Here is a 144,179-nt window from a genome sequence, read left to right as displayed (position 1 = left end):
ATGCTGCAGAATTGGTTGGAACAGGGGGCTAATTGGACTATGGCTTTTGGTCTATGCCTTATCTGTTTCACTTTCCAGCAATTTCTCTGCATAAAAACCCCTAATTAGATACGGCCCGCATGTCAATCATTTGGAGTAAAGGAATTTCCAGTGAAAAGTACTGTATGCTTACCGTACAAAGACTTAACAGTCTGTCCTGACTATGGGCAGAGAACTTCAGCTCATTTTCTAATGCCAACAAAACCAGATTCCTGCCAGCAATTATTTAGTCAAAAAACCCTGTAGACTTATTCCATAAAATACTGATTCATTCTCATTGCATTGCTTCAAATTTCTTTAAAAATGTTGTCAGGTTAACTTTTTTTCTGTCAGGTATCACAGAAGACTAGTCATTGACTATTTGTACCATGCAGCAGAGTCTGGATTGGCTGTCATCTGTCTTCACACTTCTACCATAATGATGAAATAAAAGCTTGAAACTAGAATAAGTGTCTGATCATAATGTCAGAAAATGGATATAAATGACCACGCTTTTTGAGAACCTAACCAGTCCTTATTGGCAAACAAATGTATTGCTGTAGAACTGCTTGTAGAAGCCTTCTACCATTTGGACCGATCCAAGATTTCTCATCAAGTGCTGTTCAAGGGGGTTGTTTGTTCAAGCCAACACCTTGGCATTTCTGACTTCAGATGTATCATAAGATTACACCGAGGAATGATCCAACCTCCAAACCACCCTCCAGGACTGTCTTCTGAACATTGCTCTCATACCATCTGAAAGGACCAACTGGGCATCTTCTGCTCCCAGTGCCCTGTAAAAATAAAATAAAAAGGGAATGTGCTTATCTAGGAGTAAAACTTATGGATTATAGGGATAAGAAGAAATGGGGTCATAATTTTGGCTCTTCACACCTGTTGGGCCCCTGGCAGACATCGATACACTGATGGCACATGTGTTTCTTTTGTGAAAGTAACAGTATGAGAAAGTTAGTGCTTGTTTGGGGCATAAAGTGGACTACTGTTTCTAAATTATATAGCTTTTGGAATATCTAATTCAGAGCCTAAATTTCCTGTGCTTTTTCCTACCTTAGCTCTACACATTTGAAAAATTGCCAGTGTTTTCTATCTGGCTTTTACAGGCTAGTTCACAGATCTGCATACTCAGCTCAAGTTATTTAGCTGTATGTACAAACAATTTGAGCCTGCATTTTGTTTCTTCATAAAATATCCATCAAGCTTAGACATGCACTCCTGATCATTTTTCTCCCTCGAGGTTTTTTCAGCCTTATTCCATGCTCTCTTTCCTGTCCCCAGTCACATATTTCCACTCCTCCTGCTGTTTCCAGCTGACATATTCTCTATTTCATAAACTGTGAGCTGTAGGTTATTCCCACAGAGCAAAGTAAGTTAGCCCTGGGTTTCCCTAGCTGTCACAGCCAGTGATTCCACCACAGTGCTTTGGCTCTTTTCCACCTGTTTTTCCCACTACCCTTCCCAAAAACTCTCCCTCTAACATCTGCCTTATTATGCTGAGGGATAAAACCTGCATTAATGGACTCTTTACAAAGGACAATACATACTGCCTCCAAGGAATACAACATGCCCACTAGAGTAAGTCAAAGGCAAGTGAAGACTGCTGGATACCAATTCCGTATTTTCTTTGTCCTAACTCTTACAGAGCAATCCCAGTTCTAAAGCTCTCAAGTTTCCAGTGTGCATTCCCTATACTTTATGTATAGGGAATATATAATATATAATATATAATAATACATTATATATAATATATAAATGTTTGAGTCATATGCCAAGGATAGCTTAAATCATGGAGAAGTGCCATGAAGCTACATGGGAAGATTGTCCTCTCCTACAGGTCTTGTATCTGAAGCTGGGCACACACCAAATGCAGATTTGACTCCTGTGAAGAGACGTGGCCTTGTTCCTGTGAGTGGTGAGTTTAGAAGGAAGATCTCACAGCAGAGAGATGATGATACTGTCATCAAAGAGGGAGCTGCGATCATTGAAGTAGAGATCTTGAAACAGTGGATCATTGTATATTGTATGAACATGGGAAATGGGGGAAAATGTGGAAATATGAAATGACATAATCACAGAATAATATATTTGGAAAGGATATAAGGAGGACATCTGTTCCAAAACCCTGCTCAGTTTCGTGATAGGTTCAAAGTCTGATCAGATTCCTCAGCAGAGTCCAGAGCATCTCCAAGGTCAGAGGCTCTTCTATGAGAGTCTTCTTCTAAGAGGGTCTTCTTTCCTTTTTTTGGCCACTCTCTTGGTGAAAACCTTTCCCTAATATCTAAAAGGGATTTCATTTGTGATAATAAAGTTCCTTCTGTCCTTTTGCTGTCGACCACCAAAAAATGGCTGGCTTTGTCTTCTCTACATCTTCCCATTAGCCAGCTGAAGGACATAATACCTCTCACCTTAGCATTGAATGTAATGTGCTGCATGTCATAGCTTGCTTATCTGTATGACCTGCTCATCTGTCAGCTATCATGCCACGGACCCTTCACTATTTGCAGTTACAACATTTTAGATCACAGAAGCATAGACAGTAAAGACTATAAAGAGGCTTGGACACGACAAAAGACACTCTCTTAGCGTCCACACAGATAACCAATACACCAGGCAGCTAGAATTACAGTCTAAGAGCTCAGATAAGTTTACTTATCTTAAAATACTAAGCTTAAAGCATTTCAATTATTAAGACTGATATTTCTTGCAGAGCGCCTTGCCACTTGTATGCAGAGTTTTGCACCCATAGCCACCTATGCTTGTGCATAACTGAAACTTAGGATCAAATTTGCTGCCAGCATAAGCAGATGGAGGCCATTACTGTGGCTGGAAATGTGCTTACTGTTGGTGACTGAATGCATTCAGTGAGATGGTGCTGTCTGCCTTCTGCACCCAGAGAAAAAAATGCTTAAGTTGAACTACTCACTTATCCACTTTGTTCACTTCTGTATTAACCATAACTGCTAAAGAAAAATATCATAGGGAGTAAGTGCTTGCTGAACCTATAAATCTGGAAAGGAGTTATACGGTTATACAAAGTAGGTTGGTTGTAAGATGCTTTTGCAGACCACTGACCCTTGGGTCACTGCAGTACTGTGCAGCAGAACAGAACCTCGATATAGGATGAGCTGCACTTCCAAACGTATCACTCTGAGTTTATAGTTCTGATCAGTAGATAATCTTTGTTCTGGCTAATCTTGAAATTATTAAATCAATGATAAAATTGTAATAGATGTAACCTGATGTAGAATTTTGCCCACCGTGTTTGAAGACTGTAGGATTGAGCCTGAGTAAATTTTCCTTCCTTAAAAGAAATAAAATAGTAGCAGGAACAGATAAAACCCTCAAAAATGTTCTCAGTTCTTTGGAAGACTTTATATGGTAGATAACAATTCAAAACAGACCTATTCTGGCATGTTAGTAGGGTATAGACAAGGGGCACTTGCTCTGGAAAGAAAAAAGAGCCATGCAACCTTGCACTTCTAGAGTCAACTACTTTCAAACCTCATTATGTTAAATAAATTCAATAAGAATTCATAAGAAATTTGAATCCGGATCTGGATTAAAAAAAACAGAAACAATCACACAAAAATTAGAACTGAGTACTTTTTGTTTTTCTAAACCAAAAATTTACCTGATGCTAGACTTGTTATTAAAAATGGCCTTGAGAAACAGATCAGAATCCTACTTCAGGTAAAGAACAGTGTAAGATTTCAAAATCACAAGACAGCCATTTTAGGGACATGTCTTGAATAGAAGAATATATGAGGAACAAAATAATTAGATATAAATTTAATCTATGGTGGTTTATGTTCATGACACAACAGATGAGGCAGTATGAAACTATATTGGTGGGGTAGAAAGCTCATTTAAATACATTTGAATAACTTATTTCCTGGAGTCTGGATAAAAATAGGACAGAGTGTGTGTGGGCTGTATTACTGAGAGATGTTCCCATTCAAAACAGACATATTTCATCAGTTTTTCCTTTCAATAATCCAATTGTCAGTTTTATAGTCCATAAAAAAAATGTGCAGAAGTGATAGGAAATGACTTTCATACATACCCTGACTGCTGAGTTTCTCTGTTTCATTACATTGCCCTGCAGATGATTGACAGCTCTGTAATCAACTTCAGACTGGATTTAGTGGTTCCACGTCCCATTCTCTCATTAATTATTGAAGGCATTTTTCTCTGTTGCACACCGGGTCGCTGTATCCACTGTGCTCATATTTGTGTCTCCTGAGCAGCAGAGGAGCTGTTGTTGAACTGGGAGTCAGGCATCACAAGCACACGCACAAGAAAAGATGAAGAGCGAGAAAAGTAACATAAAAGAACCGTGAGCTGCTTGCAAGAGGCCTGGTGCAGCTCCTCAGCTACCTGTGAGGTCTCAGCACACAATATTAGGAAGCCAACTGGTTGTTTACAAGAGAGGTTCTTGTTTTGCAAATGCTTTTGGGTTCATTCTAAAAAGAGAGTAGTTTTTCTTTTTTACTGTTAATGGTGCTATTTGCCCATTTCTTGCTGTCTGCTTAATTGGAGAATGCAGAAGGAATGGAAATATTCCTGAGCACCCTGGGTGTACAAACAGCATAAGAGTAAAAGTAATGCCCTCTAAATGCCATATATACTTAAGATTATATTTTTCTTGAAATATTCAATGAATGCTGAACAATGCCGAGGTCAGAGTTCCTTCTTGGAAAAGCTTGTGACTGAATAAAATCAATTAAATATGCCTATAGAAATAGGTCAGGTACAAGTCATCTCTTCCACTCCTCTGAGGCAGCTCTGGTTTGGTGTTAAGTAAAACCTGGTGCCTAGGTAGTATACAGCCTTCCTTGCTAGGCTATAGGTGCCTACTTAATACATAGCTAATAGAAAAGAACCAGAGAGTCACAGAATGGCTTGTGTGGCAAGGGACCTTGAAGATCATCTAGTTCAAACCCCCCTGCCACAAGCAGGGACACCTTCCACTAAACCAGGTTGCTCAAATCCCCATTCACTCTGATATTGAACACTTCCAGGAATGGAACATCCACAAATTTTTTGGGCAACGTCTTTCAGTGTCTCATCACCCTCATGGGAAAGAATTTCTTCCTTATAGCAAAAATAAACCTGCCCTCTTTCAGTTTAAAGTCATTCCCCTTGTCCTATCACTACATACCCTCATAAAAAGTCCCTCTCCAGCTCTCTTGTTGCCCCTTTAGGTACTGAAAAGTGCTCTAAGGTGTCCCCAGAGCCTTCTCTGCTCCAGGCTGAACAACCCCAGCCTCTCTCAGCCTGTATTCACAGGAGAGGTGCTCCAGCCCTCTGAGCATCTTCATGTCCTTCCTCTGGACTCACTCCAACAGGTCCCTCTTTTGCTAAAGGCCTCAGAGTTGGCTGCAGTAGCTGCCTTTGTCTAGTTTACGGTGTTATAGCATTGCATGTATACAGCAGTTTGGATTGGATGACACATGGAAGATAAAACGTAAACTGAAAATCTCATATCTACCTACAATTAGTTTTATAAATGTAGGCTAAGTGATCTACTCACCAGCCTCCCAGTTCCTAATTCTAAGAACTCCAACTGTATCCTTCACAAGTATCCACCTGCCTTCACTGACAGGTACATTATCACTGCACAATGATAATTTCACTGTGCACCAATATCCTGCCTATGAAATAGAAAAAATACTAATTCCTGACCTTATTAGCATGTTTCATGAGCAACTATCCATGCTTGGGAGAGAAAAGAAATTTCATTTTTAAGACAATTCTGAGGTTTCAAAATTGATCTCTTTCTAAAAGAGAATAAAGTTTAAAAAGTATTGATGAAACAAAGTCAGGGAAAAATATCTGTTTAAAGAATTTGAATTTAATAAACACCGAAAAGTTTGATTTTTTCCAAAATAAAACAGTTTAGAAAATTAATTGGAAGAAAAAATTAGATATGTGCATTTCACATTAAAATATTGATACTACCAGACACTTCAATTTGAGCAAAAACCAAAAAAGACAACAATATTGACAGAACCCTGTAAAATAAACTATTTTTATAAGTTTTTTTCTAATTACTTTTTTTTACAACATTAATGAATGAATAGGGACATAGTCCATAATTTACAAGACCTTAATTCCACCTTTTTGCATATTGCCAAGGGAACATAAATGTGGGAGGGACCTCTGATGTTACTGAAACCAATTCCTTCACATATTAGACAAAGCACTGTATATCTCAATAATGGGTAAAACAAATTACCAACCTGGACATTTATTTATCAACTATTAAGAGTGCATGTGAAAAATTAAGATTGTTAGTGCATACCTTCAGGGGCAGGAAAGATGTCTAAAAAACTGAACTGAACAAAACTGTACAACTGTAATGAACAATACTTGATAACACTTGGAAAGATAAATTATCTATCTGTAGGAGATGAACAAAATGAACATTTTAAAACATTGAATTTTTTTATTCATGAAGTATGTGAATGGCTGAATTTGTGTACAAGCAAACACTAAAGTGTTTTGAAGAAACTGCAGATTTTGACCTATGATTAATAAGTTAAATCAGATGAAAACCACTTTCAGCATCTTTTTGGACATAACAAAATAGTGTTATTAGAAAGATACTATGTTAGTGAGACTGAACGTGTGAACATGAAATTTATTCATGAGCTTAGTCAAAGTAAGTAATCATGCAATTTCTCTAGCACTGGAAAGAAGAACAGACTTTCTTAATGTACATTAACTGTGAAAAAACAGCTATCATATGTGAAATCATTTCAATGCATCTTGTGGCACAGTGCCAATATTGTTGCTAAAAGAAGGGATTGTTTTACACGTAAATATGTTTAAGCACTTCAAGTTGCAGACTGACAAACACAGATCTATAAAATTCTTATTCAAGGTGACACCTTTAGCCATTAAATTTTTTTCTCTTGCAGTATGCATGAAATATTTTCTCATCCTAGAAGCGCAACTATTGAAGTTAATATCAAGAACAAATCTTTTAACTTTCTTCCTATTCAGTAAGATGTCAGTTACTGCTCAAAAATGAGTTTAAGAGGGAATAAAAAATCCATTTTCTTTCCCTCTCAAAAAGAAACATTCTTACTAGGATGATATGCTAGTGCTTTTGAGTTTCTTCGTCACTTGACTTATAATTAACTAAAAGATTAACTCAGATATAATTACATGACAGCAGAGAATGAACATAATAAATGAGAAAGCTTTGCTAATCTTACTTTCTCTTCCTACTTCTCCAATGATCACATTAAAGAAAAAAGCACCTAAAAAGTTCTCAGTTATATTTGCTGGAACCTTAACTAATTAGCACATGGGATAACTTCATGTCAAAATCATATTCCCTTCTTGAAAATCTTTACTAATTACTTTCTTGATGGGTTTCATATGCATTAAAAAAATTAGCCTGTAGACAAAGGAATGAGGATTCTAATTCAACAGCTCCATGAGAAGAATCATGAGGACAGGGCTGATAAGGTTTGGTGATAAGGTTGTAAGATTTAGCTTTCAAAATGAGAGGAAAGAGAAAGAATTGCGGAAGAATGTCTAGTAGAAGCCATTACTTTGTGTAGATTCTCTGGTCGCTAATAGTCAGAAATTTTCATTGAAGATTTCTGTGACAGCACAGGGAATCCAGAAATTCACTCTGGCATCACCTATACTATGTTGCCTCCAGTATGAAAAAATCTTTTAACATAAAAGAAAAAAAATCATCATCATATCCACTTTCCTCACATCACTGACAGGCCATAATCTTCCCATCTTAGAGCTAATGACTCTGCCAGCCCCTTTACTAATATTGAGAAACTCATCAAAAATAGTAATAATATTTCTTCCAATTTCCTATTTAAAAGTAATTAGCTTCAGATTATACCTAACAGCTCCTGTGCTAATATAATATTTTTAGTTTAAATAATCCTTTTTTTTACCTCCAGAAGTGCGCACTACATTCTCATTGAATGCTCTCTAGGAAGGCTGGAATTATCTCATCTGAGTTGTCTCAGGATCTCATCTGTCATATTTAAGGATGCACCATGCTGGTGGCCCACAGTCTACCTGTTTCCAGCTGATCCACTGATTACTTTCACCCTCACTGTTTTTTCCATCTTATAAACACATAGCTTTTTCTCTAAGCCTAAATGCATAACCTTGCATTTCGCCTTGTTACTGCTCATCCCATCCCCACTGTTCAGCTTTCAATGTCATTGCAGTCTCCTTATACAATATTCTAACAGCTGAGTGGTGCCAAGACTGAGTATCAAAATGTCACTAATAATTTTTTATAAAGATTATTTTTTATGGACAAGTGTTGAAAATCGCATAATCAAACCTTAAAGACTGATTTTCACCTCTTTGAATTCGCAGAACAGTAGAGGGTCTGTAAGCAGAAGGAGCTTCACACAATTCTTGGTAGAAAATCAGCATTCACGTCTCTTTTTCTCTTTGAAATGGGATATTTATGGAGAAGAGACTGAACTTTTGAGAATGTTGTTTTCCATACAGATTTCCAAAATACAGTTATGTATGAAGCATACATGCAGGACCTTTCTCCTGTTTTTTCTGGTAAGCTCACTCCAGCCTGCATGTGCATATTTCGGGATGCCAGGGATTTTGAGACCCTGGGTCTTTTGGTCCCATGTCTTATTTGTTCATTTTTAAATATAAACCAGAGAAAATTGTAAGTGACTGAATGTCATTCAATATTTCTGCACTGGAAATAAAAGCTTGTTTTGTCTCTCTTCTAGTTCAAACCTCTTTTCCACAAATCTGGTACTGCTACAGTTGTAGTTAGAGAAAGACGGAGAAGCATCATCCCTTTTTCAATGGATATGAATCAGTAGAGGCTAATTCCTACATACTGACATAGGTAGAAGAATTGGACTCAACAATGTTCTACCTTTCTATCTGTATGTACAGATAATTTAAGAAAGTTGCCTATAGAAAGAGATTGTCAATCTGTTTCATGAGCTGGTAATGGCAATTTTTAAGGTTTAGACTGACATAAGTTCTGCATCTTCTTCAGGTAATATTAAGAATGCACAAAAGAAGAGTAGTGTTGTCTTCTTGTAACAACATAGAGTTGAATAATCTGGTTCTCCAGATCAATAGGATATGAGACTGGGAATTTATCAGCAATAATACTTAGAAAATGGCACCTTTTATTGAAGGCAATTTTCTAGTTATAAGGATGAACTGGGAAAGGAAATGGCAATGAAACAGTTGCTGTCTGGAAGCTGAAATGTGTGCAAGATAATTACACAGATGAAACAAGTGAAACAGAACAAGTTTACATGATAGGCACAAATATCAATTCATCTTCCTATGTAAGAAGCAGCATTTTCTTGATTCCTAGTGTGCAGAGTGATTTTTATCAGAAAAAAAAAATCAAACTTTTACCCAAATAATAATCAGTTAAACTATTTGACACACCTGGAAAGTATCATTATTGAAATTTTCTGTATATGGCATCCAGGGTAAGAGGCCTGTAATGACCGAGGAAGTCATGGGTTCTTTAAATTATGAATATTAGTCTGATATTTGGGTTACCTTTTCTCATATTGAAAGCAAAAATAAAGGATGGAGAATCTTCTCATTCAGAATAAATCTAGAATTGTGACAAATCAGTGTTAAAATCCGTTCTACAGTCAGCTTCCTGTTGGTTTCTGAAGGAGGATGGTAGTTGAGATGTTGAGTAGTGAGTAGAATGAAGCCTAGACTTCACAGCCTCTGGAGGAAACCAGACATTTGCACAGCACACCTAATCTCGTCCTAAAGCAGGTTTATAAACTGATCAGATGAATCATGCATTATTTTGTGTATTTCCTTTTATGGACTACAAAAGATAGCTGGGGTGATAAACTCAGGCATAAATATTGAAGTTGCTGCAGGCTAAAATTAATGAACTGACACACACCCAAGAAGATAAATGTGCTCTCAAAGTCCTAGAGATGTCCTATTTAAAACAAAACCAAAACAAATTCAGTGTTTCATTTCTACTCAGAATATGTAGTTGTGGTATAAAACAAGGGTATCCACATCCTTTCAATATCCTTGAAGCATTTTAAAAATACATGCTGTGGATCTAATTTAATATACTCATCTTCAATGGACTAGTGAGTTCAGATTTCTTTTTCAAGTTTCAATGCTTTTCTCACCCTTACCACCCCTATGACTTTTCTAGCTATTTTCAAATACCATTGCTTCTATCTCCGAATATCTAAAAACCATGGAAACATAAATCTTGACAGGATCTCAAGAGAATGTGTTTTAATCTGTCCCCTAGATATGAGACAAGATGGGTATATCTTAACCGTTTCTGTCAGATGCTTTTCTGAAAACATTTTCTTAAAAATATCCAGTGGGGTGGATTTTACAGCTTCCTTTGATACTCTATTCCAGTGCTTTACTCCCTTGTAGTCTGAATGTGATTCTTATTACACTTTTGCAAGTTAAACTAATCTGTTTTTCCCTTATCCCCTGTGGATGTAGAAAGCAATTAATCATCACCTTTTTTCATAATACCATTTTACATATTGAAGATAGCCAACCTGTCTCAGTATCTGTCTTCCCTTCTGTAGACAAAAGGAATCAATCTTTTTCAACCTTTTCTATAATTCATGTAGTATAATTTTTTTTTCCTCTTATTGTTTCTCCTTCAAACTTTCAGGGTTCTGTCTGTCTTCCACCACAGGGCTTACAATTTTCAAATGGAACAGTGGTAGGTGAACTTTAATCATTATTTCCCATATCTTACCTCTCACATGGTCTTAAAGAACCACATAACAAGACTCACCAGTTTTGAATTATCCTCTCTCTGTTAACTTTCATTCTCCTCAGAATTTGCTATCATTTCCAGGTCTCACTTGGTACATTTCTGCCTTGTGAACTATTCCTCATTTTGTAGTTACACATATGAATTCTTCTGGGTTGCAGTGCCTTTTACTTCTCATTATTGAATTTCATCTTGTTAGATTTCATCTAATTTCCTTAGTTTCTCAAGATCATTTTGAATTTTAATGCTGCCTTGTAGGTTGTCTGTGACCTCCCTCCTTGCCCTGCTTGAATTCATCAGTGCTTCACAGATTAGAAAGAAAACTGATAATATTACTGAGCTAATCAGTGTGTGAAATGGAAAGTTTAAAGCAATGGCAGAGAGTGAATAACATTGCTGGAATCAGTTGGGAATAAATACCTTGTGGGTAGGTGTCAGCTAGGAGATCAACACTTACATGATGCTTCTCCTGATACTGCATATTTTGAGAATATGCACTAGCTATTTAAGAAAATGGTGAGGTTGCAAGCAAAACATAACTTTAAACAGTCTCTATCTCCTTAATGTGTCAAGAACCTGTGTCAGCCATCTACGTGCCACTGTGATGGGTCTGTCTCAGCTGGTGATTATTGTGGGATGGGAGCCACTTGAGATGTCAAATGAAGTGACTGATGTGTGTTGGTCCTCACACCAAAGGAAAAAAGCCAGTAACACACTGTCTAAGGCAAAGCTGTGCGGGCCAGAAAGAGATGAAGGTTGACTATTTCAGCAGGGATATTGATAACGCTGGTAGCAAGCACATAGACAACATACCAGCGTCTGTAGCTCATCAGAGAATTAGAGAAGATCTGCACAAGATACCTCCTATATTTTATCAAGGATTACACATAGACTGCAAATTTTCCCAGCCACAGCACTTTAAGATGTGGAACTTGAACTGCAGTGCAGCTAGGAACAAAGATTCCATATAAGTTTAAGTAGTCAACTAAAAAGTGCATGTTGCCTGACTGAAGGAGATAGCCAAAAAGAAAAATGATGTTAAAAGGGATAAAAAAATATACTAAATATATGTAAATTTGTAGATTACATCTTTGCATTTGGAAATTGTCTTCTGCATTTGGAAATTGTCTTCTGCATTTGGAACAGTGGGTCAGGGATTCTGGAACTCCTGAGAGCCACTCGTTAGAAGACTGGTATGAGGTAACAATCCTCAACAGATAGGAGATGCAGACTCTGGAGGGTACGTCCAAAAACTATTAAAATAATTTAAAAATCAATAAATTTATTTCCTATTCCTTTACCTCAGTTATTACAGGAAATAATGAACTGATCAGGAACCACTTTAGAGCTATACAGGTATATAGGTATACCTGAAATATCTTCATAGCCTAGCAATGAATCATTAACTGTGGTGGGAGAATATCTCTTATTCAGCTCATAGTGACTTTATGTCATCCTTTCATACCAAATACTTATGCAGCTCTTCTCTATCTGTCAGAATTAAATCAAGAATGGCTCTTCGATAACTTCTTTCATCTTCTAAAGAAAAAGTTGGTCTTAATAAATGTTTAATGACATATTTCTGAGTTCTACCATATTATTTTCAAAAAATGTGTATCTAATTCAGGTTCTTCATTGCCATTGTTCATTGTAATTGTTCAAAACTCTTCAATATTTCCCTCTTACTAGGCAGTCTGCAGCACACCTCATATATCTGTTTTTCTCCTTTTACATTTATTCTGAAGTACTCTGTGTCTTTTACCTTTTACTATCACTTTTTCAGAAACGAGAGCAAATAGAACATATAGACAAATTTTACATATAGAAAAATTATTATTTAGAAAAAATACATCTTAAATTATTCTCAGATATTAGTTCCTTTTGTGTAAACATTCCATTTCTATGACTTACTCTAATGTGTCTCTTAAATGGTAATTCATAATTTTGATGATTTTCCAAGATTTTGAATTTTGCCCATTTAGCCCTGTTATCTGGTGATGCCTAAAAGAAAACTTAGGGAGAAAAAACTCTGAGGCAACTTAGTTTTGAAGGTGAGATAAGGAAAGGATTTAATTCCTAAGGCATAGGGTTACAAGACATCCCCACTGCTTCTGTTACAGATGTTATAATTTATGATATTCTCTGTCCAATCTCAGATTTTTCCACCCTCTGGCTTTTTCCCTGGTCCATCCCCAGTCCTGCCCCTGGGTAATTGGGGCGGGGGTCTTTGAGACCCTTTTCTTCATCATCTTCATCTCCTTCAGGGTGCAGGGGCCACATGGTTACCCAGTTCTTGACGGTAATCTTGTGATTCAGGCCAGGATTAGATGTCCTCAAACAAAAGAGGTCTATCTTAAAGAGAGACTAAACATTTCTAATGGAATTCAGGGGATATTGATATGGGGAATTGGGGTAAAAGGATTGTAGTTACTATGCTAAGGATAAGGGAATGAATGCTGTTGCTTCTAAAATCTACTTCTGCTATATAACTACTTATAAAACTTATAAAAATTGGAAAAATAAAAAAAACTAAAAGGACCTTAAGGCATCGCTGGACATTCCTATATAGGTACCATAACTGCTCATTGGGTGATTCTCATTTTCCTACAGCAGTTTTCAGCTGGCTTCCATGTTTTTAGCACCCTTGTCGAATGTTTTGTAACGATCTTCACCAGGTTGCTTAGTGGCAATGTTCTAAGGTACTCTTCTCTTTGTCAGCTGTTCCTCATTGACCTTCCTCAACAAGCACTGTCAAGGAAGCTCAGTGCCAGAAACTTTCTGCCATGCAATTAACTCCACAAGAAAATCTTCCATAAGTAACTCTAAAAGGTTATTATCTACCTGTCTATGTATATACCATTATATTAAATTGGGAGAACAGACAGAAGCACCTCTTGTCATTCTGATGTCTTCACCTTTGTTCTTAGAATTTTGTAGTTATTTCTAATTGGCTTAGGGTCACTGATACCAATATGGATAAGCAGCTTAGTGTAACACTGATGTTTTCAAGGTCTTTGCAAGACCTTGAAGGTCATCACATTCAGATGCCTGGGCATGTCACAGCAGATTCTATTTGCAATTAAAATGGTGAGAATAACAAGAAGATTAATTGCTTTCTGTGGAGGTATTACAGATTCATATCAATGTAATTGAGCTCATAATCTGGCTCATTGACAGGTGAGTTCATTTATATGAAATGATTTCATTGTTATTGTTCTTGCCACAGTACTTTCAAAAAAAAATTATAGTCCTCAATTTATTCTCTCATTTGAAATTAATCAAAATTATGCATAAAATAATATATTCTCTCTTAAAATATATGCTTAAATAATTTCCTTTCATCTCAAACAAAAACATTACTTATCTCTCCTGCATCTTTGGGTCAATATGGAACTAACAGATGGAAATAAGTGTTGTCATAGATGTTAGCACTGATATTGGTGGTAAGTATGGATGAGTGTCTGCTACCACAATACCAACTTGATTTCTGCAGCCAGACTGCTGCTGGTACTGGATGCAGTTCAGCTGTCGATAACTTGTACCACGAAGCCATGCTGTGGAGGAAAAACAGGTTATGCAGTGCAAGGATTTTCAGCTTTTGTGACCTTTCTGCCTGTGCTGTTCAATGTCACTGGACAGTGGGCATCATGAGCACTCGTTTTAATCCCAGTGTGAACCACCTCAGTCACATATTAACTTAATGTTAGATTGGAAAATCCCTTCACAGTTATTGGTTCATCTCTGGCAGCAGGAGAGGCAAACAAAATAGCTAAAAGCCTGTGTTAAATTTTACATGTATCAGCAATATCATAACTTCAGAGAAAACTGTAATCTTACAAAATGAGAGCACTTAAAATCAAAATTGCTGTCCCACAGTTAAGTCTTCTTGTATGAGGGGTTCTTACCTGTGCCCATTCCTGGTCATTAGGGTCTTCACTGCTGTGAACTCTGCATGGACTATGTGCAAGAATCCTGGTATGAATTTAGTCGGTAAAGTTATATCAACTTGAATTGAGCCATCACCGGAGAAATTATCTCCTTTTCTCACCTAGGCTGCAGCAAAACACGTGTGTGTTACTGTTGTCACAGGACAATAACACTTTATATCAAACACAAAAGAAGGTTATTCCCAGGTGTTGGAGAAACATTTGCCTTAATTACCCTCTTTGACTGAAATCCCTTAAAAACACTTCTGATTGCTTTAATTTAAATTTGTGGAAATAGCATACATTTGACAGGGAAAAAAAAGATTTTTTTTTTGTTTGTTTTATACCCCTATTGTGCCTAGAATAAGCACAATGGCACAATCTATTGGTAAATGAATGCTTCTTTTGGAGAGTACTAGGAAACAGAGGGTATGCTGCTAAAACAAAACCAAATGTAAAAACACTCATTATTACAGATATAGATTTTTAAAAACTCAAACATATTCCTCCATCCTCCCCACATTGCCAGCAATTTCACTTTATAAGCAAAGTACATCAGAGATAAGTTATTACATAGAGAAGCAAATCTCCAACAAACTACTAAGACTTTAGATGATAGTGATATCAAGACTAAACTATTTGCATAACCTTGAATGTTGGCCAGCAGATGACGAAATCTAACTCCAAGGTCACAAACCTTTCCAAGGGGAAATATGTAGCTTTAAGTCTTTCATTAATGAAATGGTAAATCTCTTTAAATCAATGATTCTGAGAAGGAGTTACATTCTTCTTCTTTTGTGCTTGGAAAGTTCATCCTCTGATTTCCCGTTCTCCCAGTTTAGCAAAACATTCTTCTATTGACTGTACTGGGTAACTTTCCAAATAAGGCTAAATAAATATTGCACCTTTTATTTTATCTCTGTAACAAAATGACTTTACCATGCATGTTCCAATTTTCAGTTTAAGTCTTTTAAAAACATCCAAGTTAGAATAATTTTATCAAGATGCAGATTTTAAGACAAGATGTGAGAAGATGAAACCTTAGTCCTACAAATGACTGCAGGAAACTCTAGATACGTGCAACCAATTGCATTGATACAATGTACAATGGTAAACTCCACAAGACAAAACTTCTCACTTATGTTTGTCATTGCTCTATATGACCTTCATGCTATTGAGGGCTACTAGGCTTTACTGCAATTACAATATTTATACCATATTTTTGGAAAATATTTGGAGAATATATTTTCTTCTTTCAAAAATCCTGTTTTGTACTTCTGCATATTCTCTCACTCCCAGATTCTTAAAATCCTAACTCCTAACTGAATGCTTCCCTAACAATTTAGGAGTCCAGAAAAAGATTAAAAGCACAGATATTAATTGCATTAGATGTTTTATGATATTGATATGCTGTCTCAAATGGCAAACATAGAAATTTTGTGACATCTGAAGTGTCCGAGGATATTTCCTACAGCTGCTGCTCCAAAAGCTCTGGTCCATTGTCCCCTATAACATTTTCAAAGCCTGTGAAGATACTTCAGATACCATGAAGAGTCTCAGTTTGCGGAGGACACCTTAGGTAGGTGGCTGATTTCAAAGTCTCACTTTAAAAAGCCAAGAAGGTTAAGAGAATGACTCCATTTTCTCTAAACTAGATATATTTGCCCAGTTACATTTCTTTACAGGCTCTACTTGTCATACTAAGAGATATTCTTTATCTATAACGAGATCCTAAGCGTTTAAATCACACTTGGAGAACTACAGAGAGACACTTAAATGTGTGTAACTTAATCTCAGTCTCACTCTAAATGTCAAATGCTGAGTTCAGTAAGGTTTTTGATACTTTTTCCCACTAATCTTAAAAGCCAGCTATATAAATTTGGTCTACTTAAAAACACTATATTTCAGTTTGGGACCAAAACAAATTACATGGCTCAGTTTTAATTGTGATGATCCCCTACGATTAAATGTGAGATTTACAATATTTAGGAACAGAATTGTTGAAAATGTAATAAAAGTAATGGCATTGTAGCTGTGACAGTCTTACAACTTTGCAGAAAAAGGTTTTCTAGGGACAGGTCTAGATCTTTAGATCTAAATGTCTTTCATGATTAGAAAGATGGAAGCCCTGGGAAGACTTGTTTTAATGTGTTTCTAGATGAAAAACATTGTGACAATAATGTGTAGGATGATGTGGTTTGGGTTTTTTTGTTCGTTTTGGTTTTTGTAACAAACTTGTGACTAGACAGCTACTTGTGGTGCCTCCAAGGATCATATTTTTCAAGATTTGCGGCATAAATCTAGAGACCTTGGTGGCTAAGAAAAATGTTTTGTTTGTTTTACCATCAAACTGTGGTTTTATAGATTGCTTGAGGTAATTTAACAACACTTATTTTAGGAACATAATTTCTGCTTAGGCTTCACTGAAAGCATGTAAATACTGATTTTGAACTTGCCTATAGCTCATTATACATTTTAATGCAAATTTGCAGTAGAGAAGGTTTTGTTTTTTTCTTAATTAGATTTATGCAACTTCAGTCTGATTTAAACCTTTCCTAAAATAAATGACATTGCACCCAAGTGATTTAAACCAATGGTTTAGTTCACTGTATAAACACTGAACTACTCACAGGAATTCTTCTATAAGGAGAAGCTGCTCACGGAGTTGAAGAAATGGAAAGGCTGAGCTAGAGAGGCTTTAGTGCATTCCTATTTATAAGTGATATCTACATTATTATGGACTCAGCTTTTGCACAGTTTGCACAGTGTGATCCACTGCAGTCTGAGAAACTGCAAGGGCAGGATCTGACTTCAAGCCAGTATGCCCAGCGCCTTATCCCCTCTCTGCAGCATGGCTAAAGAAACTTCAGCCCTCTCACCCTCTACCTCATCCCTCTCAGCAGATTTTCACTTCCTTTGTGTCCTTCTCTCTTTAGACAGAACTTCTCTTATCCTCACCTACGGCCATCCACACAGCTGTTAAATGAGGTGGCAGTTATTGATATGTCCCAGCATCTCTTCACTCCCCGACAGCAGCAGGCTCTCTTTCTTTTCTGCCCTTCCTCCAACCATCTTGCTCACAAATCTTCCTATTATTCTCTTGTTTCAAGAGCAATACTTCTCTTCCTGCCCTTAGATGCAAGAAAGGACATACAACCACATCAGTCCAATATGGTTCTGCAAAGGGAAGCCAAGTTTCTGCCAGGGGGAAGATGAGGAGGAAGGGAACAGAGAACACGACAGATGACAGCCAGGTAGGAGTGACCGCAGCAGTTACAAATGCTAACATGGGTCACTGCTCACCAGCAGAAGTTATCATGCCCCATTCTCACACCAGCAGCAGCAGTAGGCTGGCTGCTTCTGAATAGATGGAAAAGACAACAGGAGACAGAAATCGTCTGTTTGGGCAGAAATTGTTGCTGCAATAGTCAGTATCCTATGCCTATGAAGGAAAAAGCACTGGGCTCTACAGAAACATTTTGTAGGCCAAGTCAACCTGTAGAGTGCTATCTGGACTGCACTTGTTCTGTATTACTTGATCTAAAGAGCTGTATGGGTTATTTGTCTTCATTTTCTGTCTTGGTTAATATCAAAAGAAAAAATATCCATATAGACAGAGATGGCTTTGTTAGTGACAACCACTCCCCGGCTCCATGGTAAGGTACTTCAGAAGGGATGGCATTGCAGGAAGAAGAGCACAAGAATGAAATGGGCTTGGTAAAGAAGCAGTCAGTTAGTGAATACCTCAGGGAAAGAATACCTTTTTTTTTTCCCTCTTAAGGCACGTTTTGTTAGCAGAGATCCCAAACGCTCTTGTCACACTTACACAGGTGTACATTAAGTCTTAGGGTGTCAAAGAACGGGACACATTCATAGAAGGAGCATGTGATGCTCTTAGTCCTGCATTTTACCTAATTTCCACTGAAGTCATTCTGCCTCCATGGTTATTTGTGTTTTACTGACTTTTTACTGATTGGAAATATTGTGTTGCTGGCAGAACTGGGGATGAGATGTATGTGTCCTGGCTCTCAGCTGAAGCTGCAAGTCTCTTCCTTTTGTTAAGTGTTGAAGCGATCAGGACTGTTTGCTCGGATGCACACTGTCCACTTGACACCATGAATTATCATTCTCCATAGAAGCAAGAGATTGATATTGATTAAACATGGCTTCTGTGGCTTACGTTGTAAAATCTGTTGTTATCACCTCAGCCTTGACAATATCTCACTTAAAATCCTTTACAAGTTTGACATTTAATATCCTTTAAATGAAAGAGGATTTAACCTAAAGAAGATGCATTGAACCATGAATCTACAAAAGAGCTCAAACTAGAAGTTGCAAGATGTGGGCTTGCTGACTAATTTCTTACCAGTGCCTGGAGGAATTAGTCATAAATGGTCAGCACAGGTAAATATTTCTACCTCATTTTTTCTGTTTGGGAAGACAGCTCACAAGGGATTGAATAGCTTCCCATCCCTGTTACTTTTTGAAGGATTGATTTTGGGGCATCCTGGCTTCTGGGTACGTGTTTTCTTACTTCAATATTGTATTCTCTTAACTTGCTATTACTCCGATTATCCCATCAGTTCTGTGACCGCAAGAAGAAAAGACCTTCCCAAGAGGGTTTGGTTCAATTCGTAAGTGTTCGTGCCAAGACTGTCTAGGATTTTCCAATAACATTTATTTTAGTGTCTTATCTGGGCTACTATATCTTCAAAAGTGCTGTCCTATCTCCACATGGAACTCTTCTCCAGCCACATCTTGTTCTTTCCCATAGTGTGTTATTACCAACAATCGTTGGTTATCACCAACCTCCTTCTCTGTTACTGATATTAATCCTTGGTCAGCTCCAGAGCCATCTGGACATCAGTGTTTGAGACATACACATTAGCCCCCTATCTTCGGGGATTCTACATTCCTACAACTGAAACTCCTGAAAGAGTTCTGCTGGAAGGAAACAGAGTCCATGACAACCATCACTCCAAGGCAGGGCTTCCCTGAAGAGGAGAGAGCTTCTGAGTTGGATCTGGTCTGCTCTGGTCTGCTCCCACAGATATGCCGGACAGCCTGCAGAGAAGAGCCTGACTTGGGAAGAGTAGAGCAGATTTTTAGATTTTGAAGGCTATGTTAAAAATAATGAACTCCTCAAAGTGAAATGATTCAGTTATTCAGGTACAATGCTGTCCCGGGTAACTGGACACACTGGTGTGCAGTGCCAATTCTGCATGTGTATCACAGACACAGATGCAGACAGCACAGGCCACTTGACATCCTTTACAGTCATGTAAATTGTCTCTTTTCCTCAAAGGTAGATCAAGACTATAAAAAGCTTAAGTAGCTTTTTCACCAGCTTAAGTTATGTGTTTTAATTAAGTACAAATGAGTCCTGATTTCTAAACAGTTTCATTTTTAAAGCATCCAAAGTAGTACCTATAAACCCTTGACTGTGGAGTATTTCGCAGGCACTTCAGTCCTGCTATAATGCACTTATACATTACATATATTTTGTGTTGAGCGCTGTTTTGGGTACATTTTTGTCATCAAACAACAAGCACTCTCTCTATGACCATTGTTGCAATTAAAGTAAAGTGGTCTCTAAGTTAATCTGTAAGATAACTTTTCAGGTAAGAAACTGAATCAAAATAAGCAGGGAAGGGGAAGGACAAATAACACATCAAACCATGAGGCAGTGCAAAACGTTTATATTGCCAGGGCTGCAGGCACACCAGGGACAGTCTCCCAGCACAGTGCCATGGTCACCCAAGACAGGGCTTGTGCTGAGCTCCCCCTTAACTGTGGGGAGGCCAGAAATATGTGGCAGCACTGAGAGGGGACCCAGCTGGCTCTGCTGCTCAACTATGACTCGGACTGAGGCAACACAACTGACCACAGCTGCAGGGGCTTACCCTAAACACTCATGTCCACCCTTTTTTCCCTCCATGGGACACCATTCTCTGGTGCTTTCCCATGGGGGTACAGCTTCTGCAGCTCCTCCCAACAGCTCTAGAAGGCTCATGGCTGTCACCAGTTCTGCTCCTTTCAGATGCCTCAAAGCTGTGCCCTCTCCACCAGGATGTCTGTGGCTCCTGACTTATCTTCTAAGAGCATCCTTCCTCTTGCTATTCCTGACACCTGACATGATGGTATGTGCCTGCCCTAACAAGACATTTTAAGTGACTGTATTTTTCAGTTAGGGACCCTTTAGTTCCTAGAATAAGATAAATCTTCAGTCAGTATCTGAATAATTCCACCTCAAACATACTTCACTAGCCTGGCTCTGGCAGACATTTCTTTTGTTCAAACCCTTTCAGTTAGCAAAAAACTCATCAAACAAATAAATGACTTAACCAAAACCCTTTCATGTTATTTAGTACAAATCAAAGCAATATATTATTATTATTAAATATGCATTACTCTGATTCATAAAGAATAAAGCACAAACGAAAAACCATTTATTTAATGAGAGAATGAAAGCAGACAGAGCTCTTTAAGTGCCACAAACATCAACAACCTTGAATTGCTAAACCAAAGGAAAAACACACTTGATGGATGATTCTGGCTAAGAATTTACTTTCCCAGAATTTTGACAGCCCTAGCAAACAAGGCATAGTCCTGTAGGACAGAGATCATCCATGAAACACACACAATGCAAGCCACATAACTTCCACTAATGGAGACTGTTACAAGCAACTGTTCAGGCTATTTGAGGTGTACCTTCCCAGAATGTCTAGAAAAGAATAGTTACAATGAGAAAAGGTGAAAGGCAACTAAACTATCCTACCATGGAAGGAGGGATGGAATATGAGTGACCTCTGAAACCATGAATGGGATGAGCTGATTCATAGAGGTGTTGTCTGATTCTCCATAGCTCATAAAATGGGGACATCCATTGAAAGGACCAACTAGCAGATTTCCAAACCACATTTGCTCCAGAATAGCGGATGTGTCACTTTTAAGTCTTGTAGACTTTACCTGTGGGTTTCACTGAGGCAAGACATCACTACATTTGCACTAATTTTAGAATCATATAACCTGATTTTAGAATCTTGAGTTGGAAGGGACCCACAAGGATCATCAAGTCCATCTCATGTCCCTGACAGGACAGCCCCAAAACTCATTCCATATGTCTGAGAGCATTGTCAAAATGCTTCCTGAACTCTGTCAGGCTTGGTGCCATGACTACTTCCCTGGGGAGCCTGTTCCAGTGCTCAACCACCCTCTGGGTGAAGAACCTGTTTCTAATATCCAACCTAAACCTCCCCTGACACAGCTTCATGTTGTTTCCACAGGTCCTATCACTGCTCACCAGAGAATTCTTTTTTCCTTAAGTTTGTGACAGTGTTCACTCCAGAGACAAATGCCACACTAGGGAATCCCTAACTAGGAAAATTTTTCATCTACTCTGCAAAAGGCAGAGCATAACACAAAAATTATGTATGGAAGTTATATGACATGAATGGGGAGAATCCTTGAGTAATTATTGCATCCAAGTTAGGCAATTAGCATATAGCTAAAGATAACAAAATAAACATGTAGATGTTTAAATATTAAGTCTCAGAGGTATTTCAATACTTAGCAAAGGCTGTGAAGAGTATCCTCAGGAGTGCCAGGTGTATAAAATCCTAGTTTGCTACTTTATTTGCAAGTTTGTTCAATCTAGATTTCGGCCCATTATTATTCTCTACCACCATTCAAGAAGCAGGAGGCTTCCAATAACAAACAGTGGAATCTAAATTTTCAAAGCATGTTTATATTTTTCTCACAAGGAACAACACTCCCATGAAAATCATTGTCAAAAATAGCAGAGTTTAAACAAGAACTGGACAATCATGTGGATAATGAAAATTAAATGACCTGGGATAGCTATAAGACAACCATTAATGGAAAATGTTAGCTAGGAATTTTCCTCATGAGCCTTCTTTTAACTCTCTTTGAAACACATGAAACGTGCTACTGGCTGAGAAAAAATATTCACCTGGCCCAGAATGACAATTCCTAAGTTCCTACCAGTCATAAAGATAATGCTTTATGAGAGTTTTATCGACCCAACGAGGGGCTTGTTTTTCAAGCCTTCCCTTGCTTTTATTGTCCCTGACAATGTAGCTTTTTTTTTTTTAAAAGCCAAGTGAAAGATGAGAAATTCACACACCTGATGTGTTCTTCACACTGTCTCAGCTTGATAACTTTGTCTTTTCTAAACAATGTCAGTATGAGCACCTTTAGGTGGAAGATTTCAATGCATGTTTTGATTTCAATCACTCAGCAGAGGATACAAAAACTTCACATATCTGGAAATGAACATGACTATAATGAATAGAAAGACAACAGGATATTTAAACCTAAGTCTCCCTTCCTCATACAGTCTTTCTTTTCTATCAGCTCCAAAATATTATTCTTTTCCTTTTCTTCCCTTATTTTCCTCAGTGTAATATAGATTTATGACCATTTTGAGTGCTTAATCCTTATTCTCAATTTTTTAGGTTTGCCTCTACCTTTTGTAAATTTTGCTTAAATGATAGTAGCAGTGATCAAATACTCATTCTGGACATGGAGCTTGCAGAGCTGTAGTACAACTTCCTCCACTCTATCCTTTCCATGCACTTCTCCTTCTATATCCATTTCTAAGAACTGGCTTTACATCAGTCATCTGTTTGGCCACTCAGGTTCACTTTCAGGAGGTTAAAATGTGTTCTACAGGGAATCATTAATTGTGCATCGAGGACGTGCACATCTTCTTGCTTCCTTAAACATTTATTCCTTATTGGATGTAATGAAATTCCTTGAAAACTAGCAAAGTCAAAGAGAAATAGAAATAGTTCAAAACTGGCAAGTCTTCTCTGCTTTTACAGATGCAAACCACCCTGGTGCTTTGCTCAGACAGGAGAATGAAAGGAGGTACTGCAGTTCACACTGAGACAACTGACAAAATAAGCAAGAAATAAGAACATAGTCTGAGAACATCTATTAGTTGGTATATATTTGGCATCTGTTATTTTTTTAACTCAGTAAAGGGTTTTTAATTCTGGAAATGTTTATCATTTATCATTATCATCAAATGTTTTATATCATATATATATTAGAACAGCATATCCTCAGTTTAACTTCTGGTGTATCATTGGCTCCCAGCAGAGAGATAAGCAGGAAATATTTCTGCTCCATGATAAGTAGATTGGGAGTCAACACAAGGTGATGCCAGTATGAACTTAAAAGTCAGGCTGAGGGCAGACACTGCCATATGTTATAAACCAGCGTTATGCCTAGATAGCAGAGTTGTCAGAAATATAATTACTAAAAATTAATAATGAGTAACTGCTGAGTTATATTCATTTCTGATGCAGATGCTGTTTGCAGTGGAAAGTAGCCATGGACTGAAAAACAAAATTCAGAGGGGAGTATAAATATATCTTCTTTAATGTGCTGCATCTGCCCAGCCCTTATAATGACAAAGATTCATTTTAGTTTAAAGATTGATTTGTAGGAAAATGTAAATAAGCAGTAAAGGTCTTTAGCTTTACAATCTCAATGATTTATTGCTAAAACCTCTTCCATTTTACAGAGGGATTTAATTGTTTCTTTTTGATATGGACTTAGAAAGATATCTTTAAAAGAAACTTCAAACTTTCAAGAAACTTCTTTCAATAAAATAAAAAGCAGAAACTACAGTGAGTAAAGAAAAGGAAGGAAATAAATATTTAAAATAGTGTTACTCAACACAAGCGATGACTTTCTGGAGATGAGAAAATAGCTTTTCTCTTGCAGGCATGAATTTTGAGTTGTCTTCTGACAGTCAGTATTTCTATTGTGGGCTGGTTTGTGACTGAAGGAATTCATGTCTACATATGACATAAGGAAAATATAATTGCCTTAAATATGCACATATTCAGGTCCTGCAGAAGGTCCTTGAATCATCAGTCTGAAGGGTCAGCATGAAGGATGCATTTTGTGTCTGATGTTTTGTGCTTGTCTTGATCAAGCCTGAGATGTCACAGCTAAACCCGTGCATGTGCTTGCTGTCAGTTGCTTTTGGTATTGATCAGTAAAGAAAAGGAAACCACACCATGTTCCCAAGAGGGAAAAGGAATGATGAATCAGATTTAAAAACTACATTAGGTTCTGGGCTTTACTTAGCTGGTAGAAACTCCATTTAGCTCTTCACTCATAGACCTCATTTGGTACATATAAGCACAGATATAATCTCTGTAAGGTAAAATTGTGTGGCTAGACATTTTCTGCTTTGGTTTTGGGTTTGGTTTTGGGTTTTTTTTGTTTGGGTTCAGTGTGGGTTTTTTTTGTTTCATTACACTGGGCATAATTCTGCAGCAATAATCCTATATCATTGTCTTCTCTTGGTGATCAATTGTTTCCTATTAATTGTGATAATTTTGTTAGCAAGTGCTTCTTCTGTTAATATTCTATATGCAACTCTGTCCTAACTGCCTTTAATTTTATTAGTTTCCTTTCTTGTTTTGACAGGCAAGAATTGATCTTATAAACAATCCAAACTCTTTCTAAGAACTCAAAGTAATTACACTGTTGTGTCATTGGATAACAATCACATTTAACAAATACCTGGACTTTGGATGTTGACAATTGAACAGTGAGCTTCAAGGAGCATAGTACAAGTGGTATTGAAGATTATATTTTGTAAATCATTATTTTAAAATTTTAAAATTTCCTTTAAAAAAAAGGGTCTTTTTTGTGGTTACGATTATTATTTTGTATATTAACTCATAAATAATTGAAAAATAAACATATTTAATTAAATTCTATACCCTGATATCTGCTCATGTAAGAGTTGATTTTGTTGAATAAACACATCTGCAAAACTCATATATGCAAATTTCATGCTGCTTAATTCATGTGGGTAGAGCTTTAAAACATAAACACTGCACACCACCTACTTTAGAAACACAGAAATAAAACATAAAAGAAATCCAGATTTTAGCATCTACAGTGAAGGCAACTACCATTTGACCTGTGCTTTGCAGATGTTCGTGCTTATACCTGACATTTTCTCAAACTACGTAATATTTTATTGGTGGAGGCAGTGGTATTTCAAACACACAGAATCCTAAACTCAGTTGTGGTATAAATAGGTACAATTTAACTACTCAACCGCGTAAAGTATGTAAACTATGTCTGGACATAGGATTGACTTCTTTTCCAAACTGAAACACAAAAAGGAAGCATACCAAGGGTGGAAGCAAGGATGAAGTTAGAAAAATTTAAGCCCAAATCAAATTGAATCTGGCCAGGGATATAAAAAACTATAAGAAGGGGTTCTATAAGTGCATGTATAATAAAAGAAAAGCTGATTAAAGGATTAAAACATCTCACACATGAGGAAAGGCTGAGAGAGTTGGACTTTTTAGCCGGGAGAAGAGGATGTTCATGGGGTATCTTATAATGTATATACATAACTAATGATAGGGAGCAAAGAGGGTGCAGACAAGCTCTTTTGGTAGTGCCCAGTGACAGGACCAGTCATGGTGAGAGTGACTGAGCACAGGAACAGCCTGCTCATAGAAGCTGTGGAGTTTCCACCTTTAGATGTACAAAAAAACTGTCTGGACACTGTCCTGGGCAATGAGCTCTAAGTGGCCCTGGTTGATCAAGGGACTGGATAAGATGACCTTGAGAGCTGTCTTCCAACCTCAGCCATCCTATGATTCTCTGATTCACTCACCTGGACCAGTGGTGGCACTGGCCTAAGGTAAGCATACTATTTGTTTAGATGTGATACAGACTGTAAAACACCAGTATTTTTGTTTCCTTTCTGGTTGCTCTGAATGGCCACATTTTCATTGTCTGCTTAACACAAAGTTAATTGCCCGAGTCTAAGCCTGGGGTGACAGCAGGGCTCGGGAGCTGAAGCAATGCCCTTCTTTGGTCTAACAGAGTCTGTGCTGCAGCCCCAGCTCTGAGGATCAGACACGTCCCAGTGGGGCTTAAGAGAGTCTTGTTTGCACTGAGAAGGACAGGGTAGAAGTGGTGGGGAAGGTTTACCACGACAAAAATCAGGCCTCTGCCTTTCCTTCATACTGTTTTAGAACATTCAGGCTCCTTCTCTGAAACACTATTTGAAGATGCTGTGTTGCTTCCTCGTGGGAGCCCTTGGGAGACCAGAGCTGACCAGAGCTAGCCCTAGTGATTCAGCCCTCAAAGTTAGGTGCCCACAGGTGGATGCTGTAAATATTTCCTTGTCTCAGCCTAACTGATCATTAGGATCGTGTTTGTGACCAGCTCTAAAATTGTGACAATTGGTGGACACATCAAAAAGATATTTTGATTTTGTGATGATGAGCACAAAATGTTGTTGAATTTTATTATAGTGCTATTTTCACTAACTTCACTAGGTGACCTGAAAGAAAAAGTCTCCCCCAAGTAAAAGAAGTTTTCATACTCTCTTCAACAACTTGTACTTGAGAATTTTATGGGGACAAAAATCTCTGTCCCTGACATACTGCAGATGTGCATAGAGATGTGGATTAGAATAAAGTTACATTTGTGAGTTAAAACTCTACAGTTTTATAAAGAAGGCTCTGCGTGAGAAATGGTAACAATATAGTGATTTAAGTGCAATCCCTTTTTAATTATATAACCTTTAATTACATCTGCACTACACCTTGCAAATTGCACTAGGGACTGATAAGGAATCTTGTTTCTAAGGTCAGAGGAGGATAAGCAAAAAAAAAAATTGGTTTGTATCAAGTGAAGAACTCTGCAGATGCAATTAATTGGTAGATAAGAAATCCTTCTTAAGTTAAATAGTATCAGGTTTTTAAGGGTTTCTTTTTTGTGTGAATAATCTGTATCATTTATAAATCCCATGACCACCTCAATACCCACAAATATTTATTCTCGTCTTTGATTATTTATGCTTGATGTCAATTATATTGAATTTTTTCTCATTATTACATCAATAAAATGTTTCAGAGATGCTGATAAAGGCCATTTTTTGATGTGTTTGGAGGTCCTTACCTCTGTTTCCAGGTGCAGATTTAGCAGAATCTATTGTTACTTCTCACCTTTCAAGTTATCTTGGCTTGTAACTAATGTTTTTTTACAAACTGTATCAGACTCCTAGGTAGAGCTTTTCTCTTCTCTCACTGCATGCTGATCTGTTTATGCCGTGTTTTTTTTTTTTTTTTTCATGGGTTGTTGTTTTTTTTTTTCTTTCTCAGGACTTTGTATAGATTAACTTCAAACCATCCTTTCAGACTGATGCCAAGTTTCATCTGTATTCTGTTTCATTGCAAGAGATAAATGGAGGTCTCTGTTCCTGTTTGGTTGCCTCCGATCCATCTCTTCTGTACCTATGTATGGATGCATGTGGTGTTGGTTTTTATCTTTCAGTCAGTTTCTACTTCTTGTGGACACCTTTCAGAATCATTCGTTTCAAAAATTAATGCTGTGGAGGAACTGCTTTATTCTGTCTTCATATTTGCTTTTACAACCTGTGAATACTGGGATGAATGGTGTACTTCCAGTTCTCTATCAGATCAGGAGCAATGGATTGAACTCTAGCTTAGGACAAACGTAAGTGAAAATAGTTGCTTCTCTGAAATATGTCTGTATTTAATGTTAGATGTTGGAAGAGATATATTATACACTTGAAAAAAAAAACAAACACAAAAAGACAACAAATAAGTAAGACTGTGTAAGTAAATTAGCTGATGAAGATTTTGCAATGCCTGTTAGTTGAAGTTCATCTCACAAGCTAAAGCTGTTTCTCCTACTTTTAAACATCTTTGGAAATTGGGAACAACCACAAAAGCCAGAAGCGAGATTTACAGAACATTTACAAAGTCTCCCCAGTACTTGTTTCAATTTTCTTCCCTTTCAGAAGCTTTACTTTTGATAGCATCTTACAAAGTAATTTGGAAACCTGAGGTCAGCCAGGAATCATAAAGCTATTTTCAATAGACCACACTGTGATGTCCCTAGAGCAACACAAAATCTTCCTCTGGCTCTGCCAGTGTTTCAGTAGTTATTACAGTGGTTGGGAAAAGTCAAGTGGCCTTAATTTGTCCCATGAGTTTTCTGGCTTAAGTATTTTGTCACATTCTATTAACATTTCACCAATGACATTTCTGCGGAATAGATGAATGGAAGATCATGTGAATGTTTCAGCTTAATATTTACATACATTCTAAGTGAGCATCAAATGACATTTCAGAGGTTGTTATTAATATTGTCAGGAAATCCAGTTTAGCTCAGAATATCACTCCCAAGGGTCCATGCTTTTGTCCTCAGATCAACAAAAAGAAAGCATCTTTGAAAAGTCAACCTTGCACATTTGTGCCTGAACACACCAAATTGAAAGAGACTGGGTTTGAAGGAGAATAGCTTTAGTTCCTAATAGTTCCTAATTTGTTCTTATTAGTCCCTAATAGTTTCTAATTAGTTCCTAATATGGGAGTGTAATGGCTTACTGGCCCTGTTTGAGCCACCCTGCAGTATCCTTCCCAACCCTCAGCTATGCTTGAGGTGGGAGGAAGCCTTATGTCCAAGCTGCTTACACTAACAAACTTCCCACTAGGTAAGAGTGCAACATGCACGTACCCAAGTCATTCAGCATGTCTAACAGATAATGATTTTCCCTTGTTTGATATTTTGTTTCTTTATCTGCCTCTCTCATTCATTATTGGCCCATATGATGACAAATAGCTTCTTCCATGAGGAATATAAATTCTTTTCTTAAACATGAGTTTGAGAATCACAGAATCATAGAATATCCTGAGTTGGAAGGAATTCACAAGGATTATTTAGTCCAGCTCTTGACCCTGCACAGGATAACCTGAAGAGTCACATCATGTGTCTAAGAACATTGTCCAAATGCTCCTTGAACTCTGTAAGGCTTGAAGCTGTGACCTCTTCACTGGGGAGCCTGTTCCCTCTGGGTGAAGAACCTTTTCCTAACATCCAGCCTAAACGTCCCCTGACACAGCTTCAGACCATTCCCTCAAGTCCTGTCACTGGTCACCACAGAGAAGAGATGTCCCACCCCTCCACTTCCCCTCATGAGGAAGCTGCAGACCACCATAAGGTCTCCCCTCAGTCTCTGCTTCTCCAGGCTGAACCAGCCAGTGACCTCAGCCGCTCCTCATATGGCTTCCCTTCTAGAACATTCACCATCTTTGTGGCTCTCCTTTGAACGCTTTCTAATGGCTTTATATCCTTCCTATACTGAGGCACCCAAAACTGCACACAGGGCTTGAGGTGAGGCCACACCAGCACACAGCAGAGCAGGACAATTACGTCCCTGCATCATCTGGGGATGCTGTGCCTGATGCACCCCAGGACGCAGCTGGATTTTAATTTGAAAAACATCCAAATATAATATTTCCACAGTAGGACTTTCTGGTTTTGTTTTTAATGATTTTATTTATTTAGATTAATTCCCTTAGAAGCTTTGCAAGGAAGTTTTCAACAACCTGTCCCAGTGTGAAGGCAGAGCAGCCAACACAATCAGTGCAGCTGCTATTAGGCTTGGCCGAAGAGCCCCGACATCAGCAGGGGAGCAAAGGAGGTGTGACAGGGCAAAGGAGACGTTCAGTGTGTCACCAGATTCGCAGATCCCGTCGGGAGCCCCGTGTGCCCGGGAGCTGTGGACAGCTCCGGCCGGGAGCGCCCCGGGATATGGAGAGGCACCAGCGGCACCTGGCGGCGGCTGCGCTGCGGGAGCTGCGGCACACACAGCGTTGGGAAATACCGAGGGGAAAACGGTGTTTCACGCAGGTGCTGCCATCCTGTCTGTCCATGCGGCTTTTCTACTACAGCAGCGCCCACTCCTCTCTATGCAGGTAGATGGTGGCCCCATCCCTGGAAGTGTTCAAGGCCAGGCTGGATGGGGCTCTGAGCAATCCGGTCTAGTGGAAGTTGCCCCTGCCCACGGCAGAGGGGTTGGAATGAGATGATCTTTAAGATCCCTTCCAACCCAAACCATTCTATGATTCCATGATCTGAAGCTCTCAGCTGTATTTTTTTTATTTTCAGGATGCTAACTGCTGCTGTTGGTATTATTAAGGTCTCTGGAGGTAACTGAGCAGTTTTCCACTTCTGGGTGCTGTATATAAGGGCACAAAACCAGCCAGCCTGTGTTTCTCCCTGTATGAAATCACCGTCAGCCAGCCAGGTTGAAAATTGCCACACAAACATAAATGGGGTCATGGCTTTAGGCAAACCAGTTTTAGGATCCTAAGTGACACAGTGCTGTAGAACACAGTGCGGGCTGTCCACTCTGCATTTATTCAACACTTTTGAGATTGCTAGGATTTTTCTGCTCTGCGATTAAAGAAATAAAGAAAAAAAAAAAAAGAAAGAGTGAAGAAGCATTATTGTGTAGAGGAGAGGCTGTAGCAAAGACAAATTAAAGAGTTTGCCCAAAATCACAAGAGAGATCTGTGATACACAGCAGGAATGGAACAACTGTGTATCAGTCGAATTTAGTGCAGTAAACACAGCAGTGTTTGTCTTTTACTGACGTAAGCCCTTTGGACTTCAGTCTGCTCTGGGTTTAGAAAAGTGGAGTTAAGAACAGGACTTGCTCAATAGCCACTTATTAGAGCCATTCTTCACCTCCCTGAGAATTATCAGCAATCGACCCTTCAGGGGTATTGGCAGAGAGAGGACTGAAGGGCAAACATACCTGCGCTGTTGTGTGACTAACCCTGAGCACAACAGAGGTGAAAAAGTGTTTGATCTGCCACCCATGATAAAATACACCAGAGTCACTGACTGACAGCTTTTCTCTGGGAAGTGAAGAACTGTAGGAATAAATGTCTCAAGAGAGAAATTCTGTTCTTGCTGGATCTGTCTGGAAAGTCTTATGTATGTGATTAACCATTTCCAAATAGTATAATGCATGGATACCCTTAGTTTGCAACAAGACTCCTGCTTAGCTTTGGTAAAATTAACTTCTGAGTCCTTACTCTTTGAATTTAAACCTGTTGTTAACACTGAAGTCATGTCTGGATTGATTCAACTCTTGATACTGCTGAAAATTCAAAGTCAATGAAGAATGTTACTTTTCAGTTAATCAAGAGATCTGCACCCCATACTTTAAATCCAGAATAGGTTTGCGATTTTTTTTAGAATAACAAAGCAAAAGAAAATGAATTACTGTGTGGACTGTTTTACTAAAGAGCATGTGGGAAGCAATCTATTAATGTCAAGACAAAATTAGACAGGATTTTTTAAACTGAGTAAATTGGGATATATTAAGTACTTTGAATAAAGTTGACAGCAAAAGCCATAATAATTTCACTGTCAGTTAAAAGTGCAATTGCCAGAAAATTGAAAAATATAGGGAAATTCTCGGCAGTGCTTGAAGAATCAATGTTGGCCATCTGTGGCAGTACACAGCTTCTGTGGAGAAGATAGAACTGACTGATCTTTTCAGCGCAGGCTCTGATGCATGAAAGTCATTACAAAGTTTAATTGAAGTTGGGAGAATACATTTCTGACAGAAGACATTTGTTTTAACTATTTTGCAGGAAATAAATTAAATCTTTAAATTTCAACGTGTGAAACACTCAGGCTTTCATAGATAAAGGTGGTTTTATTAAAATTATAACCTGCCTCAATTGTGGGAAAAGAAACAACTCAACCAAGGTAATATTTTAAGCTGTAATTTTTATTTTTTTTCAATCAGGAAGCAAGTAAAGAGTTTCCTTATAATTAAAGAAGGAAATTCTAACATGACTCTTATCATGTCTATCAAAAAAGGTGCTTAAAATTGACTCAAATGTGGGTGCACTATGGCTAGTGTTCGAGTCAGTAATTGCAGTCTCACTGCTGCTTTGTTGCTGCCTCATTCTGTGCACTTAGAGTACAAGATCTTCTGGCCAGGGATCTCCTTTTCATGATACATGTGTATAATGCTCCCTGGATGGACGTATAAATACAGTATGTAGCACCAGTAGCAGAAGGTATCTGTTGTGACCGCCTAAAATCGCTTTGCAGTGCTACCCGTGCCATTCATTAATTTTGAAATATAACCTTGGTCCTACAAACTTCTGTGGAACTGAGCAGTGGGAAGCTGTATTTTCCAGAAACTGAAATCCTGACTGAGGTTCAGTGACTGAATTTTATCTGTCTGCCAGGATGTCATCATCTAGGACCCCAATTTCCTCCTCCATAAGCAGGGACAATGCTGTTGATTGATCTGAGATCTGTAGTTGCAAAGTGTTGAACAAATATTATCATTGTATCATTTTTGAGGAATCAGACCTTACCAGGACTGTTTTCATACTCTCATTCATCATTCTCATGACAACCAATTTGCACTCCCAGTCTATACACCAGCATAGATTTGTTTTTTTCGCTTTATAATTGACATGTGCTGCTGACTTGAAGGCGGGGTTATATACTTAAAGTTAATAATAAGCTTATGAAAGAAATATAATTCTAAGACACGCAGTTATATAGAGATCCTTTACATTTTTTTCAATGTAGATATCATTTTATGTTATAAAGACATATTGTTGTCTTTGCAAAAGTTTTTGTGCAGAAAAAATTTAAACTAACAATTTCAGAGTAAATAAGTGACTGGTTTACAAGGATAAATTACTATTTTATTATATATAACTTTTCCCTGATACAAAATTTAATTTTATGAGTTCTTTTATGATTTTTAAATACTTTATTTGACAACATTAAAGGGTAAAAACACCTAAATTTGAGATAGCTTTAAAGAGTATAGACATTTAAAAATCATAGTGCTATAATACACAGTATGTGCTCTACTTAAACATGTCTTTCACCAAGAAATATAGCTGTTAGCAAAATGTCACCTTATCTATTCAGTGATTGTAGAAATGGAAGCATTTTATGAGTTAATTTTAAAGGGTTATCTGAGGATTCAAATAAAATAATCAGTGAGCGAAATATAGTGACATAATAGTAATCACAGCCTTATCCTGTTTTGAACTGCTGCATTCAATGAAGAAGATTAGGACAACTTCAAAAAAGAGTATACACATGCTTGTTTAGCTAGATATTAATGGCTATAGAGACTGTTATTAAAATAAACATGTTTATACTTTTCAAAATATAAATGTATATATATGAATAAATACACAGAATATCATCAGAATTCTTGCCATAATGACAAATAAAGGGAAGGTAATGGTGTTTTCAGTCCTTGCACATTGGATTTCCCTGAAGAGTTTTGTTATTTACATTGTACAGGACAGTCTTGCCTATTGTTACTTTAGGATCTGGTGGTTCCTTGTGATTTGAGGACTTGCAGGGGCAGTTCATCTTGTATTTCTTCCTGCTCTCAGCAGTTGCTATTTCAGCTACAGCTCTGAATTTCTGCAGTAATTAACTCATGACAGCAACCTCATGAGAAGCCATTGAAACCGTGTTTTAGTGTTACAAACATCCTCTACTTTTTGGCTGTAAAGGCTTTCACAAATACAATTCCCTATCATGGTATGTTTTCTGTTTCATTAAACCTACCCAAGTATTTGCAATACCTTTGTTGTTAGCATTGGGTTGATACCAACTAGGCTGTTTCTAAACTTTGTAAGAATGTTTTAGAAGATTAACAGTTTAAAATTAGCAGTTTCAAAGTTGCTACTCTACTTTCAGTAGTTCCATCATGCCTTCATCATTGCCCTCAGAGTAACCAAGAACAGTTCATGAGCCAACATGGAAGTGTCTGCTCACATTTAAGATGCTTGCTTTTCTTAGCTGACTTCTGCTGTTAATCCATAAATTTTCCCTGTTGATCCTGTTTTTACCTGACAACACCACAGAAATGTCTGGGAAAACCTAAGCACACTTAAGCGATCTTCAGTGCTCATCATTTGGAAAAGGAAGTCAATGCTTAGACATCTGGCTCACACATATTCACTTCCCTGTAGATAACTATGTTGAAATGTCTATAATACAGGCTTCTGCCTTGTCATAGGAAGTAACATAACATCACAATGTGAGCAATAGAAAATAGCAAAGGCAGTCAAAAAAACTCATGGTGTGATTCTGTCCTTTGTCACTCGGAAGACCCTGTGGATGTCCCATAGATGTTCCATAGCTCCTGTGCTGTATCTGTCAGACAGGTAGATGTAGTAAGCTATTTCATCTTGTTAGGTGTTTCAAGTGATATTAGGGTTGCCCTGTTGCTTGGGCAATTGATTCAAGTTACTAATGTCAGACAGATCTTGCATCTCCTAACACTTTCAAATTTACCTTTCCAAAATATATTGAATTTTGCACTCTGAATACCTACTCTGAGGTATTCAGAGTAGAAATAGTCTTTCCATGATGCAATCTGAACTTTACCTATGTTCCATGTGACCAAGTTTTCTTTTCATATATTTAACTAGATCCTCAGCTATCACAGTAATTTGTGCAGATTTTAAACTTATAATTAAAAAGGTCATTCCTGATGTTTAAAGTAATGGTTCACTCACAGTGCATAGCTACTCTTGAGCAAACCCCACCACAAAATGTTCCCTGAAGTAGCTGTTAGTATTGCAAACATCTCTGTATCAACCATAGAGCCTTCTTGTTCTGTAAACACATGTACCATACTTCTTCGTGGATAATTTCTGTCCATCTCTGCAGCCTTTTGGAAAATGGGTTTGCGTCTTGCGCTCTTTCCCACCTCTCACCTTTCTTCAGTCCCTTGGAGTTTTACTTTTGTTTTGCCTATGATACTACTGTTTTCAAAAAAATCAGCTTTTCTCTTCTAAATATGCAATCTGCTCTGATTACATTCTGGGAAATAACAGCGTTGCTTTTTTTTCTGATTGAGTCGCGATGTTCTGTCTCAGGTCTCTGAGCATCGTCATAGTCTGTTCTCAAAGTAGGGATTTCACAAACCCTTCAAAATTGCATATCTGGCTTAGTAGCCTCAGAGGTGGTATAAACACATCAAAAATCTCTCCCAGTTTTTGATCTGTTATGAAACTGATATAGTTCATTTTTTTCTCTGGAAGTACAATATAATTTCAAATCTCTTTAGAACAGTTAGATAACAGTTCATTCTTCTTTCTGTAAGTGCAGGCTGTTAAACAAATGCAGGGCTTCAGACACAGAAAAATGGGGAATATTAAAAATTTGTGCTCATGTTAGTTTTCAGTAGTTCTGCATACCATGTTGAAAAAAACCAGATTTTGTCTCTGAACCTCTCTGTGTATGTATTGCTTTCCTAGACAGTTTCAGCTGCAAAGGAATAACACTATAGAGCCATCTAATAGCAAAGGGATACTGTCCTATTATGCCATCTTTTTCTTCTCTTCAAGCATCTGTCTTCATCTCTTGCATCTACCTGTAGTCCCACTCAATGCTCAGAGTTTATAGGCATAGAGTTTATAGGCTTGAATATAATAACAAAAAAGTAAATGAGAGATTCTATGAAAAAGCTTGAGAGGGAGAGGAGACAGACAGAACTGCTTATCATAAAGCTGACTTTTCAATTTAAAAGCTGTAAAAAACAGAATGTTCCAGAGTGTTGGATTTCAGCTTTAGCAGCAAAAGTCCAAATAATTTTTAAAACAACTATTCATAAGACTAGCATATATTTGAAGATATATTCTTGGTCATTGCTTTAAGTGAAGAGCAAAAGGGAATAGGAAAATTATAGGATGTTTTTATTTCTATGATGCTTGTATTTTCCTTTTATATGTATATATAGCTCTATATCCTTATTTGTGTGTGTGCATGTATTTGAATGGCTAAATGAGAAATTTTATTAATATATTAGCATACAAATGCTAACATATGTCTTTGTATTTCTTACTGGCCAAAGTAAATATTTTTGGGAAACCTTAACCTACATGCAGCGATATATAGAGTTAAGTTGCATAACAGGAACACATTCTGTATTTGATTTATTGTACAGCAGATAAATGCCTACGCATAAGTTTGCTAAAGTAGTAACTAAACTGTAGGAAAGAAAAGTTCCAGAAATTAGGCAGAAAAAAGACAGAAAACATTTATTTGCTCCAAAGTTCTTTATCTGGAAAAGTTTAGAAAAAAACCCCAACATTCTTCCACAATCATCTTCTCTACCACAGTCTTTCCAGCTGCATAAGCACGATTGACAGCTCTTCATTCCTGAATTCTGCAGGAAATGTATGAATTTTTTAAACAAACCCACACCCCTTTCTTTTCATTGCATCTTTCCCATTGTGTCTTTTTCTGTTTAAAAATATCACAACTCAGTGTTTCCTGTCTACATAAGCATATGTGGGATATATATTTTCTTTTAACAGGAATGTGGCTTTCCCCTCCCCCCCCAGCAATAGTTGTCTGCATTCTGCATGTGGCAACACTCACAAGAGGGAAAATATGAGACATTTGCCCTTTTAGAGTCTCCTTAACATCTTTTTCATAAAAATGGATTATCTGTTTGCCATTTTCTTTTCTCATTATAACCTTTGTCATGTGTGTGGGCTCCCTGGGCTCTAATGTCTCTTTCTTCATGAATTAAAGGGGGAATTCTCCTTTTCTTTGACCTTTTCAGTATTCTGCATTTCAGTGGGGTGGCATTTCCACTCCTTAAAGATTACAACCTGTGCTGACTAATCAGCCAATCAAATGCCAGTTATGAATGTAAAATCAATTACTGTTGCCGTTAAAGCCAAACCTCATATCTGACATATTTTGGCCTCCTCTGCCATCAGCCACTGAGAGGGTTAAAGCTCTAATGACAGTGGTATATAATGAAGTGGGCCTGATACTTTGACACATGCTGCAGAACCTTTGGCTAACACAAAGAGGAATTGAGCTTTTGCCTACTTCAGGGCAGGATGCAATGGGGAATTCAGGAGTTTTATCCAGTATTGCCTTTAGTCCTGTCATTTGTGTGATTTTCAGCAAGACATTATGTGCAATTTCACACCATTCCCAGAGAAAGTATTTAAAACCATCATTACTGGATTAATGTCTTCCTCTCTCATAGAAGAGGATACTGGAGCTTTAATTGTCTGAAGCCATCACCTGAGTCTCAATATGAACTACATGTCTGTTTTAGACCAGAGGAATCCCACCACAAGTTTGTGGTCTAAACCTTTTGTATAATCTCTCCATATAAAAATTCCTAAAATGAGACATCTAGCTTTTAGATGAGACACCTTGGTTTTACAGATTATATATATCTCACCCCCAAAGGCAATGTGATTTTGGGACTAAGTTTTCAAATATAATTTATGGCAATCCTCTTGCAAAACTTACACACAATGAAAATTCCTTCAGAATGTCCAAGGGTGATCCAAAGCCCTTTACTATCAGTGGGAGATTTGCTGACAGAATCTCGCTCTTCAGAAAACAAAGAAGTCTCAAGAGAAAGATCGTGCAATGAAATATATTTTTTCTGGTTTTGCAATGGAGGAGAGTGTGTCACTTATAGACTGGTATATTTTAATAACCGGAGAAAACATATTAGCTGGTTAAGCAGAACAAGCATTGTTGACGTGCAGACAACTCTGTCTGGGGGCTATCATGGACAGTTCAGCAACCTATTGAAAAGATATTTTCCCTCCCCAGTATATTTTAGTGACTGAGAGTGAAGTCTGCATTGCACAGGGGATGAGAACAGGAGTTCTGCAACATTCAGAGTTATTGAGGTTTCCAGTGCATCTAAGTCATTCATTAGATTCCTTGAAAAAGGGCCATTTTATACTTCAGTGTGCAAGGTTGTTAATGTGTCATGTTTTGTTCGCATAATTTGAGTGGCCTATAACATCATAGAGTTTGGAAACATCATTTCTCTGTTAAAAACAAACAAACAAACAAATTTCTCTAGTATGATAAATATAGTCAGGGGCAGCCCAGACTTATAAACAATAGACTTTAAAACAAAATCAAATATTCAAAATGTGTGCAAACAAATCCTACCTGTTTAAATGTTAATAAAAATGTGCCACTTCAGGCAAAAAAAAGCCTGCACTGGGGATGGTCTGAGAAAGTTTTCATCGTTGTGTAATAACTGATATGGAGACAGTGTATTTTCAGTGTGCCATTTACTTATTTTAAAGGTTAGACTATTTAATTTCAGTGGATATCACTTATACCACAATGCTTAGGAAGGAATCTCAGATCAGATATGCCAACACATAGCTAAAGCAGCAGCTCTCTCTTTGCCTTTGCTTCTCTCCACTGATTTGCAGAGGCTACTCTTGCACAGTCACTCTACATGGTTGTTGCACAGCCTTACCTCAGCTCCCAGACATCACTTTTGGAGCCCAGGAAAGCACAAAACCCCCTACCATGGGCAGGGACACCTTTCACTAAACCAGGTTACTCAGAGCCCCATCCAACATGGCCTTGAACACTTCCAAGGATGGGACATCCTCTTCTCTGGACAACCTATTCCACTGCCTCACCACCCTCGGAGTGAAGATTTTCTTCCAAATATCTAATCTAAACCCCCTCTTTCAGTTTGAAGTCATTCCCCTTGTCCTGTCACTATATATCCTTGGAAAAATTCCCTGTCCATCTTTCTTGTAGGCTCCCTTCAGGAGGAGGCCCTAGAAGGCCTAAATTAAGCCCTTTCTTCTCCAGGCTGAAAAATTGCAACTCCTCAGCTTTCCCTCATAGGAGAGGTACTCCAGCCCTCTAATCATCTCAGTGGCTTCCTCTGGACTTACTTCAGCTGGTCAATGTCCTTTGTGCATAAGATGGAAGATATGAGGCATAAAAAGGTATCTCTGCCTAGAAACAAGATATCTTGGAATCTGAAATCCCTTCCTAACCAGTGAAATGAAATAAGTAACTCCAGAAGGCAAATCTTCCCACTTTTTTTCAGTAATTTTATTAGGATGAGATTGATCACTGTCATGGGGTGTATGTTTTATCTCAAGATACACAGACACTGTATAAATTTTATGCAGCTTAGACTTTGATAAATAGCTAAAAATGTCTTAGATCTAAAATGTGGATCGTGTGCAAAAATGAGTTAATTAAATATTAATTATTAATATTAATATTAATAATATATTTCCCCTCAAATGGAAACCTCCAGAAATATATTGAAGAATGAGTCTATTTTAAGTTCTATCAGGCTAGTTTGATGATGATAGACATACGCTTTCTTAACTAATATCTTTTGTTCATTATTAACATAAACTAAGAGAAAGAGGAGGAGCAAGAGAATCAATGACTGGAGTACTGGAGTACAAGGTTTCATAGACTATCTACAGACAAAATTTGGATATTTCAGACTATTCGTTAAACTAGAGACAAGTAATAGACCTCAGTCATGCTCTTATACCTTCCAGGCAGATGCATTTTTACTCCCATTGAGAATTCCTGTGGGATATGGAAATCATGTGAGTACAGGAGCAGGGAGAATTGGAGAAACTACTTGCTGATCACCAGACTTGGCCTATATGAATACAGAAGAAATGGTAGAAGAGATGAAGAACCTGCAATTGGAATAAATTCTGAAAATCTATTAATTTTACAGGTTATACTGCAAATAGACACAAAGAAGAACTTCCTTCATACCATCAGGAAGAAATTGCAGAGTGATTTTCTTAATTTATTGTCTATCCTTTGGTTTAGGGTTCTCTACACTAGAGATTATAGCAAAGTAACACATAGCCATTATCTTTCACATCAGAGGAATAGATAATATGCTTCCAATGTGGTGAGTATAAAATATAGAGATATCTTTTGGGGGAACGGCAAATAATAGAGCCCTCACATCACAGTCCTTCTCATCATTTTTTCCTAGGAAAAAAGCAAGGGATTATTCCTACAGAGAAGCTAGAAGAAACATTTCTGGCCAACAATTCACCTCTTATTAAACAATATATTTTGTCAGTAATAAAATTCAATAAATAACTCTAGAGCAGCCAAATAAAAGGACAGATAAAATCCAATAAAAAGTGCATGAGGAAGATCTATCTCCAAAAGTAGATTGACTAACTTTGCAACTTAGCCATTTATTTCTTCAAATTAATAAAGATAGTTAAAATTATTTTTTTTAATTCAGATTTCTTCAGCACTTGTCAAAGTACAGGACATGCTGAAGTTAAAGTTAGGTAACCCCCACTTAATCTAAACTTACTTTATTTTGTCTGAGATAACTACATTACTCTCTAGGCTCCAGAACAAGAAAGAAGCATCACAATCAACACAACTGACTTCATGTTAAGAATTTCTGCAGATTTTTTTTTTCAGAACTGTTAAAATTAAAGACAGAGAGTTTAACAAAGCACTTCTGGAGGAAGGGACAAAAAAAAAAATGTGTTCTGATCTCTGGTCTAATTCATACAGAATAATCCTGTGCTCCTGCTCCCATGTGATTTCTTGAATCTTTCCACTTGTTTTCACTTATTATTTTTTGTAATCATCTCACTTTACATCTGGAAACTTCAGAGGATTAAGGCTATTCAGTTTGTATCTCAGGATATCTCATCTCTAACTTTCTTTCCTCATCATCAGATAAACTGTGTTTATACATTTCTTCTGTGTTGAAGATCATTCTGTTCTTCATGGTTGTCTTCTCTTGTACATCTTTCTCTGTCCTGACCCATGCTGCAAAACTCTGCCTTTAGCAGCTGTTCTTTCAGGAAGTAAATGTTATTCATGCTAATCTCTTGACTTTCTCAGAATTTTGGAAAACCCATGTAGCTTTCTGATAGGGAAAATGAGCAGAATTTTAAGAGCAGATCTACTGCATCTATCAACCACATTTATATCAGATGATTAGCAAATGCCTTTAGAATATGTACATCATGGTTAACCATCTTAGACTGGTAGCAGATAAACAGCATAGTCAAAGAATGAGATAAACCACAGAATTTTCCACAACAATTTTTTACAACACACACACACACGATGCAACAAAAAACAACCTCGGGCTTTATGAATAGTTAGAAATGTTTTTCTTTATTCTTTTTAAAAATTCATTATTCTTCTAAAGGTGGAATACCATTAGAATGCATTTCACAATCCAGCAGGTTTATGGCCTCGAAACAGTAGCTACAATTTTTGTGGAAATAGCAATGTGTTAATGTGCTGGATAATATTCATCATGAATAAGATTATTCAGGCTTCTGGGAGATGAAAAGCTTGATAGGCTGTGAGATATTAATAATACTGCACTGGTTTTGATGGCTGGGCCAGATTGCGACAAGTTCGTTTCAAACAACCTCAGGACATAAAACAGTCTATAAATAAAGATTTAATTACATAGTACTTAAACTGTATATTGCCTATAAACTATAGACTGACGAGTCTTAAAATAAAATACGTTAAAAGTTGTTTCTAATTTTTTTTTTCCATCAGGAAATTGTCTTTCAGGAGACAATCTGTGTAAAATACTGGTTCAACTTCTTTTTTACTGTTTTCAAAGACAGCTTCCAAGAAATGAACAACCAAATTTGCCTAGTAATATGTTTTCCTTGTTTGGTTATGTATTGTCTAAAAAAATTAAGAGTTCAGAGTTAAATTGGAATTTGTTGGATGATCTGGGTGGATAATATTCTCAAAACATGTATGGTGACAATATTCCATCGATACTTTTGACAAACTCACTGTCAGGTTTTAAATATGGTTGAAACATGATGTGGGCTTTGATTCAGTTTTAGTCTATAGTTCTGTGCTTCTTTCCAGAGTTTGTGTTGGCTGATGTTTGGTTAAATGAATGACCGTGTGTGCATCAGCTCAAAGCAGCTCCTTCAGAGGCCTCTCCAGTTACCAATGAGTTATCAATGCATGTTACAGTGTGTGTGAAGTTTTCATGCCTTGGTCTGACTGTGGGCCTTGGCACAGGAGAGCAGCGGACTCATCTAATTCAATTACTTCCCCCCCCCAAACTAACTCACACAGTGGATGCCCCATGGGGAATAATATTCTGTAGCCAGGAAATTTTCTGTAGAAAAAGTGCTAGCAAAGACAATTGTGTTGATATCTCTCTGTCTTCTTTCTTTCATCTCAGATGATTTATGTGTAAAAGAATAATAGATCAAATGCTCAAACATATATTTATAAATTTCTTGGGATTCTCCAAATCATCCATTATGTCCCTTCTTGCAAGCTGATCTTGGAAAAAAAGGTTTCTTCAGTGATAAATAATTCAAAAAACCTGTTTCTTAGATTATCAATTTCTCTTCATTCTCTCTGACAATTGTTGTTCTGCTTTTGTTAAGTATAATATTGTGGTTACCTTTGAGATTTAATCTGCTTCTTCATATTATATGGACCTGAATTGCCAGACTCTGATGCTCCTGTGTAGCTTCATGTAAGTGGACTGATCTTATCACACATAAAAACAGTATTTGGAGGTGACTTTAGGTGTATCAGAATGAGTAATTAGAAGTACTGCTATGTCTAATCCCACTCTTGCATGTTGCTACTCTATTTTATTTTCTGTCAGAAGCCATATGACATACCAGCATCACCTAACTCACTATGGCTTACTGCCTATCTACTGACATATGCAGCTTCAAGACTCAGTGAGTTGAGGATTGACAAATACCATTTCAAGGATTTTTTAATAAATCATTTATAAAAAAAAATTAGAAGAGATTTGGTTCATGCTGAGAATTTTTGTCCCACTAAATGACTTGTGGATTGAACCACCAAACTCCGTGTCTGATTTGTCCTCCCAGTTGAAGTCACTGATGGCATTGGGCCCACTACTTCCATAGCATATAAATGAGAGAATAAGAAGACAGACAAAGCAATGATTCATATGCAATCACTGAGAATTTCAATATGGGAAGATTACAGACAGAAACTTCCAGAGTCTGATTCTGCACCACCAGGACATGCCTACAACAATCCCCAAGCTAAGGTGAGCAAGACCCAAAGATGTCATAGTCATATCAATCTAATGCAGTTTCTGAAGCCTTGTTCTCGTACAGATAACTGGCTGAAGAGCAGAGATTCATTGGTGCAGCCAACAGCATCTTGCTCAAGACATTTTGACTTGGGTACTGACACCAGACAAGCCCTTACTCTTGCAGTCTGCAGCCCTTGTGAAGAACACAAGAAGACTATAGATCTTGGCTACAAGACAGAAACCTTTTTATGCTGAGTGCTAAAAGGCTCCTTTTTTTTTTTTTTTTTTTTTTTTTTCCCCAACAGCCAGATTCAAAAAGCAAAATCTATCCGGGATTGAATTTCCAAACTCCTTCACTTAATGTTAGACACCTCATGAACATATCTAAAAATCAAGAGACTTGTAGATCTAGGCTATGTGAGTTTCATTTGTAGTCATTTTAGAAAGGGGAATCTAAGTTTTAGAGTGCAGTCTGAAGTTGTCCTTCTGTCCCTGGATTATAGTGAACTTTATATCAGGCTTCTCCTTCAGAAGTGCCTTGTATAAAGTGGAAATCATTTACTTATTTCTTATGTACTCTTCTCATTGCACTAAAGAAGTAATAATCCAGGATATTAGAAACCAATCTCCAGTTTTCTGTTATATTAGATCACATGCTGGTTATGCATAGATCAGAATGTCCTTTTTACTGTATCAACTTATTTTCTAATATAATTTCTGTCTCCAAATAAATTACACTTTGCTAGGAAAATCACTGAATATCTCTTTCTGTTCTCATTGCACAGTATTTGTAACAGAAAAGTCTTTCCTATTCTTATCAATAGCTTCCTCCTGAGTGTCTTTGTTCTGGGGTTATAAGGTTTAATGAAAGTTAATGCTTCAGGCAACCATTTACATCTTTCTTGAACTCTACAGATTTTGGAGGCAGTCTTTCTGAAAAAGATGCTTTGTGTTGTAGTGACTAAAAGAATAAAAAGAATTTTGTTTTCAGATTATAAAACACCTACTGCAGCATAGGGAAGATTACATCAGGTCTGAGCAGTTTAACAGTAGTGGGCTTGATAGAACAAGATTAGCTGGGAGAGAAATCTGATTTGGAATTACCTGAAACCTCCACTATTCAGTCCCAGATAGCCTATTGGAAAAAATATCAAAACAAATAAATGAACCGAACAAAACAAATGTCAAACAAAACTCAGCCCCAAACAAGAACAAACAAAACCAAACAGTAATGTATTGGCTTCCTCACAATATAGAAAGAATACCCTTAAAGTAGCAGATTGGCATGAAAATTTTCTCTTCGGCCTGGCACTGGTCAGTTTTGGTTGGCTCTTGTGATCCTTATAACACAACATAAAGCACATTAAATGACCCACTTTTAGGAGATTCATTTAAATTTTTTAAGATGATAATGAAGAACAGCCAAGTTCCTTGAAGATTTTAGGACCCATTTTTCTTGCATATTTCAGAAAGACACTGTTTTATCTTATCTAGTGAAGTCTAGTAAGGAGGAACAGGAAGAGGCAGGACAGAAGTTGACTGGGGATACCTTATTCATCTTTCAGTAGACATTAATGCACAATGTTACAGTGCAAAAGGACTTATTAATTAAACATTAGTTGAATATCCATAGCGTGATTTGCACTGGAGGAGAAAAATCCAATTTCTGACAACAGCATGAGAAAAGCAATCTACTGTGGTGCTAATATCTGTTGAGCTCTTTGTCTCATCAAGAAGATACATTCTTCAATGAAGGATGGTAGAAAATGATGTCAAGATAATAAAGGTTGCCCAGCCAGACACTGAGATGTGATTATCAGTGTTAAATTGCAGAACTATTACACAATAGAATAGCACAAGTGAGATAGGAGTAACCATCTGTTGCTATTGTTTCTGATAGAAAACTGAGAAGAAGGAGTTGATATGAATTGTTGAAAAAAAAATATATACAAAACACTTCTATGTTTTGGGTTCCATTGACTTACACCTCCATGAAGAAAGCCTTGATTGTGGATATGGTATGGAGAGTGATGACAAATGGCTGGAGTATCACAAGTAATAGCTTTCTGGGTGAAGGCAGTTTACACTTCAAGAACAGAAAGAAAATTGCAATTTTAATATTTAATTTTTAATGTATCAGTGTTGCTCTTCTTGACAGTGCCTTCTTGCAGTTTGGGGAACTTTATGTGTCAGGGTCTTTTTTAGCAGACACGAGATTGCACGAAGTTTGTCTCCCTTCATGATATTCCAAATATCTTAGTAAGCTTTGCACTACCCTCAGTGTATGCAAAACTTACCCCTAGTTTTTAGTCCCTGAAACTACAGCACTTGCTCACATTATTTCAGACTCTTTGCATTAAAAAAATAAATCATACAACAAATATTAATTCTCTCTTAGAACAGTGGGAATATGATATGAGGTTTACAGGAGATTCACACTGAAGATTTATGGACAAAACTGACTGTTTTTTCTCTGACTTTTCATAAATAGTAAAGCTTTAGCTGATTACTGGTATCATCACTATATTGTTTAAACGTAGCCAATAACCTGCATTATAATCAGCAATTTTAGTGTTTAAAGTGTTTGACTGGGAAAGGACATTGTGGAAAATTTTATTTTAAAGAGGTTTTCTGTGATGTACAGAGGTCCACGCTATGCAGAGCTGTTCTCTTAAAATTCAGATCTTAAAAAAACCCAATCCTCTATCCCAAAGTTTTGCTCAGAGAAGTTTATAAATAACAATAAGTTGAACTCAGGTATTCACTTAGACTGTTGATAGAAACACCAAGGTCAAAATTCAGTGGAAAAAACAAGTAAAAGGACCATTCAGTTAAAATCTCTACTGCAGTTATCTCAGTGTTGTTAGGTTCAAGCATGACAGAGTGATTTCATTACCTCAACACCTGATATGGTGAAAAGCCAGCTCTATAAATAACAGTAGCATGAAGGTCAACATTTATATCCAATGTTCATTCACATTTACGTCTAAGAAATAAAAAAAAATTATTGAAAGAGCAGTTGGATATAAATTCCTAATCTCTGACATATTGCTATTATTCTCTCCCCAAAAACCAAAAGTATAAAATTTCATGACTCCTGATCTTGGTAAAAGACAGCTGGGAAGCCAAAAGTCAGGATCCTAATGAAGAAACCACCTTTGCCAATTTGATTGACAATTTTTTTTTTAATCTGACCCCTTGCAAACTGCATTGTTAGAAACAAATGAATCCAGGGATCTCAAAATCACTTTCAATGCAAAGTACACTACAAAAATAATATATCTCAATGAAATGTTCTAGCATCTGCAAAGCAGCTTCTTTCAGCTCACAAACTTTCATTGAAACACCCTATTCACTTCCAAATATTGTTTTGAATAGAATGCAAAGCATGTAAGATTTGCCAATGTCTTGAATGAAAACAGAATCAGGGGAAGGATGTCACAGCATTTCTTCCTGGTTTTTTTCCCCATGACAACTGAAAGATCTTCATAATTTAGGAAGAAACAATAGTTTTAGTAGTTGAAATACCTTTTGCCACCTCACTCATGATGTCATATCAGGCTATTTCTGTCTCTCTCCTCTTCCCCAGAAATTGCGAAAAAGCCACTACACAGAGAATCCTTTTAGTTTCTCACTATCTTGAAAATAACAAGATTGATGGACAATTGACCCCTCATAGGTGAACCCAAATTGAAGGTTAAACAGCAGTTCCCTCTTCTCTGACAAATGCTGTTCATCAAATCTTGGACCTACAACTGCCATTTCAGCAGCCAACCTGATAGCTCTTTTCAAGATGATCTTTGTGAAATATAATGGAAAAATCCTTTAGGATGGTGCAAGGTAGATCTACCATGATTTATTCTCATTGCCCCAAACTAATTGATTTGGTGCAGAAGATAAAATCTATTTTTCTGTCATTCTGCCTTCTCTCTCGAAAAGCAAAATTAGAGCATGTTAGATGGAGGCTGTTTGCCATTCCTGACAGCACAGTTTGTATTGCATTCAGTCAGTTTCTTAATAATGCTATCAAAAAACTCTAGGTCACCAAAGCTCTACCCAAAGGAAGACCTAATAGACATTTTTTTCTTCAGCAGCTAAATCAACATGAGACTTTCCAGCCACAATAACCACAATTTAACAATAGCTTATTGTGCTGTTGAAGCCTTATCAAAGTTGTTGTAGCTTAAGTCCATTTTACTGATCATAGCATTCAAAGGAGCCCCTTCTGATCACCTGGATTATGAACACTCCTTTTCACATGACAATGTGAAAATCAGATGAAAAAGCAATGTTTGTTGAAAGCTTAGGTGATCCTTCATCATAGACTCTGTCATTAAATCTGTGAGTATTTCTTCAAATAAGATGCATTAATGTGTTAGAAGTCCCTGAGCAATTTCAGCTTTGCTTTTATTATCAATTTTATCTAGCTTTTTCAACTTGAAAATTATGCTCATTTGAGCTATGAGTAAGAGCGACATGAAAAACAAGCTGTAAAGACGTAAGCAGGAATCGTCAATAACCCTGCATTTTGGAGTGTGGGGGGCTTTTTTGTTTGTTTGTTTGGTTTTGTTGTTATTTTGTTTTGTTTTGGGGGGTTTTTTGTTTGTTTTGTTTTGTTTTGTTTTTTATTATTTTTTGGGGTTTTTTTACGGTAGATCTGTGAAGTAAACACAGATAGAAACAGAAGCAGAGATGTGAGACCATTAAGGTATCTTGATCAAATTCTTGATTACCTGAGCAGTTAGTTTGTAGCTCCATACAGCATGGAGAGGACTCATGAGGTGTATTTCCTGCTTCTGTATAAAAATATCCATATTATTTGTGTACTAAAAGAGTAATTCAGACCATATATAGGTCCTTTTTTATCATATCTGAACCTACACCTTTGAGAGCCCTTCAAAATTATTTTTTTTTAGCATTTATGCAAATGAATAAATGTAAAGGTACTGATGGAAAGCCTGGGTTGCTCTGCTCTTTGGTATGTCAGGGGAATGGTTGTTGCTCTGCAGTAGTGTGCAGAGTCCAGCAATGAGAACAAAGACAGTGGAGCCTCTGCAAGTTTTACTTAAAAAAACAGTGTCAATCCAAGTAAAATGCCAGCTGCAACACAGTTTGAAATGCAGTTCTACAAAGTCTGTTCATTCTGTGAGCTGTGCTGCTTTGCTGGTCTTTCCGGACTGCAGGGCTCAAGCTTTTCCTTCCTTTTATAATTCACTAGATTTTTTGAGCTTGGAAAATGCCACTTTTATTGTCTGTATCTTTTCAGCTTTTAGAAGTGGAAAGATTTTCTTCTAAATGGACATGAAAGGAAGAATTAATTTCCTGTTTTAACCTACCCTAACAATTGTGTGGTACGGACAGAAAATATCCTTCTAAAATGGCAAAGAGACACTTTCCTGGAACTGGAGTGAGAATTATACATCTCTTGGACTACCTTGTAGACATGTCCCTAGCACCACTGAGATTACCTCACCAAACCTACTGCACAACATTGGGCACAGACCCTGCACACTGAATGGCTGTGCAAGAGCTGAGGGTAAATCAATAAATAATACTGCTGTATGGTCACTGTCAAGGAACATGGATAAAGTGAAGGAGAAAAAAAAACATTCCAAGAAGGGTGAGAGAGACTTTTCTAAGGAGACATGCTTCTATGATAAAATTTTATTTTAAATTGTTTTTTTCTGATGAGCAGAAGTGCAGTCCTGGGCTCTGGTGTGTCAGGGTTGTGATTGTCTCAGTATTATATGAGACTCCCAGTGCGCAGCCCATGGTGTGACAAATTAGCATGGCTTCTACCAAAGTGGCAGTGACTGACAGGTGATGGATTGGTTGGTGACAGCACAGCTGAAGCTGCTGCTGCTCCACTGCCTGAACAGCTGAGCTAATTTTTTCCTACCTCAAAAAACATAAATGCAGTCCACATTTCCCTTCCTGTTAGGCTAGTGATCACTCTCAGTGCAGGTGTGCCACAGAGGGATTCCCTCCATATTAAGCAGATATGGCAGTACTATTAAAACAAATGTGAGAACACCACTTTGGAAATGTCAGAGTTTAGTTAATGGATACTGAAGGCATGTGTGGCTCTAATTAAGATTAGAAGAGACACGAGATCTCGACAAGTTATGATGAGTTTGGGTAAGAACAAGTTCTCCCAAGTGTGAGACAGAAGAGCATCAGACCAGCTTCCCTCCTGAAAGGGGATGGAGGGAGGGCTTACAGGAACCAAGATTTGAATTAATCCCCACTGATCTCTACTGTGCCATGTTGCATTCAGCCAGACATTCAGCTGTCTGTTCCTGGTTCTCTATACAGTAATGAAAGGGTGTTTTCAGAAAGGGAAGAAGGAGGGAAAAAAGGTGAGAGAAGCTGCCAGAATTTCCTGCAGAGACTCGGGATGCCATCTGCCCAGGAGAAAAAGGTCAATCCTGATTTTAAGGATTTATGTATAAACTCCCCTACCTTACTGCCTTTCATCTTTGCCCATTATCTGGCAGTGGTGGGAATCACTCTTTCCTGCCACTGCCTTTGGTGTCTGTCTGCATTATCTTAGTGCTGCTGCTGGAGTGTGGAGCCACCAGCCTATGCCATGATCCACCTGCTCTGATAGAAAATTAATCATCCTTCTTTCTCCTTTTCACAACTTTGCCATCGGTGACACTGTAAAAAAAAAGTCTTACATGACTTTGTGCCCATCCTCTGACAGCCCCCCAAAATTCCAGATAGACAAGCAGAAAAAATATTTCTCTGTTAACGTTATTGAATGAAGCTATTTCCAAACATAACATCTATAGTCCTACGTGGTCTTTGGATCATTAAGGTTTTGTGGAGAGGGTTTCAGCAACAGAGATGTTGTTTAGATTATAACTGTTACATTGGCGTTCCAGTGAGGAATCAGAGGAGAGTATAGAAATAGCTGAGATAGTGGCTGATGCTGGATTAGAGCACTGTTATGTTGTAGATGGAGTGGAGTACGGATGCTGTCCTCAGTTTCCTCATATGTAAATTTAATACTTATCAGATTCCTAAGCAACTGAGCAGTATATTGAGTACAATTTTTAGATCTTCAGATAGAATTTATATACATATTCTTCTGTGAAGTAAACTGTGATTGGTCTGCTTAGCAGTGCTAGGAGAATAAAGATTATTTCTTTCCCTTCACTGTAGTCTTAAATTCGATAAATGGAACAAAAAAAAAAAAGATAAAGAGAAGAGGTTGTTTTAGTTACTTTACAACAATCATTTTAAAAGCAGAATTCAGCTTTATGACGCACTGATGTGCAGTCACCAGAAACCCATCGAATTACATCCCTTGTCACACATCATATTCATGTGAAATCCATCACCTTTTCCTCTTCAACAGTCATTAGGAAGGTAGCTTGGGGTTTGCTGACAATACCTGCAAGGGTGAATGATCCTTTGTGGAAGTCAAGCGCAAACAGGCCTCTTGCAGAGCAGAGGTGGTGCAGATGCCCCTTGGGATGTGACAGCTGGCAGGGAAAGCTTTACGGTTAACACAGGGAAGTGATGGCCTCAGTCCCTGACTGATAAGTCTGGAATTTTAACTCATTTTATGTCTACAGTGTGTTTATAAGGTCCAGATCAAGGCAGTGCTTCCCAGTTCCCATAGCCCAGAACATGGGCTGTGCCCTGTGTCTGTGGTTTGAATTCTAGTATGGGATCCTCAGCCAGCAGTTTGTGATGTGCTCAAATGTGCCAGGTTGGGCAAAGGCAGGAATGGAGCTTGTATAAGCTGCCAGCCATTTTTATGCTGAACTTGTTCACCCAAGACAAATGGTACTGTGTCCCTGCGTGAAAATAAAGCCCAGTGAAAAACTGATAATGCAGGGAAATGTTCAGATTGTGCTGATTTCTCCTGCATTCTTGCCATATCTTGGAAGCTGATTGATAACCATCCAAACCTAGTGCTTCACTCAATTTATTTGTTCCAATTCTCTCTGTGGAGAATAGAAGAAGGTTGTTGTACAGATTTAATCAAATGTGCTCAGTCTTGACTGAATATTAATGGAGGAAGAGGTACAGTACAGCAGTCTACTGGAAGTGTTTTATTTGACAGCTATTTACACATGCAGACAGCACCAAAATTGCTTCAAAGAGTCTCTTTCCTAAATGACTCAGAGATAATTGTGTCCAAATTTCTTGTATGAATAAAAACACATTACTGGCAATAGCTTCTATGATAGTATGGAACACTTGGATTTAGTTTGGATTCATGCAGTGTGTGTGGAGGGGTACAAAAGGGTAAAGCACAGGGCATCAAGCACTTCTTATTGTCAAAGGGCACAGTGATCACACTTGATCACTATCACACTTGATCAGTGTGGAACTGACTGAGGAAATGACTTAGAGGTTTACTCTCTCTTTTCCTTTACCCACATTATGATTTTCTCCTCTCTAGTTGGAGATTCACAATATAAGGAATAGAAATAACCCCTTTTTTTTCCTGTGGAGTTTTCCGTCCTCTCTATTGTCTTCTGATGTTGTTTTATGATATAGTTAGGTGTGGGAGGGGGAAGACTTACCCCTCTAGTTACACATGCTGCCATCAGTGAATTTGCAATATTGAGTTTAGACCCGGCAGACGTTTCCAAACTGTCGTTGTCTTGTCATAGTTTGTAGATGTCTTGAGACAAAGTCCTTTGAGTCATGGTATCGACTGATACATACTTCCTTCATGGCATTAAGGACAGGGAGAATGTAATTTTTTATATGTAGTTATAGAGACAACAGTTATGTTTGTCTGCACTATGGGAAGAAGATGCATGTTTACTGCTGCACCTCTGAAGCTACTGTTCTTTATTTGTGAACCATGGGGACTAAGAACAACAGGATAGCAAAGTCCATTTTTGAAAGGCTGGCACTGGATGCCATGGGACAGCTTGTCATAGAGAGTACAGATACAAAAAAAAGATTTTTAATTTCTTCCAAGATCCTTCAGAATAAATAAAAAAAATCCCAATGAGGTGATCTGTCTAGAATTTAAGAAAAAGAGCAGACTGTTAAAAAGTAAAGAATACACCTAGATCTGAAAACAAGTATATGATGAGGAAGGAGAAAACAATATCTACCAAATATTGAACCTGTCCTTGCTGTCAGAAAGCTCATCTGAATGCTCACCTTGCATGAGGCCCTGTGCCATGGGATCTCTCTCTGCCACGGAAGCCAGCAGGACCTTCTGCAGGAAAAGGGCTCTCCTGGGCACAGCCCTGACAGCAAATCAAAATGAAGAAGGCTTCCAGCAAAATCCAGCCATTTGCAAGCAAAGATCCTGACTGATGTAAAGTTTACTGTGAATAATACCCTTCCCTGTGAGTGGAAATTTACTGTATAGCTATTGTGTGTATATATATATATGTCTGTCTGTCTGTCTCTCTCTATATATATGTATGTGTATATATATATGTATGTATATGTATGTATGTATGTATGTGTAGGTATATTTGTGATCTACAGTGGATACTATAACTGTATGTAATTTATAATGCAGTCTGTAAATACATACACAAATGCTCTCAGATCACCACACACATGTAACATTCAGTGATGCCAGCTCACACAGTGTTTTCTCTTTAACCCTTCTTTGCATTTACACTGTAGCCACATGGGTAATCCAAAGTCTCAATATTTTTATAGAAGGATTCATGAGATGGATGTTACAAATGCACACTTTTATTTCCAATGAGAAACACTTAATTTTGGACAAAAATATTAGTCTCTTGATACAGTTTCTTAAAATCTAGTATTCAGGAAGGCCATTTGTTCTCTGCCTCTCTACTAACCAGAAACACATCTGAGGAGGAAGCAGATCCCTGAGATTAAATCAAATGCACCCAAATAAGAATTTTAAAAGGTTAGCAGAAGGGAAGGTTTGGGAAGGTTTGGGAAGGGAAGGTTTGGGAAGGGAAGGTTTGGGAAGGTTTGGGAAGGGAAGGTTTGGGAAGGCAAGGCAAGGCAAGGCAAGGCAAGGCAAGGCAAGGCAAGGCAAGGCAAGGCAAGGGGAAGGTTATGCATGTTCTGTATCTGTTACAAGACAGATGAAATAAACTAGTAAATAAAAAAGTTTACACTAAGAAAACACACAGCTGCTGCATTGATTATTGTTTTTATTTTTCAAATATTGCCTATAATTGAGAACCAGTGTGTTAGACCCTGATAGTTTGGTGTAGAGGCAAACCAGATAATATGATCAATAATCAAAAGTTACTCAAGTGATCTTTATCATTGATCTGACCTGAATTGATTTTGTTATTGAAATTTTGTGTTAAAGCAATATCTACATCAACAAAACAACTTAAAAAATTGCTGCTTATTTGTTCCACTGTGGAAGATGGGAGGTGGAGGAACTCAAGCAGACATTTTCTTGTCTTCACAGCCATGTTACAAAATACCATGTCACCCTACTTATACATTAAATAATAGTAGTTAAAATAGTTGCCAACAATTAAATGCAGCACACAACTGCATTTAAATGTTTTAGACTGATTAGAATTCTATATGCTCATTATTCACCATCTTCTAATTTGAAAATTAAAAAAAAAGTCTTTTCCCTGTCCCATCTCAAGCACAAGGATTTACAATTTCATGCTCTTGTCACTTCCAGCTTTCCCATCTGTTGCTGCAGAGTTATGATAAATGAAGTTTCAATGCAATCACAAAAGCAGACTTATTATTTCGACAGAAAACAAGACTTTGATAATGAAAAATAATTATAATGCTCTCTCATTTTTGGAGTGAAGAATTCTCCTGATTTCAGAGGGAGGTTTGAAACATGGAAAAAATGATATGTCAGAAATTAGAAAAAATAACAATGAAAACTGAATTCCTTAGAACACATAAAGCAACAATTTTTTTGAAGGCAAAACTTCTGTAATTTCTTGGATACATAGAGTAGATGAACGTTTGGGACTTTTGTTTAATGTTTGATATTGAAATAGCATGTCAGGTATCACCATGCGCCTCAGGTGTTACATTTCCGATGGTATAACAGATTCATTAAGTTTGATATGTAAGCTCCCAGTATGTAACAATGGGGATATAGCAGTGTTTTCTATGATGGATAAAACTAAGATAATAAGCATATGAAATATCTTGAGGGATATTTCTTAAAGAACGAACTTTCTGTTCAGTGCTATGCCATGCTTGGTTTCACAGTGGAGTGACAAAAAGCTGATCAGGAAGCCCTGCATTTTCATGCCAGATACAACCAATACCTGAGTTACTGCAACATCCTTCCAAAGGTACCCATAGGTTTACCACATGAACTTCATAATTTGTTTTTTTTTTTTTTATTAGGGTATATCATTTAAAAAGGTAAACAAAATCCGGTGTAAAATCTTCTTATGATGGGAGTGTATCACTTTATCCAGAGCACAAATGGCCTTTTTTCACTCAAGAGGGAGGGATAAAGCTAAAGAAAATAAAATGGCCAGTAAGCATCATTTTAATTGCTACCTAGACATTATGAATGAAGTTGATCTATCTCTAAGAGTAAGTTAAAGGAGCTCTTGCTTCAGACTTAAAATTTTTCATTTTAAAACTAGAATTTTTTTATTTAGATTTAATTACTTTGAAAAAAAATTCAGTCAGTCTTTCTGTTTTTGAGGAGTCTCAGCTTTCCTCCTTTCCAAGACAGGTTGTACCAGTGATTCATTACTTCTTTTTCAAAACATGTGATTTCTTTCTGGTCACTATCCAGCCTCATATGTTACATCAGACAGTTCCACCAAGAGAAGCATTCCTCCTGTGTGGACATCTGCAGAATATCATCAGATCTGTTCTTTTCACTTTCACACCACTGAAACAGATTGCCTTTCTCTCTCTGTCAGGCTTTCTGGATTTGAGTACCTTGTCATGGAGTCCATTCCAGCGATGAGTCACTTACAAAACCAGAGATGTGTAGAAGCAATCCTCTTGGCCATGACCAGTGACTGTACCAGTGCAGCAGAGCTGCATCTGTTCCATCACATTTAAACCCACAGAGGACTAGTAAAGTTTAGCAAGCATTTGTCCTTATGATGTGAGCACTGAAATAGTGGGCCGTGTACCGGAACAGTAGTTGTTTGAGCCAGGGGAACACACATGTTAAATGTTGGGTTTATAGAACACTCATCCCCCATGACAAGACACTACGATACTAGGAGATAGAATTGGTTGTGTGACATCAAATATCACAGGCTGTCAGGTGCCATTTTCAGTAAATTGTGTTAGAAATCTTTCATTATGGCAATTGAAAATAAATCAGTTTTAAACAGAGATGTAGTCAAATAGATAACTGGACTCAGGAGACATGGTATTTTAGATGAATAAAAGAGACTATCCCTTACATGTAAGGCTTTTCATCTTCAAGAAATCCCAATCATTTTGCAAAACAAATAGGCTAATATGAGCTGCAGACAAAAGTAATTTCATGCACTACTGAAATGTAGCAATCTCTGAATGACATTTGGCAGATGGGAGACTATAGCCAGCAAAGGCACAGAATGGCAAAATAAAAAATTAACAGACCTAACAAAACCTTTCCCAGGAATCTGCTCAGCCTTTTGAATGGATATGTGCATTATTCAACACAGCTTGCAACCTTCATCCAAGAGGGAGCTGCGTTTGGAGGCAAGAATTGTTGATGACGTCCCAAAAAAGTACTTCAACCCCTTATGCACGTGCAGATGACCTGCTCAATATAAAAGAAAAAAGCCCTACTGATTATATTTATTCTGACTACAGTTTTTTGTTAAAATATGGATTGTATTCTTTCCCCCCCTGTTTAGGTTCTTCTCTGCAAGATTTATTTTCTTTTCACAGAAAAAGAAAAACCCCTTAGTAGGAATGACTGAGTAGAAGCAATGGTATTAAAACTTCAGCTTTCTGCAGAACTGATGGTATGTGGAGAGCTTCTATGTGGTTGAGAAATGTGCTTGTGCTCCAAAATTAAAGAAGATTGATGTGCTAGTCATGATCTTTGTTATCCAAGGTTATAATGCAAATTCTGGACATTAGACCTAACTGTGTCAAAAATATTAGGTTTATTTTTCTGTATTACTAGATTATATAACATAAAAAAAAAAAAGCTCAAACAGTTACTTTATCCATAATGACACTTTCAAGCTGTGTTTTGTCATTGAAAATAGCTGCATGATTACAGTACATTAAGCTAGAATGTGCTGCCAAGATGTCTATTGTCAATCATCTAATTCAGGTATCCTTTTACCTTTAAAAGTATTGGCTTTTATACTTTTACCAAAAAGTTTCAAGTTGATTTTATTGTTCATTTATTGCATTGTGATTCTCAAAACCAAACACTTCTCACTTCCATTTTGCTAGGTCCTGTACAAATACCATAGCTACTGACTAACTGAACTGAGCGGTTTGTGCTGGAGTCTACAGGCTACTTTTCTTATATCATTAATGCTAGTCAGTTGTGAAAGCCAGCCTGGACTGGTTTCTTAAGTTGTGGGCAAACTAGTATTTATAATCAGTGGATTAATAAAGGTATAGACTCAAGAAGAATGACTTGAGGAAAAAGGAGTGTGGAGAAAATTTGTCACTACTTTCCATCCTCTAAAAACATCTTTAAATCATTTCCTGATGTCTATTTTTCTAAGGTGTGGTTATGTTTCAAGTTTTCTGCCTCCTCTGGCATCATCTGACCCATGAGGGTCTCACTTCCCTGCCACCTCTCCAGGCCTCAGCTCAGCTGGGCAGCTGTGGCTCACACCTCAGAGGACATCGCTAAAAAGTTGAAAGAACCTTGAGAAATTTCACAGGCTAGAGCCAGGTAAAGGAGAACTAATATTGTGAGACAGAAAAAAATAGCACCTCCAGGATCTAAGAGAAAAATCACACCAAGAAAAGGTATTAAATTAAAAAAAAAAAAAAATAAAAAAGGAGGAGAGTTGCAACATGGCAACTCAGCACTGGTAGGATGTGATCAGAGAGTCATGTAGGCCAGATATCCCTTCTGCATTTCCCACATTTCCAGTGACTTATAGATGATCTGCAGAACAAGAGCTGATGGCATTTTATTCCTTCTTTCACTTTTTGAACACCTGAAATTAAGCAGATCATGAGTTTGTCTCCAAGGCTGAGGAGAAACTCATAGGAGTGTCTGCAACTGCAATATGGTAATAGTAATTTGTTAATGATCCTACAGTAGAACAACTTATAGTTTGTCAGAATTTAAAATGCATAAAAACAAAGTAAAAGATTAAAATAGGGCTGGTGAACTTCTAGAAGCTTTCAAAGGAGTGCCAACACAAAAGTGTCTTCCTTGGTCAATCTTCTTCACTGACTTGGCTATAGCTAATGAGTCAGATCTAAGATGTAGTTAATTTTGGAAGCTGAGATTTATTTCTCTTGAGATTGCTACGATAATAATTTACCCAGAAGCTATTTTAGCACAGTTTTTTTCACAGAGTCATGATCCAAAGCTCTTTGAGGGCTTTTCACATCCAGTAAGATTTAGACTGGGCATTCACAGCTTCTACTGATGGTTAGTTTTTCACCGTATGTGCTAAATGCAAAGCGACATGTGTAAATAAGCAGTGAAATGCAAGAGATGTGAAGGCCAAGGAGATAAAATGGTAATGGGGAAGAGGAGGTGAAATTAGGAAAATGGAAGGAGGAGAAAGAGAAGGAAAAATAAATGAGTGGCAGTTGACAAGGGAAGCTGAGAGAAATAGAGTACCCAAGTTCTGGTTCAGCTTTCAGACAGAATGTGTATCTTGAGACCTGCTGCCTTTGTGGTGGCACTGAAATCCAAAATCTTCACTGACAACATAAGACTTGTATTGCTGGAAGGTTAATGCTGCAATTGTGCAAATATTTTCTTTCAGTGGGGACAAGAACAATTCTGACAATTAAAAATAAGCAGAAGTAAATTTTGATTCAAAGCTAAAAATAAAGTTTAATTTTAATTTAAACATCAAATTAAAAAAGTGTTTTATTGATGTTTTATAAGTGAAAAGTTATGAATCTTAAAATGGAATCAACATTATGTTGGAAAGTTCTATTTTCTATATAATATGTATTTTATATATTTCAGTATTGCTGAATACATTTCTCTTCTGCAAAAAATATGAGGTGAAATCTGTATCCATATCTAAAACAGTTTCAGGAAAATATCCCTATGACTAGCCCTAAAGCAACGAGATCTGCGTTGTACTAAGCTGAGAGAGAACAAATTGAATACAGTCTATCCTAGAAAATATTATACAAACACTTTCCTTTTCTGTGCACTTTTTCACTGCCTCTCTAGAGCCGCATATTTATATGGTTATACCTTTATTGGTTTTATTTTCTTTTTGGTTACTTCAAAGTAAATTATTTCTACTAGCAGTTCAAAGGACACCTTTATCCTCATATAATTGCATCCAAAGGGAATTACAAAGACAGAGCAAACACTCAGTACAATAGTCCATCCCCTTTCTAAGTAGTTATTAGTTGAACCTTTTCAATGTAGATAAGAATAAAACATGTAATGAAAGTAGTGTTTCACTTGCAGATAACTTTCAAGGAAAGTTAAATTTTTAGGCGATTAAGAGCCTTGAACTTCAAGTATGGTATTAACACAGAAATTGTACAGCAGTTTCGTATAAACTTTCCTAAAAATACATTCCAGAGGCATATTTGGGTCATGTTACCTATTCAAATTGTAGGTTTAGTAATAATGTTCATTACTTAAATATCGAGCATCTCATGCATCAAATATATAACATTTAAAGCTATGCTTCTGTTTAAATTTCCTTCTCTTACTGTATTCTACTCCATGTAAAATGCTGACAAAGACCTTCCCTGCTGTTTTTATCTCTTTAGTGTCACTCTGAATATTATTAGTTGAAATCCCAGTCTAAGGAACCGAGTAGGCACTTTTTTAACTGATTATATTTTCAAATCTTCAAAATCTGCATTACAAGAACTACATAAAGTAATCCCCAGCCTCATCAGTTTATAATCTAAATAGACATAGAAAACTATGCCTGCATAGTGGATAACATGATGTTTAATAAGCACCTTTACAGAAGATTACTGAAAGGAAACATAGTTGTTTTTCAAAATTTTCACTAAAAAACATCCAGCAGGTAAGTAGATGCCTTAATACCTTCAACACTTGCGCAGGTATTAAAATAACAGGTGGAAAAAAGACCTAAAAATCAGATATTGTGCACCTGACAATAGAAATAGCCCATGTCTGAGCAGCTTGCAAGCCATACATATGCCACACACTGCTAGTGAACATTGTGCTTGCAGTGTTGAATTTTGCCTCTGCCACAAAATTGCATTTTTATTCCATGATTCTTGGATAATTGCTTTGCATAGCATAAAATTCCATTGACACATCACAGGATATTGTCAGCTGTAGCTATTAGAGGCTGTTCTCAAGAGATGTCTCCTTTAGAATCATTATATTTATATTTTAGCACTTCTTATAGAAATAAAATGTCATAATATTTAATAATAACTTTGTCATTATCATAATAGGCATAAAACATGGGATGGCTGATAATATACAGAGAACTGTGAGGCACTATAAAACATATATTGGTTTAGAAACTTGCTGAGATAATATATCCCCTTGGTACTCATTTCTTTAAATGGAGAGAATTTTCAGAGAAAGAATACTGTATGTTATGGAAATTGAGCTACAGGTGATCAGCTTTGTCCAAAGAGGAGCATGAGAACAAGATGTACAAGGAAAAAATATTTAAAATTGATAAAAGTCTAAAAGTTTAGACTATCCAGCTAAATAAATATAAATATAACTGAAATATAATTTCAGTTTCTTAATTAAGTGTTGGGGACAAAGTACAACCAAAAAAACTGCTGCCATACTCTCAGTCAAGCATACCAGGTCCCCTTTTGTAGTCTCAGCAGCAAGACTCATGGTATTGATGAATTTTGTCACTATCCATTTGCATGATGACTAAAGACTAAAAATACATTAGGCTGGGATAGATTATGTGGATTAAACAGTGGCATTATACTGTCATGTCAAAATATGCCTCTATTGTAGTCACAGGAAAAGCTTACCAAAGCTGGTTATCTATAACTCTAGAGTTTCATAGAACTGCAATGCAGTTTTATCCAAACAAGTTTTGAATTAACCATTGCTTCTGCAAAGAGCTGATAATGAAGCAGTGAAGAGCTCCTCATATTTCAGGTGACGATCTCTGTTTGAAAAGTTTGATATCTGCTTACAAGTCTTGCTCCTAAGCAGATCTAGAGAGCTGCAGCTTGAACATTCCCCAGATGATGCCAGGTTTAGTTGTGCTGGGCTGTAGACACAATAGAAATTGCAACTGAGAGATTAGAAGCCTTTGGTAAAATTATCTTGAAGACACTTATGTAAGTTTGATTAGGGTGTCTCAGAGTCGTTGGAGGGAGAGAGTGTAGATACTGAGCTGCAGAGTGAAGCAGAGGAGTCTAGCCTGTTCTCCATGTCTGAAGATGAGAACAGCATGGAGGAGGTGGTACAAATATCTCTCAAAAAGAGCTCCTGTCAGCGGATTTTGGGGTAGGCGTGGGAAGTTCATAATTTCAGCGGACAGCATGTTAGGAGTTTAGGAAGAGCTGCACCACACTCCTGTGAAATGTCATACTATGTTTAACTGCCTTTGCTGGTGAGAACCTGGGACAAGATGCAGCAAGAGCTGAGGAGATCTTTATTGCAGGCACCAAGGTGTGGTGCAAAGATCTCTGAGCAAGTAGAGAGGTAAATCATAACTTTTTGTGAGCATTCTGAAGTGATACGGAAGGGTTCTCATCTCCCTAACAGACATTTCCAAAAGCAGCTGGGAATGCTGCACAAGGAGTTCAGTCCTCACTGTGCAGTTTTCCAACATGGTAGCTGGACTTTGCAAAATAGCAACTCTGGGGCAGGCTGTGTGTGTGTGTGTGTGTGTGTGTGTGTGTGTGAACGTTCTCAGATGTCTTCTGACTTCTGGTTGATGTACCTCAAAAGAATGTGAAGCTCTTGTTCACTTTTCATCCTCAGAGAGTCTTTCTCTCTTCTCTTAAGGTTAAACACATAACAGCCAAGTTGTATAATATGCCCACAATAGTAATTCTTGACACATTTTGAGGATGTCTCGATACAAGCTATGTTAAACCATATGGAAAGAAGAGATTTTGCAATTTTTAAGGGGTTTTTTTTTTTACAAAACTGATTTTTTTTATCATTGATCTTTGTTTTATTTTTTTCAGTTTTGCTAGAGCCTAGGCACTTCAATATTTTATTTATAATCTATTTCTGAACTCTGTTACAACTTCTTCTTTCCAGGATATGAAAAGATATGAAAAGATTTTTTCAACAAAGCCTATCAACAAGCAGAAATATAATGAAAGGGGGCTGATTTAAGTAAGACCTTCTTTGGCTCTAAGCAGTGTACCTGGCGATCTAAATGTGTTTGTAATGATGTTAACTGGCTCATGTGGAGAGAATACTAACTATTAATGCATCATTATTCACAGGATGCATCACCTGTGAAAGATATCTCTAGGCTGGTCTTCATTCCCCAGAGACCTTAGTTCTTTATGGAGTAGAAACACAGTACATGTTTTGAAGTGCTAGGATCTGTTCTTGGAAAACAACATTTTAAACAAGAATTATTTTCACCTTGAAACCCAAGAACAAATGTCTAAGCATTCAGAACAAGTAGCTAGAAATTTTACTTACAGATACTGGCTCCAACCAGAGACTCATGGGACTGAACTCCTGTCTCATTCCTCATATCCAAGTGGGCATTGAAGTCTGGTTTTCACTGCAGAGGCAGAAGAAATAGAAAGAATTGAGGTGTTCTAATAAATTCTTTTTTTCTTTTACTTGAGCTCTATAACTCACTAGTATTAAAGAAAAAGCTGAATGTTTTCTGCTCGTCTCACACTTCTCATTCTTTACAAATTTATTTAATTAAACAGACACGTGGATCTTCAGGTAGGGCTTTTCCTAAGCTTTCCTACCTTTGAACCTATTGTCTCTCACAGACTTCCTAGGAAGAGGTAGCAGTGGTTGTTCCTGAAAACCTGCATTACAGCATAGAGGTGTCTGCATTTATGTATCAAAAATGAGTGAATATTTTTTCTCTTGTTTTTTTGTCAACAAGGGTAATGCTGAACAGGGAACAACTGTAGCATAGTTGATCCCATAGTAACAGGTTTCCTGAGGGAAAACAAACAAATCCATATGACATATGGTGGTAGAACTTCATCACACCTGATTAAATTACTTATTTAAATTATTATTATTAATTGCTTTAATTTCAGCTAATAAAAAATTATTACTGACATCTGATTCAGTTTTTTAAGTTAATTATTATTCCTGTGGCTGCATAGCCTATAAAATCAATTATAGAATTAGCATTTAAGATTTCCTTTTCCATGATCTACTGTAAATCTTAATGAAAATTAGAAATAAAAAGTATCTCATGTTCCTATTGATTTATGACAGCAAACAGTTGCATGTTTGCAACTTGCTTGTGAAAGGCCATGTCCTAGTTAGAACAGCTGGGAGCAGTTCATCACTGTGTGGGTGTAACTCAAACCGTGTATTCTACACCCTCCATGTCATTGCCCAGGAACTGTTAACAACAGACCCTTTGCAGCAGCTGCCCAGAGCACACCTGGCCTCACAGGTTATAATCTGGGTGTTAAGAGGCCTGTGAGATAGGAAGATGCTCCTGTCCTCACGCTCACAACTCGCAATCATCCATTGTGGAACTCCCCACCCTGGGGGAGGTACTGGGTATTCCTGCCTGAACCTGAGGGTATATAATCTAGGGGTCTTGGGACTTCTAGTACCATTTGATGGATCCAGAGGAGGACCAGAACCTCGACCGGACTGCAACCACCACTCTCGACCACACTGTGACCACCACTTTCAACCAGACTGCGATCACCACCCTCGACTGGACTGCAACCAGCATTCTCACCAACAGGTTTTCCCTCTCCTTTTACTCTGGACTCAGGGAGACCATGTGGGGCTCACCACAGAGGCCACTGAACACCACTGTTCGTGCCCCAGGGTACTGGGTTATGCATCCGCGTTTTGTGGGTTAAACCAATTGTTTGTCCATATAATTGTATTTATGGTATTATTTTTATTAAATTGTAACTCTGACTTATAATCTCTTTGTAGCTGGGTTCATTTCTCTTGCCACTTTACCTGTAAACCAGCACAGGTCAGAAGAGATATACAAAAGACCTATGCAATAAAGAAGCTGGTTTTCAAAATACTGATTGCAGGTAACAGGAAAATCTCAACATTACAACAACAAAGGAAATGTCTCTTGTAATATACTACTCCCTTTTGAAAGGTGTTCATCAGAATTGTCCTCTTTCACAGAGAAAAAGTTAAATGTGAAATTTTCAAAGGCTGATTACTTTCTTCTGTGGAACTCCTCAAACCTAGTCTTGAAATCAGCACTCACTGCAGGGTTTTTAATTCAGTCAATGAATTTAATTCAGTCATATTCATATTTAAGTGTAGTTCTTAGATGTCCCCAAAGTAAGTGTGTGCAGGTCACCACGTTCTCAGATGCCCAAGTTCCCCAAGAACAGTCATGGGATGGTGATCACTTCTATTACGAAACCCGCATACAATTTATGCTACTGTTTAGTGGTCAGAATAGGGATTTTTGGTTTGTTTTCTTTCAAGTGACATAGAACAGGAAATATTGAGTCAAGTTGGATTCATATTTGAATCATTATTTCATGGCATCCAGTCTTTGCCTTCTTAATCTACTGTTGCCACCAGAAATCAGTGAGGAGTATTTGCCAGAGAGCCAGATGACCACATCATATTGGTTTCCTGAAATAAACCATAACAGCAAAAGATCTTCATTATCTTAGGGGAAAACACTCCTCAAATATTTCAAAAGTGTGAGCTAAATAGATGCTAAAACAGAATTAAGCCCTGTGGAGTTAGAAATTGTGACACTAGAGATCACAGCTTCCCTCAAGAGCTTGCCTCTTTTTTGGCCAAGCACAGGCAAAGACAGAGGGGAAAAGAGTAGAAGAAATAAAGTTGAAACACAGCCTAGCATCTTTTTTTCCCATTTATGTGATCTATCTCAATTGCTTTCAGAAAGTCTAAGCCAGAATGACCCTACTGTTCTGAACTGGAACACCAGAAAAATATATCCATGCTCTAAGGCTGCTGTTTTTCCCTAATAAAAGCCAATGTCCCTTGGTGTTCTCATCACTAAAATGTCACAGTGTAGAGCAGTGTATTAAAAGTATCGTTCCCAATTTAAATGTAAAGGGTCACTTCTGAAAATGAAGAAAACATGCTGTAAAATTGCACAAGACTGAAGTAAAGGTTTAAAAGTATTCTCAGAAAGTTTAATTCAGTATTCACATAGAAGTCATGGGTCAAATCTGAAGTTTTGTTTAGGTGTGAATTTACTGATATTTGAATTGAAATTGCTGATGTATTTTTCAATAAGGTTGTGCAGTATTTGAAATGTTCCTTCTTCTGCAGATAAACATGAATAGTACTTTGCTCTTCTGGATTAGAATATTAAATTTCTGAAGTTTTCATTTTTTCTCTGCATCAGCATGCCTGACAACTTTGGCCTTAGACTCCTGAGCTGGGGCTGACTCGTGGCTGTACAATTGTTGCTGCTCCTGCATCAACCTCCCCTCAGAAAGCTCATTCTGTGGATGAGGCACCTCCAGAGATCAGCATGCAGCCAGGACAGGATCCTCCCCTCTAGCTAAACAGTTAGTCTCAAGATCCCCAGACATATTTAACAGTGATTTTTGAAGGAAAGATATTGCTATTATCTATAATAACTTGAATAAGTGAATTGCCAATGTTCCTCAGCCTATGAAGTCTACTGATATTTTTTAATTAAAAGAGAACACAGAAGGCTTAACAAATCTAAATTTTTTTATGTGAATGACATAGCTGTCTTTTAAATCAAATAGCTACACTTCTAAGATTGGCATTTTTTCACTCCTATGCCAAACTGAACAAAGACAATTAGTTTTAAAAGGTACTCTACATTCTTTTGTAATTCTATTCCCTCTTATGTAGGATTTATCTACAGTATGGGTTTATCTCTAAATTTCTAAGAGTTACTGCTAAAGCAATTTATTGATGAAATGAGGGTCCCTGGAAGTTCAGCAGCTAGCTATCTCAAAAAGCATACAGAAGCTTCCTTTTACTATTCTTGCCACTTCTAATATATCCATGATTTAGCACATTACTTAGTTGGGAAAATACGTATAAATGGAAGCTGTTGCTTTGAGAAGATGGAGGAGATATTTATAAACAAATAAAACATATAAACCCTCTCTATTGAATCAAATAAATAGATTAGGATTAAAACCAAAGGCACTTTATATCATCTGTAAAAGTCTATGTGTGCATCCTTCTGCTAATGTCTTTTTTCTGCAAATTACAATATGTGACCACGGTGTCAAGCCTATCTTTGGGAGTTTGGCTGAAGCTTCAGAACCAGAATGAGTGCGCAATCCCTCCTCCTGTCTACATGCAGGAAAGCCATGGGAACCCAGCTCTGTGTTTGCCAGAAGCTGGGAGCCTGTGCCTTGCCCAAAGACAAGGAGCTCAACTCCTTGCATGGAGCCCCCATCTCTGGATCAGTTGTACAGCACATTGCCTCCAGTATGTTACTACTTTTCACCTGAGCCACGTGGCCACCCCTTGTCCTATCTTCCCCGTGGCACCCAGGCGAATTTAGTGGAGGAGGGACAAGATCCCTGGACAACCTGATCTAGAGGGTGACATCCCTGCTCATAGCAGGGAGGTTGGAATGAAATGATCCCTTCCAACCCAAACCGTTCTATTGTTCTGTGATTCTAAGATGCTGGGTTTGACAGAGACAATGTCATATTCCTGCAGGTGTCCAAAATGTGCTGATTTTCCATAAAAATAGAGTAGTCTAGCCAGTGCAAGAAGTGCACTGTATTACGTCAGTTTGAACACGATACCGGTTTGAGTCACGTCTTTGAAGAGATGATGCTCCCTAGAGGAAACTGGTGCGATGAATACACAATTTCTTCTAAAGAATTTTACAGCATGATTTAGATTAAATGTTATACATCATTAATATTTGTCCAAACACATAGTTCCTGCCCTTCAGCAGAAGGACAGAGAGGCACCATGTAAAAGATCTGTCCCATGTAGAAAATTAAGCTCTGGGTTGTAAACTCTAAATTAAGAATCAACAATGTACTAGAGAGCATGTATTCAGCAGGACCAAGGAAAACTCAGGAACTGTAAGTACTTCTGCAAATTTTTAAGTAAAAATTGAGAAAGAAAAATATATTCTCCCATGTCTCCCTTTCAAGATAATCTCCACAGTAGTTATATTCACTCTCTTTTTACAACAACCTCCCAAAGAAAGGATATAACATTTAAATAATTTATTTGTGCTTATTCTGAATGATCTTTCCAATCATTTCTCTGCGTAGGAAAATTCCTTCTCAGGGAAGCAGGTACTTTAAAAAAGTAGAGAAATCTATATAATCTGAAATATGTAAAATATTTTTATTTGTTCATTGAACTATTACTGTAAGAATTTTTTTTTTATTCTGCAGAAAGAGGAACCTGCATATGAACTGTAATTCCATTTGACGGTGGAGGGAAGGAAATATCTGTTATCTGAAACACTCAATTTGAGCCTTTAAATTATTCCCATCATCTGGAAAATAACTCTAAAATTCACAGACTGTTAGTAGAGTTTACTATTGGAGCAGCAAATTGCTTTTGTCCTATGAATCCGTTAAGCTTCTGAGTATTTACAGTATTATCTCTCTCCTTACTGTTGTGACAGTGTAGGACAATCAACAGAACAGCGTGACAAAGGGACAGGTGAACTCAAACACTCAATTCATAATGGCCTGTGAGTTTAAGGTCAGTCCCACGTGAAAGTTCAAAGATTTTGGAGCAAATTCAGGATATTTTTATATATGACCTTCCCCCAGAACCAAAGGTTAAAACACCATCCCTCAGCTGTGTACCTAGTAAAGCTGACTACTGTTTTCCTTATTTCTGAGATGGCATTGTGAATAGGGAGTCTATATGAGTATGAAGGACTAGGAAGAGTCTTATACAAAAGAACAGGTCATAAATAGGGTAAATTTTTGAATGCGAGCTTTTCTTCATACAAGCTCCATTGCACACTCTGTAGACACTATGAAAGCTGCAGGCATGAACAGTTCACGAACTGTGGAAACACCTTTTTATCAAAAGGATATCGAGACTGAAAAAGGAACAGAAAGAAAGGAATCTAAAAAAATATTAAAACAAGAAAATACTCCTTGCTCTTACTTTCATTCTGTCTTCAACTGATAAAATAATGAAAACTTCAAGACTGCTTTTAAAGCACTCCACTGTATCCCTATGGTCTTAATTCGATTTGTCAATCACATGTTTTTCTGTAGCTGTAGTTTCTAGTTTTCTTGCATAATCTTAGCCAGAAGTCAGTTTTGCATTTTAACTATTTAATAATTCCTGAAACCATGTCTTTTCCAGTAGTTAAAAGATATCTGTAAACAGTATTTTCCCAAATTTCCATAGATCATGGGAAAATCCTCTGTAGATGTAAGAACTTCTTTCCGTACAGGTTGTATTACTTATTGCCACTACATGATGTATAGGGACAAAAATGGGCTTTGAGTCTCTTTGGGGCATACACAAGTTCAGAAAGACAGCTATATTTTTTATATCACTGTTAAATAGTGAGTGAATGACAATATTGATGGTGCTAAAAATTTGTCTGTTTTGGGGGTGGCAGAGAAATGAATTTATCAACGATGTCATAGACACCTTTGAAAACTTTTCTATACAGATGCAGATTGATAGCTTTGTTTTCCTTGTTTTTCTTTTGTTGTTGTTTATGGGTTCTTTCTATCAGATATCATAAACTTGTTATAAGCTTTTGTATAATTTTCTGAAAAATGGATGAGCATTGTATGTATTTAGCAAAATGTAACTAATAAACTTGAATGCCAAAAATAATATTTGTTCTTCATACAGGGGAATATTTGCTCTTAATACAGAACACATACACTAAAACTTCACAAAATCTCTGAAAATCTGGCTCTTTCTGTAGCAGCTGCTCCGACCACACAAGAGAAAACTTATCAGTGTATTCAGCAGATTAGGATTATATGCCTCTATGTTTTCATGCTGGCACATCCCTTCCACTTATTTAACTGCTTAAATTTGTAGTACATTCTTATTAATATGAAGAGTTTGAAAAATGTAGAAAATCCTATTTAAGCAGTTCAACCTTTGGCACTGTAGACACGAGCATACAGCTCCCACCAACATAAAACTAAAAGAAAAGTTATCGATGAAAAAAAAAAAGGCTAATGGTTTGGATGCTTTTTCAGATATTTAAAGCAAAGATATTATGAAGTGTACTGATTATAGTGTGAATAATCTGATCCACTGTTTCATAAGATAAAATTTTAACACTGACAGTTTTTCATGCAGTTTTATATCATGCAGGGTATCTTCTTCTAAATAGCTCTTTGGAAACTTTTCCTAACTGAATACACAAAATCTTCATAGTGGTTAGTCATCTGGCCTGCAATTGCCCTTTACTTTAAGAGATGGTAGCAGAAAGACAATCATTTCAATTGCCGACATTTGCCTTTGGAGTTGTGCTTATGGATCCTATTAAATTTAATAGGAACTACGTTTAAGAGAAAAAAATATCTTTTGTCATATTTCAAAATTAGGCTACAACTCTTCCATGAAATCCCAGCTCTTCTGTAAATACACATTCTTACATTGTAGGAATTTTTAAAATATTTTCTTCTATTTAGATGGCACAGATTAAAGGGCAGACTTCTTATAGGCAAGATTTCATCCTTAGTAAGTATAAAATACCATTATCAATTTTCATGTATTTATATTTTCCAAATCTCCTTCATATTTTCCAAAGTCACACAACCTAATCAAGTCTAATCTACTTTGTTCATGTCCTTCCATTATCCTTAGAATGGGAAAATACTTAGAAATTGTCTTTGTCTTTCAACCATGAAATGTTTCCTTGGCAAGTCAGTTTAGTTTATTTTTTAATACTGTCACTATCTACCAGTTCCATTCTTCTCTGGTAGGGATTAATCAAACTCTATTTAATAAAAATGTATCTTTCCACATGGTTTCCCTAAAGCATTCATACAGAGTATGATCTCTTTTGAAACAACTTTTTAAAGGTTTATATCTTTTCAGAGGTTTATGACATAAAAGCTTTTTCTTTTGCAGAGCAGAGATTAAATGTTCTGATAGAAACCGAGCGGAAGTCAGGAGATATTCTTTTCTGAGACAAAATGCAATTGATTACTTCACTGATCATATCACACCTCACTGTTGGAAGCTGCAGCTTCTTTCTCAAAAGTAGTTCACTATTTAGTGGAGTTGGAAGCTCCAAGCAGCACCTTCCCATATATGCCTGCATTCAGTACTTCATGCTTCCAGCTTTTGACCTGGTCTGGGCCCTGTGTACCTCTGAACATCTGTGACTGTATTGTATCTGTTCATCTTGACTATTTTCACAGTATATCTGCAAAGAAGTATATTCAGCATTCTCCAGAAATGCCCCAAGTAAGCCAAAGACAATTTCAGGATTTTTTTTTTCCCATGAATTAAAACTTTCTATGAAAAATAATTTATCATGTACCTCTTATTGAAAGATAAATTATTTGCAGCATAAATTGAGAAGTAATTTTGAAACGATTAGAATTAGTTACAAAATAAACTTTACTGCAAATGCTTGAATTACCCCCAAGTATACAAAAAAAATTCTACAAAATCATTCATGTAAGTTATCACTCACAAAACAATGTCAGAGCTTAATAATGTAACGCACTATTTAACACATGAATCATCCTGCTTTTACTGTTCCTTAAAGGTTAATTAATTTTGTTTGTTATTTTATGATGGCATTCCATCAATCTATTAGCATTTATTTTCATTTCAGGTGTGTTACATTTTTCTATCCATTCCATCTAATTTCTTGTGAGGTTAGTTGTCTGATTGCAATCCAATTGTTTAATCAGGACAACAATGTTATATCTAGCTCATATCAACTGTGTTAGGGTAAGCTGAGGTGATCAATACAACCTCCACAGGAAAGAGAAACAAAGTCTCCTTGTCAGTTATTATCTGTCACTTTACTGAAAAAATATTTAAAAATTTTTAAGATTTCAGAATTTCTACTACATTTACATTAAATCCATTTTTGCCATTTAATCCCTAATAAGTATGGTATCAGAGGTTGAGGGAACATTGTTTTTGTACATTATGTTTCCAGGACATTCTTCAGGAAGGTAATGGCTAAGACAAAATCCTCTTTTCCTCATTCATCTCATGAAATTTAAATGAGAAATTGTTGATAGGTTTCAGAGACCTCAGGAAATAAAATTCACAATAAATGGAGTAATAGAAATAGAAGGAGCAAAAAAGTTCTCTAGAAATGCTAGATGTTTGGGTCATTTTGATGGCTAGATGGATACTGAGAGTTTTCTTTGGGCAAATAGTTATCTGACCTAATTTTGGCTTCTGGGGCTTGCACAGCAAACAGAAACTCCTGCTAAAATGCCTCTTCTGAGGCACTATTTTTGGAGTGTAGTATCCCAAAAGGCCAGAAGGTGAGCTCCTGGGCCATCTATGACATTTTTTTAATATGAGAATATAGTCTATATTAAGAGAAAAAAATCTGCATTGAAATTTTTATTCCAGTACAATTTTTATTCCAGTACAATTTTTATTCCCCTCCTTAGTAGAAATTAAGTTGCTTTTGCAAGTTGAGCACTTTCTTTGGGAATGATTTCTGGGCACTGCAGAACAGCAAGGGATGGGGCTGAGCTTCATCTTCCCTCCTTTCACGCTGTCAGAGAACGCAATGTCTTTAACAGACAATCCAGATAAGTAACCTTAAGCATTTGCATTTGGGGGGAAGGTTTCCAAGCTCCCACAGCTCTAGTCAGTCACAGCTCATTGCTCCTAACCTTGTTTTCTCTTTCAGGATGGATTTTATCAAGCCTCCCGCTTATTTCACAGCCCACATGCTTTGCCAGCTGTCCTTGCATAATGCAAAACTCAAGGCTGTTACCTATTCAAAAATCAAAGCATCCTTTGAACACAGCCTTTAGAGAAGACTCTTCTGCAAACTTTTAAGATGAGCATTAACCATAAATAGTAGAGATAAGCTACTTCTCTCTTTTTTTTTTTTTTTTTAATGCTCAAACCAACCAAAGTACAAGCATATAGCTCTGAAGGCAAATCACCTTCTGTCAATGGCATGTTTCAATTGGAAGGACTCTTGAGAGTTGTCATGCTTGGGGTCCCTAATAGTCTCTTCTGTCAGAATAAAATTGGGTTTCTAGTAAAATGTTAGCTCTAAAACTGCATAAAAACTAATGACTGTATCAAGCTATGTACATTGCCGGAAGCTGCAGTCTGCTAGGAGAATTGCTTCTATTTGGAGTTTTGATATCATCATGCTGTCAAGGGTCTCACACCGGCGTTTGGCAGCCAGGACAATGAATTCATTGCACTTTTTATTGCAGGAAACCTTAAAGCCAGCCTGCGGCTCGGTCCCCAGTGGAAGATGATAATTTTAACAATGATGATCATCCTGAAATTTTCTAATCAAAAAGTTTAGCTTCATCAAGTTGCTAAGTGCTAAATGCCCTTCAAACTCGAGTATGACCATTCAGAACACACAGAGCAGGTGGTTATAGCTTGTGCTGCTTCTGAGATATGGGCCGTGTGGTGCAAGTTGGGACAAAAATGTAGCAAAACTGCCTTATAAATAAAATATTAGAAGGGAGATGGAGAAAATTCCCACAGAAAAAAAAATATAAGCCCAAACACAAATCAAATCCTCAGCTCCAGCAACAATAAATGGTTATACTGAGGCATCCACTTCTTTCCTTATAAAGGAATACTTTTTGAGAAAGATGCTGGTCTGAAAGGAGTGAGACCAAGGGAAAGCAATAGTTTAGGAGAGGCACCACTCTGGTCTCTTTTGTATTAAAAATAAACTACACTTTTTTCTCACATCAACAATAACTGCCCGTAAAAAACCTGGAAAACAGAAACATTAGCTTCTAGTTGTCATATTTCTATTTCTATATCAAGACCAGAGCTTTCCATGGGCACATGGTGCCAGGGCACTGTGGGGGCTGGCAGGTCCCTGGGCTGGGGGGTGGCAGGGGCTTCTGGGGATAGCACAGTCTGTAGCAGAGAGGGCCAGAGGGGATGCCAGGACAGCTGTATCTGCAGGTTTCAGGAATCTCCCTGGAGATGGGACATTGGCCTGGCCCATGGCTGGGCAGGGCAGGGCTGTGGCAAGGCTGGAGATGGTGTCCTGTGATCCTTCCACTAGACCAGGCTGCTCCAAGCCCTGTCCGACCTGGCCTTGAACAGTTCCAGGGATGAGGCATCCACAAGTCCTCTGGCAACCACAAAAAGGCAACCTGTTCCATTGCCTCATCATCCTCAGAATTTCTTCTTAACATCTAATCTAAACCTACCCTCTTTCATTTTGAAGCCATTCCCCCTTGTCCTGTCACTACATGCCCTAGTAAAAAGTCTTTCTACTGCTCTCTTTTCTGTCTGAATTATCATTTTAGAAGAAAAAACTTTGCCTTTCTGTCCTCTGAATTGTTCTAGAGAGGCTCTTAAAGTTGTTTCTCTTATAGGCTGTCAATACTGATTGTAGAAGTCCTAACTGTGTCTTCTCCCTCAAGGTTCAAGTTTTGGAAATATTTCTCCTTTTCCACTGGACTAATTCTGAATCAGAAAAATAACTTTCATGAAAAGGAAATTCAACAGACTATTATAATGCATGTCAGTAAAGAGTAACCAAGTTATCCAGCCAATCCCATTTTAAGCAGTAAAATACTGAATGCTGATGCTGCTTCAGAGTTGAAGAACATGGTGTTCAAAAAAATAGAGAAACAATAAAGCCTGATATTCCCTTAAGAGCCATCATTCCCTTCTTAGGGGATTTCCCTGAGGTTTACAGCCATCTAGCAATATTACTTCATTTCTCTGCATTGAATTAGGCCCAAGGACAGCCATATAACTGAAGCTGATGAAATCGAGTTCACTAAAAGGTAAAGCAAGTTTTCACGTCTTCACCGTTTCTAGTTTTTGTCCCATTTCTTGCTTTGCACGTTCAACAGATTATTGACATTGATAAACTACATAAAAATGGAGATTAGTGTTTGTTATGCATCAAGTAAGAAAAGGAAGAATTTATCCTGTGTTTTTAAGGTATCTTTCAGAAGGTACCACACAAACAAAAGTATAATTTATGCCCACCAAGACTGAACCACTTCATTATAAATGATATAACAATTCAAAGCCCAAGCTGATGAATTCTTTTCTATTACTCCATGCTGTTGCATGAGTAATTTTGATCTTATTGACATAATGAAGGTTTTGTTGTTAATTACAATGGGACTAAGATTACACTTGAGAATTGACACCAAACCTGAGCACCGCCCCATACCAAGGCGGGATCCTTTGCTCCCCTCAGCCACCTTGAGCTCTGCAGCTCAGGTCCAGCTGGCCATGAGCCAGGTAACCAGTGGCATATGGGGGTGTCTTGAGCACGGTTTGTGTTCCTGGCTCAGATTCAGACTGAAGTTGCTGCCAAACCGCAGAAAGTGCGCATGTGTCATTCGTGTGTTTGGAATGGGAAAGGAGAAGGATCTGGCACAGAACTCAAGGCACCGCAGGCTCGAGCTAATAACATTATATCCTCAGGTTCGGGATGAGATCCAGACAGGCACTTATAACACTAATATGTAGCTTAGGTGGAATATAGGCTCTGGAGTCCAAGTGGTTAGGACCTGTCCCAGGAAAGGGAATCCAATCCTCAGTACAACCGTTTCTACACTTTACACACTTTGTCTGGTGATGCTTTCACATAGAGTTTATGAATAGCATCTTAGTGCTTACATCTCTCCTCAGAGAGTGTTCTGAATTCAGCCCCTCTGTTTTGATTTCTCATGTTTGAACATGGTGAGATTCTCAGCAGAATTGTCCCACTTCAAGAAATAATCTTTCAGCGTTGGCTCTTACCTGCTGGTTAGTAGATTTTCTTGAGATGGAAAACATTTAACTTGGAAATTTTCCATATCAAACTTTTGAGTATCTAGGTAAAAATCTTAAAAACATAAGACCATTATACAAGTTTGCAGAGGTTAGTGATTTGTTTGAAAAGTCTAATACACTTCTGGTATAACTATAAAAAGCAGTGCACACACTGAAGTGTTGAATGGTTTTATACAGCATGGCCTATGGGGTGGCTCAGGTGTTTTTTGCTCAGAATATTGACTGTATTAACCCAGCACTCTTTCTGTACAGTGTATAAGATCTACAAATGCTGAAGTGAATACCAATAATGCTACACAGTAAGCCAGTCACCTGCAGTGGCATCACAGTAATGGTTAAATGCTTTATCAGTGTGAGTCCAATTCCATATGAGCACTCTATCCAATCTCTTACATCTTAGCTGCTTTTCCCATACATCATTCTCTTTTTTGCAATCAAAATTTTGCATAAATATCAACTTATCTGAGATCCCTTTGACCAATGACCATGATCAATTTAAAAGACAGATTGTTTCTTATAAGATGGACATATCCTATCTAATGGCACTCAATCATATAAAAACAGCTGGAGAAGAAAAAGAACAGAAAAGCAACTGTGTATGCAGGTGAGTTATTGTGGTTCGGCATTAATAATTTTAATAGGAAATTCAATAATTAGAGCATCATATTATGCACATGGTTCAACGTTAAATCCCAGAAGCAATTGTATTTTAAGTCAAAACAATGCACCTGCCACAATCCTAAGTACTACTATAAAACTATGCTTTTCCTTTTCAGAAAACATTAAATGCTCAGTATGTAATCAAAAGTTGTGAAAGCTGGATGATTCCCTTGCTTTAACAAACATAAGAAAGTATGAAAATAAAAAGCAGATGGTCTTTTTTATTATGGGATCAGATTTAGAAACGGAAATCAGGAAAGCCGAGATACGTCTGGAGAACAAGATCAAAAGTGAAGCTTTCAGACTCTACATATCCTTGTTTAATGAATTAATATTTCATAACCTGAAATTTCATCCATTATTAAAAGTCTTAGTGGAGAAATAAGTTTAAAAATCTAATATGTAAACATTATGTTGCCTTGCTCTATAAAACGGAGATTGGCTTTCTGTCTTGAAACACATGACAAAAACTTTTCACAATCTGACAATTTCTATCCTATAATTTGACAGTCTATCACTGTAGCTTTTAAGCTGTACTCTTGAGTTTGTTTTTAATAATGAAAAATTTGATAAATCAAATATTGTGTATTAAAATGACCCAACATAGCTAAATAAATTTTTTAAAAAAATAAAAAAATAAAAAGAGAGTAAAGAAAAAAAAGGAGGGGAGTGAAAATAGGCGTGAAGCCAGATCTTTAGTGCTGAATCATTTAAAATTTTTCTGTTCACACATATTTAAGAAGGAAAATCCAAGAATGAGTCAACATGCAAATTATCAACTTGTCTTTAACTAAATAAGTTAATCCATCTGCAAATATCTCTATGTGACTGAAAACAACTTTATCTATGGCATTTGCACCTGAGTTTTGGACTCTCTTCTGGAAGCAAACACAGGGTTGGGAGGTTCATTCTGCTGTGACAGAAGGAAACAGGTGAGACAGGATTTGTCACAAGAACTCCTGTACTCTTGTGGGTAAAGAAATGTTCAATTTCAGGTGCTGAAATAGTTCCACTGATTTTTGCCAAGTGTCACTATGGAGCAAAGCATTCATCATTTGCAGAGAACCCAGAATAAGTTTTCAACTCTATGGATGTGTTTTGTCACTTTAAGTTATCACAATCTCTAGTCATTAATCCTCACTTTTTCTTTCCAAGGAAGGCATTCTGGATGAGGTTGTGCATTTTTCACAACAAAATATGTATCTGCTGTTAGACAGAATGACACAGACTTCACTTCAGAATATGGTGATTAAACCCTTATGGTTTTTTGTCTCATTATTCTCTAGATCATGGCATTGTGTAGTCTCTTCTAGGAAGCAATCATTATCTCATTATTCCTAAATAAATTAGTACAATATAGCTGATGTTTATCAGCAAGATATCTGGTTTCCAGGTTTCCAGTAGTTTAACTGAGATTAGTTTGACTTGTCTAGTGGAATTATTCCCCATTAAAACACATTTTAAAGAAAAGTTGGACTACTGACTTTCGTGCTGTTGTCTTCCACAAACCTGTCCCTTGAGATTTCAACTATGAAGATCAGTCACTATCTTGAAGGTTAAATATGACACATAACTGTCTTGTGAAGTCTGATAGACTCCAGATGCAGAGTGAGTTCAATTCATGCCTGCTAATGAAAACTTTACTGACAAATTTGGATGCTTTTGTGCTTATAACAACAGCTTGCACAGCACATCCTTCACAGCAAAATATGGTGTGGAACTGTGTTTGGCAGAAAGTTTCCCCCCTCTCTCCCTTCTCTCCCGCCAAACCTCCTGAGTCTTTTGCATGGCAACCGGTTCCTCCACGATTTCCCGTGCAAGTCTTGCGTTTCTTACCTAGAACCAGGTCTGCTGAGGTGTCACTGATAGCACTCAGTCGTGTCTGCACAGCACATGAGATCTTCATGGGGCCATTCTTGTCGAAGCTGCCATCACCTGGCCCATTCCTCTGCTGTTATGCTCTCGGCCTCCAGGTCACCGTGGATACTTGCAAACCTCTGACTGATCCTGATCTCTGTTAATTTCCAAGCCATGCCCCAATGGTGTAGCTCACTCAGACCAATATCACGCTAGAGACCATTGTAATATTTTAGATCTATAATCAGAAATATTCTCTTGCTCCAACTAGTACCATCTAGCCATAATATCTGACTGTAAGTCATATTTTAAATAAAAATGGCCTGGGAAGCTAGAACAATAGGATAACAGTAAATGTAAAGGAATTCAAATAAAGGCAAAGTTAATGCAGCTGTTATTTTCAAAAAGTATAAATAAGTAATAAATAATTCACAAAAAATGGTTTGTCTATTCGTTGGAAACAAGTATGTCTTAATAGGAATGGGGTTGTATTTGGGCAGGATGTAATTAAGTTTTGAAATTTGTATGGCATCAGAGATGGTTGCTTCTACATTTTTTAGCAAGACTTAAAAATAATCATTTTACTGCCTTCATCCTTCTTGTAAGACATCAAAAATAGATCTACTTACACTGCATTCATAATAAACAATAAATACTCCTACGAGGTCTAATCCTGTAACAGTCATTTGCATGAGTTGGTCCATTAACTTATGTTGGATAAGAATTCAAGTTAAATCAGATGAAGCTTTTCTATTCATTTCCAGGTGTTTTGAATTAGATTCTTGAGTGCCAATAATTCCTCTTTGACTGAGTTATCCAAAGGTACATTAGTGACTTAGGTATGTTTAGGCATCTGGATTAGTTCTCATTGTGAAGTGAGAAAAGCATTCACATTGTCAGTGAAAAGCAGCAAAGATTTTCTGTTCTTTGCCAAAATCAATATCTGTGCCAAGAGAGTTCAACACACTCAAACTCCTATGGAACCATTAGACTAAGTATGTACAAATTTACGTCAAGCATCTATCTGAGATACAGATTTTGGATTCTAGCCCATACAACAAACTCCAGTATATTGTAGAAATAAAAATGTATTTATTCTATGGTCAAATTAAAAAGGAGAGGCCAAAAAAAAAAAAAAAAAGGAAAAAAACCCACTCCAATTTTCTTTAGAACAGAAGATATAATTTCTAAGGTATAATTCTTCAAATTCTTCAGCTTTATGTGCAGATTCAGTTGGGGTTTTGTGAGCTTCATACAAGCTTTTCAGTATATATTAGGCCCTTTTGAAGCTCCATACTGCTATGAGACACACCTCAGTTTAAAGTAGTGGACATAGGGCTTTTAAATGAAAGCTAAGGTACTGAAAAAGTCATATATGATGAATCTCAGCCTGAATCAACCTGGTCCTATTTTTCAATAAATGTTGCATTCAGTAGCTTCCATGGTTTTCAGTGACTTCTGGAGATCTTTGTGAAGCTGTTTTTTCAGGTTTTTTTTAATGATGGGGATGATTTTTTTTCTTGACCACATAAAAATATTGAGAAAGGTTCAAACTCCCTAAAAATCTTATTTGAGTTGCATATGCTGCATATCAACTAAGTGGTTACTGCTTTCCCTTCTGAGTTCTAGCCACTAAACTTGTAGTTAGAAACCATATCTAATATTCAAGTTAAAAAAAAAAAAAGAAAGAAAGCAAAAAGGAAGTTTTCATAATTTGAGCACTTTTATCCAACAACAAGGAACTGGCACCAGTTCACACTTTAATACATATGAGATGACATGTAGTCCATTCTTCTGATGGCATAACTTTGCCATGTACTTTCAGTGGATAAGTTCTCAAACTTCTGCCATGTTGACAACAACTTCACAATTCACAGCTGTTTCTCTTCATTGGTAATTCTTTAAGGTTGCTCAGCATCTGACATTGAAATTCCTTACAGGAAAAAGTATTAGTAGGGAAAAATGTAATGTGTTTTTTTTGCAAGCCAGCATCTGGATATTCACAATGGAACTACTGATGTCTCAGAAAAATCCCAAAAGTCCTTCAGATTTGATAGTGAATGACAGTCGAACAGTAGTGATCCAACTCTTTGGTCTATTCTATTTGATTTGATGATTAAAAATTAATGCTGAGATCAGCTGTTTGAAGGCATGGATTTTACTAACCATGCAAACCTAAAGACCTATGTTACATATTTTTGAGTTCCAGACTTTTAAATATTTGGAGATTACATTTAATATCAGTGGCACAGTTTATAAATTTGCCTTATGTTTTCTACTTTGAAACTCTACTTACAGTCACATTACCTGTCCAAACTATAACTGGACACTTGCAATTAGAACACCAGGTGTCTGCCTCAGGCTGAATTTCCCTAGAAAGTTTCAACAAATCTGTCTGCTGAGAAGGGGGTCAGAGGAGAATGAAATTTCCATGGAAAAGTGCTGAATTAAATAAAATTGTTTTCCTTCAAACTTTCACTTAAAAGCTTTTGCTTGGTGAGTCAGCTGTCTTGGACACCACATACTGCCAGACTGGGAGAACAAATAAACAATTCTCAAGTTTTTCTTCTGTTAGAGTAGAAAAATAATTCTTAGCAACCATTTTGAGTGACAGATGTGACTATTGGTCTGTATGAAAGGAGTTATTTTTCAAATCTGGTTGAATGAATAAAAATAGTTGATCTGTTACTGTATGCTTGAGACTGCACCTCACACACAAACCCTCAAATGCTCAGATAAATCACTTATGTGATGTTAGCAACATAATGTAGCAGTCTTTTCCTTATTTTTTAAATATCTTTTAGGCATATTAAAACCAGAACTATTTTCAATGTACCTTAATTGGTAACATAATATACATACATCCCCAGTGCAAAATTCTGATTTCAACAGAAGATTCTTTTCAAAGTCGGTGGCTGTCAGCTGTGTAACCAAACCTATGGTCTGCTCTTTCAGCATCACAGGAGTTATGCCCTTTTGGCTATGTCTTGGGATATTGGATTAAAAAATAAGGATGTTTAAATTCAGAAGTCTACCACATGTTGTTTAAAATTTATATACACTGGATGTTCATTTTGCTTCGCCAAACGGAAGCTTTTAAGCTATAAGAACCATGTGAGGTTGAATATTGTACTAAACACAGATAATGCAGAGATGTTTTCCCAATGAAAATCTGGTCTGTAGCTTGCACACAAGCTCCTCCCAGAGGAGCTGAGAATTACTACAGCATAAGCAAAGAACTTTATTTTAAATCTGTGTTATATTTACCGCATTTTGCCTATGCCAACAGACAGCTCTGAATTCTCTCTTCTGAGCTGTTCCAACTGTTCCTGAACCTTTGGCGTTGGCCCAAAAATGGCCAAATATTTAGTGTCATTTCTTGGTAATAGTGTCATTCAGGGAATCATAGAATCATAGAAACATTAAGGTTGGGAAAGAATTTCAGGATGCTCAAGTCCAACCTTCAACCAAATACCACCATGCCTGCTGAACCATATGGCAAAGTGCCACGTTTCTTGTTTTGTGAACACTTCCAGTCATGGTGTCTCCACCACCTCCCTGGGCAGCCTGTTCCAATACTTAATCACTCTTTCAGGGAAGACATTTTTCTTAATACCCATCTTGAACATCCCCTGGTGAAGCTTGAGGCCATTTCCCCTTGTCCTCTCTCTAGTTGACTGGGAGAAGAGACCAACCCCCACCTCACCACAACCCCCTTTCGGGAGTTCAGAAACAGTCTCATTCAAAACCCTTTGGAGTGAGCTGTATGTACAGATAGCCCAACCCTTTTCTCAAATATCTTCTAGGTCACCCTTAGGTCCAAAGTAAAGGAAACTGAGAAAGTGAAGAACTGGTGTATCTGTACCTTTTCCATTATCCACCTTCATGTGCAATGTTTGACCAGGGTGAAAGGAGGCAAGGAAATTAAACAAACGCAGAGAATTGCACCTCACTGACATGTGTCCATGCTTCTGCTGTCCATCTGAAGAGAGAAGCTTCAAGAAATGTAGCTTTTTATTGCTTAAATAACTATTTCATTTTTTAAAAATTGTTCCTAACTTATAAGAAGCAAAAATAGAAAATCAGACAAAGTTCAGTCCCTTGACAAAGGACCAGCTGTACTTTATAGTTTCCTTTATATTGGTGCAGTGTGCACTTATCAGGCTGTGAAGATGCTGCCAAGCACATGAAATTAGCAGAACAAAATGAAGGTAACTGGTTTTTTTGGAAGACACTCAAAGCCACACCCTTCTACTCCAACAGAAAATGAATTTCATGGTACAAACAGGAATCAACAGCGGTTTAGTTATTGATGTCTGGGGGTAGTAGATCTGGAAAATGTCTGAGAGCCAGATAAAAATGGATTTTTCTAAGCCTTGGGGATCTTACGGAATAAATCGTTTCAGCTACAACCCCCTTTATGTTATTGAAGGTTGTGTAAAATTAGTGTTTCTGCTAATTTATCCATGTAACTGGGTACCATGTATGAAAAACAAAATAAGTAAAACTGACAGTGTGTGAGAGAATCTTGCATAGCGATGAGTGGGATGGGAGACATGAGAAGTCCCCAGACTCAAGGAGGAATAAAGACAGAGCTGGAGTGGTTTTAAAAGCTAAATTAAACCTGGATGGTATGGTGGGGCCTTAAGGGAAATTCTGTTAATTTTGTAAAATTAACCTGCAAAAAAAAAAAAACTATATGTGTATGTTTGTGTGTGTGTATGTGCAAGGTCAGGGTGTGAGAGGAGGATTTTGAATCCATATGGAATTTTAAATACTCTTACTGTAAAATTCTACATTTATTTAAAAAGCCCCATGAAATGGAAATCATTCTCTATCAAATTTAAATTGAATTTCTAGGATTTTTCCAAGGGACTGATGTTAATCTGTGTTTCCATAGCCAGCTCCAGAGAGATAAAGTATGTTTTTCTCTTTGAATTTTATAATCTGAAACGTTTCCTAATTGGGCAAGGTGGATAACACAGTAAAGTAAATCCAATTAGAAATGAACATTTTTAAAGAATTCTTCATTGCTTATTATCTCATGTCATTCTTGATTAATCTCAGGACTTTTTCCAGCAGAAATAGTGAAATTGCACACATTAAGCAGATCTTACAAAGAGGAAAAAAAAAGAAATTAAATGCTGATTTTACTTTTGTAATAATCCAAAAAAAAGACTCAGCTGCTTATCTGTTCAGAACAAACAGTACCACGTGGCCTATGCTCAGTCATAACATACATACTGTCAAAAACTAACAATATTTAAAAAAAAAAAAGGATTCACTATTAATACTGATAATATTCATTAGTTTGTAATATATCCCCATACTGCTTTATGTAAGAGGATAAAGGATGGAAATGCAACATCCAAGGGAGTAAATTATAAACAGAACAAAATCCCCTACAGCAGTTATAATGACACACAACACAGAACTCTGATTGAAAGTTGCCATGACAGCTGCAACACAATTTCACTGCAGCTGGTGTTGAAGCCTCTAAATAGGGATATAAAGTGTAGGTCTCAGTGTAATGACTATGTCATAGTATTCAGGCTAAGCAGGATGTGCTACACAGTTTCATAATAGTAATATTCTCCGTTTCTTACTTTTCTAAGCACTGCCTGCCCTTTTCTCAGAAAGGACTGAAAAAGAGAGTTTGTACCTCAAATGTCAGCCTATCATTACCTGTAAGAGAACTTCATGCACAACATTTTCCTTTAAGTGCAAATCATCAGTGGCAGCACTTGCCCACAATTCTCTCCAGCTTTGAATTTGCAAGGTCCCCACACAGGGAACCCCCCTGGAGGGAGCAGTGCTGTGGCTGGTGTTGTATCTGCGCCACAGTGTGCAGATTACTCTGGCAAATACTGCATAGTACAGTTGCGTGGTAACAGATCTCTCGTCATTCTGGGTCTTACCAGCAGATTAGTGGGATTTCAAAACTGCCTTCCAGAGGACCAAAAATACAACTTGTTATAAGCTAGTTTTATAAACCTATCAATAAGATCATACAGCAGGACTGATTCATATTACAACCCAAGAAGCCAAATTTTACCCCGTGGTCTATCTCAATACATATAGGATGCTTGCTGCTTGATAGTTGTCAGCTGGCTGTTTGCCTGTCTGCTTGATTCCAAAGTCACTTTGGAAACTATTATTCCCAAAGTGAAGCAAACAGACAACACCATTAAGAGCTGAAAATGAAGATAGCACTTCATTCCCTGTGTAAGGGTAAAGCTGTCAAGGGGAAATGGACTTCTTAAACTCCATACTTGCAGGTTCTCGGTCTTAATAAAGAAAGAAGAGTATAACTATCAGTGCAGTGGGCAAACAAATCCATTTCAAACAAAATGATTGTGAAAAATTTCAGCTCCATAACCCATCCTGAAGAAAAATTACTCTCTTTCACCTTAGTTATTTTTGTATCCTGACAATAACTTGAGAATGGGAAAACTGCCCGAGAGTGACAACTGGCCTAACAAATGGAACAAATCTGTCATTGCTGTTGTCAGGTTCCAATCTTGTCTGACAATGCATTTAGGTCCCAGATCAGGGAAAAAGTGAGGCTTGAAGAACATCAATTCCATTTAAATGAGTACAGGAGACTTCATCTGGGGAAACTCCTCTTGTTGCCAGGAATGTAGTTATAGGGTTTTTTTTTTCAAAAAAGTTATCAGGCATTCACCCTTATCAGTTCCTGAAACTGCCTTTCTTCAGACTACTATCCAAACCACCTCTCTATCAGCAGACACCTTGAAATACTGGATGCACGTCAAAAGCAAGAAAGTTTCTCTCTCCCTGCATTAATTTTGATTAAGCACATTGCTAGAATCACAATATATTTAAGTATGAAAAACAATCAGCTTCTTCCTGTTAAAAATTTACATCACTGCAGGACACTGAGCTGGAACAACTCAAGATAATAATCTGTAAGTCAGCAGAACTGTGTTGCTTTTTGCTCTTGCAATTGATGCAATGAAGGACTGAGAGGCTGAGAAAAGAACAACTAATTAGTGGCAAACTAACTAGCTTAAAAATATTTGGGACAAGAACTGTGGAGAGAAGAAGAACTTTTCAATCACTGCCAGTACATGTCTGTACAGACCTGTGCAGACCCAAAGCCTAAACAGCTCTTGTTTTTCTAAGTAAAAAAGAAAAAGAAAAAGCTGAAAGGGGTTTTAATAGTTGAAGAAGCAAGAACAACTGTCAAAAAATGCCCATGCATATTGATGGGCAATGCTGGCACAAGAAAAAATATGTCAAGGATGATTTCTTGACAAAAATTAGGAGAGTTCTGAATATTAGATTATTTTAATTATAATCCAATTAATCGTATGAACCAAGTTGTGTTACAAATTGCAAGAGAAAAAGAATGTTTAATTTTTTTTTTTAAGGTAAGTAAGGTCAATTTTTAAATCTTTATGACATGATTATTGGAAATAACACTGGATTTGATGTCATGACCTAGAGCCTTTAAGGCCTCTTTTCTTTTTCTTTTGATACCAAAGAGTGGATTGTAGTTTCTTCAAGACTGTTTATATGTTTTGCCAATTTATATGGCTTTGACCTTCCAAGCTACAATACATTTGGTGTCATAAATTACCCATGTACTTTTCAACTTGTCTGAATCCCAACGCATTACCCTTGAAAGCCATCTGGAACAGAACAATAAATAATTCCTGTGAGGGAATAATTCCTTTCCAGTACTTACACTACAGACACACATTTGTTGTGGGCTTCCACAATTGTTTGGCTTTGCATTGTTGTTTCCTACGGAGCACCATTTCCTCAGACATATTGAAAAATTGTGAGCTACAGCAGCAGTGCCAACAAATATAGCTTCTTTCTCTCAAGATTGATATGCATAGTATATCTCTCCTTCCAAAAATGCAATATCTTTATATTAAAGAATCAGTGTGAATCACATTAGAGCCCTCCTTTGCCCTCTTTTTTATAAGTGGCAACATACAATATTTTATATGAAGTTAAGACCATTACTATTGTTTTGATATATTCATATCAAGAATAAGGACATAGTTGCAGGCTTCCATGCAATAACACTCCATTATTTTTGGATATTCCAAACTCAAGTTAATTGAAATACTGCCATTGTTGCTTTAAACTTTTCTTTTTATTTTTTTTTACAGAAAGCCATATAGGACCAATATTAAAAGCTAAGCTAAGCAGCTTTGCCTTCCAAAAAATCAACTGACAGCTTCCTGGTGTCAAGTGTGAAAAAGTGTAATAGAAGAATACATTTTCGTGGGTGAATTATCAGTTCTGTTGATCTCAGCTGACAGTGTCATATTCTCTCAGCTGAAGGATTGTTCCACCTTCCTCCACAATGACAAGCATATTTCTTGTTTGAGTCAGTTGAAAGCAGTAGCCTGATGGATGTGAGGTTGCTGTGGCTGTGCCCCAAGGTCTAGCCAGTAGCAAGGCTGAGTATGTATTCACAAGACACACACGTGCATGGACCCATACACACAGTCAGAGCAGGTCACCTGGGTCAGCACAAACAGCAGTGCATTGCCAGTACCCACAGAAATGCACATAGCACTCACACAAACAGGAACAGTGTGATGGCCTGATCCTGTTCTTGATTTCTGGCTATTGGGATGGAAATTCAGTGGTGGAGAAAAAAAAAAAAATATATGTATACAAAATATTAATCATTCCAGTGGTGAGCCTTAGATGTTCAGCCTTCCCAGAAGCTTCTCCCCAGATGTCCTGGTCCTCCCAGCTGCTGGTACCCAGACATATAAGCCCCAGAGATTTGCAGTTGTGCTCCAGTAGCTGGTCTCTTTTACCATAAAAAAGTACCTTGTAACTGGTACCTACTGCCAAATTCAGTTTGAATTTCATCAGTTTTCACACATACTCACTCAGAATAGAGAACATACCCATACAGAAGATAAGTAGAAAGAGGATTCAATGAAAAGACAATGCAAACTGCAATTATGAAGTACTGATCTCAGTCTGACAAGTGTAACAACAAAAGACAATTGTACCTGACCAGTTTGTTTTATTATCTTTTCTTCAATTGTTTCCTGCTTGTTCCTTCATAATCCACCTTGACAGCTCCCTTTCCCACTTTCATTCCTCCCCTAAACATGTTATAATATCTCACGCCCTGTCACAATTCCCTTAAAATACCCCACAATAAGTTTTATATAATCCTCAAGTACTGCTTCTCCTGTGTGCATGAACAAGTCATGGATGTATGAACTATCACCAGCCAGATGCTTAGTATGGTCTTCCCAGAAGGACCTGGGGAAATGTCTGCCACAGTTCCTTTCTTTCTCTTCTTTTTCTTTCCCAGCTTCTCAACTAGTGGTAGTAGCATTTCTGTTTTCCTTTCTCTGCAGCTCATATCCAGTGTCTTCTTCATTGTTCTATCTTTGGAAAGTAGATATAAACACATAATGATCTTTATATATGGCTGTGTCAACTTATTTTAATTCCCTTTATTTTATGGATTTGGGCACTGAGATATACAGTGAAAATTACGGAAATTATGAGTTACTCCTTTCAAGCGTTTCTTTCCATTTCCACATTCACGATACTTTTAATTAGATTGAGGAACACTATTTAAAAAAAAAAAAAAAGGTGGTGGCCTTAATGAATTATGAAGTGTTATTCTAACTTTTCATGTAAATCATACACAACATATGATGATAAACATGTCACTTAGCAATGACTGATTTGTCCCTTTGTGTGGAGTCATTTCAAGATGAAACACCTACGTTCAGCTGTCTATATAAGCTAAGTGTCTAAGATCTCACAGATCATGGCATTCCAGCCAATATAGTCAGTGGAGCCTGCCAAAACAACTATATGTGAGATATCAGCACATGGCTGGTAAACACACCACTGGACCTTTGGGAGTCAGGTCAGTTGCAAAAGCCTAAAAAAATTTGCGACACTTTTGTATTTCCAAAACTTTCTTGTGGGCTTTGCAGATATGATGAAGGACCTAAAGCAGACTCACATTTTCTGAATATTTAAAAAAAAAGAAGGAATCACTGTGTTGCTAGTAAAACCAGCACAAAATGAGCTACCAACAAGAAACTGTTAGAGCACTATAATTTCTTTGCCCTGGAGGTAAAATGAAACCTTTAGACACAAACACACAAACTTAGCATGTTTAGGCAACTGTATTGAATCCAAGACACGCAGTGACTACCATGGGACCTTGGGCTCTAGGTGGAATCTTAAATTCAGGTACAACTACTCTGACTTTTGAGATTTTTCTTAAGAACTTCTATCATTATAAGCTATTAAAAGCTGTAAGATCATAACAATAGTGGTTTGTCCCCAAAATAACCGCAGCTGAATTAATTAAAAAGCTTATCCACTTCTTGAAGTACACATGATCAAATACATATCTTCTAAATAAGTACCACGGAACTAAAAGTGAATATCTTTTAACTTCAAGTGGATCTGGAGATCTGAGGATGTGTCAGGCCCAATGTGCTCTGACTTCTAATTTGAAACATTAGAAACATTTTAAAAAGTTTCCAAAGCCTTCAAAAGGAAGTCTGAACTGTTTTCTCAGTCTCCAGTCTTGCTTCCAATCAGGTGATGGAAATTGAAAATGCTCAGGTAGATTAAAGGGCTCTAGGAGTGAAATGTTTCTCACTGATTGCTTATTGTTAGCAACCCTTTGATTTTGGTGTTAAAGTGACTCCATAGTTTCTATTTATTTTCCTCTTTGTGAAAGAAAATCACCTTCTCTATATTTTTGTTTTTCTTTTTATGTAAGATATTCTTTCTTAATATGCCGTTAAAAATGGAGCTGGAAAAGAAACATTTAGTCAGCTCAAAGAAACAACCTGAAATCAGATCTTCCATTCAACACAATCACTATAAACAGCTGAGCCACCCCGATGTACATCTTGAAAAGCCACAACTTAACTAGGTTTGTCAGGTCTTACTCTGGTATCTAGGTGCAGATGTTCCAGACATATAATTGATATCAGCATTTGGAACTTTGTTTCACTTTGGACAAGTCAGTTGCTCTCTCTGACTTCCGTAGCTGCAAACTGTATTTTTTTACCATGGCAGTTATGAGAGCAATATTGACAACCAGAAAGAGAAAAATAACGGAATCAATAATCATTACTAGAAAAAATATTTATTTTACTACATTTATGACCTTTGTTGGAAGAATCCTACTGTACTTGCAAAATATCTTTTCTAAGACAGAGAAGTCATGTTGTATTTACTCACATGGAATATAACCTCCAAACTTAAGAAGAGCAAAAATCCTTTAATATTGACTTTGGGATCTGCTATTACTGCAGCTGTCTTCTAAAAGTCGTAACAGAAAATGTTCTCTTTCTCTTGAATGCAAAATCACAAACTTCTTAAGTATAAATATCTCAATGACAAAGAAGATTGAGGTTTTATTCTGCTATCACTAGTGTGATTTCAGATGAGAAACTAACAAAATATGTTCAATGCAGACAAAAAAACCCCAAAACTAAACTTCGTGAGTGAGCAGTGAGTAAAGCAGAACCACACAGACATGACTAAAGCAACACAAATGCACAGAAGTCTGGATATTTTGGATACCTGTTTGATATGTTTGGATGCCTGTTTGATACAGGGGGATTCTTGACAGTGCAAGAACAGCTCCTCACCTAATCTAGAATGGAGAAGCTCCAGTAGTTTCAATGGCTCACTCCCTTTTCTGGTTTATGACCTTTCCTTCTGCCTCAAGCTGTAGCTGTCCATTTCAGAAAGCTGTCACTCCAAAAGTGCTGTTTTGCTTTGTTTCTCAGTTTATTTATTTATTCTCTGTTTCCCAATGTTTATCTCCTGACTGGAATATGATAAAATTAAGCATCTGCTGTATTCATACATGGGCCGTATGAATGCAATGGCACAGGGCTCAAACCAGTCCCATGGAAAGCCACTCTGGGAGCAGAGGGGAACCTTAAAGCTCCATGGAGGCAGCTCTCTGCATTTCCTTCATGTCCCATGTTTCCTTCATGTGTCTATTTGGTTTTGGGGACTAGTTTTTATTAAGGCAATAATACTAGACAAACACCACACTAAGCTTCTCTGACTATGCACTTCGAATTTTGCCAAGCTGTTGTTCCAGTTGTTTACTCTATTAATCCATCTAAATGAGCAGAGATTTTTTTGATCTCCATCACCTAAATAGATAATCTCCACAAATGAATTAAAGCTGTTTGTTGGGATTCCAAATGCCTCACTTTGAAAAGATACCACTGGCTTTGAAGGTACTGTTCTTTGGCGTATATTAATGGGTTTTTGACAAAAAAATGACCAGTTCATAGAATAAAAAAATTAAAGAATGGTGTCGGCAAGATGACAAAGCAGTAGAATGCCAGATCCTGAAAGGCAAATTATTTTTATTTCCTTATTAGATATGACTTTTTATTTCAACATCATATATTCTTATTTTCTTGCTTTTAATCTACCTGGTTTTATATAATGTAAAATATAATATATGTATTATATAATAATGCAGATTATTCTATAATAATATATATGCAATATATTATATAATAATGTAGAATACAATATCTAATGTGTAATCTTTCAAGATTAGACCATCTTTGAACAGAGAAAGGCTGTCTCATTCTAATTATTGGAAATGTACAAAAGCCAAGTATCATGTTATATGTAATTTTGGCTCAACCTAAATTCATCCATTGTTTATCTGCCCCTGCTAATCATCCTTCATCTTTCTTCCACCTGCTAGACATTAGGTCTAGTCCTTTCCCTCTTATGTTGTGTTGTCTCTTGGTATAATTTCACTTTAAATTGCAGAGATGCATGACAGGAGAATATATTATAGAAGGAAAAATATTTGCTGGAGTACTGTGTTCTCATTGAACAAATGTTAACTGGAAACCAAGAGAGTTTAATCCTATTGCTTTTGCCAATTTGATTCCATCACTTAGCTCTCTGAAAGAATAATTATCATAATAATTACAAAGCAAAGAAAATGAAATATTTACCTACTATAAATGATCCTGGAACTTCATGAATTTTAAGAGAAAGATTATTCCTCCCTGTAATTTTTCTGGACAGAGTTGATGCTTTCCTTTAGCTGAACAGATATATTTATAAAAAATATTTAAGGGCTTAGACCTCATCAATTTTGGTTTTAGTTTTATGCCTAAATACCCTTCACACTTTCCTATTAATCTTACTGCTTTTTGCCTTTGACAATAGAAAAATACCATTGTTCCTTAGAAATGTTTGAGGTTAAATTCAGTAAAGACAAATAGCTGATTAAGAATCCTATTTTAACACTAAGATATAAGAATTTTGCCTTAGTCTCTGACTCTGTGTTTAAGATGGTAAATCTGTGCATCTTACAATCCTTGCTTGACAAAACTTGAAGGGTGCCTCAAAGATCGGTGGATATTTTATATCTATGAAAAATATTAACAAGAACTGAAAAACTTGAGTTTCTTTTCAGCCTATAATCATCATATTACTCCAGTGACACTTCTATCATACAATTCAGAGGGAGAAAGCCTGCTTTGTTTTCTTCTCCATCCCCATAATTTAGGTAAGAGTCAAAAAAAAATATCTCCAGCAATGCAAAAGACAAGCTGCCAGTGAAAGATACAAACAACTTTACCACTTTGGTGAGAGTCTCTGCAGGCCTGGAACCATGGTATACTGTAATTGCTATAATTAAAAGCAAACTAGAATGGAAGATCAATAAAAGAAATGCCATCTATCAGTGGTTTTTTTTTTCAAAAAAGACATCATGTTAAAGCAATGGGAATAGTCAGAACAATCTGAAGGAAGGAAAGCAGTGCAGTGATGCAATAGCACCATCCATGAAGGAGCAGAGAGGCACAGACTCAACCTGGCCCTGGAGGGCAGCACCAAAGGACAGGCAGTGCAGTATTTTCTGTTGAGATCCAGAGTGGGAATCTCACATTTACAAAGGCATAATGTCATTTTGAAACCTCTGCTTTGCATATACAAGCACCAAACTCAGAAGGCAGTCCTCCAAGATGCAGGATTTGGGGGAATGTAGCCAGGTGGCTGCAAGTTTATGTGGTGGGTGAGGGTCCTGCCATAGAGGCTGTGCTCAGACCTGAGCTCAGGACTTAATTCTACAGTTCAGCCTTGTATAGCAGTTCATGACTTCTGTGATGCAGCTTGTTGCAGTAGGCACTGAGACTAGACCAACACGCCAGAAGGACGGGTTTGTCTGCAGGGTATTTTAAGAGGGGGGTTGTGTTTAAACAAGAAAGCCAGACCTGGAACTCACTGCACATCCAGATCAAAACTATATCAGTTTCAGAGTTGACATAGGTCTTCTAAACTCCTACAACTTGGGCACAGAAAGTAGTAATTATATTGGAAGTCCAAATAAAACATAGGAAATTAAAAACTGAGATAAATGCAGATGCAGTGAAATTATAGACTTGAATTAAAGTGACTCAGCCTGACCTCGGTGCCTGGCAGGGTTATGGAACAGATCATCCTGAGTGCAATCACACAGCACCTTCAGGATGGACAAGGGATTAGACCCAGCCAACATGGGTTTAGGAGGGGCAGGTCCTGTCTGACCAACCTGATCTCTTTTTACGATCAGGTGACCCACCTGGTGGATGAGGGGAAGGCTGTGGATGTGGTCTATCTAGACTTCAGCAAGGCCTTTGACACTGTCTCCCATAATATACTCCTGGAAAAGCTGGTAGCCCATGGCTTGGACAAGTATACCCTCTCCTGGATTAGGAGCTGGCTGGAGGGTCGGGCCCAGAGAGTGCTGGTGAATGGAGCTGCATCCAGCTGGCGGCCGGTCACCAGTGGTGTTCCCCAGGGATCAGTGTTGGGCCCAGTCCTGTTTAACATCTTTATAGATGATTTAGATGAGGGGATTGAGTGTATCATCAGCAAATTTGCTGATGACACTAAATTGGGAGGGAGTGTCGACCTGCTGGAAGGCAGGAGGGCTCTGCAGAGGGATCTGGATAGACTTGAGAGATGGGCTGATTCCAATGGGATGAAGTTCAATAAAGCCAAGTGCCGGGTCCTGCACTTTGGCCACAACAACCCCATGCAGCGCTACAGGCTGGGCACAGAGTGGCTGAAGAGCAGCCAGGCAGAAAGGGACCTGGGGGTACTAATTGACAGGAAGCTCAACATGAGCCAACAGTGTGCCCAGGTGGCCAAGAAGGCCAATGGGATCTTGTCCTGTATCAAAAATAGCGTGGCCAGCAGGAGCAGGGAAGTGATCCTTCCCCTGTACTCTGCGTTGGTGAGGCCACACCTTGAGTATTGTGTTCAGTTCTGGGCCCCTCAGTTCAGAAAGGATATTGAGGTGCTGGAGCGGGTCCAGAGAAGAGCAACAAGGCTGGTGAAGGGACTGGAGCATAAGTCCTATGGGGAGAGGCTGAGGGAGCTGGGGTTGTTTAGCCTGGAGAAGAGGAGGCTCAGAGGTGACCTCATCACCGTCTATAACTACCTGAAGGGAAGTTCTAGCCAGGTGGGGGTTGGTCTCTTCTCTCAGGCACTCAGCAATAGGACAAGGGGGCACGGGCTTAAGCTCCGCCAGGGGAAATTTAAGTTGGATATCAGGAGAAAATTCTTTACAGAGAGAGTGATCAGGCATTGGAATGGGCTGCCCAGAGAGGTGGTGGATTCACCGTCCCTGGAGATTTTTAAACGCAGATTGGACGTGGCACTGAGTGCCATGATCTAGTAAATGGACTGGATTTGGACCAAGGGTTGGACTCGATGATCTCGGAGGTCTTTTCCAACCCAATCGATTCTATGATTCTATGATTCTATACAAGCTGAGGTTTAAAATCATGATAACAGGGGGTTGTTAAAATGTAAAGATAAAACATACATATATTCATGTTCACTTATGTTTATTTTAGAAATTATAAATTTCTCATAATTAATATCTCTGTATGCACAAAGAACATGGAAGAGGAAACATGTTTTGGGTTCATAAGATCATAGAATCATAGAATGTTTTGGGTAAAAATTGTCTAGTTCCAGTCCCCCTGCCATGGGCAAGGACACCTAGACCAGATTGCTTAAAGCTCCATTCTACCTTGCCTTGAACATTGCCAGGGTTGGAACATCCACAACCTCCCTGGACAAACTATTCCAGTGTCTCACCACCCTCACAGTAAAGAATTTTTTCCTAACATCTAATCTAAACCTTCCCTCTTTCAGTTTGAAGCCATTCCCCCTTGTCCTATGAAGGGGGAATGAAGCCATTCCCCCTTCATCCCCCCTGATGAAGAGTCCCTCCCCAGCTTCGTTGGAGGCTCCTTCAGGTACTGGCAAGTTGCTATGAGGTCTCCATGCAACCTTTGCTTTTCCAGGCTGAACAGCCCAAATTTTCTCAGGCTGTCTTCATAGGGGAGGACATAGGTTATTGTGGTGCTTTACAAACAAGGAACTTCATACAGTTCTGCAAACTACTATCAGCAAGGAACAGAGAGTGAAGGCATAAACTAATACGGAGATCCCTCCAGCACAGCTTTCTGATATTATTGTTTCAGTTTCTCCACAAAACACAGCATTGTGCATTTATTGCCCAGTGCCAGCCTGCCTAACACGGATGGGAGCTCTCTGTACCCTTCTATAGAAACCTGTGTCTTGGCTGTTGGAATATGAAGCATTCACAGAAAAAAAAAAGAAAAAAAAAACCACAAAAACCCCCCAAACAAACAATGACAACAAAACCCAAAACAAAACAAACAAAGAAACAAACAAACAAACAAAAACAAAACGAAAAAACAAACACCAAAGAAAGAAAAAGTGCTCATTGAGGCTGCTGGATCTTCGGTACCAATCAATTTAACCACAAGGCAGCTTCCACAGAATGGACTGCCAAACTGCCTTGACACTTTTATTTTGGAGGATTGCTTCTCTAACAGTATATCTATACATCTATACAATACATCTATAGTGCAGATTTCAAACATCAGTAGACCTGAAACTCTCTGTCTTTCACACAGTCCTGTGACTTTATCAGCTTCTAGATGAAGCTGATGTTTCTGTTCCTTGTCTGGCTACAGACTGGCTGTCCTCAGTCAATAGAAGCATGTGCTACCTCTTGGGGTAATAAGGCATAAGGAGCCCTCAGCCTGCAGCTGTGGTGGGGGATTTCTAGTTCAAAACTATTATTCTCTGAATTGTGTGATGTGATATGTTCCCTGGCACAAGTGCAGCTCCACAACTTCTCTTGTTTTATGACTTCGTACACTGGACATTGCCTCAGGTACTGGCTCAGCAACAGAACAGGCAGTAGGGAGACAGAACATGTGCAGATTGTGCATCTTGACCTGCCAAGAGTTACAGATGTGATTGATCTTGCTTGCATGTTTCCATTTTAGTAATTTTTTCTAGCCCATTTTGTTGCTGTGAGACAAAAGTAGCACTCACATAATGTCAATTTTTTAAGAAAAATACTTTAATTCCCACACTTTTCCGGAGTGCTCCTCATTCTATTTATTTTTTTGGTTTGCAGTTGGTTCTTATCCATCCATTTCTGTGGAATTTCTTAATGCACCATTTCTTTTATTTACAGTATTTACTTGAACTTACTGATTACCTTTAGGCTAGACTTTTCCCTAAGGTTAGGCAAGAAGCAAAGTCTTCAAGGTCTGGAACATATAAGAAAATAAGCACTAAGAGTTGGAATTTTTAGGAATCCCAAAAGACAGTAGAAAGTTTTAAATAAATATTTTGGCATCTAGGTCACATTGAATAACATTGAATAACAAACATTTACCCTAAAATGCCTTTACTAACACAAGAAACCACTTTTGAAACTAGCTATAGAGTAGTGTATGAACCTGTGGTGAAGACAAGTTTGTGGAAATTACCAGTATTGTTCTCCATGCTGGACTGAATCAGAGAATTTCTGTAAAATATTATGTGCCTTGATTTCTCTGAAGAAAAACTAAAAAGAACTTTAAGTATTTCCAAACTTTCCCCTGGCTTGCTTAGTGAACTTGCTTAAAAAAGCTGCTAATCCTTCACTAAGGAAAGCTCTAGTGGGGCTTTGATTATGAGCATGGCCTTGAGATACTACAAAACGACTAATTTGACTTGCATAAAAAACTGAGTAAATGAAGTTTTCCACACGACAGATCTTTCTCAAAAATAATACTATGTCCAAAATATCTAAATACTCCTTATTTTTAGTTTTAAACCTGCAAAGATTAATTCAGAAGACTAAATGGAAACATTAATTTATAACTGGACTTTCTTCCTAGAGTTACCAAAAACTGCAGCCATTCAGCATTCCTGAATATTCTTTATTTGTATGTCTGCCACTAGATGGCAGAGTCAGTATTGCTAGTGAAAATCCACAAGAAAAGTTGCTCCCCAGCATGGAATAAAAAAATAGATCTGTCCTGCAAGGGACAACGAGACAGGAAAACAAAAACTAGAAGGTTGAAAGGTGCTATGAGCAATGATTAAGCAGTTTTATTGCTGTCCAGTACAATATAATTATATCCTGAACAGATAACTTTATTTTTATTCCACTGATTACGTCTAGCTGTTAAACTCAGGGTTCAGCAGAAAATCTCCAGACAATATCTGTCTTCAGGTCTCACATCCAGTACAACAGAATTTTTACCAATAGTTATCTGTCTTCATTATCTGTATCAGAATAATTTGTTATGTCTGTCTTTGAAGACCAAGAGTGAGATCTGCTAGGCTGGTGCTTGATTGTTGAGCCAGAAGAGCCAATACCAAATGATTCCCAGGCCTCTCTTTTGAAATCAGTAGAGGTCTAAATCTGCAGTAAAATTATGTAATGTGTTGTAAAGAAATCATACCTTCCTACTCATCTAATTAAAAAACCCAAACAAACAACTTTTTGGTGTCCATTGGTGGCACTAGTTTATAATTTTCTCACCTGTTGTGCTTTTGTTGATGAATATAATGTCTCCAATTTTTTTTTTTATTTTTTTTTTTTTTTTTAATCACAGGTATGGATGGTTGTAGCGTCTGAATCCCGGCATAGAAAGAATAATGCGAAGATTTATTTTGTCCACTAGATGGTAGCAAGACCGCACACTTGGAAGAAACCATCCTAAATTTCTGTTCGAGTTTGTACCAAAAATTACCAGAACTAATCCGGTGGCAGGTGATCATCAATACTCAATTCAGCCTTCCAACGAGTTTTATTAGCTTTAGTGTTTCACCTCTACATAAAATCACTTTGCGTTTTCTGAATCTGTGTCAGCAATCTCTGACATTCAGACTTTTAATTCAGGCATGTTTTTGTTGGTTTTTTGTTTGCTTGTTTTGTTTTGTGTTTTGTTTGTTTTATGAAAAGAAAAGAGAAAAAAGAAGAAGAGAAACCAACCACCAGACATTAAATGAATCTCTGAAAGGTTTATAATAAACATAATAATTAGGACCTTAGAAATGTCCACTGTTCTCTTTCCATTGGCTGCTTCTTTAAACTGATAGAGTTCAGAAATACAGTGATAAAAGAATAATCAATAGATAATATGAATTTTCAAGTTATAAACTTGAATGTTATCTTTGAGAGACATAGGTTTTCACTGGTAAAAGCAAATATCCATAAACATTATTAAACCCTTCAGATAATTTTTTTAGAATGTTTCATATCTATGTCTGTTGAAAAAGTCTGTTCATATTTAAAGGACACAGCACTGAAAGCTTATAGTAAAGGGCAACATACTGTATCTCAGGCAGCTAAAAGATGTGCTGTAATCTGGGTCTCTAATACATCTCAGAGCTTGTTTTTTAGGGTTAGTTCAGGTATCTTAAATGCCTGCAATACATTCTGTGAAAATAATGAACCATCCCTGGATATGACAATGCAAGAAGGAGCCAAGAGTATTGTATGTGCTGCAGAAATATGTCACCACTTCTCAGGGACAGGCCTCAAGTGAATCAAGAAGTAGCTGCCTTAATTTTTGAGGACAATTTATAAAGTACTTCAACATCTGTCACATTTTAAGAATTGGCTTGTGAAAGCAGGCATGATGTTTCAAGCAGAAGGGAAGGCTGAGGTAAAACTGCCTGCAAATACTTTGCCTAGAAAGGCCAAAGTAGAGCATTAATTGTGCCAGTACCTCTGGATTAAAGTCTTTGGCTGTTCCTTAAATCAATGTTACCATACCTGAAATCCCAGAAAGCATAGCTTCAATGTACCAAAATTGTCATGAAATTTATCCCTCCCAGACTTCTGTCATTAGGACCGTATTTTAAAATCTGTATACATATAAAGTATTTCAGAGATTTGCATGTATCTGGATGATATCATCATAACCATACTTCTGGATCAGATGAGGAGATTGCTACTATTCTGGAGCTCTTTTGCTTTCTTAATATATATCTGAATAGAAGAGGTCAGTAGCCCTTTGGCAATGTTTGCAAAAAATGTTATCTGATAAACCTCAAACTGATTAGAACATAAGAATTAAAATGGTGAAAAAGGTGAATATTTTAAGACTAAAATAATATCTCTCTCTTGTCCTCCTAAACTTTATTCTGTTCAAAACTTTGTTTTGCCTCTGAAATTTAGGACAGCATAAAAGATTAGCAAGCAAAGGTTTTCAGTAGGTTGAAAGCAGCACATTGCTGGTTTTATTTGCCATATCATGAAAATCAGGGGATGGGTTTTGTCCCTGGCCAAATGAAAAACAAAGCAAAACAAAACAAAACACCTTTTTTGAATCTGTCATTCTCCCAGGAAAATTTTACTGCTGCACTTTTGCCTTGTCTTGCCCAGGGCATCATGACCCAGCCACAGCAGTGGGTCTCCCAGCACTCCTGTTAGCAGTCTGTCTGCTCTCTGAACAGCTGTTTGTGGGTACTCTCCTGGATGAGAACATCGACATTGTCCCTGGTGTTCCACTCTAGACAGTTTGTAAGATGCAAAATATTAAACATTTTTTTCTTTGCTATAACTGCATCCAGTAAAAGTGAGATCTTGTAATTACACAGATTGAAAACATAGATACAAAGGGACTTAAATAAAAGAAAAATTAACTTAGTTTTCAAAGCCTTATGCCATTCACAGGACAGTTTAGGAGGGGTAGAGGTGTGGAAACTCACAGCAACAATTGGAGGGGTATATTTGCTGAAGGTCCAGTCAGCTCAGACACCTCAGGTCTGATAAGAAAACAGAGTCCCCAGGACTAGCAGCATGCTTGCCAAGCCTTCTATTCAGAGACTGAATCCAGCTTCAGATCAGAAGTCAACATGTGGAACCCACATGTGTTTACAAGTTAGCTGGGGCCTAGGAGAGCCTCTGGCTATTTATCCATGTGTCTGTCAGTACCCTGCCTTCCTGCACACTGGATGTCAGGGTGCAATTTTCCTCTTGTGCTTCTGAGTGCTCAGATTTTTCTTTCGGTTTGTGTTTTTACAGGGAGAAAATAATAATAATTTAGAAAGACCCCCAAAAGAAACCCACCTCTCAACACCATCTTACTGCAGTGAATGTGTGTGCTATGGTTGTTGGTATCACTCTTAGTGCTCTTGCTGTACATAGAGGCACGTGAGCAAGAACATTTCTGTCACATAGACCCACTTTCTTCTAAACTTTAGCTATTACAGTACCAGGAGTCAGAGAAGAGGAAATCAAAGATGTTGATATGGATAAGCTGTTCAACGTTTGGGATTGAAAACTCTTCTCACATGGCACAGTAACATGCTGTGAAGATATGCTTTTTCCAGGAAATTTGACCTTTTTATAAATGTAGTGATAAGTGTTTACTCAGTGACTGAACAATATGCAGTTTTGTACAGGCAGATAACCCATGCCTGGGAGAGCTCCATGTAGAAGAGGTTTTGGTAGGGCATAGGCAAGAGGTTGGGCTCATGGATATGATTGTGTTTGGATCATCAAGGTAATATTTCTCACACATTCAGTGCACTAATTCGAGTGTGATGATATCAGCTGCTAGGGTCTGTGCCTTCTGTGGCTCAGTGATTGGCTTTAAATACCCTCTCTGTAAATTCTTTGCATAAGGCCTGCTGTGGGCTGAAGTACAACCTGAAGGAGCAAGGAATGGGGCTTGTGACAGCTTTTGGATAACGGGATTGGAGGCTGATTTAAAAAAAGTCCTTAAAAAATACTGTTGTTCTGGGGTGCCTTTAAAACATTTAATATTACATAGGGCTTGTACATTAGTTTTGGCATTAAAGCCACAGTGTCTTGATTCTGATTCCTCACACTGTGGAGTAAGACTAGACTTCAGCAGAACTGGTCTCGTGTGAGACTTGTGTGATCCCTCTTCTATATTCAGTGATTCCTTCTCTTCTTTCCTCAAACTCCTCAAAAAGTATCTTTTTCATTTAGACTTTCTTGTTAAAGAAAATCAAAGATCAAAGGTGGAAGAGGCAAGGCAAATACTTTGTTTTCCTTATATTGCTTTATTCCTCTGTGGGACTTCTCTACCTGAGTTTTTTACATTAATAGTTGAAGAAAGAGTGTATCTTTAAATTTCATGTCCCAATTCTGTAACTGCCAAAGATTAATATAATTAGGGAATATTCTAAGTGGAAGAACTCACAGAATCTGTGGCCTTTTCTTCTCACTGTGACCTTAGGATTTTTTTACACTTAAGCGCATAGGTAGCAGAAGAGACAGTTAACATTTAGATGGCTATGTGGCACTAATTTCCATTTCAAATAAGTAATGTCTTGAAGGATAAAGAAAAATAAAATTGTGGTCAACTACATTTGAGGTCTCATAACTCTCATATATCCTTGTAATTTCTTCTTACTTCAATCCTTCAACAAGAGTTGTGGCATTTTTTCAACTCCAAACTCACCAGTAGAATCATTTATTTTAATAATGTCTTTTCTTTAGCTTCTAGTTGAACATCATTTGCAATGTTCCAAGCCTTGCTAACTACAGAAGCATTACAGCAATGATTTAATTATTTCCTTCTCAGTATTTATTCGAGACAAAGTTCCCTGACAAATCTCAGATCTTTTACATTTGTTTTAGAAAAAGACCATATGTCATGAATACTAAGCAGTCAGGTACTCCTACTGAATTAGTCCCTAACCAATATTTAATCATGTTAGCAAACTGTGAACATTTCTGGCCAGACTTATTGCACTACCAGCAAATAATATCTTTGATGTTCCTTCCTTGTACATCAATCCCAATCTCTGTTCTTCATAATGAAACAGAAACAGCCATCATATACTACAGATGTACTTGCAAAGGACTTCCACAAAGTTTTATCCTATGACACACAATAATCCTTATCTGAGGACAGATAAAGGATCTGGAATGTACAGTTTTTATGAGACTTTTAAATATGATAAAATAATTGGGAAAATGTGCTTTAAGTGGAACACTTAAATAAAGCTTTTCAGGGAAAAGATTTTTGTTTCCAAAAGTAACAGGTCTGTTCTGGGTGTCTGAGTTTCTTGATATTGTCTTCTCCTGAGGATGGTATAAAAGGACACTTAAACTCATGGGATATTCACCTCATGCAACCTGATCATTGAGGAACGGAGATGTTTGAGAACACTGAAGAGGAAGACCCTTTCCTGCCAAACATTGCTTTTCAGTAAGTCTGAAACACTGATGCTTTTCAAGTTATTGGGGTGGAGAGAGGTGAACCACAACAGTCTCAAACTAATAAAAAAAAATTAAACTTCTAGGGATTGGCCACAGAAAAAACAATCTGAAATCTCCCTCTATTACTATAGTTTGTTAGCAACTCACAGAATTTATCAGGTATTTAACTTCAGGACACACTGCTAACCATAGAAGGGACTGAGAGATACAAAAATGTGTAGGAAAGCGAGAGAAATCATAGCAGGAAAGGAAAGAGAACCGAGGCTTTTGGTCTCTGCTCATTCCGTCCTCATTAACTACAGCATTTGTTCCTACTTGAGGAATGAAAAACAAAATGAGGGAGGATCGTCTATGAAGAAAGGGAAAATGTTTCTCTTTAGCTCAAAATGTTCCTACATGATGATGGAGTAATGTACTGATCAAACAGGTTAGATAGATATACAAACTTCCATAAGTTGGTAAGACTGAAAATATTGTGGTAGTATAGCTGCAGCTGCCTCTGCAGCATGGGAGATCGCCTTGTCTCTCAAAAACCTTGAGTCAAACTTCCATAAGAAGCAGACAACCATATTAAGTGGTTAAATGACAAAAATATTCATAGCAGAAGATGAGACAATGAACCACAGCAATACTGATGTGTTTTGTGACGGAAGGACACCACCCTTCATACCCTTGAAGTATATATTAATAGTTTTCAACATCTGTTACCCATCTTCTTGATGGTAGGATATAAATGGGCTGGTTTTAGCTTCTTTTTGTACGGGCTAGACCTACATCTCAAGGGCCACAGTGAACTGTTCTCTTGCACTACTTTCACTGTAATTATTCTTGGGTACCTGTAATTAAAACCATCTGAGAAAGCTACAGAGTAGAGACATCTCAGAAACACAGGCAATTAAAACAGTGATTACGTAAGATGAGTCACAGGGATGACTCTGAAATTTTGGCAAACAAATATATACCTTTAAATTTCAATGTCTCTTCCCATTCTTTGCTAGTAATTTTTCAATGGACCTATAATGAGTTAATAAATAAAAGAAAGACTTTCCTATGATCTGTTCTTGACATTCATACAAATACATCCCAGAACACTAGAATAACTTTCCCATGTCAGTCTTCAAGTAATTTTAGAGGGTGCTGACAGTGCTCAGACTTCAAGGTTTGTTAGGAACCAGCAGGATGCATGGGACCGGATTTGGCACCTGAAGATGGAGATAGATATTAATTAGACTCTCCAGAAGTAACTGTGTGCTCAACTCGCACAGTTTCTCATTAATTAATTATCTGATTATCAAAGAAAATCTTGGTAGTTGCTTACCCTTAAGACATTTCTAAGGCTGCCATTCCAGACATAAGTCTTGATGTCAGAAGGTCTACAATTGCCATGTATTGTGGAAAAAAAAGAGGTTTTCAACTTGAGAAATTTAGTGTTCTGCTGCCAATTATATACCCAGTCTGACTTGCTGACAGTTTCCTTTTCCTTTCACACTTAGGCAACATCTCTGGTCACAGAAAATGAACCAAAGCCTGAGGAAAGAAACAGAGAAATTTATTTTGAGGGAGAAAAAACTGAAGCTCCTAGCCAACTCTCCAATTCCTGTTCTATTGAGATTTACACAGGATCTCCTGGGTCTGCTTTGTGAGGGAATTTTCTGGGCTAGAATGAATTTCTGAAGATCATCATCTACACAGAGTAAAACAAACAAAAGAAAGCAGGAATCATAAGTATAAAATACTGCATTTACTTTCTTCCTCTTCTGAAACCACTTTTCAATCAGATTATGGTGATCTTTATCATACGGGAGAGCCATAGCATTGCTAGTAGGAATATATGGAGACAAAAGAGAGAAAAAGTAGGCAGAGATCTGAAAACACAAAAACATTTAGAGCTATAAAATATGGAAGAGGGAAAAACACTGGAAGGCAGAAGAAGACTAAGACACGTAGTTAATTAGTAATGCACTATTACATGAAAAGATCTTGGGTTTTAAAAAACAGTGGTAGGTCCATGAAGTTAGGTTTGTGTGCTTACTAGGCATATTTTGGGGTGATAAAGAACTTGCCTATAGGATATATTTTTGTGGATGTGGGGTGTTTCTTGGAAGAGGGAAGTTTCCTTCCTTCAAAATATTTTGCTCCTTCAGTCTTGGATCTAATGAGAACCAAATGGTTCCTGGATGTAATTATTTCATAAGATCTGTTGAACAGACATTAGAACTTTCACCTGATGTAATCTTAGCCCAAATACAGTTTACAAGGAAGAGGAAGAGTGCAGTGTCCTAAAGCCTTCTGGAATAAAATCTTTCAATTTATAGATAATAAATCCCTTAAAGCTGAAAACCACACTTAAGTAGCACGTCATTGAGCCTTTTTAAAAACATTTTCTCTTGGTCTACCACATGTATAAATAGAGTTGAATAAAAATGATTTGTCTTGTTGATAATAAGACAAAAACACCAGTAGCAGGGTAATAATATATGCTTTCAGAAAAATCCTCTTTATGTTCTTTAAAATAGTTCCCATTACTCAGACAATGGAAAGCTGTGTCTTTTGTTCATTATACTGGAGGAATGAAATATTAAAGCAGAAAACCTTCTATATTTTTAAAGGATAGATTTATTTGCTAATAGGGATAAAGGACTGTGTGTTCGAAGGACAATGGAGGAACTGTGCTGCCATAGTGAAAGGTGCTAACATCTTACTCATTGGGGAATACTAATTTAGATATCCCAAGATGAAACCATAATGTTATAACTGAACAGGGGGCCACAACAGATATACCAGGGGATAGAGAGTCCTCTCTTTTTATTTTCTTTCTCAGTCTCTTTTTTTTTTTTTTTTCTTGTCAAGGGGCTATTCTGCTCTTAATTCTTCTGCCAGTGTCCAGACTAGCTTTTCAGAAGTTGTGTTCACAGCCAGACTCACCTTTCCAGAAAAGGCCGGGACTAGGGACTTTTAAATTGCAAAATTGTAAGTGCCAAGGAAAAGGAGAGAGCTGGTAAATCACTTACAACTCTGAAAGAGACACAAAGGAAAAGGCTGCCTCTTCCAAGAATCAAAGGAAAAGGCTGCCTCTTCCAAGAATGACACAAATTGCTTTGATGAAAGTGTCTGCAACAGTGAAAGATTCTTACCTATAAGTGGTTTCCCTACAAAAGCACTTACATTTGAAAAAAATCTCTGAAAAATAAAAAACTATTAGAGAAAAGAGAAGGAATCATATTATGAGAGATAAAAGAAGGGAAGACTGTTAAGAAGCATCTCTGAGGAAAACCTTTCTTCCGCTATCTCATACTGCAGCCAGGTTGCTTGATAGATTTTTGGGTGCTTTCTTTTACAGACATCTTAAAGTTTATTTATATGAAAATTTCTCTCTAGATCCTTGATTACAACTCATGCATCAGAGATGCCCTTATGCCTTGTGAATACATTGAGAACAAAGTCAACTGATGTATTCACATTATCTTACACAGATTTCTGGTCTTCACAATGAAAAGATCATATTGCAAACCAAAAAAAAGTACCACAAAAAGATCTTTCAGCAAGGATATCTTGCTGTATATACCTCTAGGGTAAACTCTGAGATGTTGTGGTATCCTAACAGTGTTGAAGAGCCAAAGTATTGCTCAGGCATTTCTCAGATCGTACATCTCCCACAGAACTTCCTTCAGAAATTTAAGAAATAGTCATGGTTATTTTTTCCATGTCAGGGCATAATGAGGTATGTTACTCAGCCAAGACTTGTAGGAAATGAGACTGAAAAGCAATGAGCCATTCTTAAGACACCAGGCACATAGGCAATGCTTATTAGAAGGAAGTCAGACCTTTTCCTGGTAGATTCAAGAGATCAAACCAACATCCTAGTTCAGCTGCCTTGATTCTGACAGTTCTCAAGCTGTTTCATCATGCACTAAATCTAGCATTAATTGAGTGTATATCCATGCAAGAATGCTAATTAAAACAATGTACCTATCACATACTCTTGCTGCCTCCCAGGCAGCAAGAACACAAGAGACAGCTGCTGTTCCACGTGAGAGTATGGGAGGATAAGAGGTAATTGACCCTGCAGTTGTTGGGTTAATTCACAAAGGGAAATCTCTTGCACAACTGGTGTTTCATCTGCTCTTGCATAAAAAACAATACCAGAAGCATTCTCTTTATATAAGCTGTTAGTATACAGTCATGAAGACTAATTACTTAAACAAGGAGTTCCATAGACACAGGAAATAAGGAAGTCTTGTGCTCATATATTTCTGCTGCATGCCTGACTTACTTAAGAGTCAAAGAAAGAACAAGGCTCCATTTGAAACTTTTCCTGTGTCTGGAACCTGTTTAAAAAATCTTCCCATGTGGGAGGCATGAACATGAACATCTCTTTTTTACCTCCATTAGGCATAACACAGAGTTTCACTTGCTGTAGCTGGTAATCCTTTTTCAAAAAACAGGTAGAAGCTGAATTATAGTTGATCCTTCTACTCTCCTGCTGAATTCCTTTAACAAAGTATTTGTTTCACTGGGAGGAGAAAGGAAGTGCAAAATTAGGAATACACGTGGACAGGTACACTCACAACAAAAGCCTCATGTTGCCATAGTGAAATTAAAAACCCTACCTAAAGTGTCAGGTAGGATAATTTTCTTTGTATACATGAGACTGTTGACTTTATTCCAAAGGATTTTTGTCTATAATAAACAAACTCACAAAATCCTGCAGGAACTCACAAAAAAATCAATTGTTTTCAGTGTACGGAAGAAACCATGTAGGTCTTAATATGATGGTTGAGTGGCTTTTAATATCCATTATTCCTTGACTGTGTAAGAAATGCTGTTACGTCCCTCAAAGGTTCCTTCCAAGAAGCACAAGATGATTTTTAATTACTTGTTGTGTATCTGTTGAAGAGAGTCTAAGCCACACTGTTTGGATTCAAGCATGAATCTGAACTCCCTGAAGGTGCTCATGCCTGAGGTTTTGGGTTGATTTGTTATAGAGATAAAATGATCACCTATGCATATTTATCTAGATCCCAGCCTAAAGTTATGTTTAAAAGTGGGCAGAGTTTTGGATTAAGATTTAAAGAAAACAAACAAACAAAAAGTCTTGATCAACTCAGAGTTATATTTTTTAAATACTTTTTATTTTGCTTGAGGGAAAACCTCATAGGAGTTTCTGGAATGTAGACAGGGGTTGTTAAACAGAAGAGTTGAGCCCAGCCCTTTGGATGAAAATCTCGATCAATGTTTGCTAAAAGAAAGGATGTTTTCCCTTTTTCTCTTAAATAATAAAAAAAACCCAAACAAACCTGAACTTCCTCATAGGGTTATAGAGCTACATCCCAAAAGAGCTTATCATCTAACCCTGCCCACCAGTATCTCTTGCCTCTACTGCACCCTGAAGAGGCAAGAATGGATTTTCACAAAAAGAATTTTTAAAAAACTCTGGCTAAAGCATGAAAATATTCACAGCTGATAAGCAGTGTATTTTGTCTGAACACTGGATATGTTCTGGAATACCTGAAGCTAATTTGGTTTAGTAATCAAGTAATTGGCAAGGAACATAAATTAAATTAATACAGTTCTGTTCAGACATATCCAAAATATATTCTCAATGATATAAATTCATGCAACAATTACTGACTTTATCGTTCTCCTAAAGGTAGTTTACATTCTTATGTTGGAGCATAAAGGGGAAAGCATTATGGTTATATGATCCAATGTATCAGTAATGCTGTCTGCAGCTGGTCATTCTTCAGCTGCTGTTAGAGCACTTGACTCCTAATTGGGCAGTTGCCTCTCATGACTGAATAATTACCCACTGTGAGTAAGAGCTGAATATTTTTCATGTTAGCCCAAAGGCTAGTAGTTTAGACAGGAAGGAAAAAAGTTGGATTAGGTACTGCATTTTTTAATTTCCATGGCTCCCATAATTTGACTGAAAGTTCATGGCATTAAGTGGTATTTCACTCCTTTTCTTTAAAGCATTGGATCTCAGATTTACAAGAAATTTCAGCTTTCATCTTCCTATAATGCTTGTTTACTTCTGATTTATTTAAAATTTTGGATTTGTAGTGTAGAAGCAGAGTCATTACATTCTACTACATGCTAGAATTTTATCATCCTTATTTTATGCTGATTTTTTAATATGCTTAAGACTCAAAATAAGTTATTATTTAGTGCTCCTAGGTGCCTTGATACAGTTATGTACTTATAAAGAGGACGAATAAAGTTGCTTAGCAGGGTATGACTGAATTGCTGTTAGACTAAACTTATTTCATTTAGGCAGCAGAAAGCTCTCGAGCCTGAACCCTTGTGTTTTTATGATAGAACCCAGATATGCTGTCTTCTTCTTGAGTGCCATGTGATAGAAACACAAAGGAACAAAAGATTTCTGGCAAACAAAGGGAGGAAATGAATCAATTCACTTGAGCAGACTTTTAGTCTCATTACTGCTAAACAGTAGAGTATTCCAGAGCAGAAAATGTCCAAGGCTGTGTTAACATGTGCATTACTTATTCCTGATTTTCAAAATAGCTGCAGCAAGTGAAAACGATTTTAAGGCATCTGTAACCTTACCTAGGAAAGTAGTCTGGCATATAGATACTGAGAGATTAGACCAGTTAAAAACACCTAGCTTCCAATATTTTGAAATTGCATTATTTGCCCCTTGGATGGATCAGAGAGAGGGGCTTGTATCTGTATTCTAAAGGAAAAGAAAACACATGGGAAAGAGGAGATTCAGTCTTGGTATGACTATATCAGCCCATAAAGTGATATGAAACAGGTCAATATGTCAATATAGCTTCAAAGTGCAATCAAAAAATAAGCAGTCCAAATGGATATTCAGACGGTAAAGGGGAGGGTGAGGCAGGAAAGAGGTTTTGCTCATAAGAAAAAGACTTTGGAGATCTATGCCTTTGAGAAACAGCTGTGTGGTCTGATTTTCTCTCTCATTCAAAACAGAAATGGAAGTTTTCCTAACACAGAGAAAAAGTAATCCAGAGAACTCTGTTTTATGACATCCCAAAATGAGCTAGCAGGTTAGATGCTAACAGAGATGCTCAATGATTTGTCATGGAGTTTTCTGCCGCTTTGAAGTAATTACATGAATCCCTCTTTACTGTCCCTTACGGCTTAATATTAAAAACTTGAGGGAAATTTAAAAACTTGATGGAAAATACAACATTTGCAGCTGAGGATAACCTTTTTCAATGAAGCAGTGCTCTACTCCTCATTTTTGAGAATATCTCTATCTGAAGCACAGTTGGTTACTCTCTCCTGTAGTTGATTACTCTCTCCTGTCATTGGTATTGGGAGACTAATCTGTTAGGACCATAAAGACCTGTGACAATTACTTCTCAGCCTAAGACACATGAGTTTCTCGTTCACATCTACCTTATGCCTCAGAGCCTGTATCAAAGTAGTGAAACATATATAAAACAAGAAGATTCCCAGGATGGGATCTGTGAACCAAAAGAAACTTCTAGGAAAAACTGAATCTACATTTGGAAAACAATTGGAATAAAGACAAGACAGCCCGAAGGTAGAGTTATTAAATCTGAGTAAATCCTGGCATTGCCATAACTGCTCTAAGCTCTTAACCAGAAAAACAAACAAACAACCCAAAACCAAACTAAACCACACCAACAAACAAATAGTCTGGCTAATTAAGAACATAGGTTTTTCTTCCCAGTTAATTAACAGAAAAGTATTTCACATGACTTAAAAATCTTCAAATGACTGCTCAGGTTGAGACAATAGGAATAGGAGAATCAAAAGTTTCATGGAAAGGAGAAGGTCTATGGAATAGCTCATCAAGCCAATATAGAGGTGGCAGCAGTTCTTACATGTGCTCAGTCTCTAGAGAACCACTCTGGGACATGGACCGAGGTTCAGAGCTCCTTTCCTTCCAGTCCACAACTGGGAATGAATTTTATGTCTCTTACATTTCACATTTATGTCCAAAACACTTTGTTATATGCCTTCTCATAAACTATTTGAGTAGTGAATAGCCCAGAAAGAGGAAGCAGATTCTACTGTCTAACAATTAAATGCTCAGGATGGGTGTAGTTGTAGCTCCAATTAGGTGGAGAGGTGTTTGGATCTTTGTTTCTAGTATTCTGGTTGAACACATGTAAATGTAACCAAGCTGTTTTTTCTGTATAAAATGACTGGAAAAGAACACAAAATAATTCTGTAGTATTTTTACTACCACTCCAATTTTATAGTGTTTATTTGTGGTTTCGCCACCATACGGAAACATCAGCTACTTGTAAACCTTGGTCTTTGTTGATAGTTTAACCACAATTGCTGATCTTAAGAAAACTTTTTCTCTTAATAAGATGGTCAGTACCTGTAGGCATGAAAGACTTTGTCTATAGTTACTTATCTGTCAGCAGCCTACATAGATTATATGACTGCTTAGGTGGATGTCATCAGTGTTTAAATGTTTTTTCTTGGCTGCAGATATCAGTATACTTCAGTTAGCTAAACTGAGAGATTATTTTAAATATATTTTTAAAAGGATTATTTATTTATTTAATTCCTATAAAAGAGGGCCCATGCTTCAAAGGCTGTTTTTTTGAACTATGGACTTAAATTTTAGGAAATGATTAAAATGAGACATGATTTGTGAAAGCAGGCCTATTCATTCATTGTTTTTAAAAACACGTTTACCACAAGGTGGCAAACTATGTCTGCAGGTTTAAATTGAAAACAAGATTGGGAAAGTGTCAAGACAACTCAAAAAATCTTTTTTTTTCTGTGGTCAAACAGAAAACAGTGTCATACACCTGGTGTACCACTACTGTGTGTGGAGGAGGAGGAAATTTTGTTCTTATGAAGCAAGACAACATGCAGAGGGGGATAGAGGTAGGTGTTCATCATGTTAATTCTTTCACCACTTAACTCATAGAATGGGTATTTAAATAAACCTTCCAGATCTTCCTGAGAGAACACCCTAAATTTATCAGAAAAAAAGTGTGAGTCTATGGAAGCAGCTGCTATACTCATGAATAATGATTAACATAGCTATAGGGCTTAGATTGGTGGAACTAAGTTTTGCACTGGGGTCAAAACTCTTTCTACCTAATAGGACATTTTGAATGATTTTCCATAGGGGCTGGAATTGTTTGACATACAAAAACACAGAAAGAATATTTGTAAAAATCTATTTTAAAAGACACAGACAAACAAAAGAGAATTCCATAGCTAGATGATCCTCAATATGCATACTGTAAACATAAATATAAAGTTAGAATTTAACTTTATTTTTGTATATGCATTAAATAGAATAGGCACAAAGAAGATTGTACTGTTGTTAGAGTTTCAAGGAGAAAAAAAAACAACAAAGCAAAAACGAAAAGCAAACTTCTTTTCTTTAACAAAAGGCTTTTACAATAACAGTGAATGTTTAACAAGTGTAGAGTTTCTTCTGGAGAAATCTGTAAAAAAGGAAGAATTCTGGACAGATTTCATTTCTGACTTTTATTGCTTCATTGCAGCTGCATTGTGTTCTAGTGCTTGATGAGTTTCTGATTGTAACCATCTAGATCAACTCATGCAACTGTAAACAGCAATGCAGACAAGTCACTGTTCTGACACAAAGAACAAGTGCAGTTTGAAGAAAACTTTTTGGTATTTTATCAAGGTATAACTTGAAAATCCTAAAGTAACCTGTTGAGATTTTAAAGGAAACAAGTCAACCCAAAAAGAAAAAAAAAAAAGGGCAACAAATTTTCAGTTCTTGTGGGAGGGCAGATGCTTCCTGGTAGGATTGTGAGGACATTATTAAAGAAAAATAAAATGTATATGGAAAGAAAGAAACTGGCTCTTTGAGCCTAAGTTTTAGGTGAGAGTCTTACAGTACCTCTTCAGAGGTGCTGAAGGAAAAGACTGAGATGATTATTCCTTCCCCTCCTGAGAGTCTGCATTTAGTTTTTTTCCTATCAGATCCTGTCACATTGTGTGCTAATGCTCTTTAAGCAATCCAAAGTGAACACTTAAGGGAGCAAAGCCTGCAGGAATTATGTTAGGCTGCCTTCTCAATATGGAGTTAAGTGACAGACCTGCTCTAATGGCTCTACAAATGATCCATGCAGAAGGAGTCTTTAAATAGTTGTTGACAGTTAGTGGATCTTTCCTTCTCTTTTTGAGGCATTCCAGTGCTAATGGAAAAAACAGGAGAAAGAAAAAAATACTCATCCGTATCCATTCCACAGAGACTCTTTCTTTATCTGCCATGTCAAAGCTTCATAAAATGTACAAACCCTCACTGACACTAAGGAGTTAATGTCTGGGATGAAATCCAGCTTTGGGTCTCCCAGACTTTGCACTTAAAACAAGACTGGAAATTTAAAAATAATTAACTTAGCAGTGGATTAGTATCATCGTGCTGTTGATAAAGATTCACAGTCTTCCTTGGAAAGACAAGTTTGGTTTACTATAGAAATGTACTTTTTGTAAGGAAAACTTTGTGACACAGATTTTCAGCTTGAAGTACCTAGAACTCTTGCCTCTGCCTCTCGAGCTTGGTGGCTAAAAGAGAAAATCAGTGTCTTAATAGCTGACAGACATGGAGTTATTGTTCTAAACAGCTGTGTGACACATCTGCAGACAAGGACAGCAGGAATCCCTCACTACTGATGAGTAACTCAGTGGTGCCAGCAGGCAGGGATTGCTGTGATAGACTGTAATCACAATAAAGGCAATAAAGCCTGAAACCCAGGGCAGGAGATCAGTAAGACACGGACACAGAGTATGGAGCACATGGCTGGGATGTGATTTTATCTATAAATATGAATTGCAGAAATCGAGTTGTCAGCTACCAAATACCTATTTTGGGGCAAATGCGACATCCCAGACAACTGCAGATAAAGTTTTCCTCTTGAAGGTGTCATTAGACTTACATAATCAGTGATGTGACCTGACTCTGGATTCAGGAGGTTCGGCTTGTGATATAGGTGTGGAATTCACCGAGCAGCAGCTGTTGCCATTAACCTGTGAGAGAGCCCATAGTACAATAACTTGTTCGTAATAGGAAGATGGAAACAAAGAAGTGAGATTTTTATACTAATAGTAAGTTAATAATCAATTATTCAGAAGAAAACACCTTCAGGAAAAGGTATAAAATCTGAGGAAAAGAGGTAGATTCAGATGATGATCTGCAATACTAATGATCAGTTAACTTCAAAGAACAGCAGAACTTCACAATTCTGCACTTACTTCCCTGGTGTCATTATGGCCAGCACACACTCCTCAGATGACTGTACTGCTGTTTGTGAATATATCTTATGCTATATCCTGCCACACATCATCACCTATCTCAAGGCAAGATGTAGTTTTTCCGTACAACATAGTTGTTCTAGCCTATGTCTATGCACTAGCTAAAAAATAATTGTGGGTGTCTGTAAGTTCTGTGCCTGATTTTGCCCTCAAGTCTCCACACTTGACAAAAGAAGTCAAACTGAAATCAATCCAAAGATCTGAGATCTCCAAAAGAGATTCAGAGGTTAAGACATATATGACTTCAGTCTTCATTGACTTAAACAGACAGACAGATGTTTGGAACCCTGTCTTCTAAATTTTCAGTTTTCTTTTCTTTAGTTTTAGCTACGGTCTATTTTTATTCTTTTTTTTTTTTTGCTGCATATATATATTTTGAGAGAGATTAGGTTACATCTTGTCAATTCTATTTCTCCCCGATTGCCATCAGGGAGATTTTCTTGGGCAGCATGTGAAGTTTGTCTTTTTGTGCAAATTTAAATTAGTTTTTAAATGTAATACTGCTGATTGCATTGTTTTCATGAAATTTGTTTAATCAAGAACCTTCTCCCACACCTCCCCATCACATCATGTTCATTTGCTCTGGATTTACCCGATCAATGTATAAAGGTTAATATGGACCAACATCAATGTGACTTACAGTGAGATTCAAATTACAGTTATAAAATGCTTGATTTTCCACCTTGTTTTAACTGGTTTTGTCATCTTCAAAAGTTATTGTTACCAAAAAGCATCAAGCTGAGGATTCAAAATTTTTACAAGTTATTCTTTCATTTCAGATGATTTACTCATGCCAAATAGTACGTGTCTGTCCCAGAGCAAGTACATGTTGAAAGAGGAGAATGTGTGCTGGGAGAAAGATCTACCCGATGTTCAGTTCATTGTGGGCAGAGACCCATCAATCAGGTACAGCCCTTGAGAAACTCCTCAAAGTAGATAAACTAAGTACCAGACACACCCAAGACCTGCACTTCCAGCACAGAATTTTTCTTTCCTACATAATTAAAATAGTGTACGGAGTTGTGTATTAAGTTTCTAACACTGAGAGAAATAAGAAACGTGATTTTGATCTTGTGTTGATTTATTGGCAAGGATTTCACATGGAGAGTTGCTAAATTCAAGTGCAAAGGTCAAACAGCAGAATGAATTCATATTTTCTGTTTATAACTGCAATTCAGCAAAGAAATATGTCTATTAGAACATATATTGTATGTCTAGTATAAAAACATCCAGCTGAGCCCAGTTATAAGAATATTTTTTTCTATTGCTAGTCTTTGTTTTTCTGTGCATTAATTTTCCCTCTCTATCTATAACATGGATGTACTATTAGTTCTGCATCCATAACAATAATAATATCCTGTCCTCATAGACTGTTTTCCCTTGTTAGAGCTACACAGAGCAATTTACAGAAGGCACCACTATTGATGTCCTGTTTGAATGGATGAAGAATTTGGCATTACATATCTCTTCAGAAATACATCTTATACATATACATAGGGACTCATTTTCCTTTCTGGTTTTCAGAATTGATCTGCCCAGTTCGTTGATAAAATCCTTAGGAGAATGTATCAATGTATCACCTTTATTTACAAACTAGTACAGCCTGGGGGGAAATAGTCAATAGTTTAGAGAAATCTTTCTTTAGGTTGACAGTGAATAACCTGACTGAATAAATCTAATGTCTGTTTAGAGAAAATTTATTTTGCATTTGGCTGAATTTACATAACAGGAGTTTAATTTATTGTAAATTCTATACCCACAATCTCAGAAAAAATCAGAGCCTGGAATAAAGTATAAGTTAATGCACATGTAGACATATTCTAAAATATCTTTAGACATTTAGGTCCTGAATAATATTTAATGTCTGTGAAATATGGGTACCCAAGTCCTATTTTCAGAACTAGCTGAGATCACTTAGGTTATTTTACTGGGTAATATATAGAAAAACTTTGAGTTATTTCCATATGCTCAAAGGCTGAATTTGATCCTTCACCTCAAAACTACTTGAAAATTTTTTCTCGGGGATGACTTTTAGGGAATAAGTGATTAATAAATCAAGATGCTAAGTACTACCAGCTCCTACAAAGGTTAGAAGTGCCTCAGTGATGTACCTCCTAGCAGAGAGTGTCAATTATTCCACTTCTAAGCTTCTGCTTTATTTCTATGTTTTAAACAATACTGGACTTTTATTGCTTTTGGCGAGCAGTGAACATGTCCTTGATATAACACAGTCCATAATTTTGCACACAAAAGGGATTTTGACACGAAAATTGTAATATCTTTGGAGCAGTCCTCAGCAAAAACCAGAGGAGTATTAGGCTTTTATTTTTTGTTTTCTCTACCAATTATATATCTAAATTCTTCCATCAAGAATGTCCTGACAGAGTAGATAAAAAAGATTCATTCTCTGTACAATGGTAGAAGATTATAAAATACCTCAGTAATAAATTTAAAACCACAAAATTATTTTCTTTGTTAACAATTGATTCCCTTGTTTTCCCTTTCATTTACAAACTGATGATCTTGAAGAAGCAGATTTTTTTGAGAAGTGTGGAAGAAAAATGAAATCCTCTTAAAAATTCTGCACAGCCAGCTCCTAAAAAAGTTCAAGCACTGAGAGACATGAACTGTGGCCCAAGAAGCACTGTTCTGTGGTCAAGAGCTCATGATCCAATTGGTGTTTAAGAACATTTTAAATAATATTTTCAGGGAAGGGAGCAGACAAGATAATAGGATGATACATGGAAAAAAATTGGTTGAAAATGCATTAATTTAATATTTGGTTAACTGTTTTTTCAAGCATATCTTGGTCTCTTTCTAATCTATTAGATTAAAAGAGTTTTATTTTATTACAACAGGGACTAGTAATTCCATTGCTCTGGAGTTAGTCTTATAAATAATATCAGAAACCTATTTTGTGTATTACAATATAATTAGTGTAAACAGAGAGAACTCTAGCCCTAATAAGTTTAGATGAAAGAAAGAAATATTTTGATGCAATATTGAAGAATATGTGTTTTGATTTTCAGATAAACCATGGAGAGCTTATCTTGCATTTACTGCGGGCTAAGGTTATATTCATGATTGGGCACTGTACCTAAGTGATATTGTAAGTGTCTATATCAGGGAGAACTGGTTGGTGACTTCAGTTAGGGGCAGATCCACCCTTCAGCATATTTGTGATTCCAAATGAAACCAAAGGACATCATTGTGTAGAGAGAAATTGTGAAACCTTTACTATTTAATACGGTTCAGAAAATTTTGTTTCTATGCCTTCCCACAAACTAGATGAGTCAAATAAGAATAGGGAGGAAAACTAAATTGCAGAAAAGGCAGCCCTGCTTCTGAATGGAGACACAGATCACCACTCAGCAGAAGTGTTGGAGGTCATGTTTTGTGGAATGAACCTCGTGTTGATTCTTGATGTAGAAAGAAGACTGTTGCTACATCCTTCCCTTCGAACAAAGCTGGGGGTGCTTAAAGAGGTGCTCAGCAAAGCAGAGACTGTTCAGAAAGGCTGAGAAATTGTAATGTGGTGAAGAGGTGTATGCAGGTTCCTCCTCTCCAAGCAATATGAAAACATGTTCTGTTAGGTCTGTGACTTGTTCAAACATCATTAGTGGCAGAACAGTGATCAGATGTTGTATCAGATCAGAATTCCAATGGGGATCAGAAATGTTTATCCGTAGATCAGAGAGGTGTACCTGGGCGGAGAGAGAAAAAATGCAAACCTGTAATGGGGTCAGCATGAAACGACTGTCAGAAGGAAGAACAAATGTTCCAAAATTGTTCCTGCTTCACTTATACACATTTAAAAGGGAAATTAATATATTTTGAAATATTATATCCAAAGTGGTTTGGGGACGGGAGTGGGAGAAAAGGGCAGTCAATATTGTATTACTCAGGTTCATATCAGATATATCAACTTGGAGATAAACATATTCATACACCTTTGTTGGTTTCATATCTACTGAAGAATGTACCTTGTGACTTCCCTGATGAAGAAATTAAACATTTGTTTTGAACTTCCATAGTAATTCACATCTTCTTTAAGATTCGAGCCTGCAAATATTATGTTACCATGGATTCTAGCTTCAGATACTCCAGGAGCTTTTCAGTACTATTTCAACAACATTGTGAAAGATAAGTGTTTCTTTTATTTATTATCTTTTCTTAAAGAAGAGTCTGTCTGTGGCAGGTACAGACCTGGTCACTCAGCTGTTTTCTCTAGCAACAGGACCAGTGCTATACTGTTGATATGAGGTTTAAATTCCACAGAGGTGTGGCTCAGGATTGGCATATGGTTTTAAAAATTTCAGGTCTGTAAAGGGAAACAAATTAAGTATGCTAAGCCTCTGTTTAAAGGATTTAATATATTAATAAAAAAAAAAAACAAGAAAAGAAGATGGAAAGAGAAGCAGCGAGCCACCTGGCTCTGTGTAAACAGAGGTACAAGACATAGATGCAGAAAAGATATAGAGAGACACAAAGGACTTTTCAGAATCTTCATCTATATTTCAAAGACAGAAGATGGTGAAAGGCCATATCCAAATTCCGCTGAGATCATTGGAAAGTCTTGTGTTTACTTTGATGAGGTTGGATCTAGACTTAAAACACAAGCTGGTTTCCTCATATTACATGACAAATGTTGCTCAAGAGAAAGGAAAAGTACAGATAGACTGAGGTGTGTAGGCTACGCTAGGCCAGCTGGCACGGGATACATTGCTGATGATTTTCCTGCGCAGATGGTTGGTTTGGATGTCTGAAAGTTATTAGATTTCCACTAGCCTACAAAAAAATCAAAAGATATCTGAGGTACAGTTTGGGGCCAGTCAGACTGATGCTCCTGGATGACTGTGGTTCTTGTCCAAGACGTTAGAGAATTTGTCTTTTGAAATATTCTGGAAAATAAAGACCTGTTTCTCCAGAAACCATGTGAGACATTACTTCAGCCAGCCTACTCCAGCATTCAAAACAAGAGTGATCTTTCTAACCTGTTGCATTTGCCCCAGAGATATTCTGACCTTAAGCCCATCCTCTAGCTCAGGGCCCAGCTAACAAGCTTAGTTAGACTTCTGGAGAGCACTTATGGCTTCTTTGCCTACACTGACTATGCAAGTGCCCCAAAAAGTTACAACTGGGTTCAGGAGTCTTCATATCCCTGCTGTTGTGGATGTTTGTCCCTCCCAAGTCTGGTATGACCTGCTTCTCCCTCTGCCTGAAACGTGCTTCCCCTCTCATCCAGGTTTCTTACTCAACTCCACCCACTTCTGCACAACCTTTCCTCTCTCATGAGCAAAGCAATCTAACAATGCTTCTTCTGTTGAACAGTAAAGTCAAGGTGTCTGGAGCCACACAAATAGTAATTTTTATTTTTTTTTTTAAATCTAGTATCTTTCCTATTGCATGAAAAAATCTTGACATTCCTTCACAGTTGTAAGATGTAATGAAAAATATATAATTTACTCTTTATTTAGGGTTGCATTTTCCCTGGGTAACCTCAAGTTCATGGAAATAACAAGTTTCTGTTTTCTAATGTGAGCCATTTGATGAGGAGAAAGCTCACAACCATGTTTAGGACTAATTGACAGGAAAGCACATAGTTTTGGAAAAGTTATAATCTACGAGAAGAGTCTCAAGTTAATAGGCAAGAGGATTTCTAGCAGAGGAAATGGTGAAAATGTAATGAACAATGAATAGAGGAATAGTTGAAAAATATGTTTAAGAGCTGACAAGAAGGGTGGAGTTGGGTGCACTGGTGGGAGAAAAATCTTATGTTGTCAGCCAAGAAGAAAACTTTGAAGTTACCTTCAAAAGCTGTTTTCAATATTTCCTTTTTCTTATTATCAGCAAGTCTTGGTGGAAAAGAAATATGAACTTTTTAATTGGGAGAGAGTAAAATAGATAGCCTGATATCATTTATGCAAAGGATGACTGCAGTGTAATACTGTTGCAGGCAACAGCAAGGCTAATGTCTTTAAGCCAACTAAATCACCAACTGTTTATCTAACTTTCAAGACCCCTACAGCTATCATCATTTCTTTTTGTGATTTCTCTCTTACCATTCCTTTTCCTTAGATGTCCTGGTGATGTTTCAGGGTTGACTTTAATGTCCTCCCAAAGGAAATAGCTGAAAGATCCAATATGGTTTCTTCTTTAGAAGCCAAGAATGTTTTAGCCCCTTCAACATTTTTTGCATGGAAATAAGAATAAATGACACGTGGAGACTGCTTCATATCACTGTTAACAATTTGACGTTACTTTCGTGAAATGCTTTATTTATATAAGAATGAAGTTTTAAATAAAGATACATCTCTTTGCTATTTGCCAACAGCTGTAGATTTTGGAAAATATTTAGATCATTCTACTAGGGCCGTAGGTATTATGTGGTTTCTCTAAGCTTGCTTTGCATCTGATTGGCAAAATTCCAGTCTGTTTTTTGAAAGCAGAAGCCTAATAAAAAAATGTAAAGAACATTAGTTTAACTTCACTTCTTTCTGATGTTCTAGGGGCAGTTACACACACTGGTGTTAAGAAACAGTGGAACAGACACACAAGATATGTTGGTGACAAAATAGGTAAGAAGTTTGTTTTCCTGATCAATCCCTCAGCAGTCAGTAATACACCCAGGGGACAGGTTCATTACATGTGAATTTGATCAAGCTGCTGTTAAAGTTGGATTCTGGACAAACTGAACTGCCTGTTGAGTGAACGACTCAACATCAAAGAGGAGCTTCCACATTATGCTGTTTTCTCAGCTCTACCCAATCTCTTTGTTCTGAGCCATATCCTTATTTACATGTATTCAAAACCAAATGGGAAAATGAAATTGCCAGCAACAAAAATGAAGTGGTTATCCTCCTTAAAATATGTAAGAATGGCTATTTTCCTTCTTTTCTGAAATCTTCTGTCCATTATATTACATCTTGAAGTGCTAACTTCTTTTTACTTTTTTATTGTCGTTTTCTTTTTACCTCATTTTACCAACAGAATATTTGACTGCTTGTATCTAGATAAAGACCATTCCAAGACAGCCTAGATCACTGTCATGGTGCCATGTTTCACTAATAACTAGTCTACTGATATTAACAGATGTAGTGGACAGAGCACTGCTGTTGCAAACTGTCTTCAAGAAGCAGGGCAAATTGCTGCAACCTGAGTTTCATATATGTAAAAGCAAACATTTACAAAGATCTGAGATGGTTATTTTAGTCATGTTGCTCTCACTGTGGTGAGAGTAAAGCAGATGTATTCGGAAAGGTCAATGTTTTTACATTTTACATTAAAGATCCGTCTTTATAGGACCTTGGTGTTAAGGTTCCTTGTTTTATAGTAAATTTAGCCTTTGCTTGACTTCCTGTCAAATTGTGAAGAACTTGTCTATTCTGACTATTCTTCAGAGGAACTGTGGGCAGGCACAGGATGCTTTCACTAATTAACTGCTTTAAGCCCTCTCTTTCCTTACCATGAGGGCAAGTTGCCATTCTGAATGAACACAACCACCACATTTTAGCTTACAGAGTCAATCAGGGCAGCCAACTGGTTTTGTCCCTCCAAACCCTCAAGGTGGTGCTGGCTTACATTTGACTTATCCTCATACTATCTATGAGTGAAAGGATTTCTGTCTGTGGATAAGAAAGATGTATTTTAATAATAGTATTGAAGTTAGCTCTGAATAAAATTGCTTTATATGGTATGTGTGGTGATTTGTCAGAATAAGGTCTCTTCTCTGATGGGAAATTTGCTTCATGGTCTACTTTAAGATGTTTTGGTAATTTCAGGTATGCAGGACTACAGCATAATATTATAACAAACTTCCAGCCTTAACAGGAGTTGTGCTGATGTCTAACAGCTTGGTATGGCCCATCCAGCTCACTGCTGAAGATGACTATATAGGAAATGGAGAGAAGAAAGCTTTTGAAATATTGCACTGGAATGACTTCTTGCACCTCAATTACTCAAATAATAGTTTGCATTTATATATGCACCTGTGTGATACCCCACTACAGCCACTGTTTTTTGTTTTGTGGGGGATTAAAACTCAGTGACCTGGGAGTGGAATGATCATAAACAAAATGAAAAGTGAGGCTCAGCTATTAGAAAAGGTAAAGGAATATAAGACTTTGTCGCTAAGCACGTTAAAAGGACCTGGGTGCTTTAATTCATTTCAGTTCCCTCCATTTCAGGGGAAAAAGAAGCAGTAGAAATGTATGAGAAATATATATGAAGCTAGGAAATTTCTTCTAGTTTAAGCACTGATTCCTTGAGAATTAAGGTATGGATTTTGAAGGCATTCAACAGAATAATGAGAAATTACATTATTTTTACAAGAAATCAGTAGAATTTACAAATAAGTTGCTTCTGAAATCTTGAGATCTCACTGGGTGATTGACCACACAAATATTTCTTGAAATTCAGTGAGTCCAAGTTTGCATGGGATTAAAGCTTAAAAAAAAATTTCAAATTGTGAAACTTTCTTTCCTATCTTTTACAGGTGAATTATTTTTTTTTTTTGGAACTACATACAACTGCACTAAAATGAATTAGCTAAAAGGAATGCAATAATGCACTTTAATAACTTGAAATTTTCTTTGTCTACTAACAGGAAAATTACTAAAATCCCCACGTATGGTTCTAGAGTACTTATTACATTTCAAAGTCTGGACACCAATGATTAAGTTCATAAATCCTAGTTAAATTAATAAATCCTTGTACTTATCCCGTGATGATGATTAAACCCTATTTCATATACATTTCCAGGACAACTTGGCAGAGAGTGACTCTGCCTCACTTATTTGTATCTTTGAAATGGCTACATCTGACTTACTGTGTACTTTAATGCTCTTAGAAAATCAACGAACACATGGTGAAGTAGTTACTGTCATAGCCTGAAAATTAAATAGAGACAGAAATCAAGAAAATAGCCTTGCTAATTTCTGGTATTCACAAGCTGCTTTATTATCTTGCAATATATTGGATTATTACTGGCAAGCCACAGTGCTCAATCCTTCATTTGGAAGTGCTGGACATCAAATGCTTAATTGACTCAACCCAAAGACCAGATTTATAGCTGAGGTGAAAATGACTTAAGTTTCCTAAGGCTAAATTCATTGCATACAGATTTTTCTGCTTAGACAGAGCAGCCAGTGCAGTGTGTAGTAGCTCTGGGTTTCTTCAGTACATAAAAGAGAAAACAGCCTGGAGGGTTACTGCAGCTCTTTGGTGAACTGTTTCAAGGCTCAGGTCTGGACAAAGGTCCTAACAGAACCACACTCCTAAGATGTCTGCCTGAAAATAAGTCAAAAGAAACTGATTCCTTTCTGTTATTACCTACAAGTAAATCCTTCAAAACTTTTTCAGTGCAGTTTTAAATAGTTCAAGTCATTGTCCATCCATCACATTCCTTTAGATGACTTTTTTCAGTTGGATGAGGATTTTCCTAGATGTGGAAATAGTTGCTAGACATACTTTTCCATGCACATTCTCTTTGATATAGAGCTGTCAGTAAGCTTATGTCACCATTCACTTCATATAGTTTATCCCACATGTTGAAATGAGTATATAGGGTCCACTCTTTGGTCCTAGGTAGAACAGCTTGAAGACAACTTCCAAAGTTTCAGAATAGTTTTCTCTCTCAGCAATTTTTACTGTTCATGCATGTATATGTGCATAGACACACACATTCATGTATAGAAAATCAGAATATGGTGCAGAATGCTGAAATTTCTCCATGTTTTCTCTACATTGCACAGCTCTAACCTTAAAATTCAGCTTAGCAACTATTTATGAAAGATTTCTGTGATTATACAAAGCAGTGAAAATATTCACTGAATTGTTTGTAAGGAAATGGAAAGCAAATTTAAACTTAAAAATTCCAGCTTGCTAAGATGAGCCTGTTGTTGTCTAAACAGTTTAGATTGAAATTATATATTCCTGTAGTTAATTAAAACTGTAGATGGGACTTTTGCCGTATTTAGTAATACATAAGATTTAATTTTTTTATGCTTGCATGCTAGAGTTTGGCTAAATAAGTGAAACAGCAGGATGATTAACTTAGGCTACATGACTATGTGGCAGAAGAAATGTCAGCTGAATAGGTTCAGAAATGCCAATGATAAAATTTGACAACTTGACACATGCCCCACATCTCCAGACTATGTGTCGCAGCAGCGTTCTTTGCTTCCCGCTTACTCGAAGGAGGGTTAATGCATCCAAGCAGAGCTCATTTCACTGATGCTCCACCAGCAGGAATGGGCTCACATGCTGCAGAGCAGAGGTGGTAGTCATCACTTTACATCTTACAAACCCAAGTGGAAAGGGGGAAGAGTAATTTTGTGACTCAGGTAACACATACAGGAAAATTGAGACTCTTTGAGAGCTTTTTATTGAACATCAAAGGGCTCAGGTTATGGTGGTTTAAATTTAGAAGTGACTCTGCTGTCTGTGGTCTAATCTAAGCAGCTACACTGGGACGAGCAGCTGAGGAGATATCATTAGTTTCTAATCTTTGCAGTAACTTTTGCATAGGGTCGGAGCAGACTTGAACAAATGAGGAAAATATTATTCCAGATCTATCTCTGTAGTGTGCACCATGTTGTTATAAGATCATTTGTCAAGCTTCAACAACAGGCTTTAAAGCTTTGGCCTCCATCTGGCACCCTTCCATTTTTCAAAGCTGTGTGTTGGCCCTCTACAATGTTTGAATACAAAATCAAGCTGCTTCCCACCTGGGCTTTGGCAGGGTTACATCTTCATTTGGTGCTAAGTTATCCTTAGTGGTTTTAAGTAAGCCCATGAAAAGCACAAACACATTTTCAAGTTCAGAATTCAAATCAACATGGGTAAAATATAAATTTATGCTTGGTGATGAAAAATTGAAGTATTTGATATGTCTTTGCAATGGACAATGATAGAGTAGATTTTGTCCGAAGAACTTGTACTCAACAAGCAGAACTTGCTTGTTGTTTACATTTTATTATTCATCATTCTTATCATCAAGACACGTCTTTGCAACTTAAAAGTGCAAGTCTAAGGACATTATTCTACTTGTTTAGGGAAAACTTCACTCTTCTACTTTACTGATCAATTTGTATAAAAATTGTAGGCTTTTTAAATATGTTCAAAGAAAGATTTTTTCTGACAATGTTCTACAATTAGAAATAGTTTACATGACAATAATTGAAATAAAATAGAAGTTCTTGGTTGTTTTACATTGCTTATTTCAATATTGTTTGAATTAGATCTTCCCCATGTGCCATACTCTCTCCCTTCATATATTCAGTGTGATTAAATTACATTTAATAGGAAAGTGACACCATTTGAAGCACTGCAGGACACATTTAGTGACCTGCATGTGCTGCTCCAGAAGGCTACATACCTGTCAAAAGTTCTGTTCTGTACTCATTTGTCCTGTGGAATTAAATATCTCCAATACCATAGGTATACCACTGGTGTTGGACACCTGTGTTTGGCAACTGAATGGAGACCTGCTCCAGATGTAGAACAGAATAATTAATTCACCTTGTGTGTTTGGTCCTCGAAGAAGAAGACCTGAGGCACTCAGAATGAGAACTCAGAGACAGTTTCTTAAGCCCAAAACAGGATTTAAGAAGTCCTGCCTTGGCAAAAAAAGGATATATCTGAGCTGATCTATTTATATCTTCCTGTCCCTCTACCTATTAAGGCTGCTTAAGGGTTATGCATGGTGACTCCAAGGGAACTTGGAGTTAGAACAGCTGGAAGATCAAGGGTTCAAGGTAACCAGTCTGTCCCAGTCCCCAGTTATAAGCAAGTACAATATGTGTTGTCAGGATGACAAGCAACAAGTAAACTGAATACACCATGATAAACTTTAGAATTGCTCAGCAGAACATTTTCTTTTTAAAAATTTTTAATAAGAGAATTATGGACCTTCTTTTCCTAATAAGGCCCCTGTAACCAGTTCTGCAAGACCTTATCAAGGTGTGACTACTCCTTAAAGATTTGAAGAATTGTTTTATTATTTTTTGGATAATCTTCCACATGCAGACACCAGAGATGTATTATTTTTACATGTCTCCAATTCATTGCATTCTTACCTAACTTATTGAGCAGATTGTAGCTTGTTTTTCCTTATTGGGAGCAAAAAAACAGAAGTAAAATATTTTTATTTTAAATGATGGAAATAAATATATCTTTTGTTAAATTATGTTTAATTTCCAAAGCAGATGAACGTCAGAATGTAACATGAATATATTATTAAAAAAAAAAGATAAAAAATGAAAATACCTTCCTATTATCTCTCCTTGAAGTCTCATAATCACGCTGTTACGCTTAGGAAAAAAACTTTCAATGTAAATTTCAATCCCTTTTCCCTATCTTTTTAAAACTATCATTTTCCAAGAAGTTATTTAATTTTGAAAATCCAGTTTAAAAAATGACAAATCAAAAACTGGAGTACAGAATATGACAAGAGAAAGCTGAGTATGACATATAAAATTTAAAATTATGTGGTTTTAAAAGCATGTGTTCCTGAAAGTTAATGACAAAGTTTTTTTAGGAAGGGTTCTATTTTGTAGGGAGGCCTTCCTCAGTCTACAAATAAATCAGCATAAAGAATTTCAACAGGTCCTTTCTTGTGGGAATAAATAAAAAATATGTGGCATTTAAATTACCTGAATATGCCCCAGAGAGAAGGAAGCAGATTTGACCATGGTTTGTTAATATTTCCTGTGCACAGTGAGTGTATGGAAGGTTGTTTCCTCCAAATGACCAACCTTCTCTCTGAATCCCAAACATTGCATGTTACATGTAGGTACGTCAGTGTCCACAAGCAAAGTCCGTTGCCTCCCTAAATATTTTTGTTGAGCACACGTCCTCAGTGCCTGAACTGTGAAGTTTTTGCCTCTCATCGAGGTCCTGTCATGACTCACAAGAGAGGCAGTGGAACACACTTACCTTGTTCTCTGGCTGCAGTGAAGCATCGCCTGAGACCACACTCAGCCTTTTTTAACTCTCCCCTCTCCCTGCACAACCATCAGAGGAAGGAAGAGGAGCTCTGCTTTTCTTTGGGAGCCTTGCAATGCAGCACTGCTCTCTGACTTCGAAGACCTTCACTGCCCCATATTTACCACATTCCAGAAAAGTCCTGGAAGTTTCAGGGCTGGAAGCCCTCTTAATCCTTCCTGTGCCTGTTTTCACATTTTACATAAAATGATTAAATATACACTGGAGCAGGGCCTAGAGTCAGAGTTATGGACTTGTTCTATCTGTGTGCTGCAGAGTCCTGGGCATATTTCTCTTCAACTCTCTCGTTCTCTCTTTCTTTTCCTTCCTACTAAATTAGGCTATGCAAAGTGGGTGATCTTTCACAGAAGAAGCTGTAAAACATCAGTACCAAAATGCTTTATATCTTTCACCTAGGATCGAATTAGACATGTGGACTCAAGTCCCTGCAAAGAAAGAATAGCTCTGTACAGGCATCAAGGGAATTGGTGGTCCTTGTGTTAAAACAAAAAACAAAAAGCTTTCTGAGACAATGAAATCTCTATTATTAATGTGAGGCTACACTGTCTAGATAATAAAAAGTCAGATAATATAATTTTAAAGAAGACATCAGGCATAAAACCAGAGGAAGTCGTAGCTGACATATGGGAAATCCAGTCCAGACATTTGCATGGTTTGAGAAGAGTTGCTGGAGTAAAGCTGGGCTTATTTATACTTATCTTGGTGCTGGTAATGTTAGTGGGATGACTCCATCCAGAGCCAAGAAGCTTCTGCACAGTCCTAAAAGTGTTTTGGGAGAGCTGAGATTCCTCACATAACCAATTTGTGCCTTATAGGGCTTTTTAACTCAGGCTCAGCAAAAATCATCAAAATTGTGTGCTGAGTCTGGGGTCAGCAGTTCTAGAGCAGAATAGCTACTATGAAGAAGTTGTCCATGAAGTAATACACCTTATTTGACCTAATTTGGCTTTATATTAAGGCAGCCTCTGTATCTGCATCCAGGACATGGTTAATCCAGCACCTTTGCAAGTAGACTACAGAGCACTGAAAGTTAACTGCAGACAAGTTGGGAAATAACACATAGGATAAAGGGTTGCAATGGTTCAATTAGGAAAAATGCTTATATATAAAGAATGATGGAGAGGATAGTGGTGTTCACCTTCTACAGTCTGGGGTCATATGAAATGCTGCATAACATTCCAGATTTTATCACTATTCATTTAGGATGTAATCTGTCCTGTTCAAAACATAGATTCCCTGAAACAGTGAAAAATGAGCAGACTTGACTTCATGCGAGAATGCACTAGAGACAAAGGAGATGTTCTAGCTACCTCTTTATTTTGGGAGCCAATGTGAAACAAAGAAAAGGAGTTCTAACTCCCACCCTGCCCTAAGTCACAGCCCTTTCTGTTGAGTTGTGCTGTCATGGTTTGCATACTAAGGTTTTGTTTGGTGCAACCAGATCAAGTCTTTTGTCTGATTATTTTGTCTTATTATTTTCATTTCTTTCTAATGCAAGTAAAGTAACTGTAGACACTAAGACAGTGATGTTGTTGTGTAGCAGCAGTTTTGCAGTAATGCATAAATTTAAAAACCCTAATTCCTACTCAGTAATTTCCATCTCAGGATGTGTGTGGTAGTATTCCCAGGCACAAAGTTCATCTGTGGTTTCCTTAATAAAAATATGAACTGCTGTTTATGAAGAGATATTTCAGGGAACTCCTAGGTGGTGAGGCTGCAAGAACCCAAATCTCTTTTAAAATTCATGGGAAGGCGGGTGCCTAAGTCCCTCAGGGTCTCTTGGTCTAAGTGGCACCCATATCCCATAGATTAATCCCCTATCTACCTCCTGGCAGTGTAGACCTCATCTGAGCACAGTATGACTGTAGTATATCCCTGCTAGATAGAACGCTTATTGCAGCCAGATAAGGAATATTCCTTTGGCCCTGATTCAGATGGATTTGAAAAGTATGATTTTTCTTGGAAGAAAACTGAATCCCTTAACTGTTTTCTCCTGCCACCACAGAACAGCTACTGATTTACAGCAGCATGAGGTCTACTTTTCCATCTACATAATATTTGGAGAAAGCTTATGGCAACATAATGTGTAAATGAGTATAAGCAGAATGTGTTTGTTTTTCCTTCCTGCTTGTCTGTAGAGAGATGATCTTGACAGTGTCTGTTTTGTTGAATGCTGCACATTGGGGTTCTTTACACTGATGTTTGCACTACAGGTGACAGCTACTATTTGCCTACTGGGAATACGGTTCACAGTTTGCACCATCTGAGAACAAGAAAACGCAGTAATTCTGATCTCTCCTGGAGTAAAGCAGGCACCAGAATTGGTACCACCAACTCACTGAATGTTTGCCAGAGGAAGCCAGCTTTTCTGAAAATGGTGCTGGGGGAGATTCTGTTAATCAATGTGTTTGGGTAGTCTAACCTTACCTCTTCCCTAGCTGGCACAGGAATTTTCTTCCTGGGTTGCTCTCAAGATTTCTTTGCCTTTCCAGTCATATGTCTGGGCTTCCTAGAGCAAGGTGTGGGTCAGTATGTTGTCAAGTCAATTCTCTGCTCTTGGACTTTCCTTAATCTACTGTTCATTTCTGTAATTACATATGTAGCCCTAGGGATCAAAGAGATAAAAGATATTGCAACAGCAACAACAGAAAGAAGTATTAATGAGCTTCAAGATTAATGACTATTCACTAATTCTGTTGTGGTTTTTGTCTGGTAGGACCTCCCAGCCCCAGAACCCTCCTACCTTTCTGGTATTTGCTCATTTCTTCTCCTTTCCATGCCCGTGGTCAGGGACTGACAACATGCTTTGCTGGTCAGAGCAAACAGCTTTGAATTTGTATATGTTTCCAATTTGAAGGATTCCTGACTTTCACAGGGGGAGAATTATAAAGCTCCCTTTCAACTACTTGCAATTTATTACTTCTTTCATTAGAGGATTAAACACATTTGGTACAAGCCCAATCTTGCATTCAGGATAGCCCCAAACCTCTATCAATTGTAATATGAATTTTTGTGAACTTTTCATGGGATGCATCATAGAATTGAAATATTCTGAGTTGGAAGGGACCCACAGGGATTATCGAGTCTAATTCCTAGCCCTGCACAGGACTATCCCAAGAGTCACATCGTGTGCCTGAAAGCATTGTCCAAACACTTCTTGAACTCAGATAGCCTTGGTGCTGTGACCACTTCTCTGGGGACCCTCTTCCAGGGCCCAACCACCCTCTGGGTGAAGAACCTTTTCCTAATATCCAACCTATACCTCATCTGACACGACACAATGTTGTTTGATGGGTCTTTGGAACAGCATTTAGATATTTCACCAGAATCCAATTTAATCACACACTTAGTGAATAAAACATGGCCATACACATGAATGTTATTATTCTTCATATGTACATCAAAACCCAGTGAATGTACATTGGTCTCCAGTGTAAGTCCTGCAACAAGTGGTAGCATGCTGTTATCTGGTATTAACATTATAGACATATTAAACTCTTCATCCCAACAAATCATATCATTACATAAGCACATACTATTAATTAAGCGTATTTTACTGATGGAGATTATTATTACTCTAGATTGTATCTGGATAATTTCTTTCACTCTAACACAGTAGTAGTTTTCTACATGGAGTCTGTGTTCCCTCAGTACCCAACTCATACGTACATAACTTTGTCTGCTAGATTAAAAAACAAAATAAAAAAAAAAGAAACAAAAAACAAACCAGCCAAACAACCCATAAAATCATTATCACATTTCTCTGCTTTTTGCCAGAGTTCCAGTCTGCAGAAAATTTATCTTTTTTTTTCCCCTCAGACAAGTCAAGTCCCATTAGTTGTTTGATCATCACTCTCAGTCATATTTCTCAAACTTTCAATTACACTTCTGACTTTCTTCTGAACTCCTTTTAGTTGTTTAAACATGCTTCTTAGAGCAGAGGCATTCTAATGCGATACAATATCCCCAGAGCAGTAAATATGACAAATAGAGAGGTAGTGGAAGCTGCCCACTCACTTTCCTTGTTTTTCATTATATTCTTTTTTTATACGCATGAAAAAACTAGAATCATGATCAGCTATATATCCACAGCACCAACCCTCCATTTTCATGGTCACTGCATCCCAGGAAGCATTCATGGATTTTAAATGCATTGCCTGAATTTTTTTATGAGGTATATACATTTTTATTGTTGGTATTAAGGACCCTATTAACCAGTTCTCTTTATTACTCTTCATTTTCTTCTCACTTATGATTTACCATGTGAAGATATTTAAGAAATTTAAAACTGTTGATAAAAATATTGGATGGCAATTTAATTTGAATCATTAAAAAATCATCTGGAAACACACTCACTTGATAATCCCTCATTTAGGAGAGTATCTGGAGATTTAACAAGGTTTTAATCCTCATAATACATCATATGTTGATTTTATAAAGTACCTTTTTCGTAGAATGTTGTGTGATAACAGTCAAATAACTTGCACAATGTATAAGCATCATTTACCTTTATCAACAGGAATGTGTAATCTCATTGAAAGATACTTTGACAAGAATTGTTTTTATAAACCCATGTTGACTGACTTTAACTAAATTACCCTACTTTAGATTTTGAGTAGTAAAGCCCTTTATCAGCCATTCTATTATTGTACCCTATGTCAGTGTCAAACTGTCAGGAATATAATTACCAGATTGTCTTACTTATCCATTTAAAATATTGGCATAACATTCCCTTTTTCCAGTTCTCTGGGATACTCCAATATGCCAAGACTCATGCAACTGAAATATTATTATTGTTGTTGTTGTCATTAAAAGGAAAACAGAAACACCATTACCCAGAAATTTCCTCACCTGGCTCTGAAACTTTATCCTGACCTATGTACTAAATTAACCTTCTCAAACTGCCTTCTGTCTGCAGCTAATCTTGGTCTGGAAAGAGTAGTTGATACTATTTTTACACTGATTTAAGCAGCTACTAAGATTTTTTTTTAAATGAAGTATACAATTAATTCTGTCAATTCTCACCCAGTGCAAGTAGTCTAAGAGATGTAACATATATTTGGCCATAAAAATTGACACTACTTTTATATGTTCAGAAAAAATACAAACCCAGATATTCCTAGAAATACTTTTAAAACATCAGTTGAATACAAACTATATGTCAAATACAACCCTCACCCCTCCCATCATTTTTTCAACCAGAGGGTCTATAGCCATTGGAACATATTATTCCCTTCCTGTCTGTGGAAAAACGTATTTCCTTTCACATAAAACCCTTCTTGAGTTACAGAGCAGTGATGCACACCCAGTTCTCACCAAACAACAAGAAGCTGGCATATCATGTTTGCACTCCTCAGGGAACTGTGAAAGCCACATTGGTTTCCTAGAGATAAAAGAGATCAAAAGCAACAACAACAAAAAAATGGACTGTAGATCTTATGTGGTACCAAACACAAAACTTCAGCAGGCTTCAGGTGTGGCATTCCTCCAACTTCCTGTAGAAATCCACTGTGTAGAAATCCACCTGAGCTAATTGCCAGTGCTGAGAAGTTGTCTCACTCCAGCTGTCCATGTCATATCAATCAGATGAACTGTGCCCTGGAACACTGTGTGCTCTCTCCTTGGGTGAACAAGAGCTTCTCTGTTGTGCACATGCAGCTTGCAGATGTCTAGAGTTAGTTTAGATGATTCCAGCTTGGGTGTCCAATTCCAACACTCAGACTCTTCTTGGGTGAGAAGTGATCAGTATAGACACTCATCACGTAGAACACAAATGTGTTATCACCAATTTTGTTTAGAAACAATGGTTCTATTTAGACCTTGCAAGGAATACATGAAAATACCTGTCCATAATAACTTCCCAAACTAGACTACGTTGAGGGTACCTATTTCTGTGTCAGCAGCTTTTCCTGAGGGGAAGAAGGCGCCACACTAATGATCTCAAAACCCCAGTGCTTACATTTTCTGTGTGATTACTTTAGGTTTATCTCCATTCCTCATAGTAAGGTTTGCATCACTCCCTGATGGCTGTTGTCATGGTTTGGATAGTCCCAAAATCCAATTCCCTAGCTCCATTCCCCCCTCCCACATCTCAACCTAATGTGAGATGGGTTTTTCCAGACAAAACACACCAGACTCAAAGTGGGGGAAAGGGAATATATTACAATGACTGTACAAATAAATATAACATCACATTATACACATGATCACAACTATCTCTACCATGACATATAGTATTTACAATGGACCAGATCTCTTCTCCCCTCCAAATAAAAGTCCAGGAGGGAAAGAAGGACAGATCCCTTCCAGTCTTTAAGCAGCAGCATCTTCTGAGGCAGCAGGTTCTGTCTGTCTTCTCCACATGCAGCAGCTGATAGCTGGCTTTCTGCCAGCACTCAACGAGGGAGGTATCAAACTCCCCTGGCCCCATCGCCTCACAACCGAGGGGTCTTCCGTGGGCTTTGTAACCCCAGACAAGGTCGTATCACCACGTCATATCACGAAGACACAGGGAGGTCTTCGTGACTGTCTGGTATCTCTTGCAGGAGACTCAGCTCCTTGCTTGCAGGGCCTCTGTGCTCTGCCTCTCAGGCTGCCACCGTGGCAGCAGTGCAAGGGGGGGAAGAACCAAGGTCAACTCCCCCTGCATCCCATCTGGCCGTCCCGGTCCAGCTCCGAGACGTCTCTTGAGCTTCTCAGCTCCTCTCTCTCCGGTGCTGCATGTCTAAAACTGCTCTCCAAAATAGGAGTCCATGTCCCTCTTCTCCAAGAGGGTCTCCAAGGGCGTTTTGGGGAATCTGGTATCAGTCTTACCCCAAACTCTGTCTCTCAGCTGCTGGCTCTCTTTCTCCTGGCTCTGTCTTCCAGGAGTCCTCTCTACGGTGCTGCATGTTTCTGTTGCTCCTTCAGTTCAGGTCCTTATCAGTCCTGGCTCTCTGCCACCGTTTTCTCTGGTCAGTCCCGGCTGCTGTCTGTGCCCATGGAGAAAAACATCTCCCAGCATAACTACAGGCACCTTTATGCTGTTCCAGGTCCCTGCAGCCCCCAGCCAGGGGCTGGGAGGGGGCCAGAGGCCCCAAGGGGCACAGAGCCCCTTCCTCGTGGCTCACAACATGGCCACCTCTTCTACAACCATCCAAAACTACAACTCATCTCTTCCGGTCAGTTTGTGAGATGTTGACATTTCTGCAGGAGCGCCCATTGGGTAGAATTTCAAAACTTTCAGAGGTTTCCACCCCTTGGGGTCTACCACTTTTCAGCCTCTGGGGAAAATCAAAGTCCAAACCACTACAGCTGTCCATCTGCAGTATAGAACAAGATCCAGGCTTTGGATTTTATGTTCATATTTAACAGCAGGACAGTCAAAAACTAAACACAATTATGCACTAATGGGTATTTTATTTAGATTTGCCCTATATTCTTCAAAAGAGAAGAGGATAACACTGAAATATCCAATGACTTCTCAGAATAAAATTTTTCTTTATCTTTTAGGGCTTTGTTGTTTTATTCAAAAGATTTTTAAATATGTAATAAATTTGAGATAGCTTTATTTCCTTGACTGATACTGTGAGGTATCACAGGTTTGCAAATATTTTCAGCCTCTGTGTTTCTTAAATGACATCAGTCATACTTTAAAAAGAAACAGGACTGCAAATGATCTCACGTGTAAAATTAAATCAGTGATTAAACTTTTCAAGTGAGTCTTATTCATTCAAAAATATTTGTACAATCCCTACTCACAAACTTACTTTGTTATTTTTAAGCTATCTAAAATTCATGTTTAACTCCTGGTATGTTTTTTTAATGTAACAGACACATTTCTAGCCTCACCTGACTGCACGGGTCTTTCTTTATATTCACTTCAGATCTTCCTGTGAAAAAAAAAAAAATGACTTGTCTGTCTTCATTCTTCATTCTTCATTTAAAGAATTTTTGTTCATCAGCTCTGCAGAGGAAGGAAGTGTTTTCTAGTAATTGAGGACCGGATCCAAATCTAGCCAAAAAGAAGAGTAGAGTTAGTTTAGGAATTTTTTGATGGAATGTTTTTGTCAAGAAATTCCAATTCATTAACACTTTTCAAAGGAGCATGCTAGTTTTGATAAAAACTTCATTAGGAAAATCTTCTCATATGCAGTGCATGGTTTTTGGTCCAAGTTACCAAGATGTCAGTGGCTAGAGCCACTGGAAATCACAGAATTGCTCTGAATCGTAGAATATGCTGAGTTGGAAGGGACCCACAAGGATCATTGAGTACAACTCTCAGCCCTGCACAGGGCCATCACCAAGAGTCACACCGTGTGCCCGAGAACATTGTCCAAACACTTCTTGAGCTCTGTCAGGCTTGATACTGTGACCACTGTCCTGGGGAGCCTGTTCCGTGCCCAACCACCCTCTGGGGGAAGAACCTTCCCTAATATCCAACCTATACCTCCCCTGACACAACTTCAGGTCATTCCCTTGGGTCCTGTCACTGGTCACCACAGAGAAGACATCAGTGCCTGCCCCTCCTCTTCTCCTTACTCGGAAATTGTAACTACAATGAGGTCTCCCCTCAGTGTCCTCCAGGCTGAACAGAACAAGTGATCTCAGCTGCTTCTCATATGGCTTACCCTCAAGGCCCTTCAGCATCTTTGTTGCCCTCCTTTGGACAGTCTCTAATGGCTTCATATCTTTCCTATATTGTCTGTCCATACATCTGGGGTTTCCCCATCCCAGATGCAGGATCTGGCACTTGTCCTTGCTTTACTTCATATGGTTGGTGATTGCCCATCTCTCTAATTTGTCGAGGTCTCTCTGTAGAGCCTCCTTGCCCTTGAGGGAGTCAACAGCTCCTCCCAGCCTTGCATCATCTACAAACTTGCTCAGAATCCCTTCCAGTCTTGCATCCAAGTCATTTATGAAGATGTTGAAGAGCACGGGGCCTAATATGGAGCCAGCCCTGTGGGACCCCACTAGAGACATCTCCAGTCTGATGTTACCCCATTCCCTATTACCTTTTGTGCTCGACCCCTGAGTCAATGGTTCACTCATTCTATGATGTGTTTATCCAGCTGTGGATGGGCTGGACATTTTGTCCAGAAGGATATATATTGTTTGCAAGAACCAAATTCAAATTCTTCCTTTGCAGGAGAGAGGGCAGACGTTTGAGCTTGAATTTCTGTCATCCTTCAGAAAGTCACATGGGTCAGCAGCTATTTGTGTTCCTTACTTTCCTTCCAGTGTGAAAAGAGTCGCAGTCAACATCTCTAATCTCCTGTGAGAAAGAACCTCGCTTTGGCTTTGCTCCAGAAGAGATGGTCCTTCATCTGTGTCTGGTTCATGTTCTGATTTCAGTATTCATGGGCAGATCCTTGATCTGCCAGATTCAGATCTAGACTCTATCTAGATCTAGAGCTCTTGCTGTGACTTTGTGTATTTCTGTTGGAAAATAATTTATGTTTCATCATTTTCAGTGTATAGAATCACATCAAAAGGAAAGAGCTTCCTTTAAAAGATTCCCTTTGTTGTATTGTTTTTTGGTCTGTCTATCCATCACTAGATCATCATCATCTTTACAGAGAGGTTTGAAGGAGAAGATTTTAAAAAACTGTCAAACAGGAATTCACTGAGAGTAACTCAGCAATGGAAGAGCAATAGTTCATAGGAAGGAAATATGGGAGAAGCATCAAGTGTGGAAGGAAAAGAGCACAGAAAAGGAATGTACAGATCAGAACTCATGGGTGAAAGGATTAACAGAAGAACTATGCAGTATAGGAAACAAATCTGAATATTATGAAATGTACCAGAAAAGGCAAGGATTTTTTATGACATAAAAGTAGATTATTTTTCTATTATTATCCTCATAAAAGTTTTAACTCCTAAAGAAATTAGGTCCTCAAACAAGTCAATTCCTACTAAAGATTTCATGGTACCTTTCCTCTGCCCTTCACCAGCTCCCTCTTACAAGATAAGAGTCTTTACCTTGTAACTTGAAGGCTTAGAAGACATGTTTAAACATGCTCTCTACCACTGCACAAGTCTATCAAAGGCTCCATTTTGCAGTTGACATCTGCCAGAAACTTCAGGTGTCCCTTTTGACTGATTTTATGGAAGTTTAGGTGAGTGAGATTTACTCACAAAGGCCGGACACAAATCTTGGCATAACTCAGTGCTTGTTGGGAACACTGGGGCTTTGTTTAGAAGTTAAGCCTTATCTCTTTAAAATAGGGCTGTTGACTTTTCCCTTTCTTACATATATCTTTTTTGAAGTTCCTTCAGAGCAGCACAGAGACAGGAATGTGTATTTCTTTTATTTGCTTCAAAGAGTTTCCTTAAACTCATGAAGTTACAATGTTGAACCTACAACATAATGGTGAGATACCTTGTAATTCTTCCTTACAATTAAGCTCTCACTCGACAGATTCTCCCAATCCCCAAGGGCTATGCTCACGGAAACCTTAACAATCAGGAGAGTGAAGCAGATTTCTGTGTGACATTAAAGTTGAGTGAAGGAGCTTAACATAAAGCCAGGGTAAAGCAAAGTAGATGAGAGACTGGCAGATGAATGAAGAGCTGAACCTCTGCTTTCGTGAACCCTTAGGGCTTTCTTATTTTGTTTTGATTCTCTGCTGACCAACATTTTTCTGGCTTCTGTCTTTTCTGCTGTGTGTTAGGTGGCAGGCACTTTCAGATGAAGCAAGCCCATGGCGTTTAGGCCACGTTTAGATTCAATGGATTTAAGCCAATTTGCACGAGTCCAGCACAACTACTGACCTTTCAGACAACAAATCCAAAATTTAGAGGAAGCATTCTCTTAAATTTGCCAATTCTTTTACATGGAAGTTAAAATACACAATGCTTTATGACATTAGAAAAATTTTTGTACAGCAGATTGTCTGGGAACTAAATGTCCAAATCCTTCACCTGCCACATGACTGAAGTACAGCTACTGTGACAGCTGACTTCCAGAAACATTTATATGTCCTGCAACATTTTCTTTACCTCAGGGTACACTGGGAAAAAGGAAAATGAACAGACTGTCAACTGAATGGTTCAGATGTCACAAATGGATCCTGTAAAGCTTAGGGTCAGGGACTGTCTCTTTATTTTCTGCCTGTAGAGTACTTATTACAGTGGAGATGTGTTTCATGATGGCAATGTAATATTATGAAAATAAAAACCATCATACTATAAAACCTTTGTATGTCACCAATACTTCCTTTCCTGCTATACTGCCTTTCAAAATCTTGTGCCAGAGCTCTCCAGAAGCAGCAGAAATACACCTTTGCTGGTGTAATTGCTTACTAAAGGTACACAAAGCTGTATATGGAGTCACTGGGCTGTGTAAGATCAGTCATCATATTTTTTCTTCAAAAAATCACCCATTTAAGAACTACAAACTTTCACATTATCTATTCTTATTTTCTTGAAATGTATAAATTCTCTGTGGTCTGTTAATTTGCACTCCCACCACAGTCAATGGAGGAGGTTGCTCTTCTCTAAAGAGCAGTTGTTCACATTTCAACACTGGTGGGATCAATGCCTCTACACATGCCAATACCTCTCTACTTTTACCAATTAACGAACAAAGTGTTGAGATGAAGTTTAGTGAAAGAGTCTCCTTATGCAATTTGACTAATACAAATAGTCTTATAGAAAGCAGTTCAATAGAGTAGGAGCATCCCGAGAACCAAAGGTAAAGGCTGTTGAAGATGTTCCAAATTCTGTTACCTGAGCAAGTCTGAGCTTCCCCATTTTTATGTCCAATGTTAACCCACATTTTCTTTTTCATTTTTAAAGCACATTCAAAACCAACAAAAGTAATATGGGGTTAATACTTTTACATATTTGTTCAAGTGTAAGGTACAATATATAAATGTCTGAAAAGAGCAAAAAAAAATTGAAATAGTATCTCTGACTGGGCTTCTTAAACTAAAGAATCATGCCAAATCCAACAGCGAAACATAAACCTTTGATTAACCCACCAAGGAAGAACCATTATGGTAAGAGTTATCACAGGCCCTTGGAATATCAAGTTGATCTGCAAAAAATACATGAAGATGAAATAATACAATTTCCATTGACTTATAATTAAAAACACTGATGCAGTCACCCTATCCAGACTTTGGTAACATGAGAGGAGTTCTCTGGCTAAACCATACCATTTTAGTGCATTAATTTATTATCTCACTTAACTGCAGATTTTCCTGCAGTTATGCACATCAGCTAGTGTTGGATTAGTAATGCTCACTACACAGTTCATATACCTGGCATAGGTAACAGGGTGCCTTTCCAAAAGATAATATGTCAAGACAAATCTACCATTTAAATTATCTGAATAGGAAATGTATAGTCAGTAGCACTTGACCTTTCATACGCTAAGTCTTTGACATAATCCCAAACACAATAAAACTGTCAGAATATTTCTTCTTGTCACTTCTAATAGGATATACATTAATTAAAACAAGCAACGGGTAATAGGATGCAGAACTTGTTCAAGTGTGCTCATGCATTGAATTTCAGAGATGAGAATTCCTCCAGATTTCTGCATTGCACTCAAACATTGGGTTTCTAAATCTTAGATTATAATGAGGGCATGTAGATGGACGACTTATCCCTGGAGTTCAGCAAGTACTGACTATGCACCACAGTCAGGTTCATGTCTCCATTCCACTTTAAAATTTTCTAAAACTCAGAACATTATTAATCATCCATTTCTCTCTAGCTGGAGTTATGCTGCTGAGTCTTCTTGGCTCTCTGGAAGTGCCTCCTCTATGAACCATTCGATTAATAGTCACAAAATCTCAGTTCTAGTAGAAAAGATATCATATATGCATCATATAGTTACCCCTCCACAGCTGAGTTCTTTAGAACATTGTAGGAATTAGAGAGGACTTTATAAATAAAATATCAGTACAGGATGGTATTCAGAATACATTTTGCATCACCTAAAAAGAAGGGAGGGAAAGTGTTCAGCTTGAAAAACTGAAAGCTTCTCATCTCCTCTCTTTCCCTCCTCCTGAGAAGGAAGCTATTACCTAGGTCATCCACCCTGTCATGAGTAATAGCATTTCTACTGCCAATGTAGATTTTTTCCCATTTGGTTGCACAAGCCAGGAGGGCTGAAAATTCAAGGGTTGGTTTCCTGATGATCCTTTGTCCAAAACTTATTGGCCTAGAGAACAAAACTGTGAAATTCAAAAGGTTGATTACTTCCTTTTCACTTTTTTTTTTTTATATCTCCCTCAGTGAAACAGAACTAAATTTACATTCACATTTTATCTTTATAATATAGACTGATTCACAGTGCTTAGTATTTGTCACTATTGGTCATGATACGTTCAAGCTGTTTGCTATCTGAATTTCATTGACTGGAAAAGGTATTGAATAGTAAAGAACTTTTTTTTCAACTATGAACCAATGTAGAATATTCTGAATGTGGGAACTCATATCAACTGATATTTAGTTCCATAATTAAAGTGGCTCCATTTGTTCTGTTGGTCATATGAGTATTTTTTGTGAACATGAATTTTTCCTCATACAATGAACTCAAAGGTCAAGATAATTGTCTTAAATTTAGTGACATTTATCCATTACCACAGGTGTCCCAAGGAAGTGTATTCTATTAAATCCTAAAAAAAAACCCTCATAGGAGTCAATGACCTCAGTATAACAAAGAGTCATTTCAGATTTTTTTTTCACCTTTTTTCTCCCCCACCAAAAAAATGTGTCTGAAGACTTTGGTAATCTAAACTCATACAGGCTATTGCTACAATAGATAAAGAAAGACCTAAACTCAAATTCATTCCTCCATAAAAGTCTAAACTAGTTCTTTTTTTTTTTTTTCTATCTGTATTTGCGAATATATTTTAAGCTAAAGACAAAATTATTCTAGGTCAGATCAAAGCTACAAAGGAAACATTTCTTCCACATTTTAACATCTCTTCTTACCCTTGTTATCCAGGGTAGAGGAAAGCCTACATCTTATGATCCCCCCCCCCCCACACACACACAATTCCTCACGCAGAATCAATGAACATAACAGAGGTTTAGGATGGCTTTATTTTTGTTGTTTCTTGTTTTTCAATTTGGGCTTTTGTGTCTTTCCTGAGTCTGACCTTATACAAAAAAGGCAACACGGAGCTATAAAAAGTGAGAGAAACATATTATGCTCTCTAATCTGTTGGTTTTCCCAACTGTACCATGGCATCCTCCCTATTTCTCTTCCTCTTTGGTGTTACAGTGAGGCTAGAACCAAAAAGAGCTCAGATTTGCTCTCAGAATGGAATCCAGATTGCTGTGCTAGGTGCCAAAGTTTTCTTTGCAACAGCAAGAAAAAAGAAAAAGATTATGCTAAGCTTCAGAAAAGTAATCCAACCAGTCCCCTGAGCAAACCCAGTTGATTGGGAGATCTAGGCAACAGGAAATATATTAGAAATACAAGCGGTCTGTTGTCTGAAATTTTACCTCTCTCTGGAGCTTAAGTGCATTACTCCCAACTTTTGTGGTTGCATATTTAGTAGTAAGCAAAATAAGCCACAAACCATTTGGAGATCCTAAGATTAACTGGCATATGACATTTCAGCTAAACCCTCCTTCCAACCACAAAAGAGTAGCCACAACAGTATGATCTGTTTGCCTGTGTTAGCTCCTGAATCAGATCCGGGCATTGTTCACAAGGGTGTTCCTTGGCCTGGGCCAGCAATTCAGTTGCTCCTGCCAGGGATTCGGCTGTGTGAGTTATTATATGACAGTTCATGGGCACATGACTTGGCTTTGTCATATTCACCAGTGTAGATTGAAGCTGTAAGGTACCTTAATCATCTCAAAATAAAGGAGGCATAAACACCTTGCTCCTCTCAAACAATTTCACTAATTGCTCTGCTACTTTTTAAGGGGAAGGAGACCTCAGTTTGTTTCATATCCTCTTGTTTGGAACTCCAGGCCTCTGAAGTGTGATTATTAAATTTTTGCTGTCTTGTTCCTATGTTGCACATACATGATAAACCACGTCAGCTCGTTTTCTCCACTTTTCTGTAATGAGACCTTTGAAAATACCAGTTTACATCAGCTTGATTTTTCACAGGCTGAACTGCAGCATTCTCACCTTTGAAGTCTGAAGTAATCTATATCTCTCTTCTACCTGAACTTTGCCTGGGACAGGTCCAAATACGTATATTATATCTTTAACTCTTTGGTTGTTTTAGGAATTTGCTATGGCAGAGTTATTTGCTCCCTGTTGTCCTTCCGACTGTACAATTGCTTTGACATTGAAGTCCAAAGAGGGAGATTAAACAAACCTTAATTACTGTTATTGTTATCATCCCCACGGTAGCAATATGGAATATTTAGCATTTATGTGTAACATTTGACTTAAGCAGGGAAAAAGATAAGCAATTGCTATGAGCAGAGTAATCCCACATGAGGTTGGAAAAGGCCACAGCTCACCTTCACTTGCTGTTTTCTTCTCTGTAGATAATCCTAAACTCAGAGATTGGGATGTTTTCTTACAAGCGTGCAAATTAAAGTTAAGACGTTCTTTTACAACTTGAATTGAAACCTTGAGGATGTACAAACATCTCATTCCACATAACTTGCAGAAACATGATCATCAAGGAGATCACTTGAGCAGACATTCATAACAGCAATTAAGCAGCAATGCAGCACTCTTAGCAAACCGGTTCTCCTATCAGCATCCACAATTGTGACAATTCAGGCTCTCATGGAGAAAATTTCACCAGTGACTGCCTAACATCAAATATCCAAGCAGGGAGATAAAATAACCAAAGTTATATAAAATAATAAGTAGTATGGAGAGGCAATAGTTACTCGCTGTTTTCCAGCATAAAAATGAGAGTCTATCAAATGGAGCTAGAGATTTAATAGAAACAAAAGGAGATGGTTCTCTGACAGTGGGTAGCAGTTCTGTGAAATTCCTTGCCAAAGGACATTATGGACACAAGAAGCCTATGTGGATTCAATAAAAAATCAGTCATATATTTATAAGAGACATCTGTTGGGGGTTACCAAACAGAAAAACCACACCAGGCTTAGGAAATTCCTTATACTGAAAAGAGCAGGAAAACTTAAAAATATGATGAGGGAAGGATCTTTTATTTTTGGCTGCCTGCTTCCTCTTCCTTGGCATCTGCTTACAAACACTGGTCCTTGGGTTTGGCTGTTGGAAGTGCACCAGCCCACTGGTGATGAATCTTGAGACACCTTCTCAAATGTTCTTCTTTCAAAGGGCTTCAGAGAAATTCAGGGGAGGGAGGAGCCCTCTCTGTGGGTGCTGGGAATGCCGCACTGCAGCTGGGAGGCCTTCGGTGTATCCAGAGCCCTTGATCCCTGCTGCACATGATTGCACAGAAGGTTAGTCTGGGAACTGGTGGCCAAGGAGATGGCGCAGGGACTGGTGGGGTTTTGAGCAATTTGAGGACTGCTGCTGTTGTGAGAGATCATATCTTACTCTCTGTAAGTGTAAGGGCTCCCAGAGTCACTCTGGTCACAGCATAGGAGTGTTTTTCCTCTTATGAGGCAGGGTACAGGGAAATTTGTGCAGGGTGAGATCTAGAGAAAATGATCTGCCATTAGCATATCCCATCCACTGAGTACCATGCTCCTCACTGAACACTCATTCTCCTATTCAATTTAATTCATTTGTATGACAGTTTTACAAATTATTCCCATTATTATGAGTGAAAACTATCCAGAATGATAATCAGCAGGCAAATAAAGTATGCCCCAATTGTGTACACAGTTCACTGGTGTTTAGAGTAGTGAAGGTGATGTTATAGCCTCCAGCACAGTCTGTACTGAGCAGTTCAAGAACACATCAGAGGAGGGATGGCTCCTGCACACTCAAGCCAGCCAATAATTGTCTACATTAAGAGAAGAACAATAGCTTAGTCATCCCTTTTAAACCTTTTGCTGATGTAGGAAATATAGACAAGGATCAGCTTCCAATATATGGCCTGTGCCAACACTGAATCAGCAGGGAGAGGATGCAATTCTGTAAGAGCTGGACATGAGCTCTTAAACCATTGCTTCGCATCCTGCTCCTGGCCCCTTAAGCTCCTGGGAAAAGGGGAGATGGACCTCCCATTTAAACTAGTGCAGCTGTACATATGCTTTTGATAGAACTTACCATAGATACAGAAATTCAGGCTCCCTATTCCCAGCCCTTTCTCCAAGGCTAGAAACATGTTTGCATTTTCCCTCCTTCTCTCTGATTCTAGACTGAATGGCTCAGATGAGGTAGACAAAACAATGCCTGCTTAGTGCATCCAGAGTAGTATTCATATGCAAGGATCAAGTTGCTCGGTCATGTCAGGGATAAAGCACTTTCAGGTAGAAGTTTCAGTGCCTGGAAATTAATCCATTAAATTTAGCTGCTGAAGGTCTTCTGGCATCTTCAAAAGGAGGTGGTAACCGCACAGGAGTTTTAAGAAAATGCTGATTTTAGCCCAGTGGTTTCCATTGCAGCAGATGAGAGTGTTCAGGGCTGTGCTTGACCTTCAGAATGAGCTATTCCTCTGTACCACAGGAAATCCCTTGACAAGCTGTTCCAGCAAGGGGCTGGGAATGACAACAGCAGCCAAAAGGGAGGAGAGCTATAGAAAGGTGAGGCAGGGAGCACACTGCAACAGCCCTGAAGGGTCACAGAACGTGAAGTGTGCTTTATGTCACTGTGTCAAAATTATCTCCCCGTGGGATGGCTGTCTCCTGGTGTACAGATATTATTGCTATGGAGGGGACAGCCTACTCTAAATCCTCAAGTGGAGGAGGTTAAAATAGAATAGATCATATTGTAAGACTTCCTGTCCCAAGGGCAGCTTAGCATGTCTGGAAAACAAAAACTTTTAAAATAATTTATTTTCAAAGGTTTGTCCTCATCTGTCCAGCAGATTGTAGATATATATTTGCCCTGAGCAACAGTTTCCTTGATTTTCCAGTGAATTGCATCTATACGTACTTTTAACATGGCCATTTTCACAAGGGTGAAGGCCCACCCTCATCAGATCATCACTCTGGTAGGATAGAAACATTTCAATTAATTTCCAGACTTTTGAGTTGACTCAAGAAAGAATAAGTATGCAAAAAAAAAGTAGCTTCAATCACTGATATCATAGCAGCTCTGAAATGTATATACTACTCCCCCTAACTTGGAAATCCATGAGAATTTTCTAGTCTTTTATAAGAGCAGCATAATTCAGAAAACAATATATCTATCTCAGTGTAGATATTTAGACTTTTGGATTCATGTCTTCCTGTATTTTGTAGTTCAGCTATGTATCCTGTTCAGCTATCCTGAAACATAATGCAATGAATCTTTATTGTTTATGCTAATATTGTTATCTAGAACACAATGAAACTGTAATTGCATTCATTGGGATGAGTAGGGTTAATTTATATAATTAAAAATCTAGCATAGTCTGCAAGTAATTGTGTTATACACATGGAGATTTTGTTTTTATTTTTGTCAACCTTTCTTCTTACATTATATATATGCAGTTGTTTGATTAAGTCAAAAGCATAGATAGTGGATGATAATTTAAGAATACTTTCCTGATAAGTAGTTTGAACAAAAATTTCTACAAAATCTGCTAGTATTATAACATTTAAATGGCTTAGAGTTCAACTGGAGTAAAACTCATAAGATAGATCACAACTGAAATAATTCTTACTGATGAACAAAGTTTTGAAGCCAACACTTATACTTGATTAACTACAGAAATTTCGAGGTCATTATTTACTTTATAGTATTGTGTGTCATATATACAACAGGTGAGTTATTGCTTGTATCTGTTTAAAAGTTATGAGAACATTTATAGTGCTGAAAAAGGCTGTTACGTTTTGTAAGTTACAAAACACAACCAAATGGAAGCAAAATAATTGCAGACTATGGCAAAAAAAATCTAAAGGAATAAGTACTGATTAAACAGTACTGATTAAAATAGAGATTTATTATGCCCTGGCCAAACAGGGAGAGGAAAAGTACCTCTAGAGGTCATATAAGTTCAAGTTCTCCACTGGTAGCAAAAAGTACCTGACATATGGAAAGGTCTGTGGAGCTCTAGAGGTTACTCCAGCAAATAGTTTTCATTTTTGCATCTGCAAAGGCCATCAGCTGCAGAACAACATCAGGCAGCCTGGAGCAGATTTACTGTCCCAGCTACTCTTGGTAAGGAGCAGAATTACTGGTGTATCAGAGTACATGGTTGCACAGAGGCACAGCC

Source organism: Pseudopipra pipra, chromosome 5 (genome assembly GCF_036250125.1).
Source record: "Pseudopipra pipra isolate bDixPip1 chromosome 5, bDixPip1.hap1, whole genome shotgun sequence".
Taxonomy (NCBI): domain Eukaryota; kingdom Metazoa; phylum Chordata; class Aves; order Passeriformes; family Pipridae; genus Pseudopipra; species Pseudopipra pipra.
This window is presented reverse-complemented; position numbering follows the sequence as displayed.